Source organism: Sander vitreus, chromosome 15 (genome assembly GCF_031162955.1).
Source record: "Sander vitreus isolate 19-12246 chromosome 15, sanVit1, whole genome shotgun sequence".
NCBI classification, from domain to species: domain Eukaryota; kingdom Metazoa; phylum Chordata; class Actinopteri; order Perciformes; family Percidae; genus Sander; species Sander vitreus.
Window position 1 is genome coordinate 24,526,099 of NC_135869.1, and position 137,552 is coordinate 24,663,650.

General features: G+C 40.7%; 5 protein-coding genes across 7 annotated transcripts; 2 read left to right on the plus strand and 3 right to left on the minus strand.

Annotated features, from left to right (window-relative positions):
* Positions 1–1,967: 1,967 nt before the first annotated feature.
* On the minus strand, positions 1,968–10,343 carry nptxra (neuronal pentraxin receptor a). Its single transcript, XM_078269753.1, has 5 exons — positions 9,642–10,343; positions 4,778–5,060; positions 4,044–4,285; positions 3,014–3,193; positions 1,968–2,510 (listed from the first exon to the last, which is right to left on the minus strand). The coding sequence occupies exons 1-5, from the start codon at positions 10,341–10,343 to the stop codon at positions 2,280–2,282; spliced, it is 1,638 nt and encodes a 545-aa protein (XP_078125879.1). The 3' UTR covers positions 1,968–2,279.
* Positions 10,344–16,457: 6,114 nt separating this feature from the next.
* Positions 16,458–31,642, plus strand: baiap2l2a (BAR/IMD domain containing adaptor protein 2 like 2a). The gene is made up of 14 exons (XM_078270305.1): positions 16,458–16,511; positions 16,911–16,986; positions 19,587–19,673; positions 20,780–20,841; positions 20,948–21,019; positions 21,267–21,347; positions 21,454–21,585; positions 22,890–22,988; positions 24,019–24,088; positions 25,287–25,458; positions 26,304–26,369; positions 27,456–27,600; positions 31,089–31,129; positions 31,564–31,642. The coding sequence occupies exons 1-14, from the start codon at positions 16,458–16,460 to the stop codon at positions 31,640–31,642; spliced, it is 1,236 nt and encodes a 411-aa protein (XP_078126431.1).
* Positions 31,643–33,477: 1,835 nt separating this feature from the next.
* Positions 33,478–76,766, minus strand: pvalb6 (parvalbumin 6). 2 transcript variants are annotated; one of them, XM_078270290.1, is made up of 5 exons: positions 74,172–74,248; positions 37,387–37,452; positions 35,645–35,777; positions 35,371–35,480; positions 33,478–34,234 (listed from the first exon to the last, which is right to left on the minus strand). In XM_078270290.1, the coding sequence occupies exons 2-5, from the start codon at positions 37,445–37,447 to the stop codon at positions 34,209–34,211; spliced, it is 330 nt and encodes a 109-aa protein (XP_078126416.1). In that variant the 5' UTR covers positions 37,448–37,452; positions 74,172–74,248; the 3' UTR covers positions 33,478–34,208. The 2 variants fall into 2 exon arrangements, with proteins under 2 accessions (XP_078126416.1, XP_078126415.1); XM_078270289.1 differs by lacking the exon at positions 74,172–74,248 and adding an exon at positions 76,682–76,766 and having other exon boundaries at positions 33,480–34,234.
* A 13,915-nt stretch (positions 76,767–90,681) lies between these two features.
* On the plus strand, positions 90,682–101,372 carry csf2rb (colony stimulating factor 2 receptor subunit beta). The gene is made up of 15 exons (XM_078269762.1): positions 90,682–90,735; positions 92,641–92,862; positions 93,519–93,636; positions 93,945–94,126; positions 94,270–94,424; positions 94,945–95,089; positions 95,383–95,515; positions 95,598–95,752; positions 96,750–96,883; positions 96,997–97,171; positions 98,040–98,136; positions 98,489–98,555; positions 98,691–98,770; positions 98,942–99,101; positions 99,600–101,372. The coding sequence occupies exons 2-15, from the start codon at positions 92,760–92,762 to the stop codon at positions 99,981–99,983; spliced, it is 2,088 nt and encodes a 695-aa protein (XP_078125888.1). The 5' UTR covers positions 90,682–90,735; positions 92,641–92,759; the 3' UTR covers positions 99,984–101,372.
* A 4,895-nt stretch (positions 101,373–106,267) lies between these two features.
* pdgfbb (platelet-derived growth factor beta polypeptide b) lies at positions 106,268–121,110 on the minus strand. Of its 2 annotated transcripts, XM_078269837.1 has the most exons (8): positions 120,205–121,110; positions 114,517–114,613; positions 113,603–113,659; positions 111,637–111,830; positions 111,306–111,488; positions 109,250–110,060; positions 108,503–108,653; positions 106,268–108,364 (listed from the first exon to the last, which is right to left on the minus strand). In XM_078269837.1, exons 1-7 carry the CDS (start codon positions 120,268–120,270, stop codon positions 108,520–108,522), a joined length of 1,542 nt encoding a protein of 513 aa, XP_078125963.1. In that variant the 5' UTR covers positions 120,271–121,110; the 3' UTR covers positions 106,268–108,364; positions 108,503–108,519. The 2 variants fall into 2 exon arrangements, with proteins under 2 accessions (XP_078125963.1, XP_078125964.1); XM_078269838.1 differs by lacking the exon at positions 120,205–121,110 and having other exon boundaries at positions 114,521–114,610.
* Between the last annotated feature and the right edge of the window lie 16,442 nt (positions 121,111–137,552).

Consider the following 137,552-nt stretch of genomic DNA (forward strand, 5'->3'; position numbering starts at 1 on the left):
TTTGGTGGTGATTTCCTTATGGGAATAAGACTTCTTGTTTTGGATTTGTTCAGTATTTCATTAGAGACCCTCGGGCCTTATAGACAAACAAAACAGACAAAAACAGCCACCTATACCAGCAGTGGATGCAGGAGGACATTACAGGTATATGAATACATCATGCATAGGTGAAAACAATGTAGCATCACTCCTTAAAAGTGCCCAATCTATCTTTTTTTTTTTTTACCGTGTCCTCCCTCTTTCCTTATTCTTTCATCATCTACCCCTTGCTGCCATCTACTACTTAACATTCCCCCAACATTGTCCAACACTTTTCATCACCTTACCTTGACTCCCGACTCTAAAGCTGTCGCAGACCTAACCACAGAAATAACTCCACTCTGACCCTGCTGCACTCATGGAGGGATTTCAGCTGGCTTTACACAACTTCTAGCAGCCGTAGCGGAGGTCAGGGCTACAGCAGCTGTGAACAACTCATCAAATGCATTTCTCCCAGCTCGGCCGTCTCAACAGAAGAAATAGGCTGTGGTCATTTCTGCACAGTTATAACTGTTAAATGATACCATCTCCACTAATCGGATCAAAGACAAGTTTTTGGCATTTTGGCAAATGCACTTGTTCGCTTTGTTGCTGAGAATTTGATAAGAAGATTGACACTTGCATAATGTACGCTAAGTATGAAGCTACAAGGTACCACCAGCAGCAGCAACTTAGCTTAGCATAAAGACTGGTCACAGGAAAAAGCTAGCCTAGCTTTGTCCAAAGAGAACACGTTTTGCCTACCAGCCCCTCTAAAGCTCATGAAAGAACGTGGTGTATCAAATATACCATGTTCTTTCAGCAAGATATAATAATATACTATATCTATTATTATATCTTGTTTGTTTAATCCGTAAAAAAGCGAAGTGTAAAAACAAGAATACATTTTTTGTGCGGATTAGACAAACAAGCTATGTGTAAATTAGTTAATTATGCGTGTAAGGTGTTACTTGGTAGCCTGGTCCTACCATACTCTCGTACATTTCATTTGTACAGAGAGTCTGGCCACTCTCCATTGACAAGTGTTAACTTCCTTGAAGGCGGGTACTCTGTTGAAATTTAAAACTCTGGATCTGCCATAACCAATCGCTAACGTTTGGTCGTGACGTATGTCATGCACATGTGCAACAAGAGGGGAGACCGACAACAACTATTAGCTTATATTTAGCATTAGCATCGCTAGCGTTAGCCTTAGCCAACTCCTTCACCACTAACGGAGCGAGCTGGAAAATCTAACTTTTCCTGAACCCCGTGGGGAGGAGGGCCACAACATCATGGCCACCAACACAACTCAGCAAAGATTGTTCTTGCTCGGGCTTTAACTTCTGGATATTCGGCAGCGTTGCTGCCACAATGGACCGAATGGCTTCGCTCGCATCTTTCTAGCGCACGTCCTCAACGTCATCGTTCTCAGCCACTCCATCTGTTCGCTGATTGGACCGCCAAATATTTGACCGGAGAAAACCCAAGAATATACCGCAAACCCAGACGGAGTACTGAAGTAAAATGAAAATTGAGCGGAAGTAAGTAGGAGGGCGGAGCCAGGCTAGTTACTTGGTGGATTTTGTTAACTTTGGACAGAATCATGCTAGCTGTTTCCCCCATGTTTTATGCTAACTTAAGTTAGCTGGCTGCTGACGGTAGCTTCACATTTACTGTGCAGACATGAGAGTGGTATTGCTCTAACACATTTGCCCACTAATTAGCTAGCAGGAGGGTCAATTGTTTGCTAGTATTCACATATTACCATTTACCTTAGTTGCTTTCACTAGTTTGACTGCTAGCTGGTTTGCTAACAAAGCACAGAGGAGCTAGCACCAATGACAGTTTAGTGTGGCCTGTATCAAATTTACTTTATTTGGATACATAGGCTATATAAATTTACTTATAACTCATTTACAAATGTGTAAATGACAGATGTGAGCCCATACTATAGCTATATTTATGGGGAATCTTGTATTGCACCATTTTACAGTGGACCTCCATGATGGCATCGTCTGTGGTTGCTAGAAGTGTGGTGAAGTAACTGCAAAGCCTTGACTCATCTCATATACTGTAGATATATAACATTACCATTAATTTTCCAGTTTTTTTACATACTTGTCAGTCCATGTCACATAGAGTTGTTTAGAAAACCCTGTAGCGGTGTTAATAATGGGCAGAATCCTACCTTCTTGAAAGGACTAGAACTTTACCCCTCCCTTTGCTCTGCTTTCTTTCACTTCCCCTTCCCCCACCGGTCATCGAGAATTCCTGTTGTGTTTACTACAAGGCTCCCCCGGGTCCTTGGTTGCGCCACCGTAAACCTCAACTCCGTTCTCGGTCCAGGGGGCCACACTGCCCTGGCTTACTTTGCCACAGCGAGCCAAGCTGGCGACCTGGTTGGAAGACAGGACTCGGTCCCAAAGACCCACCTGGGACAGCTCTCCAACCAGGGCCTGGGATGAGTCAAAACCTCCACCCAGAGAATCCTGGAGAGAAAGAAGAGTGAAGTTACATGGATTACAGAAAGCATGTGATTGAAGAAAATGATAAAACACTTTTACTTTTATGCACACACAGGCTCAGCTTCAACTGATTTGCTGCCTTGGGCAAGACTGTGAGAATATGAAAGTAATGTGATAACCTTCATGAATGCAGGACTACTGAACAAAGAGGCCATGTGAGAGGAGATCTTTTGGCTCTGGATGAGGGTCCCTAGGCCTTTTCCACACAACTCTACAACATAGCACACCATTTCAACACTTTGGTTAGCAGTATACTCCAGATTTAATGTGTCAGGATCCAGTACGTTCACCAAGGCTCTCAAAGTGTTTCGTGCTTTTATTTACTACTTTTATTTACAACCCTGCAGCTGCAGTGGGTAAACTACTATTTGCTTGCAGCGCTGTAGTCAGCAGTAGCCTGAAGGGCATAACAAGTTAGATTTATTTTGGAAAACTGAAGTCTTTAACACCCTCATTCGTGCACCTACCTGCTCCTGCCCCAGTATGAGCACTCCTCCAGGTCTGATTTGATGTCCGGCTGCCAGCGCGTGACCCTCGCCCCTCAGCTTTCCCCCCTGGTAGGCCTGCCAAGCTCCTCCCTTCTGGCTCCAGCTCACACAGATGTGCTGCCAGCTGCCTCGGGAGAGGTTTAGAGGCAACTGCGCCACCTAGGAACGAGAGAGCAAAAGGACAGTTCAGATCGGGTAGACCTTTTTCAATTCTGATGTGTTTGAGTGTCACACATTTGGAGGTAAGATGTCATCAAGCTGTATCTCAATATTCACATCTTAGTTCGCTCTTGTTTCTTCTTAGTATTTCCTCAGTCCCATAGACATCCTGCTACCTCCAAGGACACAGACCTTTCCCTCCAGGCATCTATTTCCATAATGACTTTATTGAATTATACCTGAAGCCCCTGCACTGCACTACACCACCCTGCAGTGCTGTCAAACTTTGTCATTTAGACACATGAATGAGGCTATTTAGCTTGTCTGCTAAATTGGCTCTTTAATTTGATGTGTTCTACTTATTTGTATGCTAATACAGTGCACTATTCCTTCCGTAAAGACCTAACAAAATGTTATACTTCACTGCTGTTCACATACAGTACAACTGGTAAAACACAAAGATAATAAATGTACACTGGTTGCCGTCAAGTCTCCCACACCATATCTATCCCAGATTAGTGCTGCAGACTCTTGGATCCAGTCACTTTGTCTTACAGAAAAGATATATACAGGTAGCACTCTGTGTTTGATATGCAACATTTTTATCCTATTCTTTATGTTATAACCCCACATAAACATATAGTTCTGCAGAACATGTAGTCATACTGATGGACTCTCTAAAATGTTTGTGTTGACTTAATAATACATACAGACTCTAATCAATAAATAAATTGAAATATGACCCACAAACCATGACATAAATCTCCTCAGGAAAATCAATTGCACCCAAGCAGTGGACAGGTAAGTTCACATGTACAGTGGATGCTCAGTCTCTTGAATGATACAGTACCTTGTCATTGATGAGCAGCTCAGTGGGGGTATGCAGGCCTTGCAGCAGCACCAGTTCGTTGGGTTGCTCGGGAACAGCGTAAGACAGAGGTGTCCCGATTCCTCCCTCTGCGGGCCGAAGCCACAGGCAGGCGGTGAAGGCCCGCAGCGCTGGGATGGAGGGTTTCACAACAGCGTACATGTAGTTTGTCCGAGTTGGGAAAGACAACCGGTAGCCCTCTGGGAAGGAATGCCCTGAGACACCTGGGGCAGAAAGCATGGAAACAAATGAAGTGATTAAGAGTGCAATTAAATCATCTATCTGGCAAGAGGATGAAATGGAGTTTCTGCTTTTCTGATATACTGTATCGTCACTTTCTTCACATCAAAACATTTGATTTGTTTGCAGGGCATGGATTTTATAGTCTGTCTGATCATTTTTTAAACGTCATAATGAAACCCCATGGCTTGATTTGATTAGGAGTAATACAAAAATGAAACATCTGAGGTATTTTCTATGTCAGATTCTTTCTCATCATTAGTGACTTGAGTTGTCATGCAAGTGTTTCATCACAGCCACTTGTCATTCCACTCTTTATTTTGTATACCTCTTTATTATATTTTCATTCACAAATTAAAACAACCCCCCCACACACACACACACACACACACACACACACACACACACACACACACATTCTGATTATTTCTTTTTTCTAATATTTCTTTCGTTTCTACCGCTCTGTGAATTCCTACCTTCCTCCAGTCCTGAGATTCGGTGGTGTAGTTTATTGATGCCCCGGTCAATTCCTTGCCTTTGCTTCTCTGTTTCCAGCCTCAAGGTTTTTCTCTCTTTCTCCAGCAGCTCCACCTTCCTCTCCAGCTCCCCCTCCAAGTCTTCCATCCTCCAGGGCCTGTCAGCACCAGCTTTGTGCCCGGGATCGGCCAACCTTTCCGGACCGCCAGACATCCCGCCTTCCTCTGGCGCTCCTGAGGTGTTGCTGTCCGTCTGGTTGTGAGGAAATGGGCCAATGTCTGACTACAGAGGAGGGAGACAGTGGATGAAAACTGGTTCACAGTGTGGGTTTTACAAGAAAACAGTGTAAAGTACTCTCTGCGCTTGCTGTGATGTTTAATCTGGAGTTCTGGTAATATAGTCTATTTACCACTACTATCTCAACATCATGTCGGTTGCATGCCTATGCAAGGAAAAGTTATTACACCCAGTTAATAATTGATTTTGCTGAGACATTACATCACGCCTGGGGATACAACTAGGGGCTGATTTAGTAAGGTTTCACTATGCTGTGGTTAATGTTTTAACATTCCTTTAAGGACTTTTTCTTGGCTGGGCGTAGTCATGATGAGGTTGCTAGGTAGGAGAAGAAATTGTCCTGCAGAAAAGAAAACATAAATTGTCATATTTCCCAACATACCTACCATAAAATCCATAAATTGTTGTTCTTACACTTTGGATTTTGTATAGATTACTCAAGTGAGATATAACGTGCTAATTAGTGGACTCTCGATGTGCTGGAAGATGGATTTTGATACCTTTGGATAGAGCCAGGCTGGCCATTTCCCCCTCTATCCAGCCTTTATGCTAAGCTACAGTAAGCTAACTGGTTGCCGACTGTAGCTGCATACTTAAAGGACAGATATCTAGAGTAGTACAGATCTTCTCATCTACAAAACTACAAACGATTTCTTTGAACGTTTTTTTTTCCCTTTACTGTATATTGCATCAGAATTGATTCTGTAGTATTCTGGGTTTTATTTGTTAATGTTTTTTAAGTGCTCTGGAATCTCTGGCATGACTGAAGCAGGGTAAAAATAATTTCACAGAGAAGATAACAAAACGGTCTGTATCCAAGTGCCACACATGCCGTTTTGGGGTAGGAACAGATCTTCTTCAAGCTCAGCCACTCTCATATCTGCAGGCATTTCCTTCAAATTAAGTACAACGCAACAAATAATTGCAAGTCAGAAAAGGCTGCCAAGACAATCAACAATTTCAGTCAACAGCAAAATTCTAGGCCCGGCTCCGTAATGGTTCACTGAAATAAACACCCAAACCACAAGGGCAGGAATTTGTGGAATACAGACACTGCAAGATTTTTTAAACCTGGGTGGTGTTCTAGTATATCCACCGAGCATCTTGTTTACAGTGTGCGGTAGAAATACAGAAACCATATACACATACAGAGACAATACAAATTATCTAAGGCCAACGAGGAGGGGAATTACTTCCTACAATTATAACTGATATGTGAAAATGTGAACAGTGAACGTTTTTCCTACCAGGAAGCTGTAATATGTCATTATCTAAGTACAAATATTCTTGATGTCTTAAAGGTCCCATGACATGGTGCTCTTTGGATGCTTTTATATAGGCCTTACTGGTTCCCTAATACTGTATCTGAAGTCTCTTTTATATAGGCCTTAGTGGTCCCCTAATACTGTATCTAAAGTCTCTTTTATATAGGCCTTACTGGTCCCCTAATACTGTATCTGAAGTCTCTTTTATATAGGCCTTAGTGGTCCCCTAATACTGTATCTGAAGTCTCTTTTATATAGGCCTTAGTGGTCCCCTAATACTGTATCTGAAGTCTCTTTTATATAGGCCTCAGTGATCCCCTAATACTGTATCTGAAGTCTCTTTTATATAGGCCTTAGTGGTCCCCTAATACTGTATCTGAAGTCTCTTTTATATAGGCCTTAGTGGTCCCCTAATACTGTATCTGAAGTCTCTTTTATATAGACCTTAGTGGTCCCCTAATACTGAATCTGAAGTCTCTTTTATATAGGCCTTAGTGGTCCCCTAATACTGTATCTGAAGTCTCTTTTATATAGACCTTAGTGGTCCCCTAATACTGAATCTGAAGTCTCTTTTATATAGGCCTTTGTGGTCCCCTAATACTGTATCTGAAGTCTCTTTTATATAGACCTTAGTGGTCCCCTAATACTGTATCTGAAGTCTCTTTCCCAAAATTCAGCCTTGTTGCAGAATTACAGCTACTAGAGCCAGTCCCACAATGAGCTTTACTTAGGACGTGCCATTTCTGTCTGTAGCTATTGAGGAGGAGAGAGCCCCCCCTCCGCAAGGTGGAGGGTGGGGGTGTGGCCTTGACCAACTGTCACTTTGCTTGTTTGAAAGTCATGATGTCTCTCTCTCTCTCTCTCTCTCTCATGGGTGGGCCAAATTCTCTGGGCGGGCAAAGCAGAGAAAGAGGAGGTAACCTTCCTCCTTATGACCTCATAAGGTGGAGATTCCAGATCGGACCATCTGAGCTTTCAATTTCTCAAAGGCAGAGCAGGATACCCAGGGCTCGGTTTACACCTATCACCATTTCTAGCCACTGGGGGACCATCATTGACATATATATAATGGACCAACAGATCCCATTGCTCTGGACGGAGACCAGTGAAGGCCATTAGAAGCACTTTTCCGGTGAGCGCTGAGCATTACTGCGCAGCCTCCAACTGAGAGAGATGACGTAAATGTGCCATGAGCAACGTGTCTGAAAGTTATAAGTCTCCTGGTAGCTGTGCTAAGAGAAATCTCAATCATTCCCAATCTTGCAGAGACGAAGAGCGTAGGTATATGTAAGGAGATAACATGGACACAGGCTAATTATTGCTAACTAAAATGCTAGTTAACATTAGTAATTACACTTAAACAGCTAATGTGAGGCGAAACTGCCTGCGCGCTTCTCCTGTACTATACGGTAATTCCTCTACTATGCGACAGTAAGTTGCGTGGTTATGACACAATCGTTAGCCTATTTTTACAAAAACGTCTGCTACGGAGCCATAACGTGAGATACAAGGTAATGGAGCCTTTTATACATTGTCGTGTTTCTTTAGAATTAAACAATGGACAAATAAAGTCTTTAAACGCTTCAGATGTAAAGTTATTCGCTGTCAAAGTGATGTCAAAATGAATGGCAGCCAATGGAATGCTAACGAGAGGTGATGGCTTATTAGCATCAAAATGGCGCCATAGGAGGTTCGCGGTCCGAGGAGAATCTTACCCCTTTGGGGACCATAGGCAGGCTGGGGGAACGCATATTAATGTTGCAAAAACCTCATAAAGTGACATTTTCATGCCATGGGACCTTTAATGTAACCCAAACTGATAGGTATGCACCTTGCTACGGACTACACGCTGCTATTTCTATTTGATAGTTCTGTCATCAAGCCCAGGGTTAGGCTCCAAGGCAAGCATTTACATGTGCAGATGTCAAACAATGGGGCTTAAATTGGTGTGCCACTTGTATTGTTATCAGCCACACTATGGTACCAAGTGTACTGGTAGGTACCCTATAGAAATGGAAAACCATTACAGTAACAGCACATTCACACATTTGCAACCACATCACCTTGTTTGCATCACATGGTGTGACCAGATGTTGGTCAGGACATGAAGCTAGTATGTGATTGAATACTAATAGTTGTAGAAGAATAGGATAGTGCTCTTCCTTTACTGTATATCCACCAGTACACATACATTATCATCTGACGTAAACACCACAGTGTGCTACTGAAGTAGGCCAAGTAGCTCCTGTATGAACAGAAACGTGACTTGGATGGTAAAAGACACACATCACGCTAGAGTGTTTTAGGTTTAACGACATATCATTCAGATCTTATTCTGGCAATGGGAAATGTGTTCCTGAAAAATGAAAAACATGGAGATTTTTCATCCCGTTTGCATTCTGGAGGTTTCCATCTGACAGTGGCGATAGGGAAAACAGACAAAATGTGTATAATCCACAAAGACAAATACTCATACACACTCATGTCCTACATACAGTACACTACTACAGATACTGCAGAGAAGCATTTTTAGTCTGCGCTTTCTACAAATATAGGCAACTCATACATTATGTATGGTTTTTCTTCAGCCAAAAATGAGTTTATACATCATTAGATTCTGATCAGATGAGAGCATGTTTTACGTTACTCTGCCATACTCCCTCCTCCACCTAATCATCCTCCTTCTGCTGCTCATTTTTCTCCTCCCCATTTACCTTTATTCTCATCTCTCCTCCCCCTTTTCTCTCCCCCCTGTTTCTCTCTGTTTCCCTGCCTCACTTTTCACTTTTAAATCTCAATCTGTTAACTTGGCGTGAGTCAAAGCAATCATTTCATGTATTATTAAAGACATTAACAGATGACAAGTTATGATTAAAGGAACTAATACTTTAAAATTGAATCACATGATAATTCATATGCAGATAAAAAGGAAGAAAGTCTTAGATTGCTTCTTTAACTGGCTGCCAATATCACACACAACTTTTGGATAACTCACTTGATCTCATTACAAATTTAAAAACCCTTGCTTTCATAAACCACTCATGCATGTCCAGAAATCCTAAAAGGGGCTATAAGAGTGAAGAAGACAGATTTAGCCACATATGTCTCTGATCATCAGTTATTACTGCAAAATGTACAGTTGGAGTTATAGTACAATAATATACCATTAGGTGAAGCTTATAAGAGGGAGATCATTCTGTAAGCATTCAAAACCCCATCATGTGGAACCAAAGATTGTTTTCGCTGCAGCATGCAGGAGATGATGTATGTGTAGTGATGATTTTCTCCACACTCTACCTACCTCCAGTTTCTCTATGCGGTCTTTGAGCTGAGTGATAGCCTGCTCCAGTTCATCCACAGCCCTAACGGTGAGCAAGTGGACATTGTCGGGCGTCGAGCCCGGGCTGTCCCGCACCATGATCCGCTCCAGGTGCGTCTCCTCTGCCGAGCCTTTGCCCCCCCACAACCCCGCAGCGCTCCCGCGTCTGTCCGCGCTGCTGCTACCGCCATCCAGCCCCTTCTCACACTCGGATAGTTTCCCCGTCAGGTCCCTGATGGTCCGCTGGTCGGTCAGTATCTGGTCCTTTTGTTGCAGGACGGTCTGTCGGAGCTCCTCCGCGGTGGTGCGGAGGTAGCCCCAGTCTTCCCCCGCGTACAGCGACGGGTCTTCTGCTTGTTGCTGAAAGTTTTTCGTGTTGCATTCCCCGGCAGGGATCGGCGTGCAGATGAGTCGACTGACCGTTGGGTCATGCCCGGTGAGTCCGGTGACACCGTCCAGCCCGCTGAGCCCGATGTTGAAGGTCGGTGCTTCTGAATCGGGTGTTTCAGAACCATGGAGAGCGCCCAAAGATCCGGGCCGGGCCACGGAGCCCGCCGCAGTATCCGCGCCCGGATACAGCGAGTGGTTGTCGGTTGCTGGTTGCTGTTGTGCCGAGGCAGCCCTGGAGGAACCGGTGTGAACGGCTGCGATGATGCAGATAACCGCTCCGATGAAGGCCACCATCCCGGCGGCCAAGATAATAACAATGAACTTCAGGGTGGCGGCGTCAGCGATCGATTATTAAAAAATCTAATAACAATAACACCCTGAAAAAACTAAACGCTCCAGAACAAGAAAGGTGTCAAATAATTTTCATGTCTTTAAATTGAGAAAGAAAAACCCGCAACTCCTCACTTTCTCTCTTTTCCACAAAAACAGGCGATTAGAAAATGAGAGTTCACCATAATTCAGTCAACACAAAACACCAGAATCAGAGAGTCTGTGATACACCTCCTCTCCCTGTTCAGCGCGCATGTCCTAGGTATTCAGGCAGAATCCAGCCTGGTAATACTGAAGCAGAATGAGAGAGAGAGAGAGAGAGAGAGAGAGAGAGAGAGAGAGAGAGAGAGAGAGAGAGAGAGATCCATGCAGTCTGATAGCACATTTTATCTTCCTCCTGTTGCCTAGAGCTAACTTTTCCAACAGTGTTTAACACATCAGATTTTCTATCATAAAGATGTTGCAGCCACATTGCATACAGCATCAAAGTAGAGGGTACATTTTAGTCTTCTTTGGGACTTTTTTTCCCCCTCAAGCTTTCGTTGTAAACTGGATCTTCTCCGCATACAACAATCCTAATTACATCATGAAACTGTTTTTTCTTCCCTTTGGCGTCATATTTTCTTGCTCAGAAACACATTACAGGCCTGCTGTAATGCGATGTGTGGATGGCCATAAGTCAGGCCACATGTCAGCCACAGGGCTCCTAGAACAGCAGAGATGACAGACTGATGGCCTGTGTGTGTGTGTGTGTGTGTGTGTGTGCGGATCATGCAGACATGCAGAGCTGGTATTTGTAAAACGTTTAGAAGTGCTTGCACAGTACTGTGTGTGTGTGTGTGTGTGTGTGTGTGTGTGTGTGTGTGTGTGTGTGTGTGTGTGTGTGCAGATCATGCAGATATGCAGAGCTGATGCAATGAAGGAGTTTCATTTAACCATGCTTGACAGTTAATACATTTTAAGTTTCAGTGTGACACACACACACACACACACACACACACACACACACACATACAATAAAAAATATATTCATGAGCATGTTTGATTGAGACTGAGACAGAGGGGAAACATTAAAACACTCACGCACAGACAGACGGTGTGAGAAAAGGTGTGAGAAAACTCTTCACCGTGTGTATAAAATTAGTGCGTGATGTGCATTCTCACACAGGCATTAAGAGGGATTTAAGATAAGACTTCTCAAAGTCGCAGGCGCTGAAAGCTCTAATATAAGATGGGTGAGGGAAGCGGCGTGAGACATCGTGAGACATCATGTCTGCAGCAGAAAATAGCTCGGGCTCTCAGTCTTCACTGGAACACTAGAATAGTAAAGTAGATTGTTAAGTACTGCTGTAGAGATGGAGACACGAGCCCGGGAATAGTAAATACAAAACAATCACTCCTCTCGCATAAGTAAGAACAATGTCGGATTTCCACATTTGTATTCAGCGTATACACTGAAATGTCACTAGTGGCATTTTTGGCTGTAAATGGCTTTGCAGCAGTAGTGTGGTTTCTTTTTGTAGTCATTTGCCCCGTGCTAGTAACTGTATTACACCTAATGATGATTGTAGCAGTGCTTGTAGCCTTAAATGGTTTTTCTTCCATTTTTTTTTTTAGCATGCTGAAGGTGTAAACACTGGCTTCATGAATGCATTTGGGGATTAAAGTATAAATTTATGTTTTCTTATGGAAACTTAATGTTCAACACTGCAGCACAGTCCACTGAGTCTGAGTTATAATATGAGCACATTAAAAGGCCAGTGTGGGTGAAGCATTCTGGACACCGCTGCCTAGTTAATGATCGAAATATACTGCTGATCTATTATATCTATAAAAGCTTCCGTGTGAGACGCTGCAGCCAGCAAGTCTGAGCTCGATTTATCTTCCAAGTCACCCATGGCCTCAATGTTGTATGCTGCACTGATATTATAGCTTTAAAGATGTCCTTTGTTGGGAATTTCTCATTTTGTTAATGTAGTTTTTCTACAGGATTGTATCCATAATCCATGCTGTGGATTTTGGTCAGAGCTGCTCGGTTACTCTAAATTCTAAACACATTGTGTCTTTGTCGGCTGATGTTTTTTGTAAACAAGTGACTAACCTCTTAGGGATGGATGAAACAAAATGTGGAAACAAAATTAATTGTGGCAGTGAAAACTATTTTTATTGTCTACATATTTCAAGGTTTTTAAGTGTGAATATTTCTGTTGTTTTTCTTCGTCAATTGCATATCAATACCTCCTCTGAAGTTACTGGTGCTTGATTGTTCTAGCTGTAATTTATGTATATATACTGTTCATATACTACATCAGAGAGCTACTAATAGTCTGCAGTGGTGGAAAGTAACTAAGTACATTTACTAAGTACTGTGCTTAAACTACCCAGCAACAGTAAATAAACAACAGTAAAATGCTGCCTACAATGTTAATGTTTCAGTACTAATAATCCAAAAATAACGTCATAATTCTGACAGGGTATACATTCGGCTGCATATTATACTTTTGCATACGTTGTTCTGTTAATACTTTTGTACTTTTACCTAAGTACGCTTTCCAATTCAATACTTTTACTTGAATATTTTTTATTTAGCATTGCTAATTTTACTTAAAGGATGTCACAATCATTTTTTTTGTGTAAGAAAATGTTAGATAGTATGCAGAGTAGGTGTTTGTTCTAACAGCTGAAATATTGAACCAAGTTTATATTACTTTGTGAGGAGAAAATAAGAGAAGAGAGATCAGGAAAGAGATTAAATAAGTGTGTCATGAAGCTGTTTAACATTCGAGTCATGTGAGCAGTTAGTTTATGGTGCCATCTAGTGTACAAGTCTCTCTCTCTCTCTCTCTCTCTCTCTCTCTCTCTCTCTCTCTCTCTCTCTCTCTCTCTGCCATGGCCTTTAATCAACTAAACTATACACAATTAACCTACTGTAACAACCAATGGTTTCCCAGTTTCCCCTTTTTTTACTTCCTGTCTGGATTCTGTATTAGAACAAAACACAATTATCCCTCTCACCACACTATCCTACCTTTCGCTCATAACATGAACACATCACTGTCAAATATGGCACCTGCACCTCTCCTCCAGGAGTTCATGGGGAGTTCACTAACTCTGACATGTCACAGAAAGAACAAATCTGCAGTTTGAGAATGATAAATCCAAGTGCAGCTCACGGCCGAATGCCAAAATATGATGGTTAAAGTAAGGAAAGAAATCAATAACTTTCTCTCCACTCATCTGGGGGGCTTTGATCAAATATCACAGAGCAACTCTTTATTTTGGGGGGTTGTTGGTGGAAGAAGTACATGGTTTCTCTCAGTGATCGATATTTCTTGTGCTTTAGTGTCCATATACTGAGGTCTAAGCGAAACAGAAAACGACTTATAAAGATCAAGATACATTCAATGTTTTGTTTTATTTATTCCATACAAAAATGTAGGGACACCTATATAGGGACCATGCTTGTTTTTTGCCTCGTATAGCCTGTGCAAGTAGGACTTTGACGTCTAAAGTGATTAAAGTATGAGGATTATAGGATTTTTAGCACATATGACCACTGAGCTCTGCATTAACCAATCAAAAATGAGAAATATTAGTGATAGTACTGTATTAAAGGATTGGGATCACAGATTTTTTTTAAATATGCTGTAATTATAAGTACTACACTTTGTGACATTTACATATTTAGTCAGGTCAATTTCATTTATTATAGCCCCAAATGAAGAATATCCATTTCCAAGTTCTACTTATTTTTTTTAATACAAAATAGTGTTACTGTGGATAAAAAATATTGCAGAAAGAAGACTCTTTCCACTTTTGTTTTCCTCTGGAATTGTACCTGCGTCATGGCTACATGTGCAGTTTATATTGGGGCATTTAGGTCTAAAAAAAGAAGGCTACCTTTTACGGACAAAAATTGTTCGGAATCAGTTCTACTCACTGAGCACTTTTTTTTTGTGACCCACCTTTGGGCGTAAAGTGAAGAACTGATATTAAAGCAACACTAGAGAACTTTTTGTAACTTAAAATTTTGTAACTTAAACTTCTCTTTCTAAAATCGTTTCAGTGGTTCATCAACTCGTAACAGGGTGAACGGGCCTTCTGCATTCGCTTGGCGGCCCTCAGATCGGGTAGCGGATATGTAGCCTGGCTCCGCCCTCCTACGTACTTACGCTCAATTTTCATTTCTCTTCAGTACTACGTCTGGGTTTGCAGTATATTCTTGGGCTTTCTCCAGCCAAATATTTGGCGGTCCAATCAGCGAACAGAGGTAGTAGCTGAGAACGATGACGTTGAGGTTGTGCTCTAGTTTGAGTTGTAGTTCTGTATATAGATGTTCCGATACCGGCTCCAATACTGCCTACAACGCTGGTATCGGTATCGGGAAGTACTGGAGTTTATACACCGATATGATACCACGTAATAAAGCCCTAAAGAAAAAATACGTTAAAGTAGTTTATTTATGTTATTTTTCTGTTATAACTGACATAATAAAACAACGTTCTGTGGCATTCATGTTTCAGAAAGAGTTTAACCTGAGCCAGACCGACAACAAAGATAGAAATAATATCACATCCATACAGGGATAGTAGTATACAGCTGTTAAAACATAATAAAATATATGACACACTGGTATCAGACCGGTACTCGGTATCGGCCGATACGCAAGTTCAGGTATCGGAATCGGTATCGGGAAGCAAAAAATGGTATCAGACCCTCTCTAGTTCTGTAATGGCGGCAGGGAAAGATGCGAGTGAAGCCATTCGGTGCGTTGTGGCAACACTGCCTAATATCCAGAAGTTAAAGCCCGAGCAAGAACAATCCTTGCTGAGTTTTGTGGGTGGCCACGGGGTTCGGGAAAAGTTAGATTTTCCAGCTCGCTCCATTAGTGATGAAGGAGTTGGCTAAGGCGAATGCTAGCGATGCTAATGCTAAATATAAGCCTTGTCGTCTCCCCTCTTGTTGCACATGCGCTTGACATACGTCACGACCAAACGTTAGCGGTTGGTTATGGCAGATCCAGAGTTTTAAACTTCAACAGAGTACCCACCTTTAAGGAAGATAACTCTTGTCAATGGAGAGTGGCCAGACTCTCTGTACAAATGAAATGTACCAGAGTCTGGTAGGACCAGGCTAGTGGATCTGTAGTTCGAATGAGACATAATGGGACAATTCCGCTTCCAACCTGTAGGGGGACCAAAGCTGGAAAATATCTCTAGTGTTGCTTTAAAGGATAAGTCTGGTGATATTCTGTTTTCCATCAACAAATCCCCATTATCTGCACATGCAAAGCCTGATATACAGTAGCTTATTCCTTTGATCCAAAGTCCTCAATTGTTGTTTAAATCCTATTAACAACTAAAGAAGTTAGTCACACCGTTGCCCTGGGTGACGCGTTCCTCACCATTATGACAAATATGTTATGAGGAACATGGGCACTGCAGTTCATTTCGTGTCAATCCCACATGCATCACCCTGCTGCTGTAAATGCCTTCAAGTGCATGAAATATGTATCCGCACCCTAAAATAGCCCCTAACAAATACAACATTTCTGTTTGAGTAATGTGTGCCAGAAGCTACAGCACCCTGCTGTTTTTATTTTTTTTACAATAATAATATATATAATACATTCTATTTATATAGCACTTTTTTTTAACATGGTTACGACATGGATAAAAAAAAAAAACAGCACATGAAAAACCGAGTGTACAGTATGTGCTTTACAACCCATTTTTTTAAAGATTTACATATGATGGTTTTATGCATTACAGAGTGAAAACAGATCTTTGTTATAGTCTTGAATAAAACATACAGTGGGGCACTCACACACGCCCAGACAGTCAGGGTTTACAGCATATGTGTGTTTTATGGTTGAGCCATGTTTAATTATTTACTCCAGTCTTTCTCAGGCCACAGTGGTGTCAGTTACTTACACACTGCCTCCTCTCCTCAGCTCCACGTCCACTTTAATACTATTAACTCTTTTCTCACAGAGACTTTGGCACATTTGCTGGATGATTTAAGACCCGCAGACCCTCTTGAGGTTTCACTGACAGTTGCACTGTTCTGGATATAAACATGTCGGGGATGAATAGCAATCAGCTGCATCGGTCCACCTTGGGGATTTACTCAGTAAGTAACAGATACTTTGTGCGTGCTCAAATTAGACAACAAACGTACCTGTGGGAAAGAGTAAGAGTGTCCTGTCCTGTGTTGTGATTTCTTTTCAAGACACACTCTGGAAAACAGAAAACCACTTCTTGGATACTGAGGAGTGAAGCTCAGTCTAACTTTTTGAATTTAATTTCTGCCAAGCAAACATGATGTGAATTCACAAAGTCAGTTTCAAATTCAAGGAGTATTACCTTAGCTTGAGTCTTCCTGTAAGTTGTCTGTGCTCCGGTGCTGGGAGGGAGAGTTTGTGCTCATAAATACAGATTGAAATAAAGATGGATTTTATTGATTCTCCTTTAGGTAGGTCTTAAAGTTTCTCTGACTTTCAAAAAAACTGTGTTTGTGTTTCTTAAACAGAGCTTGATGGACGAGTTCAACCCAAGTCTACAGAAACTGGTCTTACTGGGTAACAGATACGTCCAAGCTTTCCAGGGTAAGGGTTAGACAGACGGACAGACGTACAGACGGACGGACAGACAGACAGACAGACGGACAGACAGACAGATGGACGTACAGACAGACAGATGGACGGACAGACAGATAGATAGAATTTCTGTGTGAATGATATGTGTGAATGTATATATATATATATACAAACTAATAAAGGTGGGGGTGTGAATGTATATATATATATATATATATATATATATATGTGAATGTATATATATATACATATATATGTATATATATATATATATATATATATATATATATATATATATATAAACTAATAAAGGTGGGAGTGTGAATGTATATATATATATATATATATGTGAATGTATATATATATATATATATGTATATATATATATATATATATATATATATATATATATATACAAACTAATAAAGGTGGGGGTGTGAATGTATATATATATATATATATATATATATATGTGAATGTATATATATATATACATATATATGTATATATATATATACAAACTAATAAAGGTGGGGGTGTGAATGTATATATATATATATATATGTGAATGTATATATATATATATATATGTATATATATATATATATATATATATATATATATATATATATATACAAACTAATAAAGGTGGGGGTGTGAATGTATATATATATATATATATATATGATATATATATATATATATATATATATATATATATATATATATGTGAATATATATATATATATGTATATATATATATATATATATATATATATATATATATATATATACATTCACACCCCCACCTTTATTAGTGCAACAGACTAAACAAACTCAAATGGCTTTGAATGGAACATGGGAGCTGTCAGGCATCTGTTTCACTGGAACTAATTCCAAAGTCCATATGCTTTGGGAATATCCTGGTGCTGTTATACAGCCTTGATTATGGGCCTGTAACCAGAGGCTGTTATGACTATATTGTCACCAGACAAACAACTATATCTGATTTCCATAGACAGAGGCAGGGATTGAAGATACTGAATGTAGTCTTGAATGTATTTGCATGCTCTATATCTTTTCTTTTAAATCCTGCAACGAAGAGAAGAGAGGTCAGGATTAAACTTTTAATTTGAGTCAGTATTTGCGTCTATATTTTATGTCTTAATTATCCACATCATAATCACCTCTAATCCCTGTGCAATGCATTAAATGTGAAACGCTGACATGCAAATGGGATTCAGCAACAGAAGCGTTTTTACACGTGATGCTTTCACACATTACATTGCATTATACATGTGTGTTTAATATATGCACGAGCAGAAATGCTGCATCAAGAACTGATTTATAGTAGCGCCACTGCACCAAAAGCCCTGCAGAGATAAAATACAGATTATTAGGTCTCCTGTTGCCACCTGCACAGAGGCTATAAGAGCTCACTCCGAGGGTTCAGGGTAGAGCATTAACTTCATGACACGTTAACGGGCTTGAGCCAAGGCCAAGAACAAATGTATGAGTGTTTCTGCTGATGCAGCTTCTGCTCATAAATCAAAAAGATAATCTATTTATCAAATAGGTAGTGGATGCTGCTTGTAGACGCTCCCTATCCATTGTTATTAAAGCACCATCACAGAGGTTTTCACTGTTGAAATCTCTTGCTCTCACAGCCTCGGAGAGTGTGTGTGTGTGTGTGTGTGTGTGTGTGTGTGTGTGTGTGTGTGTGTGTGTGTGTGTGTGTGCGTTTGCTTGGTAAGCACAGGCTGTAGCCCCATCTCTCCAAAAACAAGTTTTTCTCACCTGCGGAAAAATGCAGCTAAAGCTCACTCACGTCTAAAAGACCAGAACACCTCTGCTCAGGGATCTGATGCCGTGCTCAAGTCACCGGGGCCACACAGGGCTGGTGATTTAATTGGGGTCAAACCTTGATTTGATCCCTTTTGACTTACAGTATACTGCCCTGAAATCAGGAGGGTTCAGCAGTAGTCTCCCGTTGCCAGACCATCCTCCACAGTACAGCAGTAACTAAGAGAAAGGCTGAGAATAAAGGGTTCAACGTATGTAATTTCAAATAAAAACAAATTGTGAATTTCCCTAGAGTCAAAACCTGAGATTGCAGATGTAATGAGATGTAATTTACTGCTACTCCGCCAAGCTTGGCAGTTGGCTCTCAGCACGACTAGTTTAGCTGTTTCTATTCTCCATGACTGAATTTAGCTGCTGCATTATTTATGTTGCATAAATGAAAATAAATGATAGAATAAATGGAAGGGGGTGAACTCACCATTTAGGGAGTACAGTACAAATAAAGCAGTTATAAATAGCAGGAGGTCAAAATGCAAGGAGGTAGCAATGAGAGCAAAGAAGGACTTCATGGTAATTGCTGGTCAAAAGAAATGTGATTTTACTGTGAGTTTTTTTATGTGATCATATTTCCAAATGATCACAGAGAGATACTTGTGTGTATGGAAATTTGAATAATTTAATTTATTTTAATTTTTTTTATTAATGGCTCTGTTTAGCTGCTTTTGTAGTGCTATGCCTGGGAAGCGAAGTGTACCAAATACATTAGCATTTCAAATGACTATTGTGTTTGTGTGTGTGTGTTTCAGCTCTTGCTCTGACAAGTGAGGCCTACTTCAGTGCACTTTCAAAGATTGGAGAGAGGGCTTTTCACACCACATCCTCCCGCTTGCTAGGTACATGTGAACACACATTCAGACTTGGGTAATCTCATGATTACTGAGTGGAAAGGTATAACAATCCAGGATGTGATCGTTTTGTCTTTGATGTGTTCATGGCCATTCATTAAACTAATCAAACAGTGTTCTTCCGCATCATGAAGACCAAAGTTTACACTTTGGCAGCGCCTTATTACTCCTTTCACAATTACTACCAGTGCATGTGTAGCATGTATGTGTGTGTGGGAATAGCATATTCTTCCCACACACTCTTAGTAGTAATAGTCTTTGATTTTAAACATCATTTGATAAGTTGAATTAATGTATTTTACAGTATCTATAACAGTCAGTGCTTATAAGGACTGCACAGCTTTTACCTGACCTGAGTCCTGTCTCGGGCTCAACATAGTGAGGGGCAGAAGAGAACCTAAACATTTGATAAACGCTCAAAACCCTTTCCAAAGCACCATTTGAATATTTTATTTTGCATGCCATAACATGATATTCTGGAGAAAGTATGTTGAACTTATTTTTGTTTGACTTTTCACTGTCCCTGAAATGGAAAATATGTAAGAGTAGACTAATGATCCAGTTTGGACAACAGCTCCAGCCACAAAACCTAACATGACAACAACAACAACCCCTTTAGAGTGGCTGGGTTAAATGAGCGGAGCACGGCCCGCTGCCTGTCATCGTCTATTATTCATGTCGCCTGCTGGCATCTGATACCTACACTGCAAACACTTCTTGGCTAAAGTCACACAAAACAGACTGAAAAACACACTATGTTGTAATCTAACTATCAACCTGTCAACTGTTCTCTTAAAAGAAGTATACATTAGTCAGTCCTACCATGTTCTTGTCTTGACTCGTGTGTGTGTGTGTGTGTGTGTGTGTGTGTGTGTGTGTGTGTGTGTGTGTGTGTGTGTGTGTGTGTGTGTGTGTGTGTGTGAGAGAGGGGGAAAGTGTGTGTTAAAGTGTGGTAAAGTCAGATGTTTTGTATTTGTGTTGGGATCACTGGCTAATGAGTAGATAGAAATGAACAAAGGGAAAATATTTAATATGTCATTTTATTGTTTCCTAGTAGCATATTAAGCAATAACAATAATGTAATTGTGTTAAAGGAGAAGTCCTGATTCAGATCTCTGAGAGCCAAAGGAGACTCACTGGGGAGCTGGATGGAGTAGTACGTTACATCAACACTTATCTGTCCATCACGACTTGTCGAGTGTGATCAAACTCTTATGTGCTCCATTTTCTCAAATGTTTAACATGATTTTGTCTTCTTCCAGTACCGCCGGTTCAGTATGGAGGTTCTTCAGGAGATGGACAATAACATCAGACTGGACAGAGACTACATATCAGTGAGTGAGGGCCAAAGCAGGGTCAAAAGTTTTTTTTTTTTACAGAATGGCACGCTGTTAACTTTAATTATAGTAATTATTTCCCGGAAGCAATTTCAAATGAACGACTGTATCATGGGAATCTATCATTAGAAGTGAAGACGCCATTAGAATTAATGGGGAAACGTCTTCAATTTTCATTTCCACTGGATTGCTAATTGTTACCTGGATGACTGAACAGACGGGATGTGAATTCTCTTTCGTGCAGGGCAGCAGGAAGCATTATGAAATGCAAGTCCACAACCAGGCAGCAGCTCTAGAGAGACAGCTGAGGAGAGGAGCCAACCAGGTTTCTCTCTTTCTCTCTTTCCGCACCCCCGGATTCAGCACCACTGTATACGAGTGTGTCCTTGTACGAAATATATATATGTTCTTTCAATTATGTGTGCCCTCAGGATTGTTGTGAGTATTTGCAGTTCCTCAGGGAGAGCCACGCTGAGGCTCTGAAGGAGGAGGAGAGGCGATACCGCTTCCTGTCTGAGAAACACTGCGCCCTAATACAATCCATCGCCCACCTCATGAATAAGGTATACAATTTACTTCGAATAGCATTTCAATATTTTATGGTTTGTTTTGGCTTATTAACTATGACAGCCAAATGGGTCAGGTGTGTCGCACAACTCATTGCAATGGATGTCAGAAGAACAATGACAGGAAGAGAAAAGAGAAAAGAGAATTCACAATAATGTGTAATGATTCATTCATGTGAGACTTTATCGGCCCCCGAGGGGACATTATCCGCCCTGCCCTTTATAATGAGGGTCAACCACAGAACAGCAGCTACACATTCAGTGGCGTCAGCGGGACTGATGCCACACTCACAGCTTGTCTGTTTGAACTTTGGACTCCCTGCTCACTTTTTATAACACCACTCTACTGTCCTCATTAAACACATTCAGTGCACTAAACCCAAACCAAGTTTTTATAATGAGGCTGTCACAAAGCCCTTTGAGACTGTACCGGTGGCTCAGGACTGACCTGACATGGGCCTTCTTGTTTGTTTAATATTTAGCCCTCTCAATAAAAACTCAAGTTACTGTAATACTTACTGTAACATCATTTTTGAACAATGTAGTTATAAGGCTCATTCCAATAAATATGACCTTGTAACATCTTACTATTACTGTGTACTGCCCCCACGTGAAGAGAGGCATGCAAACTGCTCTGCTGTTCCTCATTGTGCATCAGTTTGTCTAAAATGTACCAAGGTAAATAACAGACAAATGATCTACTAGTCCACAAGTATGGAAGGACATTTCCGCCCAGAAAAGAAAAAATTAATGAAAAGAAGAAAGTGATAAAGAAAATCGAACATTTTATGGAAAGTCAAAATTATTATAAATATATATATATGTCTAAATCATGACATAAAAAGTCAGAACTGTGAAAGTAAAAAGTCTAAATTAGAAGATAAAAAGTTAACAATTTTACTATTTTTACCTGCATAAAAATGACCAGTTTTGATTCTGCAGCTTTAACCTGTTTGATCAGATTTGTGTCTCACAAACACAAAGAGATGGCATTCGTTTAGAAATGGCTAATGGGATTTTTTAAAGGCAACAACAACAACAACAACAACAACAGTACTCACCTTTAACCATAAACAGAGCAGGCAGCTGTTTATCATATGCGGATAACTGCCCACGTCTTTTGTCTCGTCACTCAGCACTGAACATACATTCTTGCCCCAAATAAGTATTAATTTTCTGCTGTAACATAAGCTGGGAATTTATTGTATTTGTATACCTGCGTGTGTGTGTGTGTGTGTGTGTGTGTGTGTGTGTGTGTGTGTGTGTGTGTGTGTGTGTGTGTGTGTGTGTGTGTGTGGCAGGCAGGAGGTCCCCTCCAGCAGGGAGCTGGTGCCTGGACGGTGGAGGCGGATGCCACCAGAGTACCTGAGGTCCAACAACCCACTTCATTGGACAACTCTGTGAGTTCAGTTTATAGAAATCAGTCATGTTTACTGAATTATTTAGACAGGATCCGAGCTGGGATGCATTTGAATCTTTCAAAACTCCAACAATATGCTGCTCCTGTGAGATATAATCCTGTTTTACAAACGTACTGTTTGGGAAAATATCTTGTGAAATGGATAACAGAATTTGAACCAGTCCAAACTTGTTGCATGTTTTTGTTTTAAATTGTTTGTGCAACAAATATATTGATAATACTTATGCACAGGCAGTGTGTTATAGGGAAACCAATGAATTATTGCAATCATATTTGTGTTACCAGGGTGCCCTCTGCTGGTTGGAGCCTGATTTACAGTAATAGAGCAAAGCTTTGAAGGAAATAGAGCTGAAATAGGACAGAGATTACACATTGCCTGGTATGAAAGAAATGAATATGTGATTGTGATAAGGCTATACGTATTTTTCTGTGCAAACACTAACTTTAATTCAAAACTGAACCTTATATATTGTATATCATTTGAATAAACACACAAGTCTATGAGTATGAATTATCTGCATTAACAGAACATGGATAATTCACAAACTGAAACCATATGGTTCTTTGTATGAAGGCTGCAATTACCATTCAGGTAAACAACAGAGATGCTCCTGAGATCAAACCCTGTCACTTTCAGTCTGTTCCTCATTGGAAGGTGACGTGCCTATGAACCCCACAGATCCCACATCCTACTGTAATAACAGTCGGAGGATTAACATGGATTTTGTGTTTGTTTTTGTCGGAAGTGGGATTTATCTTTTGCTTAACAAAGAGAAGCCGCTTTAGACAAGTTATTGGAATTGTGCTTCTACAGTCACACATGATATACATTACTCATTCAGTGTATCCAACACATCCTGGGCTGCTGCTTTTCTTTATCATTTGTTTGTTCAGATGTGACCTTTGCCATTATGATTGCTGTAATTCATGGGGTTTACAAAATATATTAATATCACAACAGATAACGGACGGTCAAGTTATTTGTATCCGTGCGTGTGGTTGTTGTACAGGTGGAGATGAGGGAGGAGGACATGAGAAAGAGCAGAGAGGCGCTGCCCCTCGGCAACATACCATCAAGGGGTGAGGGCTTCATTCCAAAACTGCATTTATTTCGAGGACACTTTACTGTACAGAAGAGGATTAGGGCCACGTGAAAAAAATTATTGAGTTCTGAGTTTAAAGTCAGAATTATGAAAATAAAGTCAGAAATCTAATAAAAAAGTCAGAATTCAGAGAATAAAGTCAGCATGCACAAACACACACACACACACACACACACACACACACACACAAGCACAAACACACACAAACACACACACACACACACACACACACACACACACACACACAAACACACACACACACACACACACACACACACACACACACACACACACACAAACACACACACACACACACACTCATACACTACACAATAAATAAGAAAGTCAGTCAAATAAAGTCAGAATTCAGACTTTAATTTCGGAATTCTTATGATCTGTTTGAACATAAATATAAAATGTCAACCTTTTAGCTGTTCAACTGCTCCAAACACCTAGAGACGACACCATGAAAAGATTCTGATTTTACTTTGGAGCCACATATTACATGTTACGTTTATCCTAAAAGTATTTCTGTAATATTCATTGTCGTCTGTGTGCAGTCCATAATGCCTCCGCCTGCATATCAGTGCTCATTTTGCCTTCACTCTACCACTCGCTTTATCATTCTTTAAGCTTTTTATCTCTCTCTCTCTCTCTCTCTCTCTCTCTCTCTCTCTCTCTCTCTCTCGCCCAATTTTGCACATAACACACTTTTCACACCTCATTTGTACGTTCCTGTGCACAAAGTCTGTCTAATTACTTGGCTTGCTTATCTAGAGTGAAAAAAAGATAAAGTAACAAAGTATCTAAAACAGACAATAAACAATCTCTAGAATATTAAATAGCACGTCTCCACTTTTGCCCTTCTAAATCATTGCATGCAGCAGGCTTTTTGGCCCAAACAATGCCACGCTCTCTCTGTATAATACAATGAATTGCACCCCTTGCCATCCAAGCAAAGATAATTATGCATAGAGTAAGATATTTAGTAGTCTGATAACCCTCTGAGTTGTGAATACCAGGGCAATAAATAAAGAAATAAATCCTAGCCGCTTATATTTTTTAATTTATCATTTCACCAGAGATCCTTTTTTGCAATGTCAGCTGCTTTATCATCTAACTTGCGCTTTAACAACAATAACTGCACCTAAGTGTTTCATTTCTCATCTCTCCAGCACCGTCTCCTTCTCGCTCTTCAGCAGGCCGATACATGAGGGCCAGGGCGGCCCACCAGCCTGGTGGCTCCAACCACTCCCTGCTGCCCTTTATCAGGGGAGAGATGATTACCGTGCTGGTCCAACAGCCCAGGAATGGCTGGTTGTTCGGACGTGCTGACAGCAGCTCACGGTGAGAGATGTATCCTCGCGAGGTGTGGAGACGTCTGTCTGTCTTCCTTAACCACTGTCTATCTGTACCCACTGTAAATGTGTCTTGGCTGCTCAAGTACAATCTATAGTAGTCTACTTTGTTTGCTGCTGTACTCTCTGTTATCTTTTTTACATTTAATGTTCTAGACAAAGGTGATAAATAAAGGAACTATTTGTGATTAATAAATAAAAGAAACAGTGAGTACTGTTTCTATGTGAGAAAATCAATGACAATAAAATTAAAAGAATAACATATTAAAGGCTTAGTGAACAACAGAAGCAATAGAAAACATTCATTAAAACAAGACTAAGAGTCTACAGCAACGCTATAGCAGCTCTGTGAGGCTACACTGAAGCACAGTGATGCTTTGAGCTAAATGCTAACAGGCTGATGTTTAATATTTTTAGTTTTTCATCTTAGTTTAGCATGTTAATAAGTGAATATTTGCTCATAAGCACTAAACACAAAGTGCAGCTGAGGCTGATAGGAATGTGGTTAGTTTAGCATTTATCTCATCATAAACCAAAGTATTGGACACACATACATATTTTGAACTGATGATGATGCTAGAAGAAAAGTTAGAGGATCACCAAAGTCATTTAGGATTCATCCTTCAGAGACAATCAACGTCGGTACAAAATGTTGTGTAGTTGTTGCGATATTTCAGTCTAGACCAAAGGGATGGATTGACCAGTCAGTATGGACATGGCAACAACTAGCAACAGCCCAATTCAATTGTGTTAAAAAGTGTATCAGTCTATCAGATAGAGATGAACACATAATCCACTACCCTCACCTTTACTTTCTGGCTCTTTTGTTTTCAGTCAGGGATGGTTTCCAGCCACCTATGTGGAAGCAATGGATGATCCTCCAATGACAACCAACTCTGGGTAAGAATCCAATCAAATGTATTCAACAAGTATGACTGTTAAATAACATGATATCATGCTAAAGTGCAGGCTGTTAAAGAAATGTATTGTCATAGCTGACTGGCTCTTATTATACAGTACTGCAGCATGGCGAAAGAAGGGAAATATGGATGGAGAGACTTGCATAATGTTTGCCTTTCAAACCTGACACAGAGTATATTTTCCAGCTCCCCCAGGTTGTCCTTATTGTTTTATGGGCCCAACATTTAATAAAGAGGGTCAGCATGAAGCTCAGGCCTGGAATAATAACTATTTAAGATATTTGGGTGACCCATTGCTGTGAGGAAAACCAGTAAGAAGTTTAAACTAAAACTTTGCTCGGTCACTGTGGACACATGCCACAGCTAAATGCCTACAATGTGAATGTTAAAAGAAGAGTTTGGATGTTTTGAAGTGGGGTTGTATTTACTTATCCATAGTCAGTGTAAATGGCAGTACGTGAAGGTTAGCACACCTCCAGTTTGGAGAAGCAGACAGGAGTCCCAAAACAGAAGCTAAGCAATGTGCTGCTGTGAAAAAACATATCTTCAGCAACCTTAAAGCTTTAGTGTGGAACTTTTTGATATTAATGAACGTCCGTTACATTCAAGCAATTGCCAAATGAGTTGATACAAAGCTAATTAAGACTATCAGCTCCACACAACTCTCTCTGTATTTCTCAGTATGGCTATGTTCAGAAGATTGGTGTCATCCGGCGACTTTCGCGCGCAGAAGTGAAGATAATTACCTCTTCTGAAGAGTCCATCATGTTTTTTTAATCTTCCGTGTCCTCCTTGGCTACAAGTAACTGCGTGGGGGAGGGGTGGGGGAGGGGTGGTGTTGGTGCGCGATCACGGAAGGCTTTTATCATGTGGACGCGCCGACAGTTTTGTTGCCATTACTTAGAATTTCTCATGGGGGCGACAGAAACTACGCACTATAGCTTTAAGAAAGGCCCACCTAAAAACAATCAAAATGAGTTCAAGTGTACGCTATATTTTTTTTATTTTATAACAAAACAAACCCAATAGAATGTTTCTGTAATTCCAGAAGCTTCTCTCTGCGAAGCAGCAGCAGCATGAGCAACCTGCTATACCAACCAGTAGCCCCGCCCCCTCCGCCTCCACCACCTCCATCTTCAAATAAACAGTATGAGATGCGACCAATCACACCGACTCCTGACAAAAGGGCTGAGTCTCATTCAGAAAACAAGGTATGGCTGTCTGATTTTCCATCAGTGTAGTTAATATCAATCAATTCTCTCTCTGCCTCTCCATCAATAGAATATATCAATCAAATGGACACAAATGGAAAGGTAGTTGCTGGGAGCTCATTGCATTTTTATTTTTATTCTGCAGTATTTTTCAAAAGTCTTTTGGGGACCACGAGGCACCTTTTACAAAGCCTTTATAAGTTGTAACTACACTTTACTAGAAATATGCAAGAAACCCGTTGCCTTAAACCGTTTAAGTTTTTACACAAGGTGAAACTTAACAGGATACGTTGTATTAACAACAAGCGGTATGTTTTTGCACTAGAGAAATCAAGTTTACATTAGTAGTCATTACCAAAAATCATTAGTACACTTAAATAATTTATTTCTGGAGTCATGTTGTCTTAAATAAGCATGTTAAATTAAACATGCAAAGAAACATTTAGTATTTATCAATACTTAAGAAATAATTAAATTATATAAATATTGTTTTTACTCTATGACAACAAAATATTAAGAACAACGTATTCAATACATTTGTTCCATAAAAAAGAAAGAAATGAATACACACTCAAACATAGAGATTATTAAATGTATTGCAATGCATTGAAAACTTCACTCAGGAGACAGAGCTCCTGATATCCCATCTGTGTATATGTCACTAACCACTATGTGGGTCCATCAGTCCCCCCCCTCCCTCCCCACCCCAGGGTCTCCATCATGGTGCAACAATAAATGTAGATAAACATGAACACTAAATCAACCATACAAAACTAAAACCCAGGTAACATAAATGCACACCCAAAACATTAACAGAATATTATTAAAACACACTTTAACAAGGACTGAAACCACATATTTGTTTTCCCATGAGCCTTTGCATCATTTCAGCACAGAACAGTTCAAATGTCCCCGCCCCTCCCACACAGAAACATAACATCCTTAGTTTTTTCTGCTTAAAGGTTAGCTAAAATGGCAGTTTTGGGGGCATATTCTAAAGAGTGCCTTTGTGCCTCTTAACATAATAAATAACGAATAAATAAGGACGACCATTAAACTCAAAAGCCTCTTCCATGTGTTCAAATATCTTCTAGATTCTCCATAGTTACGTTACTCCAAGCTTCTTCCCTTGTGAACACCTCCCCTCTTCACTCTTCACTCTTCACACACTACGCTCCAATCTGCACACTACTCTTTACCTTTTCCTAACTGGGTGCTATGGGCATTAGCTGCAGCAACTCCAGTTTGTTAGGACCGATTCTGTTCATTTTTTGCTATCAACAGTACTCATATATTTATAGCGATCAAGATTAACGTAAAAATTGCCCGGAGTTCTCCTTTAATATGATCTGTGCACTGCATACTTAAGCTGATTATTACAAACAACTAATGTGGTTCAGTAATGAATATGTTTTTTTTAACAAAACATGAATGAATAAGTAGTGACCACTGAAAAGTTTAATTACAACTAAATCTGAGTTTACATCAGTGGTTAATAACTCTTTTAAAATCAACCTTTAATAAGAAAATATTTTGGGTTACCAGGTTGAGGTAAATCCTATTGGTTTAATATTTCTATTTGGCAATAATACTGTTTTTTTGTATGTATTAATAAATGCTCATGGGTTTCTCATTTTCTGATAAGCCAATATGTGTCATGTGTCATTAGTAAAGGGTTTTAATCCATCAAATCTGCAGTTGTGGTGTAAATGAGCTGTTAATAAAAAGATTTTTGTCCCAGAAATAAGTGGTCGGACGGTTTAGGGTTTCTCCAACTGGCAACCCAAAAGTTGCTCATATTATTAACTGACCTATAGAGCATTAGTAAATTATTCATTAACCACGAATAAAGCCGTTAGTTACAATATATTTTCCCTTCATAAAAGGTGCCTTACTAAAGAAAGAGTTACTGTATCGAACAGAGTTTGCTTTCGGCTTTTTTAGTTGTTGGTATATTACAGTACGTCCCCTGATGTCAATATTAAATTGGCTTCATTATCAAAAGGCGAAATGATATGGGCTAGCTGCGACGAGACATACTGTAGTATGTAAACCGTTGATGGTATTTGCCAGTCTGTCCAACAGGGGCACTGCGGCAGGGTGCTGTTCTCAATGGCTCCACACCCGTCTTTCTGGTGGATGCAGGGAGGAAGCTCCAGCTGCTGATGCTGTATGAGCCAGGAGGTTGTGTGTGTGTGTGTGTGTGTGTGTGTGTGTGTGTGTGTGTGTGTGTGTGTGTGTGTTGGCATGCTGTAATTTGAGACTATTACTGTAGACCAAAGACCTATTTGAAGTCCTTGTGACTGAATAGGTCTGCTACATAACCTTTAAAGTGCCCATATTATGCTCATTTTCAGGTTCATAACTGTATTTTAAGGTTGTACCAGAATAGGTTTACATGGTTTAATTTTCAAAAAACACCATATTTTTGTTGTACTGCACAGCTCTCTCTCACTGCTGCAGATCCTCTTTTCAGCTGGTCTCTGTTTTAGCTACAGAGTGAGACCTCTTTTCTTCTTCTGTACTACTTTGATTGCACTCGCACATGCGCAGTAGCTCAGATGTAGATCATGTCAGCTAGCTAGCTCCATAGACAGTAAAAGAAAGGCCGTTTCTCCAACTTCGGTCAGTTACAAGGCAGGATTAGCTGGGAGACTTCTAAATGAGGGCACACATGTAAGTAGTTCTTTTGTAGATTATGATGAACTTGTGTGTGTTGTAGCAGTGCTTTGCTATTGAGAATGAGGTAGCATGCTAGCGTTAGCATTAGCGTTAGCATGCTAACGGTTAGCCAGCTCGTTTCGGCTTGTGACATCACAAGCCGTGCCGATTTTGAACAGCTCACCCGGAGACTGAAGGCAGGACACATTCAGAAACCGTATCTCACTCAAAACAGCATGAATGGATTTTTTACAAAGTTTGTATGCGTGTGGAAGCACCAGAGACACAAAATAACACCCCAAATCCTAGAAAAAGTGATTTTTTCATAATATGGGCACTTTAAGGTTCTGCAGTGTGATAGTACTGCCAATGTCTTTTCTCTTTGCTGCTATTCAAGCCCACGGTGGTTTGAATAGCATTTCTGTTTCTGTCAGGGTCATACAGATAGCTCAAGCTATTAAATGGCCCTCCTAAACTGTGATATTTTGTTTTATTAAATGATTAATATTAAAACGTATCACATTATTGTGTTAGTTGGTCTAATTAAGGGGCAATAAGTGTGACATTTATTTCACAATAGCTTAGTATTACCCCAAATATTTGGTTTTATTTAAATATAGATTTATTATACGATTGTTTTCATTGTGTGTGTGTGTGTGTGTGTGTGTGTGTGTGTGTGTGTGTGTGTGTAGCTTGTGGGGGGACTAACTGAAAGCAGAAAGGCGAGGGGTCGAGGGCCGGTGCCTGCTGAGCCTCCATTAGTGCATTTTGCCTTTGTTTGGATTGGACTTTACTCACCCATACCTTTCTCATATGTGTTTCTACAGAGATCAGAACCTCATGGATCACAACCAGAACTCTTCCCAAAGTAAGATTAATGTACCTGTTGCACTCTGTCTCTCTCTGTCTCTCTCTCTCAGGTTTTAAATGGCACTCATGTTACAGAAAATAATGTTATTTTTGAAGTATGTCATGAACCCATTAAATGAGAGAACAACATATGAGGGCAGTGATCTAAATGACACAGAATTGCTTTCCCTCCATTAGTGTTTGAAGTGCAGTTTACTGTTGAAACCATTTCAGTTGTGGCCATTTGGGAACCCTGACTCACTATCACTCTCACTTCGAGTGAACAGTTTGCTAGATGATGCTTGTCCAATGTGAAGTTCTCGTTTCTCTTGTTGTAACCTTCACTGTGAGGCTCAAAGATGTTATTTTACGATATTGCTTTTCTCCATTGGTCTCTGTCTTCTTGCTAACCCTCCAACATCTATTTCTCTCTCTTTCCGTTTTATTTTGAAGGGGTACCAACCCATTTGCCACTGTTAAGCTGAGACCCACGTCCACCGATGACAGATCGGCCCCGCGTGTATATCGATGATGACACCTCAACCCTGAAAACAAATGCTTTCGATGAGCTTGACAGTTCATTCTTGACTTTGGAAATAGTAGGGTATATATGGTCGAAAGTGAGTAAGTGGGCCTTGTGTGAATGCTTTTCATGCTTTGTCATACAACACTCGGTTGGAGAAAGAGGACAAAAATAAATGTATAAATATTTTATAATTGTGGGTTCACACAAGGACTGTAGAGATATATATATATATATATATATATATATATATATATATATATATATATATATATATATATATATATATTATTATTGGTTATTGGTTGGTTATTGGTAAACCAACAACCAACATTATGTTTCTTTAGGTAGTAATGTTTTGTCCTTGTTGACCTTTTCATAATTGGCTTTAACATTTGTAAAATGGTAAGAATAAATCTCTGTGGCAAATGTGTTTATGTAACATAAACTAATATGTGCAAACCATAACCTGGTTTTAAATCATCATTCCTTCTTTGATTTATTGGCACTGAAATTCAGACAAGAGATGACATGTGACTTTGGAAATAAATGATTACTGTCTATGAGGTGTTATTAGTGTACAGCTGATATTAGGAATCAGTGTATGTCATGTCTAGCTCAGGGTTGGGTGCATGATAAATAATGTTTTTTTTTTTTATGTTTTATGTTTTTATCGCCATTGTATTGCATCTCTATCATTTTTCTCTACATGGTCCGCAGAATTAAATCCATTAATACATATTAATTTAACAATTTACTTTGGAAAATGACTTGTAGAACATTAACATGTAACCTCTGGCAGATAATGTAATGTCTTTAATTAAATAAATGTAGTCTGAACCAGAAATGTGATAAAAAATGCAATGCTTTCATGGATAATGTAATACCATCTTTATAGCATCCTATAATTACTTTAACCAATGTGTTTCACTTTATCAACAGGCGTCATGTTTTACTGATGGCATAATGATAATATTGATCTATGATGTTGTTATGTAGCTAAAACGAGAATAATAAGTAAGTTGCTACATATTGGTATTACACCATCAGTTAAAGCCCCTGACTACTTGATTCAAAAATATTTGTATTGGCTTGTATTCGTGTATTGGGTGTATTTCTTTTTACAAGCAACTAAGTTAAAGTTCAGTTAAAAAAAATACACTTTATGTTATCGTTCTTGAGAATGACACTGACCTCAACAGTCTGTTGTGACTAGCGGTGAGTTTGTCTGAGCTACACTGAACTTAAGTGTCTTTTAAGTGATAGCCCCGGAGCTTCACATCTGTGTTTATTTGCTCAGGCAGTAAAATGGCCTACTAAAGAAGATAAGGATTCCCATGTTGCCTGTTTGGGTCCTCCGCCGGGGATACTTAACCCAAATTGAACCTCAGTGTGAATCCAATTCTGCTAATGGCTTGACAGCATGGTTCCGCTAAACTAGTACAGCACTTCTGGAATAACGTGGCCTCCGCCTGCTTTTTTTTTTTTCTTTTCTCTTTGAGCAGAGTTACATTCATAATGCAATATCGACTGCAGAAAGATGCTCTTCAGTGATGTGTAATCGTGCAGTTTGCCTTATTGCATTTTGTTTCTGTCCTGTCACTGCTTAGACGACACAGTCAATGCTAATGAACTGCTAACAAATGACACTGATGGTTAATTTGGACCTTCTTAAAGTACACCCTTTATACATTATTAGGTTGCTGTCAAGATGTGCTTCACTCGTTCTGCTTAGTAATAATAGTGACAGCGAAATAGACAGGAAAGAAGGAGAGCTGGGTTGAGAGTGTAGCATCAGATAAAAGCATCAAAGGAGGGAATTAACAGAGGAGTCTTAGTGAGTCAGCGTTCTCGAGTCGTTTTTTTTTTTACTCATTTTATTGAATTTTTTCACAGCTTGACCTCTTTCTTCTTTTGGTATGTTTTACAACAACTCTTTACCAGAGGATAAAGGGATGGATAGATAGATAGATGGATGGATGGATGGATGGGGTGATGGTGTGAGAGGGAGAGAGGGGGGCGAATGCAAGAAGGGAACAGTGCCGGGCAGAGGGAAGAGAAAAACAGAAAAAAGGGAGAAAGAAAGTGAGGAAGCGTTGGCTAAGATGGTGAAATCAGAAATACAGAAGGACATTAGAGTCTTCCTCTTATAATCTCTATTTTTCTTTAACTATCTACTTGAAATGCTTTAAAACGTGAGGTTTATTCCTGCAAACATGTTTTATATCTATACATGAACAGAAAATAGAACAGTTTGTATAAAAAGGATAAAATAAATAGTATGGATATAGGCGTGGGGACATTTGAGGAGGTGTGTGTGTGAGGGCGCGGCACACCACAGCTTACTTCCTAAAGTGCAGAATGGCACTTAGCAAAGACAGCGGTGGGGGAGTGGTTGAGAAAAGAGGAGTGTGTGTGTGTGTAGCAGGAATCGGCTGCAGTCTGGTGGGGCTGGGAGTCAGGGTGGGGCGGTGAGGTGTAGGTGCTGGGGAGGAAAGAGGGCCGGCGGGTGTTGGGATGTAGCGGTTGTTGTGAGGTGATCTTGGAGTGCTAGTCAGTCACACTAGGCGGCTGTTTATTCTTTCACCAGGGAAGCAAACTCTGCAAGAGAGCAAGAAAAACAAAAGTTGTCAAGATGAGTTGTTTTCGCTCGATATTTAATGATCATTCAAAAAGCACCAACTACAGAAAATGACTATGATAATGAAACATTAGCCAACAAAGATAATGGGCTTGAAATCCCACACACATGGATAAAGTGTGCATACATTAGATGAAACAGCTCTGAAGGTTTTTTAAATTGCTGAAAGTTGCTTATCCTGTGTTCATCTGGGCGATGAAGCCTAAAGGCAAACATGTAGTTGTAATAAGGCAGCCTTCTCACAGTGTTACTGTTATTGGCTAAGAGGGTGAAGTCAGAAATACAGAAGGACATTAGAGTCTTCCTCTTATAATCTCTATGTTTCTTTATCTACATGAAATGTTTTAAAATGTGAGGTTTATTCCTGCAGACATGTTTTATATCTATACATGAATAGAAAATAGAACAGTTTGTATAAAAAGAATAAAATAAATAGTATGAATATTATTATTGGGAACATGTGTTTGCCAGAGGACAACAGTTCTGGGTCATGGAGCTTTGTCTATTTATGTCTGTTTACGCTATACAGTACATGCAAATAATTAACTATGCACATATGTAAAAGAAAAGAAAAAAAAGGTAGTAATTAGTTCCATCGGCATGAATTGTCAGTACAAAAGATTCACTATGTGTGTGTGTGTGTGTGTGTGTATTTTGTTTTTTCTTTGACATCTTTATGATAACAGTCCATATTTAACTTTTTAGAGTTGATTCATTTTGCAAATCAATCTTAGCATTTTTATTCACGTCCACACTTCTTTTCTATTTTTATAATTCATCATCATTAGAGACATTTTCCAGTTCCTTCCGTGTACTGCATTAACCACAAAAAGAAAATAATTGGATAATGCGGTGTGAAGACAAACGAGTGTGAAAAGATGAGAGGAGGGTGGGAACGATGAAGGGTTAGAAATGCATTGTGTGTGTGTGTGTGTGTGTGTGTGTGTGTGTGTGTGTGTGTGTGTGTGTGTGTGTGTGTGTGTGTGTGTGTATGTGTGTGTGTGTGTTTGTGAGAGAGAGAGAGAGAGAGAGAGATACATTTCCTTTCTACATCTGTTTTGCTTGTTGTCTGCCACTAATAGAATTTGATGTTTACCATCGACTCCAATCTTGCCGTCTCCATCCTTGTCAGCTGCTCTTAAAAATTCTTTGGTTTCCTTGTCTGTCAGGTCCCTGCCATCTTTGGCAAAACCCTTCAGGACGAATCTAGCCAGGAACAGAAAAGCACAATGGATACATGTCACAGACCGCTAATATTTGATGTGCAGCAAAATCATTTGTTGCATCTTATATGGGTTTACGTGTGTGTGTGTGTGTGTGTGTGTGTGTGTGTGTGTGTGTGTGTGTGTGTGTGTGTGTGTTTATCTTACTTGAGCTCCTCCTCCTCTATGAAGCCGCTGTTGTCAGCATCCAGCACCAGGAAGACCTTCTTTACTTCGTCAAAAGACTTGGCCTTCAGACCAACCATCTCGAAAAACTTCCTATGGTTAAAGGAGTCAGCAACTGCACACACACACACACACACACGCACACGCACACACGCACACACGCACACACACATGGAGGCACATAGGCATGCAAACACAAAGATGCAAAATGTCAGTACTCTGCAAGCACATCTAAAGGTTTCACAAATACATTTATATTGATTTTGAATTAAAAGGGTTTTTTAATGTCATAATTACAAAGACACAAAGTTTCTGTTGGATACCAAAAGATAATGGGCTTGAAATCACACACACAAAGGCAAACATGTAATTGTAATAAGGCAGCCTTCTCACAGTGTGACTGTTATTGGCTAAGAGGGTGAAGTCAGAAATACAGAAGGACATTAGAGTCTTCCTCTTATAATCTCTATGTTTCTTTATCTACTTGAAATGCTTTAAAATGTGAGGTTTATTCCTGCAGACATGTTTTATATCTATACATGAACAGAAAGTAGAACCGTTTGTATAAACAGGATAAAATAAATAGTATGAATATTATTATTGGGAACATGTGTTTGCCAGAGGACCCAACAGTTCTGGGTCATGGAGCTTTGTCTATTTATGTCTGTTTACGCAATACAGTACATGCAAATAATTAACTATGCACATATGTAAAAGAAAAAATAATAATTAATTAATTAGTTCCAATGTTTGTCAGTGCACGGCAGTGCCAACGTCTTTGTTCAACACTTATAAGAGTTGAAGAGGCTATTTCAGTGCCATGATTGGATCGGCATGAATCGTCAGTACAAAAGATTAACAGCTTTATTACAAAATATATTATTTGACAAAAAGTTGAAGGCACACGCCTGGGTACATACACACTTTGAGTTTGAATTTACCACGACTCCCCGTGTGCATTTCTGAAACAACACAAATCCAATCACCGAGCTTGAAATTAACTAACTGCGTGTCAATCACTGCACATGCACATGCATTCATTCTCCCTTGTGGGGGGAGGGGCTTAGGAGACCGTTTTGGGCTTTAGCGGAAAGGGGGGGAGGGACTGAGAAGTTGGCTAAGTCCTGGAGCTTCGCAATCCTACCTACAGCACCTTTAAATGTATTCACTTTTATATTCTGGGTCAATTTTGTATAATTTAGCAACTATGGCCCAGGGTTTCACTACCACTTTACATAAATTCACGCCTCTGACTAGCTTTTTCTTCATTGCAACAACAGCTAAGGCTCATGGTATTTTCATCCATCCGCCCTGTTTAAATAATTAAAAGTGGTGGCCATAACAAAAACCTATATGAGCTTTATATTATCTGGGAGAGTCCTGTGTTTCTATATTTTACATCATTAAGGATATTGTTTAAAGAAAAATACAGATTGGGTCAAAACACTTGCGCCTGCTTCAGTCGGTTCACACTGAGGAGGTAAAATGTGTAACACACGGTAGGTGTACGGTGGTATGGGGAACAAGTAGTACTGGTCCTAAATCAGTCTAAAACCTGTAGTACTTGTATTCCAGCCCAAAGATAAGCCAAGCTCTGCAGATAGCTGGCTCTGCAAATCCACCAAATTATCCACAGTTTATGTCCTCTAAATCTCATTACATCTGAGAGGTCATATAGATCCAGCTATTATTTGGTCCACTTGAACCGTGATATGTGCTTTTACCTGCAAATGCATCAAGGGCCTTCTTGATGTCATCAGCGTTGAGGATGCTGCTCATTGCCATCTTGGCTGTTAAAGGAAAGAGAGATGGGGAAAAAGACAGAGGAGAGGGATACAGAAAAAGGACAGAGAGGGGACAAGGTTAAAAACAAGGTTGCTGAGAGCAGAGAGAGAGAACTCGGAGACATTCTCGTATTACACTGGTGACACCCTAGAAATGGAGCAGGAAACCAGGACATGTGAGAAGGAGGTGATGGTTGATAGAATGAACTAGTGACAGTCGAGGAGGAGTGACAAAGGCAGAGAGGGGAAGGAGATTTGACGGAGGTGGAGAAAGGGAAAGATACAGGAACAGGACGTTGTTGAGAGAAGGATGGATAGGAGGTTTAGTTGTGGTGTTTGTGGGATTAAAATTAGGGAAAAGACTAAGATATAAAGGAAATATTGGAATAGGGAGAGCAGAAAGAGAGGGACAGAACAAGCAGCGTGGTGTCCATATCGGTGTCTTCCATTTTATCTGTATATCGTATGATATCACTGAGCTGTTGCACATGAAAGCAGGGCACATAGTCAGCAGGGGTTTAACAGGCCATCTGAGTCTTCAGCTGTGTCTAAAATACCACAGGAGAATTCAGTGTGTCAGCCCAGTCCAGATGGAGACTCTTCTTGTACCTCACACTATGAAAGGTGAGCCCGGCACTTAACAGCGCTTTGGCTTTTTACTCTGTGTGTGACCGAACCCAATCTCTGCATATGAAGTTGTCACCTTCCCCCGACTTTAAATGATGTCCTTCTGTCCTCTGTTGCTATTGCAAACACACATACAGTGTGTATACACTTGAAGCTGAACACAGATAAAGGGAAACACAAAGAGAATTTACAGGAGTCTATAGAGATCTGTGATGCTGAGAAGGAGTGAGTGACATGTGGATTAGAGGATGCGGTGCTCTGATTTCACTTCGCTCATTGTGGTCTGGCAGACCTTAATAGGGAGTTGCTTGGGACACACATTGTTTTGTGTAAGCTGTATGACAGATGATTGACACTGCACTCAGACATCCACACAAACCTCACCTCCACCAAACTGTACACACACACACACACACACACACACACACACACACACACACACACACACACACACACACACACACACACACACACACACACAAACTTGTTGAGCTGTCACAGTGGCAGTGGCAGGTTCAACTGTTCAACCTGTTCTCACTACCAACTCATCAAATATGGCAGCTTGTTCAGTGGCCCTATGAGTCCAACTATGCACGTACCCATCGTACCCAGCGTGCAGCAGTGCAGTTAAGTCTGCGTTGGGAGAATGTTGGGTTGGATGGATGGGTCAAACAAACACGGGACTTAAAAAAGTTAACATTGACTTATTACGTCACATACTTAACTTACGTCATGACAAACATACTTCTTTTGGGGTGGGATTATGGCCCTTAATTAGCCTCACTTTGCCAGACCTTCCTTCACAGCGCTGCGGAGGAGGGTCTGGCTAGTCCACACAGCATTCCGGGATGGGAGAAAAACGTGCTCTGGTTTATTGGCATTTCTTTAAACCAATCACAATCTTCTTGGGCGGTGCTAAGCGCTGCACGGAGCCCCGGTGCCTCTGCAAAATAGCCTCAAGCCGCGCCTGAGATGTGCGTGTCACGCAGGCAGTGTACAAGCTCTAACCTGTTAACATGGGAGCCGAAATAAAAATGGGCACGCCACGCAGTTGACACGCTCACGCCGCACATCCAGTGTGTAGCCGGCCTTATGTAGATACCTTCAAGTAAAGTGTAACCACAAATACCATACATACACACTCACACCTGTCTGTTTGTGAGGCAGCTTACTGTAAACTACTGTATAAAATATGAAGCATCTTTCAACCTTTAATCTCTGCTGTTGATTCGAAGCAGGGTGGACTGAAGGTTACAGTAATGACAGTGTATCACCATCATCCTCATCACTGTGTTCCCTCTGTGCGGCACATAATGCTGAGCTGGCCAATATTGTTGCTCTGTCCTTCTCAGTGGAAATACAGTCTGAGTTGCCTTTACGTTTCCCTTCTGTTACAAATCACTCATGCTACAGTGTTTTGCTGCATCATGCCTCAAGAAGGCCAACTATTGTAATATCATCCACTTCATAGTTTGACGCACTGTGGTTTTATTTGGCTGCATTTGAGGCTAATAACCACAAAAAACATAATGTTATTCATGTTGGTTCCATCAGTGTAAAATACTTACCACACCGTGGGGAAATTATCCGTAAATGACCTGAGAGGGCTTCCCTGATAAAAATATTTGTTAGATAAAAACAGAACTTAGGACATAACTTCAGAAGATGAATAATATGTCCATGGTTATAAAAAAAATATGAAATGTATCCTGGCAAAATCTTTAAATGTTTCTGAACTACTAACAGATAAATGTAGTTTTAACCACCATTCTAAGTAGTTTAGTAATAGATTTCTTCCATTGGTGTCACACTCAGTGATGTACGAGCTTCTTTTGAGGTATAGTGTTATCTACTTCAGTAACATACTGCTGCACACACAGATCAATACCGAACACTGCTTAACTTGTGTGGCCACACATCCAATCTTTTATCATTACAAAAGCACAACCCTCTACTCTGACCTTTACCACAAAGGTGTCGGCTGGGGGAAAGAAACAATTCACCGTGAAATGAGGTGGATACGATTGATTTACTGAGATATCTCAGTCAGTGTGCTGCCTGCCAGTGGAACTGTATAAAGTAAGCCACGTTGATTTATTTAAAGGAGAGTATAAAGACCAATTATGGTTGTGCTGAGTGGTCTGTCTCTGCAGATTTATTTTTCTAAGTCAGTTACCTGGAATGCTTTGTTTTCTCTCCGTCAACTAGTTCTACCTGCGCTGACTCAGTGTTTTGGCCATTTGGGTGCAATGGAAACAAGTTGGTTATGGCATATTGCATATCGCACTGCCAGACCTTTCTCCACAGCGCTACGGAGGAGGGTCTGGCTAGTCCAAACAGCATTCCAGGATGGGAGAAAAACGTGCTCTGGCTTATTGGCATTTCTTTAAACCAATCACAATCGTCTTGAGCGGCGCTAAGCGTTGCATGGAGCAACGACGCCTCTGCAAAATAGCCTCGGGAAGGAACTTGTTTGGGTGTTAAGTTCAAAAGTTGTTTTAGTCGTGCAACAGAAAACTCAGATTGGACAGATAGTCTAGCTAGCTGTCTGGATTTACCCTGCAGAGATCTGAGGAGCAGTCAACCATAGTCCTCAGAAATCCACCGGAGTTTAAAATGCCAACACAAAGAAAGAGGAAGGTAACGGACATCCGGCCGAAACGAAAGACATCTTGCGGAATTTCCGGCGGCACCTTAACAATCCCAAAAGTGGAACATCGTGGATATAGACTATTTATGGCAAAATGGTTAGCAAACAGTAACTTATTTACACCTCAAGCAGGTACGGAGAAACATTGTCTTTCGTATAGAATTGTGTTTCTGTCCACCTGGAGAATGTATGACCAATATTTACTCTGTGTTAACTCTAATTACTAGCTACCAACTCCTGAGGGGAATATCTGGCTCTTTAGCTGCTTAATGCTTCACTAGCTAGCGCTAACTGAGTGTGTCTGCTGAGCAAGTAGTTCACAGTGGGTTTTTCAAGCTTTTTTGCTAAAAAAAACACTGCTGTGACAACCCGGCAGACAGGAGATGCAGGGGATCGATCCACCAACACTGCAAATAATGGTTGACCCTCTCTACACCTAAGCTACAATATGTTTATGTAAAAAGTGTGGTTTGACTGTATTGATATGGGTATAATTTAGAGGTTTGATACAAAAAATCTTGAACCGACATAAAGAGTAATGTGTGGAGTAACGCGTTGAGTCTTGGTTCTGGTTTCTCATTCTGATATTTATTGGTGTTCAATGTTTCAAGCCCCAAGACTTGAAGGTTTGTTTACATGACTATTTTGGATAAACAGCATCTTCTCTAGAAAATACTGCTGTAATATTTTACAGCCCCAGAAGTTTCAATCTTCAAATATCACTTTGTAAGTTAAGGCTGTAATAACAATTCCCATAATGTTCTTTCACTTTTTTTAAAGCAACATTTGTAACAATCCATCTGAGTTTGAGCATCAATCAGACGCCACCAAGGTTAACTGCTGCACTGCACTGCTGGTATGTATGTATATTTATGCATTTATTGTGTAGTCATTGCCATTGCCTACAACCACAATCTCAGCTACATAAAATGCTTCGACTTGAGTAGTCCTGGATGCCCTTGCTTTTTTTTCTGTGCTCTTTACTGCACTGACTTCTGCAATCTTGAAACCTCGCTCCTGACATATGCCGTTTCCTTCTTGTGTAAAGAAATCAACATTTTCATGACTGAAGCAGAATGCTGAAGCTAAATATGCTGCCTGCTCAGAAGTCTCAAGTCAAAAGTCGGTAACACTTTACAATAAGATACACAAAAAAAATAGGTAGTTAATGATTAGTTACTGTTTTTGAAAGAGTAACAAATGATTAGTTACTGTTTTTTCAGAAGGGTAGTTACTGTTTTTTGAAAAGGGTAACTACCTCTTGTTTTCATTTGTGTTTCTTTTTACATTTTCATTAGACAACAGCGAGGATATCTCTGACCATGGAACTGTCATTTTAGAGGGGTCATGTTTGTGCTTCATACTGTATGGCAAAAAACGGGGAATAAGCTAACAATATGTGACACAAAAAATTGAGCTTTAAAGGTTTCTGCAAGACACTGATGATGGCATCTGTCCTTGATGAGCCCTTGAAATAATACATATAAAGTATGTGAAACTGGGGTTTCCTTTGTGGGAAGTCCCATCACCCTGACAACCTCTCTAGGTGTGGGAAACCTAACCATGCTGCAGGGCTGCCAACTACCCAGTTTACTGTAACAGCTGCATGAACGTGTGAATATTTGTGTACAAAGGGTGCCAAGCAGACTAGGGTGAAGAGGTAGCAGGCTTAAAGAAGAATGTACTTGCATTTCAAGAAACCCGAGCCACTTATGTCCATTTGACTGTGTGTATATTTGTGGGGGAGTCTGTAAAAAGCAGAGACAAGGGGAAAAGGAGAAAGGGAAACATACTGCAGAAAAGTACAGTATGCCTCTTCCACATCATGGCATGCACTTTGTGAAGTGGAAGTGAACTTTTGTCCTCTACAGAAATAGGCTTTGAAGGTATTCTGTGCACCGGTGCATGAAGAGCTAAGAATTATGAGCATAGCTCAGATTTCACGTGCAATAACATGGTATTTCGAGCCCTGAAGATGACAGCCAGTATGGTCGTGCCTGGAAAGTGTAATTCTGACTTATGCTTATTTATCTTAGGTATATTCACATAGGATGAACAGTTTTAACATGTTTGTCGTCTGGTCTCCATAAAGACACTCAGCTACTGTAGTCGCTCCATTTTTCTGAAGAACATGAATAACCCTATCCGGCAATTTTCCGGAAGTGAAAAGTGCCCCACTGATTTCCTTCCTCCATAAAAGTTCTTTATCGGAATTGCTACTGATCGGCACAGTTGTTCTTCAAATAAGCTTGATGGTTGAATGGAGCCAGAGCTACCTTTTCAGTGAGCATCAGCGTGCAATGTCTCTTGATTTTAAAGAGCTGTTGATACAGCAAGAATGTGGTGTTCATTTAAAAACAAAAAGAAAACACGTGCGCCCAACTATCCACCCACCCACACACATACGCACGCACACAGCGAGGACAGACTGGATTTGAAAAAGTAGTACAGAGGCCTGGGGATCATCTGGCTGTTATCACCACTGTCCACTGGCTAATCCTCTGGCAGGTACAGGACAGGATAGCTTAACCACACAGTTAGAGCTTGGCAACAACAATACATCAGCATGCTAACTCACAATGGCAATGCTAAAATTCTTGCCAAGCACGTATTTGCCATCTTCATCCTTTTTACTTTATGTTAGGACGCTAACATTTTATTTTCTAATGATGAAGCCCACCTGAGGCTGATATGGAATGTCATTAGCTTTGAATGTTTTATTGGTCATAAACAATGATGAAAAATGATTGAAATGTTGACCTGGTGGTGGTACTCAAGCAAAAGTCAAGATCACCAAAGTAAAATCAGTTAATCCTGAGGGGAACACGAACATCATGAATCTCATCGCAATCTATCTAATACTATTTATAGTATACCATTTACAGTATGTGCTGCTAGCATGGCTAAAAATGTGTGTGATTGTATATGCACAAAGCCTTGCCATGGTTACTCACTCCCACTTAACATACTGTTGGCATCACTAAGATTCATAATCTAATAAAGTCACAAACTCTAATGAAATGACTTTGCAAAACACATAGGCGATGAAAGCAATCTCAAGCGTGCACTCGATACACATTTGCATAAAATATTACCAAACAAATTAAAGATGTAAATTCCATTTAATCTGCCATTGAAAGCAACAGCATCAAGAGTGTTTAAAAGCATACATATTTCATCGAGACACACAAAGAAAATATTTCGCGTCCTCCTCATTAATTAACTGAGACTGCATTCCACTTAAGTGTTGTACTGTCTATGAATATTCATCATATATAGTGCATCTGCTGTATGAGTAGACCTACATGTAACTTTTTTTTTTTTTTAAATCTCTGTGATCAGCCAGAAGCACTTTGAATTCATTTTCTCTAGAGGAGCTTCATGCCTTTCACTGCATTTTGACAAACGTTACCCTGGAGCACGGGTGGACACTGTTTTCAATCTTCAATCTTAGGTGTAATAACAAAAGTTAACCTTGAAAGATATCACAAGCAAGCACTGCATCAAAATGGCCTCTAATTTTGGCAGCAAACCGTTGCTATCAGAAAATAATTAACTTGTTGATATGCTGTCTCTGTATCTAAATCTAATCTCATTCCATAAAGGAGCCTGTAAAATAAAGGCAAATTGCATTTCTTCACACGTTTCTCTATCGATCACCTCTCCTATGAGTTTCATCTATCACTGCATTTATAGAAAAGTAACATCAAGAATGACTGTGATGTCGATATCCATATTTGCGTCTTGCGATAACCTGGATTTGTTAAGATCCCTCATCTCTAAAAATCTGCTATCATGTCTGTCTTTTTCCTTTCAGCAATACTTTACACCTCTATATCATATCTCAAATATATCTTCCTCTTACCGGGTTACAGGCTGATGGGTGTTGAGGTGGGAGAAGGGCTAGATAGGTGCAAGAGGGACGTCCAGTAAAAGATCAGACGTTCTGCTCTTTCTGTTTTATACATGTCCTCCTCAACTATTTTTGGATTGTAAAATGGGCGCCCAGTTCAGCACGGGGTCAGCGATGTCAGGCCGTATCGCTTTCCTGACTGCACTCATGCTAATCAAACATTAATAATAATCAATCTCCACCCCTTTACCAGCCAGACTTCTTTTCTTATGCGCACCCATTCTCACCCCTCCCTTCCGTCCTTCCAGCCATTTGATTTTCTCTCACCTGCCACCCGAGGGACACTCGCTCAGCCCTCTAATCCCCCTCTGATCAGATCTCCCTTCGCTTTCTCTTTGCCTTTCTCTGTCTCTCTCTTCTCTTAAACTTTTAATTTTCACTTTTAAGTCTCATCTACCATGTCCTCCTTTAAGGCATTCGGCATCATCAGTGACAAATTATAAGACCCAGACCTCCTCTACCTTTATCACTAGTGTTTTTTTTTCCCTTATCCTAATCTTAAATATCAGTGAGATGCTATAAAAAAAAACTTGTTTGACTTTTATAGTATTTTATTTTATTTTTATATTTTGTTTTACTGCAATCAAAAACATGCATTAGTGCAATTGTCAGTTCACTAAGTCATTCCATTCTTTTATGGCGTATACACAGTTTACAGTAATAGAGGGGACAAATGTACCACTCTCAATTCTTCACACTTTTTGTAATCAAGGGGTCCTTAGTGAATGTGACTTTTTTTTAAGGCAACCTGTAAAAAACATGTTAACCCTTGATACTCTCAAAGGTTGCTTCCATTTGGCTCACTTTGCCTCAGAGTTTAAATGAAACAAAAGGTTTGTGGGCTTTGGGTGTGGGTATAATGTGAAATCAATAGCTAGACTAAGATGTGCAGAGATCCAGAAAACCTCCATGGTCCACTCTGCAGACCATATAGTGACTCTGCAGAGAAAGAAACGGAAAGAGGCCCCATTGCTCTTCATTGCTAACCTCAAGAATAAAAGACTGTGGCACTGCCAGGCTATACATCCATCTGGGACACTGCAGCACTCCCTGGCCAGGAATCCTCCCTGAGGCTCACTTATAGATGTGAAGTGATTATAGATCACAGCAAACAACAGCTGTTTCCACCCGTGCTATTACTGAAGAGCCTCTCACAATGACCTTTAGAGAGCATTGGTCGGGAGAGGCAGATACAAGGCTTAAGGACTACTGTTTGGTTGTGAAAGCCATAAACAAGTTTTCTTGGAAGGAATGGATTCATGAGGGTTGGTGTTGAAAATGTTTGTGTGTGTTGTATTGTCGGGAATGGCGTGAGTGTGAGACATTTAAACAGGGACGTGTGCTCTCTACTGTGGAGCGACTTTTGACAACTAGTGTTACTATCTCGGTTACTGTTAAGGTATTGTATTTATGAGACAGCTATCAATTTTACGATAGATATTTTGTTGATGTTGGGTGTGTTTTTTTTTAACCAAAATCATTTTGAAGGTGGCAGAGATTTATTATCTTTGCAACCTAATCATGAAATGTTTTGGAGAGTCTCTTATATGCCAGGGACTGTCCTGTCAAGAAAAACAACGAGATGTTGCCATTTAAACAAATACTTTACTAAGGTTATTGGCTTCTCTCAGGAGTACAGAACACAAAGAAAACGCTCATAGGAGTTATTTTGGGAACAATCACATGGGTTGATCTGCATAGCTCTTTGAAACTTGCCTTTTACTCTCTCTCTCATTCTCTTTGTCTCTTTCTGTCCTCGGCTCTGTATTCCCCTTGGGATAACAGTCCAATTCACAAACGTTCTCCTCAAAGTCCTAAATATTATTAGATGCCCTCTCTCTTTCATCTCTTATTTAATTTTGATGCAGCTTTGTGAAAAGTGTTCTCTCTTTTTATCCATTTGCTGGCACACTCCTCTAAATGTAACACCTACTTTAAGTGAAAGGGTCGCAGAGGGGGTTGCAGTTCTCTCTGGGCTGACGAGGGGCTCAGCAGGGGGACGGGAGGAAGGAGGGAATGGAGAGGAAGAGGTGATGGAGTAGTGACAAGTGCAGCCCGGGACGGGAAATAGAGATGGGTGATGAAAGAGGAGAAATTAAGAGAGGGATGGCAAAGGAGAAATTCAAAGAGGAATGCCGACAGAGCAGAAAAGAAAAGAAAAAAGGGAGTGAAGGGCCCAGTGAAGTGGTAGAGGGCTAGAGGTTAGGAATTCACCAGGGAATGTCAATGTTAGATGAGGACAGGTATGGGGGGGGGTATGGAGGAGAAAGCCAAACGACTGAAAATAAGGAAGAGAAATTCACATCATGGGTAAGGTTTTATCTTACCCAAAGCCTGCATAGCTATGGCCTGACAAAGAAATCCATCAGGGATTTCTTTCACACTTATGGGACTCCTGTTCCTATTGGCGTGCTTGAGATTGTTTCAAATGGATATGTGAGTTATTTGTGTGCTGACTAACTGACTGGCTTATTAATGCAGAAAATTACAACATTCCTCAACGGTTCATTTACAGTGTATGTTTATTACCACTGGGGCTTTCTTATCAGTCATGCAAACCATCACCAGACCTATTGTTAATCACGCAAAGAAGCACTGCTCATTTGTTAGTCAAATGATAATAAAGTATTTGTGGAGCAGAACAAACTCAAAAGTTAAAACGTTCAAAATGAATTTGCAAATGTGGACTTGTATGTGGTCATGACCGAAAGAACGAGATGCAGGGTACAAGTGGCCGATATGGGTTTCCTCAGGAGGGTGGCTGGCGTCTCCTTTAGAGATAGGGTGAGAAGCTCAGTCATCCGTGAGGAACTCGGAGTAGAGCCGCTGCTCCTTTGCGTCGAAAGGAGCTACTTGAGGTGGTTTGGGCATCTGGTAAGGATGCCCCCTGGGCGCCTCCCTAGGGAAGTGTTCCAGGCACGTCCAGCTGGGAGGAGGCCCCGGGGAAGACCCAGGACTAGGTGGAGGGATTATATCTCCAACCTGGCCTGGGAACGCCTCGGGATCCCCCAGTCGGAGCTGGTTAATGTGGCTCGGGAAAGGGAAGTTTGGGGTCCCCTGCTGGAGCTGCTACCCCCGCAGGAGAGAGAGAGAGATAGAGAGAGAGAGGTGGCTTTCAACCTCAGTCCAGGTAAGCCAGCATAATGCAGACACTTTGGGAACCTTTTTTGAGGGTAGGATCAAGAGACAGAGAGAGTCACATAAAGTGTCTTTCCAGCCATCTGGTTTCTGCACATTTTGATTTGGTTCACTAAAACGCTATGCATGGATGTGCCAGAAGTGTGAGAAAACACCTAAATATCTCTGTAACATTCTTGTAGACCCGGTTCTTTTACAATCTAAGCAACCAGGTTTTTTAAAATCCATAAACAACTCTGAAGGTAGTTTGAAGGAATTATTATCATTATGTTAAATTTCAATACGGGTAGTCACACTTTAAAAAAAAAAAAAAAAAAAAGTAACACGACACACTCACAGGTAAGAGACCGACAGAGAAAAACAAGCTGTTACATAGCATCATCTCCGTCCACCACAAGCACTATTAGACTGTGTTTCTCTGTCTAAGCAGTTTTGTTTTTCTGTCTCTCTCACACTAAAAAAGGTACAAAGTGACAAAAAATTAGCCAAGAATGGGAGGGAAATGAGATGGATGAAAAAATAAAGTAAAAACAATGGAAAATATGACATGCTGAGCAAGGGGGTGGTAGGATCAATAGATAGATAGATAGATAGATAGATAGATAGATAGATAGATAGATAGATAGATAGATAGATAGATAGAAAGACAGACAGACAGACAGACAGACAGACAGACAGATAGATAGATAGATAGATAGATAGATAGATAGATAGATAGATAGATAGATAGATAGATAGATAGATAGATAGAAAGATAGAAAGATAGACAGACAGACAGACAGACAGATAGATAGATAGATAGATAGATAGATAGATAGATAGATAGATAGATAGATAGAAGGGGTGATACTTGACAGCAAAAATGAGAATGAGACAGGAGAGGAGAGGAATGATTCGCCTCTTAATAGGAAATCCAATCCAATCTCGTCTGCTGTCTGTTTCCGTGTAAGTGTGTCCGTATGTGTGTATGTTCGCCTGATGCTCGTGCAGCCGGATCCACCTGCTTAATCAGTGTTCTTTCTGCCTAAACATTAAGGCATCGAGACAAATATCTTACACTATATAATAAGATCTTTTAGATGCAGACGAGAGTCATCGCTGCAGATATCAGAAGTAAACTAAGAGGCTTAGAGGACAGAAAGACAGATTGGCCTGTCCGTATACACAGAGGATGACGCCTCGGCAGAGAGATTACAGGATGTCAAAAAGAGGAGGCAAAAGGCTGCACAGAGGGAAATAATATGTGTTGGATATGATTGAGGAAGATGTATGAGTGTGGTGACAGGAGCGTGTCCAGCATCTTTCTATGCCTCTCTGCTCTGGAAGATGAGATCTCTCAGGTCAGTGATGAAGCTATCCAAAGCCAGTAAGAGCCAAAGTTGTTTTCATCAACAGCAACTTTTATCACTTTTGTCTTTATCACTCACGTTGCTAACTTCAAGGGTTGGCCTACAAAAATATGTCATCCCTGCAGCACTCTATTTTAAAGCAACACCAAAGATTATTTTGTACCATAAAATAATGTTTCCAAAATCGTTTCAGTGGTTCATCAACTCGTAACAGGGTGAACGGCACTTCTGCATTCACTTTGCGGCCCTCTATCGGCTAAAACCACACTATGCAAGTTTGCCAGATCAGGTAGCGGATCTGTAGTTTGAATGAGAACGGTAATGGACAATTCTGCTTCCAACCTGTAGGGGGATTGAAGAGAAAAAGTGCTTTGGTGTTGCTTTAACAATCTCAGTAAGAATACTAACATTTGCAAATGAGTACAACAGAGACTACTGGGAATGCCATTAGTTTGCAGGGTTTTTGTCATAAACCACAGATGAAAATGTTTGACAAATGATGGCACTACATGAAAAGTTAAGGGCTCACCAAAGTAATTACAATTCATCCAGAGGGAGACATGAATAGGTGTACCAAATGTCATGGCAATCCATACCCATAGTTGTCAAAACGTTTCACTCAAAAGCACCAATGTAAACCGAGCGGTGCCGCTTATCCAAAAATATAAGCAACAACAACAACAACAACAATATAGCCACAATACAGCACATCTACAAATCTCCTTTGAGATGGATATAACACACAAGCGTGCCGATACATGCACTTGGACAAACACACACACACACACACACACACACACACACACACACACACACACACACACACACACACACACACCAGGAATGCTGAGGAGAGCTACAGTGTGTGAAGTGCACGATCAAGATGAGAGATGGAGGGATTGTTATTCACACAGTATCTGGTGCCGGCCTTGACTGGCAGAATAGTGTGAACCCGGCAAACAGGTGTCTGGGAATAGTTGAGACTGACTTCAGAAGCAATATGAGTCCCAGCACGGTGTTATGAGAGTTGGTGAGAGAGAGAGAGAGAGAGAGAGAGAGAGAGAGAGAGAGAGAGAGAGAGAGAGAGAGAAGGAACACTTTTCAACCAAGTTTGATTGGGGTTGTGGTATATTATATCATTAGAAAAAGGGATGTTGATGAAGGAGGAAGTACTTGTGAGACAGCAAGGTGAAAGGTAAAGCAAAACTACTTTTTTAGAAAAAGTTTTCAGAAGAGTTCAGAGGAGAAATACAAAATAGAAAAATAAGTGAATGGTGGTGGACTGGGGACGACCACTGAATAAATGAGCGTTTGTCACTGGCATTGTGATGAAGGACGGCCTCTTCAGGCAGGTAAAACTGGCTGCTTGAGAATCAGCCAATCAGGAGCGGCGCTGCGCTCTGCTGTTCGCTGAGGAAGACTGCTTGAGTTTCTGTTTCGGGAGAGTTTGGAAGAGAGAGCTGGCGTCGAAAGACTGAGCAGTTATATAGATGAATAAAGAAGATAGTGTTGCTGTACTTATTTCTGAGTTCCTAGTTTGTGTGCGTGCAACTACCAGTAAGTAATACTGACGTTTTGTTATTCGTTTTTATCTTATAATAATGTTACACTGTGTTTGTTGCGATGCGATGGTGTGTTGGCACGTTGCTGCTCGTTATTGTAATGGCGGAGCCTCACGCTGCACGGGTGTTTGTGACACTGCGTATTGGCGGAGGTGTTGCTTTGCAACCCTTACGTGTCTCAATTGGAAACCATTGTATGTTCTTGCACAATGTGTAACGTTGTTTATGTTGAAGAGGAGTTCCGCAAGTCCTGATTGTTGTATGTTCAGCTTAATTTAGCATGTGGTGTATTGTTGCAATTAATGCGTAGCAAATTAATCTTTGAAGCGATATAGTGTGCGGAAGCATGTCTAAGTTTGTAGTTGCTTAGTAATGAACATTTGTTATGACACTGCATTTAAGTCATATATAACAAAATTATAGTGTAACTTCTTGATTGGGTTTGTTTTATTATATACCTGCTAGACATCTAATTATTATATATACTGATTTATGCCTGTATCTCTGTTTCAGAACCACACACATACTTGATCATTTAGTCCAATAAACCAGCTAAAAGGAACATCTTGTCTGCATTCTGATTGATGCCCCCTGGCGGCCACAATCTCTTAAAGACCAATCACGATATATATATACAGTCCTTTTCAATCACCAAAACAGGCATCCCTAGAGGAAGTGTACAGTGTCCGCAAAACATGATTTGGAACATGATTCTAATGCGGTGACAATCAATTTACTGTAATCTCTGGCAACATCTGTCACTAATTTTGTGTTCAGCAGTTAATGTATATTTGGTGAAGTTATTCAAATTTGTTTTTGTTTCTAAGGAGGAAATTGAAAATGCTTCTGAAAGATAAAATACCATTGAAGGGAGTTTATGAGTGGGCAGAAACAGGGCTATAAAAAGTCACAGATTGGGGCTTTAATGTTTAAGTCATGGTTCATGCATCATGACATTTGTTACAGGAGGATAACATTGATCTAAATTCACATGTGCATTAATCAGAATGGCAGTAATCGAAGATTTTGTGTTTCATTCCTTTATATCTACAAGCAACAGTCCAGCATGGCGCTTTACAGCATTTAAAGAAAAATAGGAGTTGAAGGGAAGAAATGTGCACATGCATAAAGACACACACACACACACACACACACTTCTGCATACATGCTACATGTACAGTAAGCCCCCCCCCCCCTACACCTACACAACATATACATGTAAGGATACAAATGTGCACACATACAGAAGACCTACACACATATTCTAAAAAGGAACAAAGAAGCATTTGACCTTGAAGTGTGTACAGGGAAATGTGTTTGCTACGGTATGTGTGGGGTGTGTGCAGTATATCGAATTCCAACAAATCACTAGTTAAAAAAAAAGAAAAGAAAAAAATCTCTGACGATTATTCCACTCTTAAATCCTCTCCAACTCGCACATGGCCACATCTGCACATTAAGATAATAACCAACAGCGACTGTCTGTCGCAGACGGCTTGACGTTCGTGTGTTCCTTTTGTTAATCCAAGGGCGACTTGGTGTCGCCACACTACTAAATGCTGCACATTATAAAAACATTAGGGCAATAACAAGACTGCGGCGTTCGTGGAGAAAACAGCACCTGCTCTTTTCTCATCCTGCAGATGACTGACTTTATTTGCTCTTCATGGGCAGTATATAGGTTTAAGAGTCATTCCTAAGTGGATGGTCCATTAACACACATTATGCTTACTGGCTAACAGTGTGCTGTGAAAACCAGCCGCATTGCAGGAGAAACCTAATTTCAGTCAAGGACTCACTCGGGTGATGGATTCTTCTGGACAACACTGCCAGTTTTGCAGTGTACTTTAGTGTACATTAAATAAGGGGTTGTGTGTGTGTGTGTGTGTGTGTGTGTGTGTGTGTGTGTGTGTAAACAACTACTACGACGTTTAGCAAGTTAGCTTCTGTTAGCTAGAGCAAAATTGCAGAAGTAATTTTGAATCAACCAACTGTCCATTAACACAGTGCACAATTACAGTACAATGACACCTCTCCTTTTTTTAGCTTAACAAGGCTGCACATGCTACCTACCCAACCGGCTCACGAGCTAGGCCGGGTCTAAATGGTTCATTTGGAGTTACCTCGGCAGCGTTGTGATTTAAAGTTTTTCAGAGAAAGGCACACAACTTTGTGGCAGTCAGATCTCACAGAAATACGTGAAATGAGACAACCAATCCGCTTTGAGGAGTAGGGCGTGGTGGATGGGTCCAACTGAAATGGGACTTTCACCCAGGAGGCCGCTGTTTGTGTCCCGTGTGAAACCAAAAGTCAACGTTTAACTTACATACGGAAGTTAAAATACAGAGTTTACTTAACTTACATTGCATAGCCTACGTAACGTACTTAACTCACATCTATCTATCTATCTATCTATCTATCTATCTATCTATCTATCTATCTATCTATCTATCTATCTATCTATGTTTGTTGATCATGTACAACAAAACAACACATGCAAGAATTAAATCCCCCTTTCAATACCATGGATATAGTGCCGCTCGGCCACACTTATTTGTGAACTTCAATATTCAATGAAAAATAATCTCAAAATGAAATAGCACAACATGGTGTCATCATAAAACACAGCGTTTAAAACTGGAGAGCGGATTTTACTTAGCGACTAAAACAAAAAATGACTTACTACATTCGTTCCTCAGGAGTGTTTTAATCCAAACCACGATTTCTTTCCTAAACTTAACTAGTCGTTTTGGTGCCTAAACTTAACTATCATCGGCGCATGACGCTCACTTTTTCTGGCTAAACTCAACTGCATGGCCCCAAGGACCGTCATCTGGCGGTGCCTGTAGCCAGCTCACAGTCACCTATTGGCGGCTAAACAACTGGTAGCCAGCGTCCGGGAGCTCTGTAGCGGCTAAATACAACCAGCTCGGATTATATCGTTCGATGGCACTATGTGTTCACGTTATAGCGCTTTACTTAGTTTAAAATACTTTTATTTTAGGTATATAATATATGGTCTATTTGTGAAGTAGCATTGATCACTTGGAGGTGGAGATGCATTTTGTCCCCACTAGGAATATAAATAATTCAGCAGAGAAAAGGATATGTATAGACCGGAAAGGGGGCAATCCCACGCATCGGTTGTGAAGTTTAATGTTGGTAGTCCCCAGAGAAGAAGTTGGTCATTTCATGGCGCATATTAGAACCCAAATTGAAACGTAAGCAACAAAAATTGCTGAATGTTAGAACATTGTGTCAAATTGGTCGTTATTACTGTGACTTCTAAAATCTCAGGTTTAGTTCCATCATAGTGTTAATGGTGTCAAAAAACGTTAGCTGATGTTGTCGTTCAGTAGCTAGCTCAGAGATTATCGGCTAATGAAATTACTAATTTAGCAGGAGGGGTGTGGGGGGGGGGGTTAACACTTTTGCAAGGCACCATGTCAAGGCTGAGCCCCCCTAAAGTTTTGATCCTAGAATCGCCCCTGGAGAGACACTATAATTAAGTCAAGTTAATGCACTGGCATCTCATGTGCATCGACCCACTCCCTGCTAATGTCCTATAGTGGCTTGACTTGTTCTTCTTACTACAGTAAGTGCACACCTACAACCACGGTAAGATCTAATTAGATAAGAGAGCATTCACTCAAGCTGCACGCTGAGACATTGGTGCTGTCGTTGAATGCAGCAGTAGTAACGGTAAAGACGGTATAATGAAGTCATGCAAATGATGGATTTCTTTTTTTTCCTGTGTAGCCCAGAAATGCAGTCTTCTTATCTTACATAGTGTTTCATTTTACGCATGGCAAAAAGAGAAACTGGTTTCATTTTAATTCCGGCATTAAAATGAGTTCACCCACAAGTAGCTGCCGCGGAGATAGAAGCAGAGTGTAGTTATAATTGAGCAGTTTGGATGAAGTGTCAGCAAGCCTTTGAACAGACTGCATCATTCACGACTTCTCGGGAAACAGGCGTAATAAATCTTTCGCAGACGTACGCTGAAGTCTTGATTAACAAAGACCGAGGACAAAGACTCACTTATGTCGTCTTGGATTTTAGATCAGTTGGCACATATGTTCATGTCAAACAATAACAATAGAGTGTATCCATAGAAAGTGGTGGCTGTGGCTGTGGCTGTGGCTCGGGAGGTAGAGAGGGTCGTCCACTAAACAGAAGATCGGGGGTTCGACCAGCTGATCCAGTCTGCATGTTACAGTCTGAATATTTAGATTACATCATAATGATCAGATTTGCACCTTGTATGGCTGCTTCTGCCAAGAGTGTATGAATGTGTGTGAATTAGAGGATGGATACCAGACCCGAGGCCGACGGTACCCGCCGGGCCGGGTTTGGACAGACATTTAGAAATGATGTTCGGGTTCCGAATGCCTTCCTACATTTGCTTAATAAAAGCGGGCTTTCCACACAAACAAACGTACGTGTCATTAGTATGAGAAAACAATGAGATTTTAACTGTGTCGGGCTCGGGCCGGGTTCGGTTACTGCTCTGTCGGACGCGGGCCGGGCTCGGACAGAAAAATGTGGTCCGATCCACACTCTAGTGTGAATGGGATGAACGTGGCCTGTAGTGTAAAATGCTTTGAGTGGTCGGAGGACTAGGAAGGCGCTATTTAAATGCAATGCATTTCATGTTATTGATTATACAGCTAATGGAAAACTTAGAAATCCCCATGGAACAAGTTGGCCAGTTGACACTTTAAATATTAATACAATGAGGTATGTTTCGATTAAAATATAACTATTTAATTTAATTGTATGAAAGAGAAGAGAGGATAGGATAGAGGGAAAAAAGAAGAAGATGGGAGAAGAGAAGAGCATAGAAGAGAGACAAGACAAGAAGAAAAAAAGAAGAGAGAGGAGAAATGAATAGAGAAGAGAAGAGTTGTTTTAGAAAACGGAGCTCTGTGAAAAATAAACGCATCAACACCCTCAGGATTTCATTTTCATGTTCAGTTTTTTTTCTCGTACTTTGATGCAGAGCTTGCTTTGAACAGCCTTCTCCAAATGTGACTGTATCTGCTGCTGGCTTACCCTTTGGCCTGTTCATCCCTCAACACGCACACACACACACACACACACACACACACACACACACACACACACACACACACACACAGACACACACACTCCTCACTCCCATCCACTGGTACTTGTCATAACAAGTTCACAACTCACTTATTGTACCTTTGATTTAACGACTCTGACTTGCTACCTGCTACATTGAAGTAGCACACATAGAGACTATACACACAAACATAATAACAACAGAGTGACCATCCAGTGACTCTGTCACTGTTCTGACCTCACAGTATCAATGTGCATTAACTTGCCTTGGAGAAGCATTGCATAATGTACATTATATATGTTTTAAGTGTTTATGTGTTTGTGTAGGCATGTATGGACATATTCATGTATGTGAGTGGGATTTGTTAGTGCATCTTTTATGTGTAGGCTGAACATAATCAGCGTTGGAATCCATTACTGTGTAGCTTAAAGTGCAACGATAATGTAGGAGTGAGTGTTATTCAGTGAGCAGAGCTCCGTAACATCAGTCCTTCCCCTGACCGTCACGCTATGTAGAGGAAGAATGTGTGTGTATGTGGATGTCAGGGGGAAAAAAGCTTTGCTCACTAACTTACAGAGCTCGTGAGAATAAATAATTATCAATACTATGGCCTTTGTTGTTGCCACCTGACGGAAAGCTGCTCCACCCTAGGGAGTCGGAGCTTAGTGGCCTGCATCAGAACTTAAGCACCTCACTACTGCGTGTCAGCATGTCAGTGTGTGTGTATGTTTGTGTGTGTAGGGGCAGCGCACATACAGCTGCAGGGGATACAGTTCATCCTACATACTGCATAGTACTCCAAAGATACGTAGTCTGGATGGACGACAGTTCATTTACGGGATAGGTCCGTGCGACCCGAAGTTCTGCTGGATGTCCCACACCTTCCACTTTCTTTGTGTTTACATTTACTCAGGTCACTCTGAGAAACAGCAACCAGAACCTTCGAGCTAGCAAGCTAACGTTACACGCTGAAAATGGCAAGTTTTGAATATAATTTGGATCGTGCAACAAGACAGACTTTGCTTGGTTCTTTTAGGGAATGATTGTAAAGATTTAAAAAGAATGGTGCGACGCCTGCGAGCTAGTTCAGGCAGTCAACCTCAAGCTGCACTGCTGTACAAACACGTGACATTCCTCACGCTCCGTGTCATTTACCAAACACACCCCCTCAATTTGGCTATTTAAGCTGCAATATTTCCCCATCTTCGCCTTGCCAGTGCTGCTGCTGCCCTGCACCTGTATCGCTGCTGCTGCCCTGCACCTGTATCGCTGCCTGCTTTCAGCCCCACCACCACCCCAGCATCCACCTGCAGGCTCCGGCCAGGGGGAAGCTACTTTACTATCACTCCCCAATATCTCATGTGTTGTGTTTGCAGACACTGGCATTTATGCACATGCTCCACCACTATGCTTGGTGTAATGAAGGGAATATACAGAGTGGTAAGGGTAGAAGAAGAGGAGAAGGTGTGTAGACGAAGAGTGTACAAGAAAAGAGTGAAGAAATGCTACGAGTGTAAAAGTAATGCGGAAATTAAGTAAAGTCTGAAAAGAAATATCCGTCTCCTCTCTCTGCTGTTATAATAAACATTTTAAACATGAGTTCTCTGACTGAAATATGTTTACGGCATTTACTATCTAACTGGGACGTTTTGGGACCCATTGGCGGGGATTTGCTATGGATAAAATACACAGGGCAATACACTGGTAAGAGCAAATTACGTTTAACCATGCGTCCAGCTAATTTAAATAGCTCACGTTACTTTATTGCGTGAACAGCTAACTTCATTTAATATATTATGTGGCGTTTTCTTTAGCGGGATGCAAATGTCCACCGAAACAAGTTCCTTCCCGTGACCATTTTGCAGAGCCACTATTACTGCGACAGCAGCTAAGTGGTGACGAAGACGATTGTGATTTCTTTAAAGAAATGCAAACAACCCAGAGGGTTTTTTCTTCTTCCTCCTATCCATGGGTGTATGTGTGAAGGGGCCAGACCTTACTCCACAGCGCAGTGGAGATAGGTCTGGCAATGCAGGACTCAAGATTCTTAACTCTTCACTTCTTTCATCTCGCAGAGCATAAAGAGATGAAGGGGACGCAGATCTGAAAGGATAAGTGAAACAAAGGGAGTGAATGGCAGAAGTTGTGTTTGAGGAGTTCACCCCCCCCCTCTCAAATCACACCACACACACCCGCAGAGACAGACACACAAACCTGCACGCAGAGGATTGCGGTTGTAGTAGTTGTTGAACTGGGCATATTAAATGCTGCTGATGTGGAATCAGAGGTGACAGATGAGGCAGGTGAGGAGGGGAGCAGGGAGATAGGGCGAGGGAGACAAGGAGAAAGACAGGGGGAGTAATTAGGAAAAGCATGTGGGAAGGAGACGGGAGAGATGAGACAGAGAGCAGGACTGATGTACCCTCATTCAGTGGGGAGTGTGATTCAACTGCTGGGATGAGATGGATGAGGGCCCTCTTACTTTCATTTTTGCTCGTCCTTTTTGTCCACGCTAGCAGCATGGCTCCAGGGTTTGCAGGGTCAGTCGGCCAGTTGGTCATTTCACCACTTTGGTTCTAGTCTGTATCCACGACGTTCCACTTCCGGGATTGCTCCGTTGCCACGGGAAATTATGCCGTATGTCCTTCTTTTACGCTTTCTTTGTGTTGGAATTTTAAACTCCGGTGGATTTCTGAGGACTATGGTTGACTGCTCCTCAGATCTCTGCAGGGTAAATCCAGACAGCTAGCTAGACTATCTGTCCAATCTCAGTTTTCTGTTGCACGACTAAAACAACTTTTGAAGGTACACGTTCAACCAAAACAAGTTCTTTCCCGAAGCTATTTTGCAGAGGCAACGTGGCTCTGTGCGGCGCTAAGCGGCGCCCCTGACGATTGTGATTGTTTTAAAGAAATGCCAATTAACCAAAGCACGTTTTTCTCCCATCCCAGAATGCTGTGTGGACTCGCTTGACCCTCTAAACTATGTTAACATTATTCCTGCTTAACACCAGCAGGTTATAGTAGCCAGAGCACCGTGCACTGTGCCTAGAAATTCATACTTCAAACTTCAATTTACGCTGAGGAAAACCGAAACCATCCAGAGGGGATGAGGGGATGTTTTCTTATCGAGGTAACATCCTGTGCCAGGCTACAGGAATGGGTTCCTTCTTCTTTTCTTTCTGTCCTTCTGGGAGAAACATCTGTGTGTCTCTTTCTCTCAGCTGGGCGCTGCCATCTGTCAGTTTCATCAAGGTCTCTGCTGGTTTTCTCATTTCTCTCATTTCATCATCACGCCATCCTCTATTCAAGTGAGACGAGTTGAGATCAGATGCTGTGCCTCAATGGGCAGGTGTCTCTTTGCATCTCAGGTACCGAATGCTTCATATCATTCAGTAGTAAGCATAGTGATTGATCTACCCTGCAAGTGAGTTCAAAATTCAAATAAAATTTTAAAAACCCAATCTCCCATCAACTTTTAGTTCTTGTAGAGGTACCGTGTAAAGAACCTTTGCATGTTTTCGTAAGCCTACAAACATTGTTTTAGTCCCTTGCAGTGGTGGATGAAGTATTCAGATCACTTAAAGGGATATTTCACCGTTGGAAAGATGAATATATCTTTAAATTGGGTCACTTATGTAGTAGAAATGTGATTTTTTTTTTTAGAAACTGGTGCCTTCTAGGCCGAGAAAAGCCAGAAAATATGTTTTTGGCTCATGTGGATGAAAGACACCAAATCCCAGAATGCACTTGCTTCGTTGCTTTAGCGTCTAACCCCAAGCCACGCCTACCATTACAGACAGACAAGTCAACTCAACTTTAGTGTGTTTTATTGTCATTTCAACCATATACACGAAACAACGTTTCACCGTGGCTCAATTGGTTACACAATTAAAATATATGAAAACGACATTATATAAAAACGACATACGAAACAGGCTACATTTAGTGTACATACATGATATGCTCCGTAAAGTTCAGCTAACACATAGCTAGCTACTAGCATTAGCGCTTGGTAGACTGTATCACCAAATATACAAATTTGCGTGTAATGTAGAATGGTCGGCATTTAACAGTCACAAACTCCACCAGCAGTTAGCAGTTAGTTGGATACAAGCACCCCCATTTCTGCACCAGGCAGTCCGTGTTAACACAGCTCACCTCCACTAGCTAGTCTTACCCGGCGACAGAGCAGCCTGGTAGCTGGATAGTCCGTAGCTGGATAGTCCGATACAGCAATTGTTTCCATAACAACAAAAACACAGCAGTCTCTGAACTCGCGTTGGGAGTTTCGTTGGTTGGATGTAGTCCTAATACCTAAAGCTGTCAGGTTAATGTAGTGGCGTAAAAAGTACAATATTTCTTTCTGAAATGTAGCGGAGTAGAAGTAGAAAGTAGCATGAAAAGAAAAGACTCAAGTAAAGTACAAGTACCTCAAATTTGTACAGTACAGTACTTGAGTAAATGTACATAGTTACATTCCACCACTGCTTGTAGGCACGTCAAGTACAGATTGGTTTTTAATTGGCAAGTCTAAGTGACTTAGGAGCAACAATCATAAGTTGTCCAGACCTGTCACCTCCTCATGAACAGGTGACGGTCATCAGGTTGAAACGAAAGATTTACAACACGTTTGTGCAGTTTAGAGAGTTTGGTTAAACACTGGTAAGAACAAGTGTCACACAAAAAAATACAGAAAGATTTGGGATGAGAAAGGATTAAAAATAAATTTTCTTGCATGAAGCCCATCTTCCTTTAAAACAGCCCGTAACTTTAACATTGTCTCTCACATTGCATTCGTTTCCATTTCACACCAAAGTGAAAGAACCGAACAACTTTCTACAGAGACACTTCATGGCTTCTGCCAGCTACACAATTTGACAAATGTGTTTTAAGGTGAGTGAGTTTGTGAGGGAAGGGGAATGTCCTTGGAGCTAAATTTTAATGCCATAATGATGTTAGAGTACCTCCAAAGTAGTGCTCTGATATCATCCATTGGGACTGGAGCCAGACTGGACAGTCAAACACTGACTAGCAATGATACTTTCCTACATGTTCTCTCCATTTCCTTTGTTCCTCTATTTTCTTTTCTTTTTTAAATTGCATTTCCCCTCATTTGTCTGTGCTTCTCTCCATCCCCATGAAGCTGCAGAGACTGTGTTCCTGCAACCCAAATTAACACCCTCATCTATCTCGCTGCCTCTCCATCCATCTCCACCCTCTCGTTTGGCTGTCCTTCCCTGACTCTCTCTTTCTCTTCTCTTCTCTTCTCTTCTCCAACTCCCCTTATATTAATTTTACGCTTTTATTTTCTCTTAGCAACACACATCTATGTGGTTGCTTTTTCCTCCTCTTCTGGCACATTTTGCATCCCCCCCCTATTTCTGTTTTATCTCTCTTCCTCCATTCCTGTGTCCCTCCATCCTTCTGGCAGGATCATTTGGCCGCAGCAGAGGGGCTCTTGTGCTCCAGGTGGGGTGCATTGAATTATGAGCACAGGAGAACAAGGATGTTGCTCACACACACACACACACACACACACACACACTGAGCAGCCAATGGATCCATCATTGTACCCACTGTGCCAAGCATTTCTCCTATTTTCTTTTCTCTCTTTCCAGGAAATACTGACTATCTGTCATGTTTTACCAGTCAGCCTTTGCTAGAATGCCTGATCAGATTATAGTGTTGTCACACTGTGACTAATAAATAGGCTTATATAATCTATAACTATATATAGTTAGTCTGTCAATATTTCACATATAATATAATATGCCCAGAAACACACTCACAAACAAGTGTGGTCCAGTCCTTTTGAGGTCTGAGTCTCCACGTGACAAATGTGTAAACCATGCCATTTCCTCGTCCACTGGCTCCTCTTCCAAGCCATTAGTCTCTCCTCCTCTCCTCTCTCTTCTCATTCCAAATGGATTAATTCATCTAGCCGATTAAATAGACAGCAGCATCAATAGTTCTCAAGCCTGCGCTATCATAATTTTGCCTCTAGGCTCAATGAGGTATAAGAATGCTATTATAACTTGCTGGGAGAGACAGGAGAATCATTGTAGCTCAATGGGAGTTTGTGAATGGAAGTCATCTCTCACGGCAGAAATCAGTAAGACATTTTCAACAGCCGAGGAGAATTTCAGAATGAATTACTGTACATATTGATATTTGTGTGAGCCTGACTTGAGGGGCAGATTTGTGCAGTTTCTGCATTTATCACAAAATGGAAATAGCTCCATTGTTAATCATTTCAATCATGCAAAGTAGATAAAAGGTTTTCAAGTGCAGCAAACAATGCTGATGTAAAAAATTTAATTTGTCATTTATCTAGCCCCCCACCTCTGCTGCATAATAGTTTTACCCTTAACAGTTTGTGTCTAGATTATAAAGTGTTATTGCATGGAATTATTTGTTATTCCTGAGAAAGTTATACTTAACTAGCTGGGCAAACTGGCTTTCTTTCAGTCGTAGCATGTACTTAGGCTGGCATTTTTTCCAGGGACCAGAACACTGGTAAAATAAAACCATGTTTGAATGAGGGGAAACATTGAGATGGACTCTTCTGTTGCTCCACCAAGCAGAAAAGAGAACGGTTTTAGGATGTTGTGTGTGTCAAGCTGGCAGTCAAGGTTGAGAAACCATATTCTTGGGAATAATACTAGAAATACACTTGTTGCATTTTCTGACCTGTAGTTCGCTCCTCATCTCCTCCCCTGCATATCTTTTAACAAAGGAAGTCAGTCAATCTTAACTAGTGTGCCCACAAACATGTTCTTATTAGAGCCCGAGCGCCGACAGCGGCGAAGGCCCTATTGAAACTGAAGGAATTATTCTTTCTTTCTTTCTTTGTTTCTTTTTCCCAGCAAATTAATTGCCTTTTTGAGGGGCAATTCAAAAAAAAAACAATTCAAAAACTCACCAAATTTGGCGGTCGCATCAAGTCTGGTGAAAATTTACATATTTTAAGGGTTTCGGGAATAGGCACGGAAGAATGTATCGCTAGCGCCCCCTACAAAATAAAAAAAATGGATCCCCTGCAGTACGTTTAACGTAGACTCACGAAACCTGGTACACATATGTATCATGTCAAGACGCACAGAAAACATCATTGGAGCCATACCCTAAACCCAACAGGAAGTCCACCATTTTGAATTGAAAGTCGAAATTAGTGTGATTTTGGCCATTTCCACATCTCGTACTTTAACGAACTCCTAGAGATTTCATCCGATCAACTTCAAACTTGGTCTGTGCCATCTTAAGACGTTAAAGATGAAAAGTTGTTAAAAGAAAAAAATTTCGTCATAGGGCATGGCTGTGGCGGGGCAGCCATTTTGTGCGTTTCACCATCAAAACAGGAAGTGGGTGTAACTTGAGTGTACATTGTCCAATTGGATCGAAACTTTTCAGGATTCATAAGACTCTAACTCTGAGGACATTTACCAGACAAAATTTACTCAAAGTCATAGCGCCCCCTAGTGGCAACAGGAAGTAGGCCTAAAAGTCAAGGTGCTATACTTTAACGAACTCAAATTTGGTCTGTACCATCTCAACACCTTAAAGATGAAAAGTTAAAATGTAAAACAAAGTTTTATTTTCTGAAATAAGGCATACTGGCATAGTAACCCATGTTAGGTTATTTTTCCCAACATTGTAGTTAATATAACCCAACTCCTGGGTTAAAAAGGGACCAACTAATTTCTGGGTTATTTCAACCCAGAAAATGGGGTTGTTCTTTTGACCCAGTTGGGTTATATTAACTACAATGTTGGGTCAGGTATTTAACCCAGAAGTTGGGTCAAAAAGAATAACCCAATTTTCTGATTCAGCAGAGCAGGAATGTGACCTGGAATTGGGGAGAATTTAACAACATTGCCAGCTAAGATGACATGTTTCCTGCCATTAGCATGTAGCTACTATAGTGGTATACAGCAGTGGTGGCTGGAAGAGCTGTCATCCCGTCTTCAAAAGGACACTTATGTACGTTTACACTTCATCGCATTAATAATAGACAGTCTATGGTTATTAGTCAAGACGAAGTATTAAAAGTAAAAACATTAACATAAACAACACAACAACGACGTCGCTACACGGTTTTGGATCAGTGACAAGTCTCGATTGTTTGTAGCTATGACTATTGTATAATAAAGATTTAATAAAAAAGTTGTGTGCTGAGTGATGTTTGGTCGTAAAGTGCAAACGCATGAGTGGTACAAATCGCACAGGGACATTGTTAGTTTTCTACTATGTAATTATGCACATGCGCAGAACGGATCTTACAGGTGGTACGAATCGGTACTGACACTTGTTTTCAAGCCATGATGTCTCTCTCTTTCTCATGGGCAGGCCAAATTCTCTGGACGAGCAAAAAAGAGAAAGGGGAGGTAACCTTCCTCCTTATGACATCATAAGGAGGAGATTTCAGATTGGCCCATCTGAGCTTTCATTTTCTCAAAGGCAGAGCAGGATACCCAGGGCTCGGTTTACACCTATCGCCATTTCTAGCCACTGGGGGACCATAGGCAGGCTAGCGGAACTCACATTAATGTTAAAAAACCTCATAAAGTGACATTTTCATGCCATGGGACCTTTAACCTTCACTTGTGACAGCACTGAGGCACTCACACTTTAACCTATTTCCTCTTCGAGTTACACTCGATTAAATCTTTAAATACTGTTATTTGTCACTGGAGGTGCAGCATCATAGAGAGGGCTATAAAAGAGGCATTGTGTGTGCGTGTGTGTGTGTGTGTGTGTGTGTGTGTGCGCGCGTGTGTGTGTGTGTGTGTGTGTGTGTGTGTGTGTGTGTGTGTGTGTGAGAGACAGAGAGAGTTTGTGTCTCCCCGGCTGAAAATACCGCAGTCTTCGTCATGCCTAGCTGGCTCATAGCAGTGTGATGTAAGGGCTTTTTTTTTTTTCTTGGCTGCTTTAAAGTGATGGAGTCTAGTTTGACTGAGCTTTGTTTAGGGAAAAGCCTAAATCAAACAAGAACGACATTGATTGTCTGTGTTTGTGTGTGTATGGTAGCTGGTGTGGCACTTAATGCAATGCAACACAAAAACGGTACAGTCCGGAGTAAATGGGGTCAGAGAGACACACGCACCTCCTTCCGGGCGGTGGTCTACACACACACACACACACACACACACACACACACACACACACACAAAATATGAAGCATAGACACACAATCACACAAACAAATCTCCCCTGGCCTTTTGGTGCCGATCCTCCCCTCCCTCCTCTTCCTCTCTCCCTGCTCCTGCTTTGTTTCCTCTAATGTTGTCGCTCTGTCTTGCTCTCTGCCAGCCGCCACACGCAGCGGGCCAGCTTGAGTGAAGCATTGACAGTGTTTACCCTTCCATCAAGTGAAAAAGCGAGGGATCCTACGGGGTGAGTGGCAGACAGGCCCGTTTTCTGTTGATTTTAATAAGGGTTGATGGACTCTCAGGTCTTACTCACTGTGTGCTGTCTGTGACGGGCACAGGACAAACCTTGCCTGGTTAAGAGTAGTGATTTACGAGTGTATCACAGGTCTCGTCCATGTCAGGATGGAACAGCCGCTTTTGGTGTCCTGCTCAAAGGCACTTTCCACTCACTATGACATACTAATGCCTGTACGGCCCGTTGAACTACACAGCGGTGAAGTTTACACACTGTACGTACTCCCACCTTCCCTTCACATTCAGGTTGAGTTCTGTCTTGGCTCTGGTGACTGAGACTCATTTGCTAACGAAAGGTTTACTTCGCCTCTTAATTTCTCCTGCTCTGGATTTTCTGGAGATCAGTAATCTTCCATTCAGAAATCATTAAAAGGGCACCGATTATATACATCAAGTTCAGTTTACTAATCACCAGGAGTACTACTGTGTGGGGTCTTAAAGAAGTCATCATTTATATGTCTAAATCTACGACCTTCCACTTCCAGGATTGCTCCGTTGCCACCGGAAATTCCGCCGAATGTCCTTCTTTTCAGCCGGATGTCCGTTACCTTACGCTTTCTTTGTGTTGAAATTTTAAACTCCGGTGGATTTCTGAGGACTATGGACTAACTGACTAACTGCTCCTCAGATCTCTGCAGGGTAAATCCAGACAGCTAGCTAGACTATCTGTCCAATCTGAGTTTTCTGTCTTTCTCAAACAACTTCTGAATGTACACATGTTCCACCAAAACAAGTTTCTTCCTGAGGCTATTTTGCAGAGGCACCGGGGCTCCATGCGGCGCCCATGATGATTGTGATTGGTTTAAAGAAATGCCAATTAACCAGAGCACGTTTTTCTCCCATCCCGGAATGCTGTGTGGACTAGCCAGACCCTCCTCCGCAGCGCTGTGGAGGAAGGTCTGGCAATGCGAGACTAGGGAGGGTCTAATGAAACAGTTGCTCTTGAGTTGCATTACGGGAAACGTATGATTCAGCATATTTGGAGCTTCACACATACTAGGGAATTAAAACGTATGATATCTCGGTGCTAAATGAGTGCTACTTTAATACAGTGATGAATTGTGGAAAAAGTAGGCTTTGTAAAGCATAAACACGTAGCCGCAGAAGATACGCCATAGGTCACATCCAAATTCAGAGAGCAACGCAGGACTCAAACTAATTACAAAATGATGGCATATAGAAACTTTAGAACCCTGTTTAAAATCAAACATAATTTTTTGCCGCAGGACGTTGTTTCTCGTTGCCTTTTATTGTAAAGCACGGGCCACATCTGATGTACCCTGTGTAAGTGGATTCAGTGAATCAAATTATACCTGAAATGGTCTATTATCTTAAGGGAAAAGTCAAAGCTCCATTGATTGATATTTTTGATCCGAACATGGAATCAAAGGACTCGCTGTAATGTGAAATGGTCACTTGTCCAGTCAATCCCACTGAGAATGAACGCCCCCCCCCCCACACACACACACACACACACACACACACACACACACACACAGCATCATGCAGCTTTCTGACACTATTGAGGAGATTTGTATCTTTGTTGCTTGTACAAACAATGAACCACATCTTTAAAGACTATTCAACAGCCTGTCCTTTATAGAACACATCTTAAGTACATCCTCCTTTGTCATCATTTTACCTTTTGTCTTTGTATCTTTTCTCCCTGTTCCTGTATCTTCTATTCATCTCTACAATATTGTTTCCCTCTCAGCGTGTCTTTATTTCTACCTCTTTTTGTCATCTTGTCTTTTTGTCTGTCGAGCATCTTTGCCACCTCATTGTCGCCTCACTTTTCTTTTGGTGGGACGCATTCATTCCCGTCTCCCATTCTCATCTGGCCTACAGCATTATAGGCTACCCAAATAAAGAAAGGAAAACACAATTTGTATTCTGGACCACGTCTGTGATGTGAGAGGAGAGCAGAGAGGAGGGGGGGGAGAAAAGAGGCAGCTAGGAGAGGAGGGATTGTTAAAGCCACAGTTTCAAGTTGGTTAAATTCAAAAGTACATGAGGTCGGGGTGTTTGGGGGCGTTCGCCTACATGGTTGTTAGCAGATTTGTTTCTTCTTAAGGAGGGAAGTTTGACCTTGTGAAAGACTACACTGTCATCCACTTTCTATCATAATTAGGATTCTTACTTCAGCTGCTACTTGCAATTAGCACTAACCTTGTCGACTATTATTCATCCAACTAATTTTGTGCATCATTACACAAGTGGTTTGTGTATTGATACATGACGTGACTGCAGTGTGCTTGGTGGTTGTTTCGGATCGTCTAAATATAGACTGTGTATCCTCACAGCTGGATAATGATGCGTTTGGTGGAGTACAAGAGTAAGTAGGATAGTTACCCACGCGTCAACTCGAGCGCTCATCAATACACTTTTCTCAGCGCTGGTGGCATGGTTGCATGGTGTGTGTGTACATGCATTTGAACTGGCATCCGCACGAGTGAGCAATGCTGGCCCGCACGCATGAGTGTGCACATGGAGGCCAATTTGTGCCAGTATGTGTGTGTTGCCCTGCATTCCTAACCCCGGCAGTGATGCCTGGTCAGCAGCAGCAGCAGCTGACACCCTATTGTCACTTACAGCAACTCCTGCAGTAACAGAGAGATGGAGGGCGGGGGGGGGCTCCATTGACCTTGCAGCAGAAAACCCCGACAGTTACAGCAGTAGTAGCACACTCTCGACTGCTCATACATAAAAGACACTAGCTCCAAAAGGGGCTTCCACATCAACACACACAACACACACAACACACACACACACACACACACACACACACACACACACACACACACCCTCTTAGTGTCTCATGTTCATTCTGACACTCGTTCCACACTCAGACTTGCCTCAGGCCTGTTTGCTGAGGCCAGCGTTCTTACAAGAGAAAGAGAGCAGGATGGAAAATGGCTGGAAAGGCAAGTGGTTGAGGATGGAATATGCACATTCACATAAAGGAAAGAAATGTGCATTCATTCATAAAGCCACAAAAGACAGTGACAGTGTAATTGAGGTATATCTTCAGGGGAGGATCTGAATAGAGACACAGTCTTCTATGACGGTATACGACTCCGTAACAATGCCCCATCTCCATGAGCATACAGCTTCTGTACTTAATAAAATAAGTAAGGTAATGTGAAATGCACTTTCACATGTTGTTGTGACAAAAGTCAGGTTCAAAAGTCTTTGCTCCATAGAAACAGGAAAGCCTCATGAAAGCATCGTCTGTCTCCAACCTAACGCCTCACACTGATGATGACGCAGGCCTCAGTTGGGAGTCACCAGATTGAATATGACACTGAAGTGAATGGGCCTCATGAAGGAGTGCAATATGGGATAAACATTGTAATTGAGTGTTGCTTCTGCTGCAGGCTTTTGTTTATCCTGCTGGATCAGATCAGTGATATGAATTCTGAATGAAAACATCACAGTATTTACACCCTTGAGATGAATTTTAGTGCTTATGAGTTCAACCATTTTCTTTGCTGTATTTCACAGAGGTATGGAGCCTTAGTATTCCCTCTGTGAGAATAATGTTCCATGTGAACTAACATTATTTAAATTTTGGTCAGGTATCCAAAGACATCAAATCGAATCCAGAACGGTAATAGCAGTCTCCATCACTAACAATGAAAATGCCTATGTGTTTCAGAATGTAAATACAGTAAATGGCTATTGCTGAAAAAATGGTGATCATAAATAGTTCATAATAGTATGATAGTCAAAAAATCTTAAAGGTCTTATATTCAAAATGTATAACTTTAGAGCTGCATCTTTAAAAAAGAATGTCAGACATACAATGCGTTTGTGTGACAAGTTGGAGTCAGAAACTCTTTGTACAGGTCTTGGTAGGTACGACGGCATATGTGGAAAAACGTTGTTTCTGATCATTTGCCTCCAGTGAGTCTTCAGACTTTCAGCTTCAAAATTTCAAACTGAAAATAATCTGGGGTATGGAGTTAGAAAGATGATGATGACCTTACCAGACATCCCTTTGAGGGTAGCGCCTCAAAGTTACATTAGCCGCTACTAACAACACAACCAAAATTCTGATCGAACTGTTCAGTTGCATTGTAGGAAATGTAGGCGCCAGGTTTTGAAAAAATAATTGTGTGGAATAAAAATTATCATATCTCTGGTTCTGCTGCATCAATTTTGCGGAATCTTCCTTTTTTAAATGTCTATCCTGAGTTCCGACAATATTGTAAAAATGCGACGCTAAAATCTGTTAAGTATCAGTTGATTCTGTTATTTTTTCTCCAGTCTCTTCTTTTTCTTATGGTCCTTCTATGTTTATGAAGTGTAGTCTTACAGCACACATGCACACATATTTTACTCAATTCATAACATGTTCCTTGCACCCTTTGCCTGGTCGCACCTTTAAACCTTTCCACCCCTCAGTAAATGTGTGTACAAGAGAGAGAATGAGAGAGATACGGAAAGAGGCGGGAAGTTATGATGTTAAAACATTTTCTTTGGATTCGGGTCAGCATCAGGTCAGATGTGGGCTTCAACTCCAGCCCTGGCTTTGGCCTGAATAAATCAGGCTAGCGGCAGAACTTTTTAGGCCTACGCTCTGTTAGCATAGAGCTGAGCAGCAAAGTAGGCGATAATGCAGAGATTGCACCAGGGAGGAGAGAGTATGGGTGATGGGATGAGGATTGCGGATTAAATTAAATGTAGAGTCAGGGAATTGGAAATAAAGGTCAGGCGAAAGGGGAGTACAGGAAGAGGAGGAAGCGATAAATGGAAGGAAAACTTCCCCTGGCCTTTGGTCCTGAGGGGCGGGATGCGGTCTTGGATATGACACTAAAGGGGGATTGATGGATATTGTTCACAACGAATGCTGCTTTGCAAGGCCACAGCTATGGCTCATCTCGCCTAATCTCTGCTATTGAGATGAGCTGTCATTCAGTTCACGGGTAGATAATGCAATTCTATCTGACCATTGACAGTTCGTTGCTCCGCATTAGCTTGAGCTGTTAAAAGATAACTCTGCTTTGCATATAGGGCACTGGGCCTGAACGGCACTTCTTCCTTTTCCCACTTGTTCTCTTGTGTTGCTGCTGGGAGCTAAAAACTTTTCACTCACTTTGAATAATCCTACTTTGAAAACATTAGATGCGGAACAGGAAACGAACAGGTAAAGAATGTGAAGTGGTGCTCCATTTTTGGAAAGTTCTGTTTTGGATTTAAGTTGTTTAAAACACAAAGGGATGCATTGCGTTTTTTCATGGACATTTTTCTAAAATGTGAAGTAAAATAATCACATGCAATAGGTCTATGTATTGTGCAATGTTTTAAGGTATCATTGACCTTTAAAGGAATAGTTTTGTGCATTTTGTGAAATAAGCTCATTGACTTTCCAAGAGTTAAATGAGAAGTCTCTCTTAGAAACGAGTGGTTTCCATCTTCTCATCTAACTCTCAGCAAGAAAGTGAAAAGCATATTTCCAAAAATATTAAACTATTTCATCAAGAATATTAGACCCATCTTGTTCCTTTTAAAATGGAAGTGTAATGGTCAACTTAGCAGTATATGTAATAATAAGGTACAGATGTGTTCGTTAATATACAGTAATGTTTCTATGAATGATAAATGGCCTGTTTTGTTTTCAATGAAGATTGTAGTCTACGAAGTGTGTCCATATAAGCTCCACAATAGTATATTTATTATATAATAATTTACCCTTAAAATTATAAAACCAGTTGAAAGTGGCCTTAAATAAGAACCAATGAAATGATTGGATTTGTATAATTCAGCACTGATGTTTTTGTTGAAAAAATGTGTTGACCAAATAAACGTTTACCCTTGGATGCTGTTCACTCACTCTCTCTATATATACCAGGACTTTGTTCCCCAAAGATGGAGGCTTTAAGTGGCTTTGACAAAATAGGTCACATCATCATCCTATTTAATTTTTCTTTCCTAAAAAAAAGAAAAGAAAAAAGATCAAGCTCTATAATAAGAAACGTCTCAATCCATTTTTGCTTGCTCTCGCTCCCATCTGACCATGGGTTCATTAATGATCTCATTTAAGAGGCCACAGGTTTTCTAATTGGAAGTGGGCTGACTCCTGTTGCACCGGGATGACTTCTGTGACAGTTTAAAGTTAGTATCGACTTTTTGACCTCACTAAAAATAATCTCACATAGAACACATAGAAACACACCCAACTCTTCAAATAACTCAAAAACCTTTTGGACCTGAGTTCTCCCTTAAGAAACAGAAGTGCTTTGCTTAAAGAACATTTGACTAAAGGGGAGTTACTCTTTAGTGTAAGAGCACAAATGAGCTGCAGCACAGAATACCCTTAAACATATTCACATTCACCGTTACTGTATGTCTCCACACAACAGAGAACAGCAGAAGAGAGAAAATAGACAACCAGAGGGCAATTGGCAGTGTAGAACAAAAGATAGGATCCCGACAATACACAGGAATACACACAAGCATACTGTATACAGACACACATGCATGCACACAATCATCCCCCAACTGCTCGCAATGTGTGTGGTTTCACATCAAGGGCCCTATTTTAACGATCTGAAACGCAAATATCAAACGCCAAACGCAAGTAGCTTTGTGGGCGGACGCAAATCTAAAATGGGTTGGTCTGAAGTAGCTACATTACTCATAGGTGTAGTTTGGGCATAACGTGCAATAAACCAATCAGAGCGTTATCTCACATTCCCTTTGTTCCATGGCGGATTGCTATTATAATGGAGGATTTGCTAGGCGCACGCTCTTAATACATCCATGGGCACACGCCAGGAGCGGTTCACAGCTGAGGAGACCGACGTTTGCTATTGATTTTTCTTTTTGACAAAATGTAAATAAAGAAATGTCACAAAAACATACTTTCCGATGTTTTGGGCTCACTCTCACTGAATCACGAGGTTATGAATGCATGGTGATATTTTTGCAATGTAGTCTAACATTAGACCAAGATTACCTCACTATAGATGATGCAGGTCTTCTCTCTCTCCTCTCCCGTGCTGCTGCTGGGGCATTTGGGTTAAGTGGCATCGGCACATGCAGTTCAACATCACATCTCCTTAAGTCCTCTAATATTTCCTCATTTATGTCATCAACACATCCATGATTCATGGAAATGTTGTGTAAAACAAGGTCATATTTTTCCTTGTATTTAGGTATGGTTTGCAAAAATGGGAACTGCTGGGTCCGTGAGATGAGAGAAGCAAAGTGTATGCGCGGTGTGCACACTCTACGTTACGGCCAAGCATGCACCCTTAAAATAGCATCTGAATAACGCGCCACTGACTTTAGACTAGGTTTTTCCTGGTCCGTGGCAGAATTGTTTTCTGAAACTGCAAAATAGCACTAGGGAATGTTTGTGTCAGAACACACCTCCTCTTTTTGCTGAACTGCCCCCGAGAGCGCAAGTTCATTCCCTAAATTACCAACGTGAGTCTGTGGAGGGAAAAGTCCGCTGTGCGTCAGGTGCAAAATAGGAATGATACATGCGTCGGTGTACAAAGTCAATTGCGCTGGGTGCAAGATAGGGCCCCAAGTCTGAATGCAGGCCTGAACAATGCAGCCAAGGTAGGAACAGATAATTAATCCATTTCAATGGGCAGTTTCAAGATACATTTTGCGGTTTGTGTGTGTTTCTGTTCCTTTGTGCATTTTTAGCCACGCTAGCGCTCTGGCTCTATTGTACCAATGACATTCCCATCAGCCTCAACTGTTATTTGTGTTAAGTGCTAACTCGCAAATGTGTGTTAAAGTGCTCATTTTCAGGTTCATAATTGTATTTAGAGGTTGTACCAGAATAGGTTTACATGGTCTACTATTTTTGTTGTACTGCACATTGCTGCAGCTCCTCTTTTCACCATGTGTGTTGAGCTCTCTGTTTTAGCTACAGAGTGAGGCATCACACTTCTGTTTCTCCCATCTTTGTTGGGAGTTGCACATGTGCAGTAGCTAGGTAAGCACTGCTAGCTTGTCAGTTGCAGAGCATGAGGTCATGCCATGCTAGAAGCTAGGTGAGCATTATAACGTGTGTTACAAAGTGATGCACGTTCGTCACGAAAGTAAAGGCTGGACTACAATAGAGCAGTTTGGAACAGTTTGTGAACAGTGTTTCCTCTGGAAGATGGTAAGTGCCTTTATGTGGTGGACTTTGGGCTTTTTTACTTTGTAAACCTATAACATGCACAAAAAGATATATAACACAATAAAGGGCAAGGGAAAAAGCCAGAAAGCATAATATGAGCACTTTAACATGCTAAAGTAAGATGGTGAACATGATAAACCTTCTACCTGCTTAATATCAACATGCTAGCCTTGTCATTGTGAGCATGTTAGCGTGCTGAGGTTAGCATTTAGCTCAAAGCACCGTGTTACAGCCTGACAGAGCCGCTAGCAAATTCTTAGGCTTGTTTTACATTAGCGCCATTTGGATGAGTCGGAAATTAAACCAGTGAGGATTTTTATATTTAAAATGACCCATCATTGAACCTAATTATATTTTAAATGATTTCACACTTTTAGATTGATTTATAATTATTAGAAACACCAGGGCAGATATCTGCATGCCCCATTAATGATAGTCATTAAGTGTAAGGAGTCACACTTTTTAGCACAATCTTTCAAAAGAAACCATTGAAGCAAGCCCTCTTTGGATCATTCACCTCATAATATACTAAATCATGAGCAATTATGTGGCGGTATAGACAAATTGTGCTGTGACAGAATAGGGAAAGTGCAAACACACACACAGACACACACACACACACACACACACAATTTTTCATCTCCACTGACACGCCACAAGAGCCACCTCAAACCAGCATTTAGCAGTTAATCAGAGCGCTTGATAGGACCAACTAGACCACATATTGTCAATCCACACACAAATATAAACACAAATACACAGGCTGAGCCTGAACCCCCAGTCTGACTGTTATGGTGCTTAAATACCTTTCCCAGTCCACCTGTCCCAATCCCACTGACACGGTCTGAAATTTCTCCTTCACTGGTTCTCCATGTGTCCCTAAACACCCCAGCATCAATAAGTCACAGTTCCACACACATTTACACACGTATCCTTTTTCTTCATTGTCCTTCCCACACACTCATTTACATCCCCTTTCCACCTGCCTGGCCCTCTCTCTCTCTCTCTCTCTCTCTCTCTCTCTCTCTCTCACACACACACACACACACACACACACACACACACACACACACACACACACACACATGCAAAAACATCCCATACCCACACTGTGAGGTCTCATCCCCCAGGAGCATTATATCACACCTGGGTAGTTCACACTCCAGAGAGCTCCACGCTCGTTAAATCACTGATTTCCAATGAAATCAGGAAGGATATGCTACCATGCATCACACCTGACTTTTATATCTAATGGAGAAGTGGTGATAAAGTCTATGGGGACGTGAGAGTGGACGGAAGTCCAGAGGGGTGTAGACTATATGTAATCTATAGTATCCTGTTGTGGGGAAAAAAGAGGAATTATTTTTAACAATAATGGCTACTTACCTTTTATGTTCTCCTCTGTAGTGGGGCTGACTACATTTCTTCTTTACTCTCATGTATCAGTCTCTCTTCACCAATTTATCTATTGAGTGGTTCAAATCCTATCTCTCTGACTATTTCTCTATTTCCTATTCTACAAAACATACTTGTGGTGTACCTCAAGGATCGATTCTGGGCCCTATTCTTTTTTCTATTTACATGCTTCCCTATGTTCAATATATAGTTTTGTGTATATACAGATGACACAACTGTTTCTTCCTCTCAACCCTGCTGATTCTTGAGGTGTGGACGCCCTAAAGGACTGATGGATAATGTGTAACTTTCTCCATTAATGAGGACTTGAGATTAATTTAACGAGATTGAAATAACATTTTCCTCACCCAGTCTGGATCAAACTATTTATGTCTACCTTTGACGCAGATAAAGTTATTCATCCCATTGGAACTGGCACACAATTAAAAATGATATTATTCACTTCATAAGGCATTACATGGAATGGCTCCAAGCTATATCTCTGACCTACTATGCCCATTCGTAAAAGCTCTTCTTGCCATGAACTTTGCTACAGATATTCAAGGTACCTAGAGGATATATTCTACTGACGTTTCCTCTAGTGTCAACAGCAGGTCAAAGTTTCCCTTACTCTGTGAAAAATATCAAGCTCTGCTTCCTAAAATTCTCATCAAATTTCTGCCATATGTTTCTCATCTCTCTTTTATGCCTACTCTCTCTACATTGTGACCTGAGAAGGTATCTTAACCATCTCTCCTCCTCTCTTCCTCACCTCCATTTTTCTACCTTCTTCATCTCCTCCCTGCCATTCTATTCTTACGCACCAACGGCTTCCCTGTCATTTTCTAATTGGCCTGCATTGGCAAGGCATGAGAGCAATGCTGTTTGGACAGCTGTTAATCTAAGAGGGTAAGCGGTGGCAGAGAGATTGTGGCAGTGGCAGTTGCAGTGGCAGTGGCGGGGAGAGGGATGACAATCTGGAACAGCACTGAGAATGACGCAATGAGGGAGAAAGACTTAGGAGGCAAAAAAGAAGTTTGAGTCTGGTGCAAAATCATCACTCACGCCTCAGTCTGTCCACACATCTGTTATTGTGACGTTATGTTGTGCCAATAAAAAAAAAATGGATCAACAATTAAAATGCAGTGTCACTATACATCACAACCTTCTCTACATTCCTGTATAGTATGGACTGTAGGTTATTTTAATGTATAAGCGCATATCCTGCAGTTTCATTCAAGCATATGCTCCAAAGCCTCAGCATCACCCGCACAGGAATGAAATGGGTCCCCCCCCCGCCTTCCTTTCTGTCTTTCACACACACACACACACACACACACACACACACACACACACAGAGCTCAGGGAACCAATCACCATCGCCTGTTTTCAGGTCCTGTTTGTGAATGGGATTTCTTACGAGAGAGGAGGAGGCAGGCACAGCTGCATTTGTGGGCATTCAGCTGCTACGCCGAGGAAACATCAGCATCCCATTCACATTTTTTAATTATTTCGCTCACTCTCTGTTGGCTGCTCTCTAATTCATTTTTAATGTTTTTCTTCCATTTACATTTGTGCTTTTCTTTCCGTCTTTGTGAACTCTCACTGACTCTTTTTTGTCTTTTTCCATGCAGCAGTCGGTTGTGACTGCTGCATCGAAATAGCCTTTCTTTTTCCATGCTTTTCTTTCACTTTTCCCCTGACACACAATTATCTTCACCATCATCTAGCACTGTTTGCCTTTTTCTACATCTTTTTCAATCTCCTCTCATGTCACTCTGCCATATACTGCAGAACAGAGAGCTTTCTCCTCTACCCTTATTCTCTTCTTCTCACCAGTGATCCGCCTACTAAGGCAGCAGCTGATGCATGTAAGGTAATGACCACAACACACACAGACAGACATACCGTAGACACTTACCTCCGGTGACAGGGTCTTCGTCCTCAGTAGTTGAAGGAAGAGTGGCGAGCGTGCGAGCTTCTGCCGGCTGGAGAGAAGTGGAGGACAGAAAGAGAGAAAGAGACAGAAAGAGAGAGAAAAGAGCTAAAAGACAGGAGACAGCAGAGAGAGTAAGAGGTATGAAGAGAAAGAGAAAGTGGACGAGAGCAGGCGGGCTGTGCGATCCAAGAGGAGGAGGCTGCTCCGGCTGGCTGGAGGTGAGATGAAGGGGAGAAAGAGAGAGGGAGGGAGAGATAAAGGAAGAGGGAGGGAGAAAGTGAGGGTGCGCTGGATTGGGATAGGAGGGGATTGTGTGATGTTTGAGAGGAGGAGGAGGGATTGCAGGGAATGGAGGGAGAGGAAAGTTGGAGAGAGGAGGGAGGAAGGAAGACTGAGGATGCAGGGACAGAAGAAAGAAAAGAAAAGATGGTTAGAGGGGAGAGACAAGGAGGTAGTAGCAGGAACGGTAAAAAAGGCAAAGAGGTAGAGAGCATAGAAAACATGTATGTTCACGCTGTGAACAGAGGGGCTGTCAGACTTCACACAACTCTCTCTGTACTCTGTTACAACTGTAACCTTTCACAGCCACCAAGAAATACAAGAACAACCCATGTCAAGCCGTCACATGCCGCCGTCCCTGGAGACAATCAATTTCAGAGTAAGGAAAATGTCCTTCCATCCATTAAATCACATTGTAATCCAATCCTGTGTTAGTGTGTTGCAGCACAGATACCGCAATTAACTTTGGACTTCCCGGAGCCGGTGGACGAAGGGCCGGGAGAGAAAAAACAGAGAAAGAGAAGCAAGAGAAGGTGAAGTAAGAAGAGCTGACGTAGTTTTGTAAGAGCTGGTATCGGAAAAATGGAATTGGGGAACATGGTATGCTAAGAAAAGGATGGAGTGATAATGACATGGGGGGGGGGAGATTGGCCTCTAGCTAAATGCACTCGGATGAAAGGATGGCGAAGAAGAGAGAGAGGAAAGAAAAAAGAAGTCTGAATGGAGGATGATGATATTGTGAAAACCCACTGATCTGTCATGTGCCTTTCAGAAAGTTAAGGGGGGAGTGATGTAAATGGTACCGTAATGTCACTGACTGCATGCAACCATTATGAAACAACAAGCCACATGAACGCTGATCAGTATGTTAGTGACCCTGGCAGCTGTTCTTTCGTTGCGCTGAATCATGCCGAAACGGCAGGCATTACGGCACTCGGGGACAGCTTCTATATATATATATATATATATATATATATATATATATATATATATATATATATATATACCAGACCTATAAGATAAGATTTAACACAACTATATATTATATCCAAACAAGCATTAGTGATAAAGTTGAAGATTATATATTTCCCTCTGGAAACAGCTGGTTGCCCCCAGAGTGGCCAGGACCAGTATTTGGACCAGGATGGCACGGTTCCGGCGCGTTGCCCTCTGTACTGGACCCAATTTAGTACAGAGATCAAAGACATAAACATAGAACATAGGGAACATAGACATATTTAGCTATTTATACTGTGTTCTGCCGTTATCTAATGCTAGGGTATTTGATGCTATCCTGTATTCCATGCAGTCGGGCCGTCTCCTCCTCCTGCACTCCGTAGCGGACAATGTGACGGTGAGACAGCGCCGATTAAACATTAAGAACGATTTTTTATTAAAGATTTGAGTTGGATTTTACAAGGCGTTTATGGAACAAGAATCACTTAGTACAAGTGCAAATAGCACTGCTGGATTTAATCTTCGTGGTAACGTGGATGATATGGAGTGACAAAATGTGCATGAGGCATATCAATACTTGAACATATTACAAGTAATTGTTATTTCCACATTTACTTTCTGCAGTCTGACTTCAGTTCACCACCTCACCATCTGCGTCGCCAATTCCCATTGTCTCCAAAATGTGCGTGCGCATGGGTCAGAGTTTGCGTGGAGGACCGCACATCCTCCATTCAAGATTGTCTTTTTATAAATCACAACCTTTACGTGGGAAGTGGCGTACGCAAATTTTCAGCCCCGTTTTGTGCGTACGCCACGTTTATAAATGAGACCCCTGGATATTTTGCACCTTTTTGTGTTGTTATACATCTCTTTATAGTCGTTTTGCATCTCTCTGGTCTTTTGTGTTTATTTATAGTCTTTTTTGTTTGTTTTTTGAAGTTGTTTTGCATGTCTCTGGAGTGGTCTGTGTCTCTTGTGGATGATTTGTGTCTCTTTGTGGTTGTTTTCTGTCTCTTTGTGGTTGTTTTCTGTCTCTTTGTACTTGTTTTTGTAGTCATTTTGCATTTCTTTGTGGTCGTTTTAGCCGAGTGAATCCCTTGCTCAATTCACTGAAGAAGTGTAGCGTGGTAAAAGACCTTCCGGGCATGGTTTTGTGAAAAGGTAGTGATTTACGGGTCAAGTCTTATTCATCTTAGTAGGGCCTGAGGGGCATAAAAGGACCCGTGATAATACAGATGTGATGCATTTGAAAATCTCTTTTTGCATTGCGTGTCAGAGGTCCGGGTCAGCTCCAGTACTCTGGAGCTGACGAGGCGAGGATTCATTTTCTCAAGGTGAGGATTAATTTGCTCAAGGACACTTCAGCAGGGTGGATGATAGCCAACACAGAGCTTAATCTTGGGACTCCTGTCTCTCTTTCAAAAATAGCTTTAGTCAGCTGTTCAGTGGCAGTCCATTTCCACAAAAGCCTACTAAAATCAAGCTTTCAAAAAAATATGGCTAAAGGCTTCCCTGTAACGTGTTGTTTTCCACACACTATGCTGCACCATGGGATTCTCAGGCGAACCATCCTCCAGAATGTGTGTACATAGATTATTGCTGCAAGCGAAAGCCCACTTCCATATTTTACGTTTGTAAAATAGATAAACATATTGTATGGGCGCAGTTCCAGCTTTGAGGGATTTCAAGTTGCTACGTTTTAGTCTACTCCAGAGCTGCAGATCAGACACTGGCTGTCAGTCCTGCACAAGCACCACCAGCAATACCAGAGCAAGTGAGTGCACACTCTCCAAAGTAAAACAACACAAATTATTTATCCAGATAAAAAAAATCATTGTTGAATTCCAGACTTTTCTCAATATCTGGAGCAGAAATTGAGAAAAGCAAGAGAAGTGGTTGTGCGATCATTGCTCCCAGGCTATTACATGCATTGTTAAGTGTACACTTTTGAGTGCTCATGTCATTTCAATGGCTGCACGCACCAGTGCTGACACAGGCATACATTTCAATGTGATTTCTAGTCTAGGCTTTCATTGTTCTCAAGTGAGTTTGGGAAACAGGCAGTAATGGAAGGCAACAGTGCTGTGACTGTGTGTGTGCGTGCGTGCGTGCATGCGTGTTAGAAAGAGAAGGCACAAAATTAATGAGACAAGAGGAAGAGAGTCTCCTCCAGCTGTTTATCAGCCCAGAGCACTCTGCTCAGATTAAACTACAACTACTTTATAATTACTATAATGCATTCTTACTGGACACGTACAGTTTTTAACCTTTTTTTTTTTTTTAAAGGAGTCCAACAATTGACGTTCTCCCTTCCCTCTCCCGCTCTAGTCCCCCCTCTCCCTCTGAAACACTCACTATTGAGCTCATTAATTTACATTACATTCTCATTAGCCTCAAAGACTATTTAGTTTTACACCAGCAGAATGATGGCTGTGCAATGGCGAAAGCAGCACTATTTCTCAACAACACCAGATGGGTCCAATCATTCGGATCATACTGTGTATAAATACCATAAGGACTGATTTCGATGAATTAAAATCATATTGTGGTTACTGATCAATTTATTTTTTTGTTTAACCTGTAAAACAAAGTCCGCCAAAACAATGATTGCAGATGTCTGATACAATCCTTGAATATGACTTGTCTGCTGCTGCCTGTTTTCAATTGCATTGCTTGTTTATGCTGTGAGAGTTGTTCTGTGTCTTCATAAATGAGATTCCTCTCTCTGAGGTGAAAGCGGAATTCCACCCTAAAACCGCATTTGGCAGATGATGCTCTGATCCCTGACTGTGTCAAGCCATCAACATCTTTAGCATGTGCATTACGTTTACTTAACTGTTGTGCAAAAATGCCAAAAGGGTGAATATGTCTTCATAACATCAAACAAAGACCTGTAATTGAGATCATAAACTCATGTTCAGCCCTGTAAGAGCTACAAGGCAGGATTTGTAACGGCACACAAAGTGGGACAGCAGTAAAGGAGCACCACATCCACAAACAGTGTACAAACCCAGCAGAGCACGGTGGTTATAACTTAAGTAAAAAGCTGTGACGTGAAAAGAACAACCCTCATCGACCCAAAAAGTCATCTAAACAAACAATTAAAAAACATTTGATTATTTTTTGGGGCATTTTAGGCCTTTCTTTGCAGGTGAAGATGTGAAAGAGGAGAGAGAGGGGAATGCCAACAAAAAAAATGTAATAAAATATTACTTTATTATTAGGGCTGTCAAGATAACGCGTTAATTTCGATTAATTAATCTGAGAAAAAAATAACGCGTTAAAAAAAAATTAACGCAGATTAATCCATTCCATATTGACGTTTGCATACAGACGAAAATCTGGTGCCACTGATATGTCTGCGCTTCTCTCTGCTGCTCTGAAACAGACGTTACAGGAAACACAAACACCGCTGCACGTGATGCTAGTTAACACAATACTCAACAGCAGCTAACGTTAGCCTACCGCTAGCTAGTTAACACTATACTCAACAGCAGCTAACGTTAGCCTACCGCTAGCTAGTTAACACTATACTCAACAGCAGCTAACGTTAGCATACCGCTAGCTAGTTAACACTATACTCAACAGCAGCTAACGTTAGCCTACCGCTAGCTAGTTAACACTATACTCAACAGCAGCTAACGTTAGCATACCGCTAGCTAGTAGCTGGATTAAACACGGTTAAAATGCTGACAGCTAACGCTAAACGGTGTAAAGTGTGACTGTGTTTTACTGTAGAGGATTCAACACCGGTATGTAACAATCTGCAGCTGCCGTCGGAGAAACAACACAGACGGTGCGTTCAATGAAACTGGTAAACTACAGCCTCATGGTGCATTTGAAGTTATTGTAAATGTCCATTTCCTATCTGGTTGTTGCTTTTGTCGTTCAACAGCAATTTACTAGTGAAATTAGTTATTGTTATTGTTATACATTATTATTAAATCATTTAATTTTGACCATATGGCCTTAGCAATAAACAAGCTGTTCTTTAATGTCACCAACTGTTGTTTAGTACCCTTTTTTTCCCCGTATCGTATCGGTTCAGGTACCGTTAATTATGTATGCGATTAATTTTGATTAATTAATCACAGAGTATGTAATTAATTACATTACATTTTTTAATCGATTGACAGCCCTATTTATTATGTTTTCTTTTGTTTTCTGCACATTTGCCAACGAGGCTGAACAGGATGTATAGTGGTGGAGTGGTGAAGAGGAAATAAACGTTTCCTGTTGTTTCATGCTCAGTCATGTAAACCAGGTCAACATGTATTGTATTACTGGAATTTTTTACCATACGCTATTATTTTCTTGCTCTCTCCTCGACCTTTAAAACCACCCTCTTCACCTCTTCCGAAAGGCCTACCCTACATAACTCCACTCTCCATCGAATGGAGTGTGTGTGTGTGTGTGTGTGTGTGTGTGTGTGTGTGTGTGTGTGTGTGTGTGTGTGTGTGTGTGTGTGTGTGTGTGTGTGTGGAAACACACTGTGGCTGTTGACAGTTCATTTGGTGATGATGGTCTCTGGGACTACTGTTATTTATTGACAGATAAACAGAAAGCAGAGATGTCCTACTAAACAGCAGTTGTGGTTTGCGATCACTAGGTGGCACAATTGAGGTTGAAATGGCACTGCTGCACTGCCTGGAATATTCAAAGTGACTTTATTATAATGTTTAGTTTTTTTTTTTTTTACTGTTGCATTTTTGTATGATTAACTAAGGCATTCACAAGATTGAACGGCTGAATGATATGAAAATAAGCAACATGCATGTGCAGTAATAAGTAGAAGAGTGACCTATGTGCAGTATCTTAAAATATGGTGACATGTGCCACATTTTCATATGACTTGCCCTGAGAATACTTTGATGTATTGTGCGACACTCAAGTAACAGTCCGATCGCTCTACTGGCACTATTCACCTCACTTTTATGTTCTATCATTTTGGGACGCACAAGATTTATTTAGCGTTTCTTTGCAAAATACCATATTCTGACATATTTCTTCCATTCGACCATGCTCGTTGACCATATGTCATATCTTGACACACACAAACCTCAAGCACTTCAGAGGGTCATCAACACTGCACATAAAAATCATCGGCTGCCCTCTCCCCTCACACTAACATTGTTATAGACAGTTCTCACCATGGCCTCCATCTCCAGGGAGATGCTACAGGTCCATCACAACATCAACCACCTTCCTAATCCAGAATACAGATTCTCAATCTACACACACAATGATTCTGCACCCCATATTTCAACAGACTAAGAGTGGCAGACACCAACAGACTCAACAAACTGATTCACAAGGCCAGTGATGTTGTTGGTGTGGAGCTGGACTCTTGAAAGACAGTGTCAGAGAGGAGGATGCTGTCCAAAATACACTCCATCCTGGACAACTCCTTCCACCCACTCCACAATACACTGGTCAGTCTGAGGAGCACCTTCAGCGACAGACTCAGACACCCACGATGCACCACAGAGTGCCACAGGAGGTCGTTCTTGCCTGTGGCCATCAAACTTTATAACACTTCCTTAGAGTTAAAACTGGTCTCACAGCATGTATCTCCACATCACATTTCAAAATGTTTGGACAATTATGTACAATAATTACTTGGTGCAATAATGTATCAGCTACAAAGGTGCAAAGGTGTTATTTATTCACTGCTGATACTTACATTCACACTGTACTTATTTATGTTCGTACTGTATTTATGTTGACACTGCACTACAATGGAATTTATACAATCCATTTGAAACAATCTTTTTAACCTAATCTTACTTGAAACCTAATCTCACTTACTTCTACTTAACATTTGTATTTTTTTCTTACTGTAGCTGTTACTTCATACACTTATTGACTTGGTCTTTTCTTACTCTTATTTTACCTTGAATTTGACTATGACCAACTGCAACTAAATAATTCCCTTAAGGGGATCAATAAAGTATTCTGATTCTGATATTTCACATTCTATTGCACCTTATTATTATTTTTACATTCATTTTACTGATCTGCGCAATACATTTATTATTAACTTTTTTATTAACTACCTGCCCTTGTTTTATGTTTTATAATGAATGTTGTTGTCGTTCTCTTTCAATGTTTAACATGCGTGCTTGTGTTCTGTGCTGTTACACTCTGAGAATGCTTACAGGTCAGAGATGGTTTAAGCCAGATTTTGGTATTTTTTGCAACAGGTGGGCTCTCATCCTCAGGTTATGTGGTTTAAAAGTGTGTGTTGTTCTGGCATTGCTCCCTGAGCCTTTGGCTTAGGCCTAGGTCACAGAGGCCTCAAGCCTTGGGGCATCATATTAGTGGGTGGGCAGGCTACACAAACACACAGATAGAGAAAGAGAGCACATTAAGAAACTAAAAGTTTTAGAAACTAAAAATAAATTTATATAGTGTGTATAAATATGGGGTTTATTTCATCAAAATGTCAACATGGGTAATTGCAAATAAAAAGGGTGGGGATTACATCACACATTTGATTGGGAATTAGTGAACAGTTCTTTAGAGGGAAAAATAATACCACCCCTACTATTGTCCTTTTAAAAAAGAACGAGGCACCTGAAAAGAAAGGAGGAGGGGGGAAATGTGAGACAAGATATATATATATAGACATCTGGTGTCATTTAACCAAAAGGCCCGTTGATAAGTGGTGTTGTTTTTATATTACGTATATACGGATGTGTGAAATATAGTTTATTTTAAGCACCGCTGGGAGAGGCGCGCACCATTTTGTTGCATTAATTGTAATGTAAAGACAGTAAAGGCATCTTCTTCTTCATAATAAGCTGATATGTACAGATCAGAAAAAGGTTTGGCAAGTTCCTCATCGTTTCTGAGAACAAGAGGAAGGTTGATTTTGTTTAAAAGTCTCTAGAGAAAGCAGCTATTCTAGTCTTCCCAACTTGTCTGGAGCCATGCCAAACCAACTGTGAAGTGCTAATACTGACAGCTCTAGCAACAGTTGCCCGCGGTTGAATATATGTTTGTATTGCAATGCAAAAGAATGACAACCTGTGCATATGGGCAAGAAATAGATGGCATTTCATGTTATGCACATGACATCTAATAGGTTTTTCTTCTTGCAGATTGCAACTCCACCGTACAGTTAATACTGTACGGCAAAGTGTAAAGTATTGCAAATGTGAATTGCGTGACTCACAGCAAAGTGGCAGCAGTCGAAATGAGGAATTGGTCTTGCCATACCTTCACTCATTATCAACTTTTCTCAAGCTGAGACATTACATGTTAGCAGGAAGTCAGAGGTCGTGAGAGAGAGAGCGAGAGAGAGAGAGAGAGAGAGAAGGCCAGCTTTGAATAACAAGTAGTGCGAGTAATGAAGTTGATTTGACATGAACTGGCTTTTCGATCTGAAACAATAAACAATAAATTCACCAGCATTTAGTTTTTTTAGATCCAGTCATAAACATGTGATGCAGTGCATGCATGTTTCTGGCTTTTCTGGCCTTAAAATGTCCTTTACATTTTTCATCTTTGTCACATTCATTTTGCCCTTTGTTTTGTCTTCCTCATGACTCAAAGGCATCAAGCCAAAACTGCAAGACGACTCGAGACAAGTAAACTGCTGGACGTGTCGGACAACATCAAGACTTTAAAGCCATATTGAAATGACGAGTGTAACTGTAGCATACATGTAATGCATAGCGTGCTGCGACAGTAGGTCTAATCCAATTCAAGCAATTCAAAGAGCTCTTTTTGCATAAGACTGTTAATGCTTCAGAGAAAGAAGATCTGAAAGGCATGTATGAGTCAGAGTTGTTTCTCATTTGTGTTTGAAGAATTAATATTAATGGGTGAAAATGAAAGGGGCTGCAAGTGATGATGCAAACTGAGGGAAAAGCCCCATTTTTATTTGTGAAATGTCAGTTTGTTATCCTATTAGATGCAGTCACTCCAAGATTCCAGATGTTAATTTATGTCACTCAAGCACAAGTACAATCATGTGAAATACTTTTGCTGGGAGGCTCCATTGAAGAAACACAATCAGTAGTAAATGTAAAAGGACATGTGAAATATATAAATTCATAAATATATACATTCAAGGCATTTTTACATGACACAAGCTGTGAATATTCCACAGGTTGGACAGGTTGCACAGGTGTTTAAATAAATATTTTGTGACCTATATATTTTTTTGTAATGATTTGAATCAGTATTAAATGTTCTGAAACAGCTGAAAAGAGAAAACAGTATTTATTCTATTTATTCTATTAGTCTAAAGATGTGCAGTGTGTTATAAATGTGCATATTCTGACTGAGTGTATTGGTCAGTAAAGGTCTGATTTATTCCTGCTATGCCCTGCAGTCCCCTGCTACGCCCTGCTATACCCTGTAACGCTCTGCTACGCCCTGCTACACCCTGTAACGCTCTGCTACGCCATGCTATGCCATGCTACACCCTGTAACGCTCTGCTACACCATGCTACACCCTGTAACGCTCTGCAGTGCCATGCTACACCCTGTAACGCTCTGCTACACCATGCTACACCCTGTAATGCCCTGCAGTGCCATGCTACGCCATGCTACACCCTGTAACGCCCTGCAGTGCCATGCTACACCCTGTAATGCCCTGCAGTGCCATGCTACGCCATGAATTACCACAACTACTATTTCTAGTCAGAGTTCCATTATCTTTATTGTGACTATGACATATATGAATAGCCAGACATTTTGATAGAGAAGATTTGTTCAGATCTTACCATGAACTGTGGTAAATGCATGATCGTTATAAATATATCAAATCCCAATCTGTTTAGAGAAGTCTTTCATAATGTTTCTCCCTGTGTGTATGCAGGGGTTGAAGAATTCAGATTCTTCAGTAAAAGTAGCAATAGAACAGTGTAACTGTACACTAAAAGTCCTGTATTCAAAATCTCACGTAAGTAAAAATACACAACTATCAGCAAAATATTATTATACATAATATTATTATTGATGCTTTCACACGTAAGAGCCAATTTAATGTTTTAGCTGCTTAAGGTGGATCTAATTTGTGTTTCTGTAGTTTGCTCTGTATTAATACACCATATTTTAGAAGCTGATCATATGTTTTGTTTGTAAAATAATAACTGTCTGATGAATGTAGTGGAGTAAAAAGTACAATATTTCTTCCTGAACTGTAGTGGAGTAGAGACCTAAAGTAGCATAAAATACAGAGATAATCAAGTACAACTACTTGAATATTGTACTGTACCTAAGTACAGTTCTACAGAGTACATTCTAAGTGCATTAGTTACTTTCCACCACTGCAAATATGCTCAATTCATTGATAACCGAATAATATAGATGGGATATTTTAGACTTTTATCTCCATCATGCAGATCATTAATAGATATTTTATCTTGTATACTAAACTATTTTACTCTCTTGTCCATCTAATCTAAACTATATTTGTAATCTAATCTAATCTAACTCGTGCTTTGACTGCAAGTAAATTCTTAAGACAAAATTCTACATTTTACTAACAGAGTTGTGAAACTGTTCCCCCTCAAAAGAAGTGGGTGCATCACATGATCACACTTTGAAGATAAGTTCCCTACACCCACCCTTGATCGACAGCAGCGAGGTCGGGCCAGTTCTGTGGGGCGTTTAAAGTCACTTAAGTAAGACAGTTTAAGGGACAGTAGCTGTACACAATAATATAATTGTGGTCATTTGTAATTGTTTCAAAATGTAAACAAACATCCTGAGCAGTATATCTTAGAGGCAGAGCTTTCGGTCAGATGTGGCAGAGCAACGTGCAGTTATCTCAAAGCATGCGGTCGATTAACCAATGATACTTCTATTTAGCTGGCAAATCTTCAGTAAGCTGTTTAATGAAACCAAAAGATGTAGCCATGTATCCTCTGTGTAACCAGTGAGCAAAACTGCTTTTGATGTATTGCATTTAATCAGGAAATGTAAAAGTAATGTAAGACAACATGTGACTGGCCTGAGTAAGGTAAAACTGTTCAAATTTCGCAGATTTCTTGATTCAGCAGATTTTATTTACAGTTTTATTCTTCTCTCGGCTCAAGTCGACGCCAATCTTGGCCGATGTCTATTTACAGTCATCTGCTTAAGGCACAAGGTGAAACTTAACAGGTCAAGTTGTATTAACACAGAGCGGTAAGTTGATAAAATAGACAAATCAAGTTTACATTAGTAGTCATTACTAAAAATCATTAGTAAACATAAATAATTTTTTTCTGGAGTCATGTTTAAAATATCATGTCTAAAATAAGCATGTTAAAGTGGCTATATGTAACTTTCAGTTTGTGTTGATCATAGCGGCCGCTTTGGACAAAATTGGTAATGTTTTTACCACACCTGCTGTCGTAAAGGTCTTTTCTTTACGGTGCTGTATTACCCACTGTATTACTGAGTTAGCGTTAAGGGGAGGTCGTGTAGTCGTGATGAATGTTTTGCTCAGACAGAAAATCATTCATTTACAATAAGATAAGAAGTTGCAGATGCATCGTTGCGTTTCAAGTGTTGCATACGCTAAGATAGCCTACTTTGGATGTGTCGTGAGATAAACCCGGTATCTCTGTCACTGTGTCACAAGTCAAAGCATTTTTTTTATTGAGAGTTTGTTGTAGCAACCAACGTAATAATAACATAGATTAATATAGCGTGTTTCATGAAACCCACGGACGCTTTACACAAGTAAAGTTACAGGGGAACAAGGGAAAAGAAAAAAGTAGGCCAACGCACAAACTAAAAGGAATACGTCCGCGCTAAATAGAAGGAGGACGTCATTTAATGTTGGCTACTAACGTACAACCACATTGCGCATTGTTAAGTTATTTTATGAATGAAATAGACATATCACATACCTGAGGGCCAATTTGGGGGGGGGTTTAAATAATTTACAATCCCGTAATTGTCTCTGTTAAAAGCCTGACTTTCACTTTACCTTTTAGCTTTTAGTTGTTCTTCATTTCATTTCCTTTTTTTCCGTGATGGACATGCCCCAGTGTCACTGTAACAGTCAGTGTAACTACAACAGATAACTTCTAAAATAACATTAAAATACAATTAGGTCTATATAAAGAAATCTCCTGCTTCCTTTTACCTGGCTCCGCTGACATTCGCTAACACAGGCTTTTTCGGTGAAACAAAGAAATCTGTGGCCCGTCAGAATGTGTGACTGTAGAGCCGTCTACCTGTCGCCAATCATTCTGTGACTTTGCAAGAAAAATCCGCCTTACTAAAAACTATATAAAAATAGTGTTCTTTTCACTGTTAGTCTCATTTGCTGTTACAGGTCATTTAAGACCATTGTATGAAAAATGACAGCTTTAGAAACATTAAAAGGTTACATAGTCACTTTAAAGCTTTAGTGAGGAACTTTTTGATATTAATGAATGCCATTTCCAAATGAGTTGATACAAAGCCTATTAAGACTATCAGCTCCACAAACCTCTCTCTGTATTACTCAGCATGGCTATGTTCAGAAGACAGTGTCGTCTTTCACGCGCAGAAAATCAAGTGAAGATAATAACCTCTTCAAAAGAGTCCATCATTATTTTTTTATCCTCCGTGTCTACCAGCAACTGCGTGGAGGAGGGGTGGGGATGGTGCGCTTACACAGAAGGCTTGTATCATGTGGATGTGACGACAGTTTTGTTGCCATTACTTAGAATTATATAATATATTGTAAGTTTTCAATGTATTGCACTGCATGGAAAGTTTCACTCGGGAGACAGAGATAATGATACTGAAAACTACAGTATGTCACTGCCCAGAGGCCATCAGTCCCCACTCTCCCCACCCGGGTCTCCATCATGGTGCAACAATAAATGTTGATAAACATGAACACTAAATCAACCATACAAAACTAAAACCCAGGTAACATAAATGCACACCCAAATCATTAACAGAACATTAAAAAAACACTCTTTAACTGGGACAGAAACCGTTCAGAACATGTATATTTTTTCCCATGAGCCCTTGTATTGCTTCAGCACAGAACAGTTCAAATGACCCCGCCCCTCCCATACAGAAACATAACATCCTTAGTTATCTCTGCTTAACATGATCTGTGCACTGCATACATAAGCTGATTTTTACAAACAACTAATGTGGTTTAGTAATAAATATGTTTTTTTAACAAAACATGAAAGAATAAGTAGTGACCACTGACAAGTTTAATTACAACTAAATCTGAGTTTACAGTTTACTTCATGACCGTCATTCCCCGGCTGCAACCACAACGGCCGGTACAAATGCGCAAAGAGCACAGATGCGAAAACGCAGAAACGCTGACCAATCAGAGCAGACGTCAAAGAGACAGGCGCTCCAACAGAGCGTCTCAGACAGAAGGTGAATACAGGTGCAGCAGCAATGGGCAGTATGAGAAAAATAAAGTGTTTTTCGAACATTAACAGCATGTAAATATGTTTAAGTGGAAACACAAAATACAAGTATGAACCTAAAAAATGAGCATAACAGGTCCACTTTAAGTCTTTGGAATTGCAGTTCTTTCTCCTGCTAAATATTTCCAAAATATTATCATATACATGTATTTTTGCACTTTGTAGTCTTCAGGATGACCTGTTTGTCCAAAATAATTTGTGTTTTCGCAATCAATTACAAGAGCAAATTAAAACAGCTGATCATGCAGGAAAAGGAAAATGGCATTAAGTGTCACAGTGGACAGAGAAGGGAAACTAAACTAGTCACAGAGGAAACTCCCACAGAGTTCTTGGCAGCTGACAAGAAGGCAGCAAGTGTGACAGATAGACAGACAGACAGAGGAAATCCAGTCTTTATTATGTGAAGTAAGATCATTTACTGGACACAAATGAAGTTTTGAAAGTTTTTGTCATATTGCTCACATTTATACTTTAAATTAATGTTTCATTTCACAGCTGGAAATTGCCTGTATGCTGTAAATATCACTGTATAAAAGTAGTTCATGTGTATTGATATTCAGCTCTAATTTGCCATCATGGTATCGGGACACGATAATTAATCTGAAAGGATAGGTTAGGTGAGGAAGTCAAAGCTCTTCATTACAAGCTGATGATAAAATGTGTTGAGTGGATGAGTGGCGACATGTCAACATCCTGTAAGTCAGACATGACTTGAATTACAGTGAATTTTCACAACGAATTTTTTAACACAGTGACACTGGAAGAAATGTAGTCATTTTGCATGTAAAAGCTGATCATGTCATTCAAAGACCAAAGTCAGCGTATAATTTTGTAATTTTGTAATAGCATATTTAATCAGGTCTACTCAGATGATTTATGCATATTGTCATTTGCCTACATATGCAGGTTTTCCATCGGCTTGCATTTGGGTTAATCTCAATTTGCCTTTGATTTCAACAGGCTGATAGTTTTTCTATCGCTGTCAGACCTGCTGCTATGTGACCGCACCACATTTTTGGGTTTCAAAGTCAGTGTTGGATTTCCACATTCTCTTGGAGGGACTTTCCCCCAAAGCTGCTACTGTAAATAGCAGGTGGAAAGGCAGAAGTGAGGGAGTCTGTTATGCCTGACTGACCTTTACAACCCCATTTTTTTTTAATCTTTGGGCTGAAATGATGACATCCCTCTTTCATTTTTCTCCATTTTCTTAACTGTGTTGTCTTTTCATGTTATTCCTCCTTTCTTTAATTGCATATTTCTTGCTTTATTTGAAGATATTCTTACTTAAGAAAAGGTTCTACACACACTAAGATTTTGTGTTTAATGTATTTATTATTTGTGTCACTTGGGATCTAATCAACATTGAAAATATTTAGAAATCTTTGTAAGATAATGATTTTTTATTAGAAAGCTATTTAATAGAAAAATGATTGCTGGCAAATACATAAGGAACTAAACATGTCACTTAATGTGTATGCAACATTTCTTAAAATACTTTTCATATTCAGTTTATAGTTATAATCAATAACCATTCAGAATTGTAGAAATGTTGTTATCCTCCATGGAAGAGAAGCTGTGCTTAAGGGCACAGCTAATGGGGATCCTATAATAAACTAAACTTAATATTATGATTATTAGAACCCGATAAAGAATCTTTTTATTTTTTATTTTAGGGTGCAGGATGGATTTACATTTTGAAACCACACAGTTACTTTAAATAAGTGGGCCACTTACAGGTGCTTTTGGGTACAGATAATCAAATGTTAAAGAAAAATAAAACAATAATCTAAAATATGAATATATTGGACACTAACAACTAAATGGAAACAGAATTTGTATCATACTATTTTAAAAACAGATTATAAAAAGACTATCAGTCGAGGACAAAATATTTAATTCTAAAATCATGTAGTAGTCCACGAAATTTGGGCAAAACTGAGAGAATGTTTTCATAGTACTGTGTCTGCTATGTTATATCAGCACTTTACAAGATTTACAAGTCTCCGTTAATTGCCTTTTGTAACTGATTCTGGTCAGTTTGAGGATCACTCTGTCACCCAAAAATTAAAAAAGGCCCAGTGTATTTTTTTTTCTATCAGATCTCACATGTGAGAAAAATAGATAAGAGGCAGGCGGATGTGTGGTGACATATCATAACAAGCAGACTCTTAAAGTGGAAGTGAGTACTGGTAGTGTGGTCATGAGTCATTTCTTCATTATTTCTAGTAAATGAACTCTCTCTCTCTCTCTCTCTCTCTCTCTCTCTCTCTCTCTCTCTCTCTCTCTCTCTATCTATATCTCTCTCTCTAGAGTATATGCCCGACCTCCTATCTTATCTACGGACTTTGGGATGATATGAAAACACAGTACATTTTACAGAGACCGGCTCAGAAAAAAAGGGCCTCCTACCTGGTCTGTCCCCAGGAATAATGCCTCTCTTCTGGGTTGTGCTTTGGTCAACGCTCCCTCCTCTGGCTCTCTTCTGTGGTCCAGACTGTTGTACCGTCCACGAGAGCAGCAGCTTACAGAACAGTAAGTCTCCGCAGTATTCACCTGGCACAATCGGGATTGTTCAGGAATTCATTCTTGAAAATGTTTCAGTCTGAATATTTCAGATTATCAATTCGATAACTGCTCACCTAAATCTGTATGTTCTGGGATGTGTTTTGTACTGTTTGTGTGATAGGATAAGATAGACTTTATTAATCCCACACTGGGGAAATTCCGGTGCTACAGCAGCTCAAAGAAAAAAATGTACACACATCAGAATAACACGAATACACATGAAGTAGACATAGGAGAAAAAATATACATAAAGTATAGGAAATGGAAAAATAGAATATAATTCATTATAATAATAATAGTAATAAAACAACTGTATTTACACAATAAACAACCTTATATAAACAGACAGTAAAACACAGATATACAGATGAGTAAGGTGCGGATGAATAGAGATGACATATTGCACAGTCGGAGGTAGCAAAGAATGATACATCATATATATAAATAAAGATATACAAATATAAGGGATGGTTACAATCAGTGGTTGATTGTAACTAAGTACTTCTACTCCACCACAAGTCAGAGGGAAATATTGTACTTTTTTACTACACTACCTTCATCCGACAGATTAAATTGCAGATATGCAAATAATAATGATGTTATCACATTACATCTCCCTACAGTGTCTCCACTGCTGAAATCCTTACAGTGCCATAATGATTACGAGTCCTATGTCTACTGCAAGTGGAGGGAACATGAAAACAATGAACTGCAGCTCTGGTTCAAGACAAAAAACAACAGGTAAGGACAAGAGCAGGAGGAACAAAGAGGATGTTTAGCTACGAGGTAGGGTGTGGCTGTTTGTAGAGCAGGGGCATCGGACTGGGGGGAAAAAGGCGGACTGAGTACCCAGGCTCCTCATGTGAGGAGGGCCCAAAAAGATGCTAGAATGAATAGCTGTGGATGTGGGGTGAGGCCCATAGAAAATGCCTTTCTACAGAGCCCAGAATTTTGTGCTACGCCCCTGTTGTAGAGACATAGAATATAATGTAGGATTATGGGGGATCTGTAAATGTCTGTCCCACGGCTCTGTGTCCTTGTCGTTGCAGGGAGCAGTGTATGCCTCACAGTGCTGAAGTACAAGATGCAAGTGAGCAGAGGACTGTCCAGTGTAGATATGAAACCCGTGCATTTTCCATTGGCATCACACACACTGGCTTCTTCCTCAAGAACAAGACACTCAGCCTCTGCCCATCTGTCCCACACAAGCCACTGGATCTTTCTCAGCACTGTGAGTTTATCTGTCAACCATAACTGTCACTTGTACTGTGAAGATAATACTGGAAATAAATTGTGCTTATGAGTACAATTTAATACTTAAATACTAATCATTGTATAACTTTAACTGTTGCCTCTGTTTTTTGTGTTGTACAGTGAGAGCACGGCCACCAGTGAACCTGTCCACACATGATGGAGGTGATGGAGGCAGATGGCTCAGTTGGTCCAGCCCCTATGCCTCCTCCCCCTCCCTTAACAAAAACCTCACATATCAGCTCAGCTTTAAGACAGACAGACAGGACAACTGGACGGTTAGCATCAGTACAATGGCTAACGTTAATCCGTCAACAGCTTTTGACCACAAGACTCTAGTGGGAAACACGGAGTGGGTTTCTAACTTTTTTTAGAATGGCATAAGTTTAGTATGCCTACAAATTTCTGAAACATTCTGCTTTATATTTATTATTGATAACTAAGAAAGAAGAAACGTGTATAATAGCATACATTTCAGGGGTCTACAGCCATGCTAGCAGCTCTGTGAGGCTGTAGTTCGACACAAAGCTTTAGCTAAATGCTAACGTCAGCATGCTAACACGCTCACAATGATAATGGTAACCTGCTGATGTTTAGCAGGTGTAATATTTACCATGTTCACCATGTCAGTTAGCATGAAAACATTTTTGGCTAAAAACTAACGGTATTTTTGACTTTTAGTTAGCTGCTAATCCTAATTCTTTTCATCCCCACAAACTGAAGCAGAAACAAAAAAGTAGCCTACTGTACTTTTGACATTGACTCAAACTCACACATCTCTTTTCGTTCTGTCCACAGTCTGAGGACGTCACAAACACCAGTATGAAACTGGAGAAGCCATTGTTGCTTCCAGGTCGCAGGTATGAAGCCAGGGTGAGGGCCCGGGCCAGTGTGGGTCAGTGGAGCGACTGGAGTCCCGTGGTGACCTGGCGCACTGAAGAAGGCAAGTCAAAGAGAGCATTCAGCATTGTTTAAAATCTAAATCTAATCTATTAACAAAATTGTGAATCATTTTCTGTATGTGTACAAATTCAACGCTGACAATTCTAAGTAAAACAAGTTGGCTCAGATATTTCATGTAGGCTACCCCATTACCCCACAAGGGTCTTTTCTTCTAATACAGAACATGTCCCTTATCTCTTTTCCTCACATTTCTAATCTTCTCCCTCTGTCAATTTCCATGGGGAAAATGACATTTTTGCAGCTGTTATTAGCTCTTTGTTTCTCTGGCTCTAGACACTGGGCAGTTTCCCAGTTTGCACTGTGTGCTGGATGGAGAGAAGGAGGTGATGTGTAGCTGGGAGGTGAGCAGAGAGGTGGATCTCTTCATTACCTATGAGCTGGCATGTCGACCCAACCAGACTGCACCGTAAGTTGACTATACCACCTGGATGAGGCTAACAAAATAATAATAATCTTTTCAACCCTCTCCTTATAATCCCTGCCTTCAGGTCTAAGAGATGCTGTGGGAACCCAAAAATCAGTTCTGACCTCAGCAGGGCGGTGATGAGGTACAGCTGCTCGCTGACTGACATAGAGCCTTCACATCTGCTGCTGGAGCTCCTACCAGCACGCAATGCCAAGAGTTTTAAGGCCCACCAACACAGTGAGTGGACACGAGACAGAGGGCACGGCATTATAGGAGACAATGAGAGTTGGCGGGGTTGCTATCACTCTGAGTGGAGCAGGGAGGGGAGATAACGTGTCCAAATTAAAAACACACAATGGGGCGATAAATCTGCAGGGAGCTTTGCAGTCAGAGCAACTGTGATGTGAATGTGTATCCCCACCTAGTGTTTGAAGGGCACTACTGCATCCCCTTCTGCTTATAACCAGGCAATAAGATACAATCAGATAACATGGTTTTGGTTTAGTTTTGTTGTCATAAAACAACTTAAACACACTTGTCCAAATAGTCACCAAAAAAAAACAAAAACAAATAGACAAAGACTCTTTCCATTTACTAAAAAAAAAAAAAAAAAAATTTTACGCCTGTTTTTAAAAACTCTGATAGATTCAAAGTATCATCTGGTAAACTGTTCCAAATAATAGCCTCCCCACACTGAAACGATTTAGATTCAAAAGAGCCATATGTGTTTTATACCCAGTATTATACCCATACATTATACCCCATGCTGGTCTATAGTAAGCTCAAACTGAATAGACTAGTGTCTGACAATTTTGGTATTTATACACTTGCTGGACTCTCTCAACAATTTTAATTATTTCAAATGTGCTATACATAAACGGGTTGTTTTTTTGGAATAAGAAGTGTACATATCATCTTATTTTATACAATCTTTAAGTTGTTGCGTTTCAATGTAAGACCATTAAAGTAGAAATTACTTTCTTAATTGTATCAATTACATTTTCTTGTAACTAACATTTGGAAACATTCTTTTCTATGTAATTAGAGATTAGATTTGGAGATATTTTTTTGGAACCACAGAGTTACTAGAAAGACCCATATCCTAAATAAGATATGATGTTATTGGGGAAATGATGTTGTTGCAGAAATAGGAAAACCTTTTTGAAAACAAACCAAAAAACAACAAATCTTTCCATCATGACTCATTTATGCTACAAACTCTCTTGTTGCGCAGTTCGTCCCAAGTCCCCGCATCAGGTAAAAGTGAGGAAGAAAGACAACCACTGGATGGTGGAATGGACGGCGCCAAAAATAGCTTCAAAACTCAGTCTGTATTATCAGGTCTGGTATTACAGTACACAGGATCAGGTGAGCTTTTGTTAAAGTGTTTTCCTCCTGTCCAACTGTATGCCTACATTGCAATCCCTTTATACTAACCATGAAAACCCATTTAATGGATTCTATATGCATTCCTTTTTCAGGGATCTACTGTCCTGCTGAACATTTCAGAGGGGTCCATGTCCCTGAGCATCCTGGACGCCTCTCTTGTCCCGTCCCAGCTCTACCAGGTCAGGGTCAGGTCGCTGGTCGTCCCTATCGACTATAAGGGAATTCCCTCTGAATGGACTGATCCTGTGGAGTGGACCTCACATGAGGGTATATACAGTAGCAGCATGCACACAAATATAGCCAATGCCAATACATTCCACATGATGTCAAACGTACAAAGTTTAGTTTAGTTTCTTTTATTTATCTCGAACAATCAACACACTTTAAAAGAGAAAACAACTGAGAAAAAAAATCAAACAAAACAAAGATAAAACTCCATATACATCATCATCATATACATCATATACAAATCAATCCGATTCCATCAAAAAAACAAAAAAAGGATGAGTTTGAGAAGGAGCAGGCAGAAGCATAATGCTTATAAAGTCCTGCCCCTACTTTACAATATCATATTATTACAGGAAAAACAAAAACAAATAGCTATGCATATACAGCATACAAAAATTATAAGTCATACAATAACGTACAATAATACAACAACATACAACTATACACTGTGTGTACATTCCCATTAATGCAGGTCCCCTTTCTGCAATGGTCAAGTCATGTTTTCTTGAATCTATTTTTGAACAGTGTAATATTATGATTTATAGTATATATATAGATTTAATAGTTTGATTTCTTTGTTTAGTCCATTCCACAAGGTCACCCGTACAAACTGAAATACATATGCTTTTAGGAGTAGTTCGTACAAGAGGTTGTTTAAACATAAATGTACCTCGTATATCTCAAATAATATCCCCCTTCTTTATCCTTAAACATTGTTCCTATGATACAGAAACAGATGTCACTAATTATTGTGGGAATTACTTTCTATCCTTTAATTGTGTTTTTATTGTTTTGTGTCCAGGTAATTCAAATGTAAACGACGTGGGCCAAAAACAATCATCGCAATACACATCATGACTGAGCATCATCATTATCATCATTAATACTGTTTTCTGTCCCCTGACAGCCACCTGGTCCCTAACAACCCTGATCTATTTCATAATCAGTGTGTTTGTGGCCGCAGTCTTCCTCGCACTCTACTGCACCATTCCAGCTTGTCAAAGGTACTTTATTTATGTAATACTGCATTTGTGCTTCCTCCTTAACACTTCCTGTTGAACAAAGTGTAACAACAGCCATCAGATAAATGGGTTAGAGTACATACACATGAAAAAAGCCGATCTAAAATGCAATCAAAGTAAATCTAAAAACATTGAAATATAAAGTTTAAATACTAATACCACATTACTTTGCACCGCTACGTACAGATGTTGCCATTATAGAAATGTATTGCTTTGTAATGAAATGAAAAAAAAGCACATTAAACAGGCTGTACCTACATGCCAAATAAGGTGTTGTGAATGTGATGTTTTATCTTTAATAAAACTCTATTTTTTTAATATTTTGAACAAACAGGAGGGCAGTTCTCTGGGTGGACTCAGTTCCGTCTCCTGGCAAAAGCAAAATCCTGTCTGAGTTCAAGGTGAGACTGAATAATTCCACAGTTTGATTGAATTATTTCAATTTCTGGTGTGTCAAGAAAACATTCTGCACATGTGTGTGTTTGTCTGATTGTAGTTTGTAATGTGTAAACCCTGATGTACTTTTTGTGATCCAGTCTGGCAGCAGCGGGACATTCATGCAGAATGAGAGCATGAGCATCTGCAAAGTGCTGCATTTGGACAATGTGTCGACACGGTAATGCGTTTCACACTCGACATTACCAGACAGATGATGATAACAAATTGTCCTATCATGGAAGAAAAGATGGAGAATGTGTGGAATACACACGTAATCATTCAGGCAAGACATGAAAGGATCCATTACTAGCAATTCTCTGCTCTCTCTCTCTCTGTCTCTCTCCTGCAGCTCTTCTTCTTTGCTGTGGCCAACCAAGGACACTGAAAATAATTATCTGGAGCAGAACGGGAGCTGCTGGAAGTGTGATCGCCCGCTCTGCCCTGCTGAGAAGGTTAAAGCCTCTGACACGTCCTCCATGAGCTTCAGCGGGCCGTACATCTTCTGTCTGGTCAGTTACTCCCAACCAGTTTCAACTGTGAGGTATCCAGAATTTCTCAAGCACTCAAATGTAAATTATAAACTCTTTCTTTAATTGAAATGATGTCAGATAAAATGCTATATTATGACTTGAGTGCTAGGGAAGTGAGAACAAAAACAATTCAGAAGAGCACAATCTGATCTAAAAAAAAAGAAAGTATTATCATAATATGTGTGTGTGTGTGTGTGTGTGTGTGTGTGTGTGTGTGTGTGTGTGTGTGTGTGTGGGGGTTGTGTCTATATGTGTCTACATGTGTGTCCTGCTATGAATGCTTTGTTTTTTGTAAGTAAGTTCTAGCAACTTAGTTGGCATGGCAAAAAAGTATTCAATTTTGAATCTTAAGTCTACTGTATATCAGTTTATAGATTAGCAAATGACAATCAGCAAGCTAAGATTGTCAAAGAAATAGTATTCATTAGTTTGCAGCAATGAAGTGTCACACTGAACACCATTGTTCCTTTCTGACAGTCATCGGAGCCAAGCTGCAAGTCAGCGGATGTCAAATGTGAAGACAAGGAGAAAGAACAAGAAACCGACTCAGCGTCTCCTTCCCCAGTGAATTTCAGCTTTTACGGGGAAGGTTATGTGTGTCTGCCCAACCACGGTGTCTCCAGGTCCACACAGAATCTCATATCTCACAGCGATGCCAACACAAACACACACAGGCACGACAGCGGCGAGCAAGACCAACAGTGTCCCGATAAGATGGACGGCCAGCCAGGCCTCAGCGAGCCCGCCAGCAGCCACCAACCTCCAGCCTCAGGACTTTTCACTCCCTGGCCTCAAGGGAGCACCGCACAGCCCTCTGGGTACTGCCACCTCCCCGCAGCTTTCATGAGAGCGTCACAGTGACCTGCAGCATGCAAGGGAAGAGCACATCAAGGAGGACCTTATAAGGCTTTCTCAGCAGATATAATAATTATTTAACAATAATAAAAATCAGTGATTTCTTTTTTTTTTTATAAACTTTCCACTTTATGTTAAGCTACATCTGCTTCCATGTGGACAAGATGCAATCATGTGTAATAATAAATAGGTTTTTAAACATTTGAAAGGACCCATTTTGCTTGGTTCTATGTCTTATCAGACCAACATCAGGTTGGATGTCTGACCAATGGAGGGCAGTAGTGAGCTGAGCCTGTGAGGGCAAGTAAATCTAAGGGATGGACTTCAGTATGGCAAACAAAATAATTCTGTCTTTTTGGAAACTTCCTCACACATTCCAGGGTGGAATGAAATAACAAGAGCACCTTGAAATCCTTAGAGATAGGGTGAGAAGCTCAGTTATCCGTGAGGAACTCGGAGTAGAGCCGCTGCTCCTTCGCGTCGAAAGGAGCCAGCGGAGGTGGTTTGGGCATCTGGTAAGGATGCCCCCTGGCCGCCTCCGTGGGGAGGTGTTCCAGGCTAGTCCAGCTGGGAGGAGGCCTCGGGGAAGACCCAGGACTAGGTGGAGGGATTATATCTCCAACCTGGCCTGGGAACGCCTCAGGATCCCCCAGTCGGAGCTGGTTAATGTGGCTCGGGAAAGGGAAGTTTGGGGTCCCCTGCTGGAGCTGGAGAGATGGATGGATGGACCTTGAAATCTTATATAATATAAATCAACAGCTCTGCTTGATTGTTATATTCAATGCTTAGAGAGATTCCCCGAAAAGTAATAATAAGTAAATTATTACTTTTCGGGGAATCTCGGGGAATATGTATATATTTCCAAGCATGTAAAGGCGATAACACACATAATGTACATGCCTAAGCACAGATTCTTAGGTGTGTAGAAATGTAGTTTTCATTACTTCCTTAAGGCTCTGTCTCTCTCACAAGAGGTAAAAAGCAGCAACTATGTCAACTGCACTCATGGGAAAAATGTGTAATTTGTGTTGACTGGCATGTTCACTGCAGTCATGTATGCATGTTTGCACAAAGGTGTGAATTAGGACCAATGTTGAAGCCTATGTGTTGCTGAATGTATATACAGTATGCTATCTACATGCTGATGTGCTAATACTGCTATGTTGCTTGGCACTGTGATTGTTTGGAAGTTTTTACTTAGGTACTACAGAGACATTTACAATGAAATAACAAGCTAGTGAAAATGCTGTATTGTTGAAGCTACCTTTAAGGGCCACCTTCTTGCAGATATAAAATAATGTAAGTTTGCTGCACTTTTGTATTGTGATCATTTAAACTTGTAAAATGTGTGTCTACTAACTTCATAAAGATTGTATTGTTCCGTTTTTGTTGAAACTGTTTTAAAGAGGTGTTAATTCAACTTCATGGTCATTTTGGAGGATGTAGTTTGTGGTGCTGTTGAATTGTAATGCTCTATACATACAGGTTTTCTTTTAATCACTTTGCCCACTGCATCAATGAAGGTATACTGTCAACTATTAATATGTATTCATATTATTCCACTTAAGATTAAAACAAAACATGAGATATTAAAGCCTGTAGCAACTGACATGCTGAATAATGTAACAACTTCAAAATGTACACAAACATCTCTCCTAACTCCTAAAAGGGGAAATGACCACAGATGACAAAATAATATTCTAAGACTTCAGATGTGATATTTGTAGTATCGAATCTACAAATGAATACGTTTAAATATGCAAAATTGAAATCACATGAATTAGTGTATAGATTTATTCCTGACTCGTTATATATTATACAAACATACAACATACGACCCGTGTGTCTTTATTTGTTAACAGGTGTAACATTTTCAGGTTAGACGTAGTCATTTGGCAGCTGACTTCCAGATCAGAAGGTGGTTATCACTGCGAATGCAGAACTGTGTATAGCTAGACCCTCTTTCTCTCACTCACACACACACACACACACACACACACACACACACACACACACACACACACACACACACACACACACATACACACACACACATTCACATTGTACCTAATCTAATTTATTGCTCCGTTTATCTGCACACATGTCTAGCCTGACAGGGCTGTGCGGAGTATTCAGGGTTCTGACAGTTTTCGGAAGCAAGTGTGTGTGTGTGGCGTACATGCATGTTTGTAGGTTGCAATACGGTATTACTGTAACACATTTATATCATGAACATATTGTGCATAAGCGATGTACAATTCTTTCTTGTCTCTGTAGAGAGAACACAATGCTGGAATTCCAGGCATGTTGATATCGACTTCCTGTGTTTTTAGCACATCGCTAGTTACAACTTCCTGTCTGATGAGGCTGAGGAGCAGTCTGACACACACCGACTGAGTCATGATGCCCATATGGCACTAACACACTCCTGTATTTGGCCAAGACCGTGACAGTGGAGGGCAAGGGTAAGGTGATTTGATGCGTTTTCCCAGCATTCCTGGCTTTTTTAAGATGCTGGGCCCCAAAAAACAGTCACATTCCTCACGGTCTCCGTCTGTCGGCTATTGTTCCCCTGGAAGGCGAGGATGCTGTGAGTGAGTGAGTGAGTGAGTGAGTGAGTGAGTGAGTGAGTGAGTGAGTGAGTGAGTGAGTGAGTGAGGGAGTGAGGGAGTGAGTGGGTGAGTGAGTGAGGGAGTGAGGGAGTGAGTGGGTGAGTGAGTGAGTGAGTGAGGGAGTGAGTGAGTGAGTGAGTGAGGGAGTGAGTGAGTGAGTGAGTGAGTGAGGGAGTGAGGGAGTGAGTGGGTGAGTGAGTGAGGGAGTGAGGGAGTGAGTGGAGTGAGGGAGTGAGTGGGTGAGTGAGTGAGTGAGTGAGTGGGTGGGTGAGTGAGTGAGTGAGTGAGTGGGTGGGTGAGTGAGTGACAAATTCATAAAAGATAAAAGAAAAGGACAAAGGTGTGTATTGATGGAAAGGCCAGAGTAAGTGTTTAGGTGCTTGATGACAGGGGTAGTTGTGTGGTCATCTGTGTACAGCATGTCCCTGTCCTTTGTAGTACATAAAAACAGGAAAATAAAAGTGCTGGAAGGTGTAGGGAGTGTGTGGCGCCACACGGATGCTTGTGTAACCTCCTGTTCAAGGGCCTCCTGTTTCCTCGCTACTGTACATCAGGGAATCCAGGTCATACCAAAACACAGACAGTTATGTTTTCATTTGTTTGTCAGGGCAGTATAGTGTAGTATAGTCGTTGTTTACATACATTTTCCATTTGATTTTTTCTCCTCAAAACTCCTCAATATATGTCCTCATTAACCAAAGCATCCTTTTGATACCATAGATGAGTAATCATCATAACCACATGCTCTGTAACACCAACTCATTAAAAACTACCACCATTCACAGCATGGAATTTTAAAGGAGTTATGCTTTATGACCTTTTCACTATTTCCTGTGACTAAATTACTCTTTTGTTGATGGAGAAGACCTATAACAAGCACAGCATTGCTTTCTCATTGATGTTTAAAAATGTACAGTTTGACATTTATAATAAATGCCCGCCGATAAACGAGATAACAGAAAAGAAGAATAGAACTTAAACAGGCTCTTAGTTAAGTAACGTTGAAGCTGCTCCTGTTCTGCATGGATGCACATTCCCAGAGGCCTACCACATGTTTCAGTGGCTGATTTCACACACACACACACACACACACACACACACACACACACACACACACACACACACACACACACACACACTTGTTTCTAGAGACTTACCCTGACATTCACCATACCCTTACCCTGAAAATGAAAATAAGATGGGACCTTTAACCCCTTAACGCTGTTTGTTCCAAAAGGTGAGATGAGTCCCCACAATGTGACTGTGTGACTTATGTCCCTACAACATGAGTACTGTAAAGCAGGGTTGTCTGCACGTTTCCCCATGTCAAAATTAAGACTTTCTAAGACCTTTTTAAGACCATTATGAATTAAATTTAAACAAATAAAATCTGTTTTATGTCTGTGGTACAACCCGAAAGAGACCAATAACACGAAAGCTGATTGGCTTCAAAATAAGTTGCATGTTGGTTTCATTTGTAGTCATTATACAGCAAATTATATTTGGACTAGCGAAAGAAAGAACTACAACACACAGAATTTAAAAAAAAATGAAGACCTGTTAAAAATATTTAAGACCTAGAACACAATACTTTAGTGGATTTTAGACTATAACTTTTTAAAATGTTGATTTCGAAATTTTAGACTTTTTAAGACCCAGCGGAAACCCTGGTAAAGGCATCAGTATGCCCCACCAATGAAGCCCAACACAGTTTACATTATGTAGTGTTGTTGAGACCCAACAAGCCATACCGTCTTTTAAGGTCAATCAGTGAGCTATGGACCATCTTGTGTCTTTAGTCACAGTCTCTGGTTCCTCAGAGACCCCACCCCACACTGTCATGGTGGTTGACCCCTGTGTATGTTTGTCACAGTCAACAAGCCGACACACACTTCTCTTTCCCGCTCCTGTTTGAAGGGGGGTTGGGGAGCTGCTTGGACACCCGCGGAAAAACAGGCATCCCACCTCGATGCTGAATTTGGAGATGGTCTGCTGTTTAGAAGTAGTACGTCCGTGTGAGATTGACAGTAGGGCAGCTGGAAGTAATGCATGAGTTCCAGAATACACATTGAATTTCAGGAGTCACGTACAGGGGATTTAGGGTGAGACGCAGATGCTTGAAGCTTTCTGCAAAAATGTCATTTGGCGCAGACATGAAGTCAAGACCAAAAACGTGACTCCTTAAGCCCTAAATGTGTGAAGGCCATAATTACAACTGCATACATGTAAGTAAGCCCTCTTAAATATGGTTTAAATCTGAGGACATGTATTGTGTGTGTCAAAGCCATTCCTCGTATGATTCCATTTAGACAGCAGAGTAGATGACTTCTTGACTAGATAATTAGCAGACATAGCTGTGCAGCTGGCTGCTGAGTTGGGGAGTTTTTGCAGCCAAGAGTCAAGTGGGTAAATGTGAAAAATAAACCACAAAGAGAGTGTGTGCCAGAGTTCACCGACAGTACATCAACTCCCACTCTTTTCTTTTCTCTCCTCCCTTTGTCAGATTGACAAACCTCATTGTGCATCACTGGGACTAACGTTCAATACAAGGAACCTCGAAATGAATTTCAGGAGTCAATATGATGTCTCTGGAGGCTGCAGATGCTCTGTGTAGACACAACATGCCAAACAGGCTTAGTAAATAAATCCACCAGGGTTCACAAGGTGGTATAAAGTCAGAGAGTTCATGATGTCATACAAAAGTCAGGTTTTATCCTTCCTTTAAGAGTTTGGAGTTACAAAAGAACTGTTTTCTGCTTTGTTTCAGACTGATTTGTTCAAATCTTTTGGGTAGATGCTAGATCGTACCGAGTGAACGACAACACAGGCATACTGCGTAGGCGTCAACACAGACGATTTAACCCTAACCCTGCTACAACGCGACATTGTAGTGTATAAATATGATGCCAAACACACCAATAATCTACTTTATAATTTTACACGTGACTCACTTTATAAGTAACGAGACGTAAACCTTACCCAAACCCTGTCTTCTCATCTAACCTTAGTCTATATCCACGACGTTCCGCTCCGGTGCCGCCGGAAATTCCACCGGATGTCCTTCTTTTCGTCCAGATGTCCGTTACCTTCCGTTTTCTTTGTGTTGGAATTTTAAACTCGTTGATTTATGAAGACTATGGTTAACTGCTCCTCAGATCTCTGCAGGGTAAATCCAGACAGCTAGCTAGACTATCTGTCCAATCGGAGTTTTCTGTTGCACGACTAAAACAACCTTTGAACGAGCACATGTTCCACCAAAACAAGTTCCCGAGGCTATTTTGCAGCGGCATCATGGCTCCGTCCAGCGCTTAGCACCGCCCATGACGATTGTGATTGGTTTAAAGACATGCCAATAAACTAGAGCACATTTTTCACCCATCCCGGAATGCTGTGTGGACTCGTCAGACCCTCCTACGCAGTGCTGTGGAGGAAGGTCTGGCAATGCGAGACTACCCTAACCTTAACCCTAACGACCTCACAGAACAGCTAGCATGAAAGTAGACACTGAAAATCACTTTTGCTTAATTTGTCTGTTGCTCATCACATGTTGACATTCATTGATGGCGCAGCTGAGAGTTTCTTTGAATAACATATTGCATGTCATTATAAAACTTTGGCCTTTTGGAAGCTAATTTGTGAATATAGAAGGGTAACTGTTAAAAAGGAATAAAAACACAAAACAAAAGATAGATAGATCTAAGCACATTAGCTTCTTATACCCATTTCAAAATAGCATTAAGTGACAAAGTTATCACAAACATTCTGTTTTTTCCATCATATCTTGTAATAAAACAGACAAAATCAGTAACAGTTGTAAGTTGGTATGGAGAAAGTACAAGCCATGTTTTTCAATAACTTAAGATGTTTGATTGATTATGGATTATTGGTCACAAACAGCATCACCAGTGTGTTTCTACGTCTTGTTACTAATGGAAATATAAAGGACACAAAAAACAATATCTACATTTGAAATGTATGGCTTTTTGAGGTCTTGTTTTGACCCTTTTAGTTTTCTGTAATTAAAATGTCAAAAACAATGTGTGGTAGATTAAAGCTATAGTGCGTAGTTTCTGTCGCCCCCATGAGGAATTCTAAGTATTGACAACAAAACTGTCGGCGCATCCACATGATACAAGTCTTCTGTGATTGCCCACGCGACCCCACCCCTCCTCCACGCAGTTGCTAGTAGCCAAGGAGGACACGGAGGATTAAAAAAAAACATGATGGACTCTTCAGAAGAAGTCATTATCTTCGCTTGAGTTTCTGCGCGGGAAAGTCACTGGACGACTTCTGAACATAGTCATACTGAGAAATACAGAGAGAGGTTTATGGAGCTGACAGTGTTAATTAGCTTTGTAGCAACTCATTTGGCAATGGCCTGAATGTAACGGACATTCATTAATATCAAAAAGTTACGCACTAAAGCTTTAATAAAACAAAAACAGTAGGGGCACAAAATGTGTTGTAGGCTAGGTGTTTCTTTCCCCTCCTGCCAGAGTTCAAAAGGAATGTGATTTTTTCAGTGGAAGAGAGACATGTCTTTATCAGTCAGAGAAACAGATACATACTTCTACACGAGTATTGAGATGCATGACAGAAGTGTACAGTAGCTGTAGGCACAATCCCCTACACACACCCTACACCACACACTTAGGCATATAAAACAAACACACAGTTGTTGTTTTTACATAGAAGTTAAACACTGCATGATCCTGGGAGGACACAAAAGGTTTTTATCTCTTTCTTTCAGTTTGAACCACCCAGCCATCACAAAGCACTGTTACATATCTCAACCACATATTGTATGCAGTATTCGTATAAAAGTTAATCCACAGTAATGGCAGAGATAAATAAATAGGAAACATAGCACAACGTCAGGTCGCAGGTGTAACGCTATCACCTCGTGTTCAGATAGCACCTTTTTCTTCACACCTACAATGAGATTTTGAAATGCAACATTTTCATGTTTTTGCCCTCCAATCACATCTGTGTAATTCCAGTGTTTGCAAGGAGTTAAATATAATTAAATATGGTTAAAGAGAGACCATCACTGTTTTTACGGAGCTAATAAATGATATCAGGCTTTAGTAGGGTAAATCGACACAGCTTATCTTCCCAACACTGAGCCCTCAGTATGAGTTTTAACACACGTGGAAATATACTGCTATATTTTAGTCAACATCCTTTGTTGTTGCAGTCTATCGATGATTGTCTCTAAGATTATCCAATTACAATACAACAGATTCTTCAATGACACAAAATTGTTATGTCCATTTTTCCACCAAATCGTCCGTCTCATCGTTGTTATCACAAAAGTCTTTCAGCAACAAACGTCATTTAAACCACATGTAGACTCGGTTCTGTCAACATACGTATAAGTGCAGTTTCTCTCTGTTGATATCAAAGCAAGGTTTCAAAAAGAGTTTTGAAATTGCACCATTGTCCACAGTTTTACAGCGATGCAGTTTCACGCCCCCACAGATTTGTCAGCTTCCGGGTGAAACTTGTGACTTCATACCAGCAACTCTTACCATACCAGCCAAGCATTTTCTTGACCAGGTCCACCTTTTTTTTTATTTCTATCCCATTTTCTTCTTGCCCTCCTCTTACTCCAGACAGGTGTAGTTACAGGTTCACCAGACAGTCATTAGTAGTGTTACGGAGGAGATCTCACAGGACAAGTAGGTTACTGACACGTGAATAAATACTTATATGAAGGGAGTCACTCTGCTTCACCTCTGGATCCAAGAAATACACCAAGTTCACTTTGTGTCCCTGAAGGGGGGAACATAAGAAGACATATTTTGAACTGCGTACATACTGGGACAGTGAATTGAATATAAAGTACCTTTATAATCAGTAAATATAAATATTACATTCACCTTCATTATGTAAATATCCGGGGGAACTCACCTGGCTTTATTTTAACTCTACATTAGCATTGCTCTCATAGCTGCCTTGCTGATTCGTTTGCGATTCTTCCTAATCCTTTTCTTTGGACGGGCTGGGGGTCTGGGGCCTGCTGGAGCTGATGGCTGCTGTGTGGTTGTCGTAGATGTTGTCGCTGTCGGAATAGGATTTACATAGTATTAAAATGACCAAAAGTCATAGACTTTTTCTCTTGTGGCTCTGGTTATTGTGAGCTAAAAATGCACAATAGTTAACTGAACAAGAAAAATAAAAACCTGTTAATGAGTTTCCTTTGAGCACATTGTTTTATCATGACTGGTTACTAAATGTTAGTATTCTTTAGGGCTGAACGATTTGGGGGAAAAAATTTATTGCAATTTTCCTGCCAGATATTGTGATTACTATTCGGTTTGCGATTTTTTTTTTAGCTACATATTGCACCTTCTACAATTCTGTTAAATAAAGTAATACAAAATAAATGAAAAATCCACTGTTTCTGTAAACAATCTGTGATATGTAACATTATTCCAGCATGTATCTTAAGAAAAAACAGTTCATATAATAAAAAAGGGGGATAAAAAATGTTACACCAAACATTTAACTAAATAATTCACATTTGATTAATTGCGGTGTTCACGATTAGCTAATCGCTTTCAAATCGCGATTTCCATTTGAAAGCGATTCATCATTCAGCCCTAGTATTCTTATTTGTATTTTTAGTAACCCATAGTTTTCAATAACGTCTTATACCTGGTTTCTGTGTTGTAGTTGTTTGCAGATGATGATGATGTTTACCATGCAGGTGATGTTGTCTATCCGTTTCCTTTTCTTTCTCCCTTTCCTCCGCTTCACGTTTCAACTGCTGCTGTTTTAGGGTCTCCTTCTCTTGGTCCAGCCTCTTGTGGAGAAGTAGAAGCTCTTTTCTCTCCTGCTCCAGTTTTTCCTCCTCGATCTGTAATATCCTCACCACCTCGGGAGTCTCATTGTCTCTTCGTCTCGCCTGTTCTCGAGGCTCTGGATTTGGCTCTTTGGTCGGTCGGAACCTGCTCCCAACTCTCTCACCGGGCGCCTCAGTAGGACTGAGCTTGGCTCGAAGATTCGGAGTGACAGGGTGTGAGGAACCACTCGTGTGGCTCTTTGAAAGTTTGGATCTGTCTTCTTGCCATAATGGACTGTGCGTTTGCGTGCCTTCGTCCCTGCGCTCGTTTCCCTCGTTAACTTTCCCTTCAGTGTTGTTGAGCAGCAACAACTCCCCACCTTCTACCAACTGGTTCTTTCCCTCAGCACCAACATTGTCCACTGAGGAAATGTTCTCCTGATTCTCAGTTTGGTCTTTAGTCCCAAGGAGCCTGGTGGAGTTATGTGCCCAGTGTGAAGCAAAAGGAATAGCCTCTCCAGTGTGAGCTGTGTCTTCCCTAACCAGGCTGTACCCTTCTCCAGGCTGAGTGAAGGTGTCTCCTCTGGGGCTCCAGTGATGCTCCAGGAGGTCCTCCAGGTGAGCCCTCTGGTTCTGCTTCAGCTCATCCCACTGATGGAGTTCATCCTTGGAGTGCACCTTGACCTGACAAAAAACAAGTTAAAAAATTAAATTCAGCTAGATCTCAGCTTAGTCCATTGATGCTCAACCAAAGTGTTAGTCCTACACATTTAAAGCTATAGTGCGTAGCTTTTTGATATTAATGAACGTCCGTTACATTCAAGCCATTGCCAAAAGTTTGGCAAGTTGCTACAAAGCTAATTAAGACTCCTCAGCTCCACAAAAGTTGATTATGCTTTTATTGTGAAGCAGGTGCCAGAAGTGTTGAGGTATCGTAACAGTGTTTACAAGCTTAGAATAGTCGGGTTTTAACCAGACTGTTAGAGTGGATCTATATATGCATTTACACACACATACACAAACACTACGTAGTAGGGGTGGAGCAGTACATGTATTCGTATTGAACCGAAACGGTATGGGCGTCACGGTTCGGTGCATGAATTAACACGGAGAATACATGGTATAAAAATAAATAAAACTTAATTAATGTAATGCGGAACTAATGTTCTGTTAGATACGTGGGATCTTTAGGGACACCTAATCTGTAGCCCCGCCTTAGCTCTGAAGCTCTGGCGCGCCGCCTATGTAGCCGAGCTCCGGTTTAAAGAGTTAGTCCGCTGGCCTCTTTAAGATCGCAAATTTGGGAAAACTTCGGTTTCCCAGTCAGTTACAGTAGTACAGGCGAGAGAGTGGTGGATAAGACTGCTGTTGTAGATTAGTGTTATGTTTTCAGCATCGCGGCTCCAAACCGTAACGGACAGATGCCTTGTTTCTTCAGGCTAACTATATTAGCTTTAGCCAGACAGGGAGCAGCTTTCTGCGGTGAAAAATGGCCGGGAGACGTTGTGATAACGTTGCATTAATCAGGTAATTTAGTTTGTCTTTGCAGAGAACAGAGATGCTGTATTTTCAGTTTTATAGCTGATTTACAAGTTACAGATGGAGTCTGGAGATGATGTGGGGTACTTATTGTTTACTGTTTACATCTTACTTTACACACTTCAGGCTGTTGCAGCTAGCTCATGGGGAGAGACTGTATGACACTAGGTGGTACAGCCTGAGACATGTACAATAAAAAAAAAATTGCCTTGCCTGCATTTTTGTTTTACTTTTCCCTCCATTGTACCGAACTCGTACCAAACCTTGATGTCTGAACCGAGGTATGAACCGAACCGTGACTTCTGTGTACCGTTCCACCCTTACTACGTAGTGCAGTAAAAGCATTCCCCAAACACCAGGTAGGATGCAAATTAGCATTTTATATTGTACCTGTCCATGTCCTTGGCTGAGTGTCTGGTTTCGGTGCTGGTGGTTATGCTGTCTGCGAGATGATTTTTTCTTGGGCACAGAGGGACGTGGAGCGGGCTGACATCGGCACTCCACATGATCAACCACTGACACCACAGCTTTAGCATAAGTTGGTCTTTTGTTGATGTACTCGATCTTCATGACCTGGAGAGGTTGAGAAGAAGATGGGAGTCAGATCAGAGTTAATTCTGAGTATAACATAAAGACAGCACAGCCTTTCCGGGATGTTGTAGATGTGTGTGTTTGGACATTTGTGTACTGTATGTTTATGTGTGTGTGTGGTAATGCTTACCTGCAAGTATCTGGTGTGTGTGACGACAGGGACGCACTGCAGGCTCTTGGTGTTGCAGCAGCCAGAGCAGCGCTGCACCTCGACGCAGGGTGGCCATAACAGGAAGTTAGCGTTGCTACGGTCCAACATCGCCCTGGTGACCTCAACCACCTCTGTACGAACTTTACACAGAGCCTGCTGAGCTGGCTGGGCATCTGAGGGATGAGATATGACTGTGTGTGAGTGTGAGCATGGACGGATTATGAAACAATGGACCCCTGGGCACTGACGCTGAGCATTTCTCCTACATAAGAAAAAAGTAATTTTGTATCTCTTTTTAGACAATTTCTATGGTTGTTTTGCATCTCTTTATCATCGCTTTAAGTCTCTTCATAGTTTTTTGTGTCAATTTGCAGTTGTTTCTGCATTTCTAGTTATTTCGCATCTCTTAGTTGTCGCTCTGTGTCTCTTTGTTGTCGCTTTGTGTCTCTTTGTTGTCGCTCTGTCTCTTTGTAGTGGCTTTGTGTCTCTTTGTAGTGGCTTTGTGTCTTTGTAGTCGCTCTGTGTCTCTTTGTTGTCGCTCTGTGTCTCTTTGTAGTCACTTTGTGTCTCTTTGTTGTCGCTCTGTGTCTCTTTGTTGTTGCTTTGTGTCTCTTTGTTGTCGCTTTGTGTCTCTTTGTAGTCACTTTGTGTCTCTTTGTTGTCGCTCTGTGTCTCTTTCTTGTTGCTTTGTGTCACTTTGTAGTCGCTTTGTGTCTCTTTGTAGTCACTTTGTGTCTCTTTCTTGTCATTCTGTGTCACTTTGTAGTCGCTTTGTGTCTCTTTGTAGTCACTTTGTGTCTCTTTGCGGTCATTAATCCACCCATGAGTTTAAGTATGACTGGTTGTATTTGTGTTCATATTAGCATTAGTATTCAGAACAAGCATGCATTATAAAAATGATCTTTAACTTTATTTAAATATTGAACTAGCCACTGACTTTAGAAAACCTCTTTAATTTGAGTGTTTGTTGAAGCAATAAGTAAAAGACAAAAATCTAAATGCACATGGGACTCCTCATGATTTGCCACCGAAATCTAAACCCTCCCAAGTTGCTAAGAGGCCAAATGACTTACTTACAATGACTCACCTAGCTTGTTTGCATGTGTATTTTGTACGATAAGAAGCTCTCATCATTGAAGCACAATTTACCATTTTATACAATAGTGGTTTAAGACTTATGCAGCTCACCTACAACTATCCTGCATTAGCACTGCAGCATCCACTACCGCCTGTTTCAATCTGCTGCGGATTACAATGTGAAACTCATGCATTTCAAACTTCTTCAAATCCGACTTGTTTTGATTTTTGCGTTGTATTGGTCTGTTACACAGAAAAATGAGGGGATTTCATTCCACTTTGCATTACAAAGGTTCACTGTTCAATTCTGTTTGAACATACAAGGACACATAAAATATTGGGCATAGTTTGGGGGCGGTGATTAATGTAGATCCATTAGTATCTCCTCATGCTAGAAGGAATCCAGGAAAGTCACCCAGACTGTTGTAGATTAGTGTCCAGTAATTCAGACATCTGTTTTATCGTGATTGCGAAAAAAGGTTAATGGAAAGAATTTTACCGTGTCACTAGAGCCATACTTGTCACATCAATCAACTCCCAGGAAGGCAGACTGAACACAACCGCAGTCCTCCACTAATATGGATGGAGTACTTTTACATTCATGAGGAAAATCAGGAATCCTCCATGTCAGCACTCCAACCTTCTATTAACATGTTTATGAGTATGAATACACAGATATCCATCCACACAAACTGTCAGCCATACCATGACAATGCTCTTTAAGATCTGAAGAAGCCACGAGAGTAATAGCAGGGATGTCTCTGTATTTTGTGACGTACAATAAATTCACAAGTTGAGCGCAACAAGAAACCCTTCAACCTCTACACTGTGGGGGAATAAAAAAAGGAAGAAGGGGGGCTTGGCTCACCAAGGCTCCTTGGTAGTCTATGGCCTCCATTTGCTGCAGAGATCCCGTCCTCCTCATCTGAGACAAAACAATAAACAAATATTATTTTACTTATATAAACACAACAACTGATTTATGAATGGTCTGTTTTCGGCATGTGGTGTATATTTTATTCTAAGGCCTAGCGCCCTCTGCATGTATAGAGATAAAACAGGAGCTCAAGACCTTGCGTGTGGGTGTGTAGAAGAGAGCATGCACAAAAAGACAAAAACAAGAGAAAGAGAAACAAAGAGGGTGTGGGGGTTGTTCACGTCACTCTGTGCTTATGGGCATGCACATGCCGAGAGCGAGAAATAGAGACTGAGATAGAAAGAGTTATAATAATAATATATATATATATAAAAGTTATATATATATATATATATATATAGTGTATTTTGCATGAGGGTGTGTGTGTGTGTGTGTGTGTTTAAAAGAACATGCATTCTCCCTGCTCCTTGTTTCTCCGTTTCTTTGTCTGAGTTGTTGATGTTTTAAGTCACAATTCTGGTAGAAAAGTAGCCACTTATTGATAGTTTTCAGTTCCTCATTGCATTGCCCACACGCGGTTTGTGTATTGTTATTATAGTGAACTCTTGATTACACAATGTTTAATAATGTTGCCAAAATATGATCTTTATGAATTTGTGGTAAATGCATACAAAAGATTAGGCAACCCACCAGTGTTCTGGTTAGAAATATTGTTAATACAATACATTAAAAATGGTTTAGGAAAGATTCAGTTAGCTCCATGTGGTTATAAAGTTGAAAATGGTTAAAATACAGATTTGGACAGAAAGTAACTGTGTTAGGATCCATAATACCACCCCAATACGGAGTCCGGTTTCAGCATACTGTATGTATCAACAGTAATATGAGAATGCGGTGGTCTTTACCTACGGAGTCAGTGAGCAGCAGCAGCTGAAGGTCCTCTATGGAGGAAATGGGGCTGTTTCTAACCAGCTCCACCAGGGCTGCAGGCAGAGGCTCCCCCTGAAACACACAAGTGTATAGGAATTAATATAACAGAGCAAAGAAATAACATACATTACTCTGAACCGTCTTAGAACACGATTATGGGAAAAAAGGAAAAGGCACATAACCATTTAGACTTTCTTTTTTTTAGCAGTGCACAAGACTACAAGAATAGCTTTTTGAGGATTTCCAAACAACTCCTCTGAGGAAATGGAATAAGACTGCAGCACGTCTGGGGCACAAACAAGGGATATCAAAATATAAACAAAATGATATCCCTTCTACCAAAAACCAACCCCCGAGATTAGAAATATGAAGCTGCTGTCAGTCTTCAAAACATAGACTAACTAAAGTTTGTGATGCTCTCTGGGGCTGTGAGAGGTTTTATTCACATCAGTGACGGCTGTAAATACTTCAGTTTGGCTGAATTAAAAAAAAGTGACAAAAAAATGCAGATCTTTCTCAAACTCAAACTCAAATTCAGTTTACTGTTACTGTTCAGGCCTTTAAACATCATCTACACTGACTCGTTCTGCTTATAAAAATGACGGAATGTAACACTGGCTTTTATGTTGTTTTTTGTTTTTGTTTTTGGAAGACAATGGCGTTTCATAGCATGGAGACTATAAACAATATCAGGTTGTGGCTCCACAGGAAATACTTGATAGTAGGAAAATTAATTTCTTTTCTTTTTTTTTTTCTGTGGATAATAACAAAAGGATAAGATAACACCAGCCTTACCGCCACACCAGAAACCAAGCAACAGCTCAAAATTGTGATTCTATGGACTGTCTGTGGGTTTAACCCCCACCCCCACCCCCGAGTCATTAATGGTCAAGAGAGCTGAGGGGTGGTGGTGGTGGTGGGGGGTGGGGGGGGGAGTATTAACCAAAGCAGACACACAATGGTCACTAAGAGCAGGGTGAATGACTATTGGCGTTGTGTCTTCTCATCTGCTAACATTTAGGGGTCAAAGGAGCCAGGAAGGAGTCAGGAAGTGGGGGAAGGAGTGATATGGAGAGGAGAGAAGAGAGGTGCATCTGAAAAAAAAGAGGTATAATAGATGAATAAAAGATGGGTTGAAATGGAACGAGGATCAGACGTGGGTCGAGACACTTCCTCACATTGGTTTAAATGCTGTGGATGTGCTTCATTTGGTTCGCGAACCAATGGAGATTATCTCAAAGGAGCAAATGTGGTCTGGTGATAGTCTTCAATGTCTTATAATTAACATACATCAGCGAATATATATATATATATATATATATATAATATGTGAAAGGTTACACATCTATTTTTTTTTAAACACAGTTTGATTTTATCATGGATGTCCAGTCCAGTCAACTGTGTGTACGATTCCCTTCAGGTTCTGGAGAATATAATGAATCCCTACGGGAAGCAGGTTTTAGCCAAAGGAAGCAGCCATCCATGCATGGACATGTATTCTCATCCGGCCCGTACTATACGCCATTGACTTTCCCACATTGTTGGTTGGCTTTTCATAGAGTCAAATAATACAGCGGGGAAATGCCTGCTGCATTACACTTACATCTCTGTTGCAGAGCTGTCGTGGCCCCTGAGGAGTCATCATGATGATTTCTTTCCTTCACCAAACGGAGCAAACCCATCTGCTTGGCTAATTGTGTCTGATGTTAATTATAGGATGTGTGCCTTTGTTCACAGTGGTGCCTGCCTGCTGTCATGACAATTTGTGTCTAAGCGGGAAATACTAAATAAACATTTTGGTTCTGATAAACAAAACAGATGTAAACAGATTCAAAATCCACAGACAGAATGTTTAAACACACAATGGTCATTTTCAACGTGCAACCACAGGATCAAGATTACGATACATTCAATATATCAAGTTAATAAAATAGGTGCCTATAGGGTAATGTATTATGACCTGTACTAAGATATACAAGATCATAAAAGGATGATATCAGTAAGAAACAGCAGGATCCTATTCATTATAAGAGAGACAGCTGTTTGACAGGCATAATACTAATGTTGGCTTACTGTCAATCTACAGCAAGCATGCTGCATGCTTATTGGCTCATTGACGCTGATGAGATTTACTCCTTAAGTATTGAAATTGGGTATTGAATGACGAGGCATTTTTCCATACTCGGATACTAAGGAGGTAGTCTATATCCACGACATTCCACTTCCGGGATCTTTTCGGCTGGAGGTCCGATACCTTTTGCTTTCTTTGTGTTGGCATTTTTAACTCCGGTGGATTTCTGAGGACTATGGTTAACTGCTCCTCAGATCTCTGCAGGGTAAATCCAGACAGCTAGCTAGACTATCTGTCCAATCTGAGTTTTCTGTTGCACGGCTAAGAAAACTTTTGAACCGACACGTTCCACCAAAACAAGTTTCTTCCCGAGGCTATTTTGCTGCCCATGACAATTGTGATTGGTTTAAAGAAATGCCAATAAACCAGAGGACGTTTTTCTCCCATCCCGAAATGCTGTGTGGACTAGCCAGACCCTCCTCCGCAGCGCTGTGAAGGAAGGTCTGGCAAAACAAGACTACTAAGGAGGCAATTCTACCCAGCCCTACTGAGAACTGTATTGTATAACCAAACTGCTCCCTATATTGTCATATGATAACATTTCCGTTTTAATATCATGAGTATTCAAGTTGTCCCGTATACTGTTTGCCATTTTACACGGTCCAAAGGAAAACTAATTCTGACATAATCAAGCATTTATCACCTAAAGCAAGCTCCCATGCCCTGAAGGTTTGTTGGACATATTGAGGAATGCCAGGTACAGGCAGCGGCTGCAGTGAGCAGGGGAGGAGAGGAACATCTAATAGTACATAATTAGGGGGTCGAGTTTGCTGCCTGAAACTGCACCTACACGTGCGCAAAACTGGAATGTGTGGATAAATGTGACTTTAATTAATTCCTTTGTCATAATTTATCTCTGAGTTGGAAAGGCGCCTGATGCAATTAAGGATAATGATGAGTTTGTGTTCGCTAAATGCAAATGTCTGGATTCCTCTTTGGTGGTCCGCAGCTGAATGTACATATGCACTTCTTCATATATTAGCAGCTTTTAAATTATCATTCACTCTTAAGACTAGATGTGTCTTAAACCCATTATCTTATGATAATGTGTGTGTATGTGATTGAACCTTGCATACAGGCTCCATCATTTCACAGCTGCCATACTATAACTTTAAAATGAGACATGGGGGAATTCCTGGTTGTATATGTCAAAGCCTTTGTAACGTTCTCCCTCTAGAACACTTGGCCTGTCAAATTTGAGTTTTCTTTTACATCTGCCTACCCAGGCCGTAAAATAAAAAGACAGGTTGATGATAGGAATTTAAAGTCATCCATCATAGCTGTGTTTCAACCCTAAATCTAGCTTTATGTGAAGTAGTCATGGTGATGGTAGACTACATGCATACACTAAATTGTAACGGTTCAGTGAATGAAAGGAGGAATTAAAGACGCCAGTTCACATCCTGCAAAAACTCTGTGCTTGTGTTCCCCCCCCCACCCGCCCTTCTTTTATATTGGTTTTACTTTAATTGAAAGCAATATCCATACCCCTCCATATGTCTGGATGAAAACAAGGCAAACTCACAAACGGTTGTGCCCTCTTTTTGACTTGTTTGAATGTCCACTTCCCATGACTGACGTGGTAACTGTGTGTGTTTGACCCTGTTTAGTTTTAAGTGGCTGAAACTGGTGTTACATTGTGGAGATGAATTTCCTGGGTCAGAAACACAGATAAAATGTCAACGGAGGCAGAAATACAGATTTAATCTAGAGCTGGGCAATATATCGATATTATATCGATATCGTGATATGAGACTAGATATCATCTTAGATTTTGGATATCGTAATATCGTACTATGGCATAAGTGTTGTCTTTTCCTGGTTTTAAAGGCTGCATTACAGTAAAGTGATGTCATTTTCTGGACTTACCAGACTGTTGTAACTGTTCTATTATCTGCCTTTACTCACTTAGTCATTATATCCACATTACTGATGATTATTTATCAAAAATCTCATTGTGTAAATATTTTGTGAAACCACCAATAGTCAACACTACAATATTGTTGCGGTATCGATATTAAGGTATTTGGTCAAAAATATCGTGATATTTGATTTTCTCCATATCGCCCAGCCCTGATTCTGATTCAATGTGCATCTGAACCTACTTCTATAGACGTTGTTTAGGTGAAAGATGCAAAGAATTTTTTTTATATTAATTAACATAACAATGCCATTTATCATCAAGCCTCACTTGACCTAGACGAGACCCTCAGTTAGATTTGGTCTTCCTGTTTGACCTCAGCAGACGGTCAGACTTTGCTCATCTATCCCACATCCATATATCACTACTGCCTGTTCATTTTCACAAGTTTTAAAGAACACGTTTCACAGACAAATATGTATTAAAATGGAGCAGCAGTGCAAAAGTGGTTCACTGGAGGTGGAAACAGCAGTAATATGTGCATCATCTGTGTCTATATGGCAATATCCCTGTCACAAACTAAACTAAATTTGTTTTGCACAAAATGTAATGGGGTTCTGCACTTAAAACATCACTAATGTATGTGTTTTTAGACGCCCCACATTTGGCAAGACAAGTGATTTAAATTGTGTTGATGCATGACAAATACTTCACACCACAACACACATTTTGTGTCATCTTGCCTCCCAGATATATTTCATCCTGGGTGTCAGAAAAGTGTCACTGCAACTGTGGTAGCTCCTGGTCGTCTACTGCAACTAACATTTGGCCTTTACAGCATCATGTCACAGTACGATGAATCTCACTGACTGATTTATGCACTCGCTCAACATCTGGAGTCGCATCCATGAATGCATCACTCCACCACGTGGAGCATCCAGCTGTAGAATGGCCTATCATGGCACCCTCTGTTTCCTGGCTCATCATTACCCACAGAGGATGAGCTCTGTGTGTGTGTGTGTGTGTGTGTGTGTGTGTGTGTGTGTGTGTGTGTGTGTGTGTGTGTGTGTGCCTGCCCCTGGGCGTCCATTCATAATGCCAGTTAATGGAAGGAATAATTATTATTTCCTGCGAGGATGCCACCCCTCTCAGAGGCAATAAAGGACAGGACTGGATTTTTATTATCAGACTAGACTGAAGCAGGTGCACTAACTCCAAAGTTAAAACAAACACAATCACCTGGATTTGATTATCATGTTGGTCTATCTGTGTGTGTGTGTGTGTGTGTGTGTGTGTGTGTGTGTGTGTGTGTGTGTGTGTGTGTGTGTGTGTATAAGGAAGGACACATACTCTTGATAATGCTATTCATAATTTAGTCCAAACGAAAATAATAAATAGAAAATAATTCTAGGCCTACGTGTTCAAATGTAAAACGTAAAAAACATACTTTATGCCTAGTTAATTTTGAAGCAGGCTAATTGTTAGGGGAGATTTGCTACTTAGACGCTTTTAAACGGTAGCCTAAGTTTATATTAGCCAGCATACTTTTATGGTAGGCTCTATATTGTGTCAGTGCTCGTGTAAAATGTCCGATAAAACTCACCGGTGCTTCACGGTCGAAAGGTAAAGTATCTCGAAGTGTTCGTCAAACTGTGATTGATGCGAACTCACCTCGGCTACGCCACACTGCAGACACGCCGCCAGCAACGCGAGCAGCAGCTGGACCCACGAGCTCATCTTGCTGCCCAGCCTCGAGCCTCTTCGATGGACCGGGCATTTATGGAAGCGCGAGAGTCCCTCTTCTCCTCAGCACTGCGCGCGGGGGGACAGCGGCTCGCCCTGCGGAACTGCGCGCGCCTAGACGGTCTGTCCACACTGTTGTCTCTACGGCCGAGATATCCAAACAAGAAGAAGAAAGCGCTCGTGCTCGGTCAGCAGCAACGTTTAAGTCCCCCTTGTAAAAAAAAAAATAATAATAATAATAATAATAATAATAATAATAATAATAGAAGAAGAAGCTCCACCGTTTTGGGTGAATTATAAACCTCCAAGTTTCAATTCAGGAGTTTTTTTCTTCAACGTGTTGTTCAGTCTTATCTATTTAGTTGCGCACAAGTGTGCGTTTTCGTCTAAAAGCGCAATAGCCTACATTTAATTAGAAAAATACCTAACGACAAGTGACAAACTACACAAGACTAAACTGTTCAGGACACTCAGAAAGAAAGGCGAAGTTCCAAGGATGTTTCTTCAAAAATACAATATATCCAATTGACTTGTCTTTTCCCAGTGGGTCTCTTTAACCGTGATGCGTCCCAAAAGTCCAGCTCACAGGCCTAACGTCTGAAGAAAAAAAAACGTCGCAGCCAGGTCAGCATGGTAGTTTGCGGTCCTCTTCTTCCAAGGAGTCTTATCAATAAGCAAAGCTCTGTGTGGCTCGGTGCGCCTCAGCCCTGGACCTGCCTGATTACGCAGCGGTGGTGGTGGTGGTGGTGAAGAGCGGATTTCCAAGAGTCTCTCTCCCGCCCCCTGCCTGAAGAATGGGTGATAATCAGCGCATTAAGAAGCGACATTAGTCCACAAACGACCGCCTTACACCAGCCACTCTGAGCAATATTTCCTCTGTCGTGAATCATTTATTCAGATATTCCTGAGGCTGGGCCAAGTCCTGTGGGCTTGTCTGTTGATCTGAATTCTGTTTCTGCCACATGATCTGGTTTGAAAGGTTAGTATTATTTACTCTGAGGGTGTACAAAATATCAACCCAGTGTCAGTGGGTATAATACTTGAGTGGGCTTCGCAGGTGTTGTACTTAAGTTCAGTTTTGAGTTACTTTACTTGAATATTTCCATTTTGTGTTCCTTTATCTACTCCACTACATTTTAGAGAGAAATACTGCAATACTCCACTACATTTATTTAACAGCTTTAGTTACTATTACTCTTTAGATTAAGATATACAAAGCATTTGACAAGGTTATAAAAGATGATGCATTGTTGTAGATTAATCTACCCAAGTACTAACTTGACAAACTACAATCGTAAAATGCTTCTTACACATTAATTCATCACTGGTATTAATAATCCAATAAATAAATAATTAAACACTCACACTCATTTGTCTGCACGCCAACTACTTTTACTTATACTGCTTTAAATACATTTAAGTTTATTTTATTTAATGATTAAATAAGGTAGTGTCTCCAAACTTACCTCAAGTATAACTTGTCTCCTGCTAGTTGTTCTGCAGCACTTACTTTTAAAAAATAAGTTAAATTAATAAATATTTTTGTTGTATCTCTTTTCGGTGTTGTAGTTTGTAGACGGTCCCCAAGCACTCATTTTACTGCTGTCTCACTGCCGGCTGCTTGTAGAGACCAAAGTCGTCAGGCAAGTGTTATTTAAATAAACTCCTGGTGTACTTACAAACTTTCCAATGCCTCGTTTTATGAGTACAGAACCTATTTGTACTACTGTAGAAGTTTGGTACCATTCCGGGCATTATTAGCGGGGTAATTTACGAGAAAAACCTTTGGATCCATTAGCCCCTGCACTAAGCCATTCGGCTGATAGCGCTAACTCACCCAATGTTAGACTAAGGGAAAAAAGCTTCTGGGGGGGGTTTGGCTTGTAATAAGGACCCTAGGGTGAAATTGCTCCGATCCATCCCTTTAAAGACTGAAGACTCTTCATTTCTGACCAACCGGTAGGGAAACCCAGCTATTTCATCTCTGTGGGGTCGTTGTCAAGACAATCGATACCCCGTTCGCATTTATGTGACTGTTCACTTAAACGTTAAAGGTGCATGATCAACTTGCATCCCGTTTTAATTCATAAAATGTATGTAAAACAAAAGATGCTTTAAGCAAAGTCAACATTTATGAATAACCCATGACCCTAAACTCTAGCCTATTGCATAACAGACCTTTATGCAGCTATTGCTGGAGAGGTCACAGGGATAGTTGCCATGCCAACTGACTCTTCTTGTTACCTCAGCATCACCGCTAGCTGGGCTATCAGGAAACAAAAGGTGTTTCTAAATATCACAGGAGTTATTCTCAGAGTCCTGACCTTTGACGGTCACTTATGTTTAGGGAACATTTTTAAACAATGTCTGACGGCGACTCTGCTTGTTGAAACTCAGATGACCCAGGCCCAAATATAGCATATCAGCCAGCCAACTTTGTGGACTTCTAATGATATGTGACAGGGGAGAAAGAGCAAGAAAGTTTTTATCGTGGAGGTGCATTCAAGAACAAATCTGCTATATTAATTCATACGTTGTTTCTGACTGAAGGCACTTTAGACCATTTTTGATCCTCACAGTTCTCTCAAACACTGCAGCAATGAACAATGTCCCCACAGTTAAGTCTTTTCTTCCACTTCGGCCATGGCCTGTGAATAATAGGATGCTATTGTTTTTCTAACAAGAGTCAATGGAGGAAACAGCATGAGCTATGGAGCTATATTTACACTCCATTTCATATTCACACGTTTGGCCAAGGCCACTGGCAGTATGAGTAACAATTGTGACTAAGGATACCAATGCAATGCAACAGATAGGAAATGGTGATGTGAAGTGAAATGATCAAATTTTACAGCAAATCTTCTTGTATAAATAGATGTAAAAATGTGCGTATGTTGCCATTCGTTTTCAGCCTAAAGTTCAAAAGATACTGAACTGAAAATACATTTTAAAACTTTACTTTACTCAAGGAAGTCTGTAGACATGACCACGGTGAGTAAAATTGTGGGCTTGATTCTCATCACTAATACCTAAATGTAATCTTTATACCAGGGGCTAAGTTTAACTTTAGGAAAAGACAGCAAAAAAAGAAATCAGGGTTTTTTCTTACCTGTACCTATACGCTATCAGCGTCGCCAGTTTTACGGCCATGTACACGTCATAACATATTTTTTATTTTATGCTCAGGTTGCGGCTCTCAAAACATGTGTGTGGCGTGTTTGGTTTCTAAGGAGAAGGAAGAGGAGGAGAAGGAAGAGGAGGATGAGGAGGGAGGGCGGGGTGGGGAGGGGAGGGTGGAGCAGGTTCTTGACTAGAGGTAGGGATTTTCCCACCGGGACCTGCATTCATTTCACACTTTAGCGAACTTTCTCTCACAGACACACACTCACACACACGCTCACACCTGTGACTGTAACATCTAACCACAATCCCACAGAGAGAAGGCCATCCATCATTATCTACAGAGGCGACAACTTAATAAGAAACATTCATAAAAATACTGTACATGCAACCGTATCCTAAGACACAGACACGTGCATGCACACATGTATCTAAGTTGAGTTCTTATAAATTCAAGCAAATACACTCTTGCATGTGCACACACACACACACACACAAACAACTGTAGGCACAAACACACAGAAACTCAATGAAATTGCATATGAAGAGCATTCACACACGTTAAAGCACTGTTGTGTGGAACAGATCACACCCCTTCAATGGCTCTCTCTCTCACACACACACACACACACACACACACACACACGCTCACTGTCCCGAGCTGACAACCAATTTCACCATGAATGAAGGGACAGAGGGCCCTCTATGCTTAACAATTGAGTGAGAAATGACAGCACTCGCTCAAATATTTAAGAGCCTTTCAGAAGATCCGGAGAAGGTCACAGCACCCCGAACTAATCTCTGATTGAACAATGATGCCATTTGATTTTGTGCGTTTTTTCCATCGTTGGCTGAAAAGCTTCAGTGGTTAATTTGACGCAGTAATCACGTAGTTGGGTCCTCTCCCCCACGGTCAGCTTTTCTAGATGAAAAACATGAATGTACTGTATTTGTGTTGTACAAAAGGGCCATGGGTTTGTGCATGTGTGTGTGTGTGTGTGTGTGTGTGTGTGTGTGTGTGTGTGTGTGTGTGTGTGTGTGTGTGTGCAGAGGTGCACTTTTGGCTGCTGTCACATGCATCAAAGTTAAGAGGGGAGACAATTGACCCTCCATTAGACGTGGGGATAGACTCTCTCCAGCGCGTGTCTCTGAGATAATAGAGGATCATGTAGACCCAATGGACTAATGGGAAGTCATTAGTTGGCCCATCGAGCTTCGAGTATGACCGCTCACCCCGGCTCTCAGGTTTCCCAATCACAGGAGGAGGAATGTGGCTGAATCAGATCAAAAGACAAAACAGGGGAAGATTCAGGTGAAAAGACCAGTGGCTGATTTTTTTCATATTTTTTTCATATAAGCACAACAGCAGTCAGATCACAGTAATAACACAGCTTAGATGTGGGACTTTTATAATGATTGACCAATGATCAGTTTGACAGAGTTGAAGCAGCTCAAAGCCTTCATGTCTCAGCAAGGATCTGTCAACAGCATCTAACGAACAGGTCTGAATGAGAGAGACTGACAGTGAGGAATTGTTGGAATGCACTCTACTGAAACAAGGATGGAGAGAGACGACGGTATGGAAGAGGCAAGACAGACAGACTAAGATAGGCTATACAAAGTGACAGAATAGATTGAAACCCAGAGGAAAAGAGGCACAGAAAAAAATGACACAAAAAAATGACAAAGAAAAGTCACAGCAAATCTATGTGGAAATATATTGGGGTACATTTATAGAAAAGAACACACAGTCAATTTCTGTCAGAGTGCCTCTGGATGAGAGCCAACAGCAGTCCCTCTGATATTTGTAACCCCGCTGTTGCAACTGAAGCTAATTTAAAGCCATATACTGTAGCTCTCACAGCTGATATTGACTCTTTCAGGCTGCATCCTATGCCAGTCTGTACCCTCCGTGCAACTAAAGTCACGGTTGACCACACTCATTACTGCCCCATGCTGTTCTAAGTGCTGCAGTAAACATAGATTTTTTTGTAGTTCAAAGGGGACACCTAAACTTCTGTAACTTATTTATCCGTACACAAGCATATAGACATGCAAAACTGACTCACAGTATCAATGTGTATTCTGTTACAGACAGCACTGACTTTTAATGGGTGTCAATACTCAGCCAAAATATAAGCATTAGTCGGGACATGTTTTTGGGCTGGATTTATCCAAGATTGCCAATATTGAGTGTATGTCAACATTTCTTGTTATATTTAGTTTTATTTCTGTTGGAGGAACATGCTGCTGACGATGTCATTATGAAGACACTAACAGATCCAGTGAGGATGGGCCACACCGTGCTGCAGAGTATAAACACCTCCATGAGGAATGCCTGGTTTTGTTCAGCTCCAAGAGGCTGCATACAGCAGCATTCCTCTGCCAGCGTCCCCTCCCTGTCCTGGTTCACAGGGGACTTCCCTGCTCTCTACTGTACTCAAACTACTCTAATGAACACCACGTAGGCTTACTGTACTGTGAATGTCTGTATATTTAATATCGCCATGCACAGGGCACTAATGAATTACCTCGGTTTGTCTTTCAGTGATTTATTCTCACTCTGACATTTATCCTCAAACAAACACTCCAGTATACTGGAGGGAATTCAGCGCCGTCATTCAAGTGGGAATGTGATCCTTTATTCCCACCATATTGTACATGTGCCAACTTGTCAATCATAAGTCACATCTATCAATACTGAGCCCACTCATTAGTTACTAGTTACTCAATGTCAAAGGCCACATTGCAGTAGGCCTAATACAGGGGTAGGCAACCTGCGGCTACGAAGTCGCACGCAGCTCTTTAGCCCTCCCTGTGGTTTTGACAAAAAGTTATATGGAAATGAAACTTGGTTATTTGTTTAACATTTAAAATTGTATATATTGTTGTAGGCCTAGAGTTATTCTCCATTTAGGCTACATAACATTTCAGTCAACTAAAATGTATGATATCCTAAGTACGTCTACAGCCTGGTGCCTTATCTTCTAAATCAGTGGGGGGTACGTGTACCCCTAGGGGTACTTTGGAGAACTGCAGGGAGTACGTGAGATATTTAACAAATTGTTTAATAGATACAAGACTGTTGTCCAGAACATTGTTCCTCTTTATGTAGACTTTTTTCCTACCAAAAATGTGATGTTTGTGTTGCCTTCCTTCCTTCTACTTTTCTTTTCTTTCTTTCTTTCTTTCTTTTTCAAAGTTATGTCACTGTTTTTGAAGGTTTTTTCCGACTATTTTCAACCTATTCTTGCCTTTGGCTACTGCCTTCCTTCTTTCTACCATCTTTTTTCAAAGGTTTTGTCTTCTTTTTTTTTTTTTCTTTTTTTTTACAGTTTGTCTCCTTTTCTCATTAGCATTTAAATGTTTTTTCAGTTACAAGGCTGTTGTTTAGTAAATCTATCGCTGACAGCACTGCACTGTTCCTCTTTATATAGACCTTTTTTCTACCAAAAATGATTAGCGCTGGTCAGGGGGTACTTGGCTTAAAGAAACAATTCAAAAGGGGTACATTACTGAAAACAGTTTGAGAGCCACTGTTCTAAATTATGCCGAACCTCAGTAGAGGTCTTCAGTTTCCATAGACCATAGCTATGGATTACAAATCCAAGAAAAACAAAAGTCTTAAAAGAAAATTAAGAAATGAATGATGCGTAGACAGATTAATTTGCTTGCTGCAGGGACGTGAACAGGTACGAGCTATTGTTGCCCGGGCAACTGCCCGTTTGCCCTGGTTGGCTTAGCTGCCCCTCTGGGCAAATCTTTTTTGCTGTGGTGTCTGCATTATTACGATAATACGCCAATCATTACTAAAGTTAAATCAAATTAAATCGGTATATCATCCAATCTGGCCCTCAGGGATTCCCTCTGCCCCCAGTCACGTGACTTTGTTTATATTCTCACACACGGAGCACCGCATGTGAAAGAGAGGGAAAGCTCAGCCTTCACGTGAGTTTTTAAAGTTATGGAGATTATGACAAATGCCCTGTGAATAGTAACCAAAAAAATCCACTTGAGCTTTGAATAAAGTGCAGCTTCAGCTTGTAACGTTTGCATCACGTCGCGCAGCACTGCCTTAGCTATAGTAACGTAAAATGCTACGTTATCAACCAAAGCTAATGACCTATGTTGCAGCAGCAGGCTAACGTAGCTACGTTACCTCCGTTAAATGAGTGTGCGTTCTGTAGAGAAGAGAGAGGCTCAGGGATGGGATGTTTGGGCTCTTGAATCATGCTAGGTTACACGTTGTTTACAGTCAATATGTTACGGGAGTTTTCAACCAACAATCAGATGTGACGTTAGTGAAAGTGAAAGGCGCCTTATTTTGTTATTAGATGATAAATGAATGTCCCAATTGGAAAATGTAATAAACTTTGCATTTAAAAAAAAAAAATGATAGCCTAATGTTAGTTTTGTGTGCTTAAGTATGCCTTCACAACAAGGACGACTGAAGAAGAAAGAGAAAGAGCTCAAAGAAGCAGCTAAAAGATCTGCAACTTTGCAGAGCTGGATTAAGACTGCCAGCAGGCCAGCTGTGAGAGATTGAGTACTTGATAATGTCAAGCAACCATCCTACATTATTTATTTAATGTGAAGTTAGCCTATTTTATCAGAAGCATTTTCTTTAAGTTGGAGTAGGCTAATAACTCATTAAAACAAATGTTTAATAATAAATGCACAGTAAATTGTGTCTGTGCCGTGTATAGCATTGTGAATTAGTTATTATTTTATGTATATCAAAAGTTTCAGTTGAGTAAAATACTTTTACTTGCTGTAGTCATGTTGTAATTGTTCTTTATATACAGTATATATATATATATAGAGAGAGAGAGAGAGAGCAGAGCAAATGTAGAGTTGGATCAAGTCTACTAACTCCACTACTGCTGCTAGTTTGTAAATTGTGATTGTTTAGAAAAAGAAAGATATGCCCCTCTCCGCAAAGACCGTCAAAAACAGGGCCATAAAAATGGCAACAAACATCACCATATTAATGAATGCTCATTTAGACCTATAAAGTAATGTTGATTGGCTAATTTACACTTAAATAGACTGTCTTTATAAGGCTCAAATATGTTTTGCCGCTCCACACAAATTTCTTTTAATTTTTTGGGGCCAAAAATGGCTCTTTTGATAGTAAAGGCTGCTGAGCCCTGGCTTAATGGATAAAAAATGCAAGCATGAGCGCAAAATGAGCAAAAAGATGTTTACAAATACAAACATATTAAAGTTATTCTTAAATCGAGTTAGATTTTATGATCCGTTTTATCTACTTAGTTACATATTCTTTATCTTTGCTTTTAGCCGTGGCTCTAGGAATAGCAACTTCTGTCAGATGGTCGGTCTGCCACTTTGGTCCAGAATGAAATATCTCTACAACTATTGGATGAATTAGCATTCAATTTGGTACAAACATTCATGATCTCTCTTCAGGATTAATTGTAATGACTTTGGTATTTTGAACTCTCCATCTAGCTCCATCATCAGGTCAAAACAAATGATATGCAGTGACATTGCAGTGACATTGGTGTTAAGTGCTAATTAGCTAAAGTAAACATGCTAACATGCTAAACCAAGATGGTGACCACATTAAACACAGACATCAGCATGTTAGCATTGTCATTATTGGCATGTTAGCATGCTGAAGGCTGTAGACTCAGACCAGAGTTATTCTTTTGTCAACTCTGACATGCAATGAACCTGAAATGCAATGACCATTACACATTAATTACATGTTATTTCATAACTATAGACTTTTCATAGTGTTCCTGTATCTTTTGTTATGCAAAAAAATAGAGAAAAAAGAAACATGGTGTATTCTGTATTACACAGTTATGTTACATAATACAGCCTTCACTGTGCCAACAGCCTTTAGAGCAAAATGAGTGAAAAGGAGAAGGTGAGAGAGTCTAGCAGGTGAGGGACAAAAAGGCAGCCAGGATTCATCACATAAAAACAAAAATAGAAATGGAAGCAGAATTAGAAAAAGGAGGACGGGGGGGGGGAACGGGATTACAGATGTATTTGTAACGGTCAATCTATAAATGCCTCCATGAACTTTGTTCCTCTACGTTTTTGTTTCTGCAAAGTGGCTGAGCCTCCTCCCAGCCATTCCTGTTTACAAGGTTGCTTCCTGATGACGTTGTGCTGAGTGTGTCATGGTCCGTCATCTGGTATTCCTCTCAGAGAGCAGGACCCCTGTATGTATGCTGTATGCTGTGTGTCTGTGCGTGTGTGTGTGTGTGTGTGTGTGTGTGTGTGTGTGTGTGTGTGTGTGTGTGTGTGTGTGTGTGTAGTCTACATGATATGCAGGTATACGCAGTATACCCACTAAGAAAGCTCCAGGATTTCCATATAATCACTTAAAAATGCCCAATGACACGCAACAACATACTTTCCATTATATTTTTGATATATTTTGAATTGTCATCTGTGTTTTTCTTCTTTACATAGGCTAAATAAAGGAATTTTCCCCCGTAAATTGGTGCATGAAAGTGTATCCAAATACAGGAAATGAAGTCGTTGATGCTCAAAACTTCCCTGGGGCAGGACACCCTGACCCCCCGACCCCCCAGATTCCGGCCAATATACAGTACAGTATACCCACTACAATACATTAGACTACACCACTGTGTGTGTGTGTGTGTGTGTGTGTGTGTGTGTGTGTGTGTGTGTGTGTGTGTGTGTGCGTGTGTGTGCGTGTGTGTGCGTGTGTGTGCGTGTGCGTGTGTGTGCATGAGTGTGCTTATGTTTTTATTAATTGATCCTGCCCTTATGAATTTCTCCACAGGACCTTTTTATCATAGATTTCAGATACACGCCTTCCATCTTTCTGGTTGAGGATCCTCAGCAACCCTTTGGTGACGTGCTCAGCTGTGCTGTCTGTAGGCTACACATGTTCACATCCTGGAACAGAGGACATGACATTGTTCTCTGACTTTATGAAATGACAAATTTGAAATTGTTGCTGTCATACTGTCATAACCTCACCCCTGGGGCAATAACAAAAACGGGAAATGGACACACAAATTCCAGCAAATAATAAAGTTTTCAAGTTTCTATTTTGACAAAGAAAATAGACCAAAAGGGGCATTAAGTTGTGAGGTGTATTGCTTTAGTAGCGTAGAAGTGTTTCGACATGTGTTAAACACAGAATATGTGACGTGTGGAGGTTTTGGAGTTGTTTAAAGGCACCTTTATAATACAGGTTTTTTTTAGATTATTATTTTTTGGGGCATTTTAGGCTTGTATTACATAGCACAGCTAGCTGTATTACATAGCACAGCTGAAGATGGCCGCTGTGGCACGGACTGAGCCTCTGTACGTGGGGCACAAAGGCACCTTTGATTGAGTTGGGCTAAGTAATGAAAGTAAAGTAACTAATTCCTGAATAATTTGTAAAGTAATCGCTTTTTTTCAGGAATAAGATGTAATGAGTAATTGATAACATGTTTTTAAATAACTTAAACCTAAACTTAAAAGTAGGGTTAGGAATTGTTTGGATTTTAACAATTCTGATTCCAATTCCGATTCTTCCTTTTGATTCCGGTTCTTATCGATTCTCGATTCAGATTCTATGAGGGGTCTCTTGCCTATTTTAACGAATAAGAGGAACGTTGTATTTTGAGTCAATGGTGGTTTGCAGTTTTACAGCTTTTTCAACGTAAACAAAGCCCCACTAGAGCGCCGCTTACTGTGCTCCAAGGCTGCAACACAACACGAGCCTGGCCGCTTCGGAAACCAAAACTTGCGATGTTAAATTGGGAAGCGATGATCGGATCTGAAACCAAATCCTCTAAACGATTCCAAACGATTCCAATAAAGAAACGATTCTACTGGAATCGTAATTTTTGAAACGATTCCAAGTAGGAATCGGTTCTCGATGCCCAATCCTACTTAAAAGTAACTTAAACTTAACCAAGAGACTCGTTATTGGATAAAATGTTTTCCATTGTGTTGTTCTTGCATTTTTGTATCTATTGTTATCACACGTGCATGGCTGTCTGAGATGTCTGCTGTGATTTGCTACTTCAGTTGGTTTTCTTGCTTGAAATTTGAGGCCACGAAAGGGTGAAATTTACTGACAGATGTTCATTTGTTGAATTTGCCTTAATTGTATCAGTAGATATCATTTGATCATTAGACAGTAGACATACTGACACTGCAATTCCCTTTTTAAGAAACATAAAAACTCAGTATTAACTCGGCAGGAGGGTCAGAGGGGTAACGATCATTGAGCACCTGCTTTAAAAGTCTTCACAAAGACCTGCTGGTTAGTGAGTATCCTCTTTAAGCACCTCAGTGTGCCGTATGAATCCGTGTTAGGTCTGTTTAATGGAAAATAAAAACTCTAAAGATCCACTGTACAGTAAAAGGTCAGGAGGCAGCAGCTAATTCATGTGACACACCCACGCTCGACACCTTTGTAATTTGTAATCTTTGTTGCTTTGCCATGCAGCTGCGCATCCAAAGTTGAAAATCCTTAGAGCGCCATAAATTTCACAGATGTCAAGTCCTCCGCACAGATTCTTGGAAGGCTTTTATACAGAGTGTGCACACCTGCATTCACAGCCAAATGTATACTGTACAGCACAAACATGCCTGTGTACACATACACATACTGTATACACAGACACACACACACACACACACACACACACACATGCTTACAAACACTCACCCATCACTGCAGTCACACACAGTCTCTGCACGGTATCTCACACATACTTAGCAGGAAGTTTTAATACTTTGGTTGAGCCGAGGACCCTGTAATCAAAGCGAACAATCAGACAGGTCCAGACAGCACAGGAGCGGTGCAGAGGGAACACTCAGCAAATACCAAACTGCATCCGAAAATGCCTTAAATATCTCTGCCGTACCTGCTTATTACATTATAAAGGTAATTACTTATCCAATGGATTAGAGGGTAGCGAGGGGAGAGAAGAGAAGGAAACGAGCAAGCAATGTGGCCACTTTCTCTCTACGTGATTGGAGGTAGAAAAGTGGATATTGTGGATGAGCAAAGATGTCCTCTCGCACAATATACACAGTTATATATGAAAATGTGTCGGATACCACAACTTTAAAACGAAGGCTGAGGATATTTTTATTTACAGGCCAGTAATGAGATTTTGGTCAGATAGGATTGGTGCAATGAGGAATGGAGGAGAAATTTGCTGTTGTAAGTATCCAATAAATAATGCCATGCGCACAGGTTCAGAGCAGGTAGGCCCAGATGTGGGGGAGGAGGAAGCTTTTTGAATAAAAGGACATAATGGTTTAACAGGGGAGGAGAGGAAATGAGAGGAGTGGTGCTAAATGAGAGGGTGAGAACGAGGCGTTAGTTGTTAAAGAGCTAGGGAGAGTGGAAACGGGGAAATCCAGGCTTTACCTCCCAGAAGACGGGGCTGGGAGGGGGGCAGGGGGGGAGGGGGGAAGCAGGCAAGAAGACCTGCAACTGACTCCCTAATGCCGATGAGGGTCGTTGAGTACAAAACCGTTTGGCGTCTACTGCAGCAGTGATTTCCATCCCCTCCTACTCCAGATACAATGAAAATTGTGTCTGCAAACAATGCCATCTGCAGAGACAGAGTGGGAGAAACTTTGGAGTGGCCCAGTTCAGCTGCATGGCAGCCAGGGAACTGTGTCAAGGATGTGATGTCTGGACAACTACAACAGAGCAGGGCCTCTGTGTTCCTTAGGGAAGGGCCAGTCTATGGTGTGTGTATGTGTTACTTTGTGCCAGTCTGTCTGATTTTTTTTTCTTTTTTTTGTAAGTCAACAAAAATCGTTTTCATTATTATTCCTGTTTTTATTTATTAATTTATTGTGTCCTGCATCAAAGCTGTATTTTCTTAGACGGCTTTGAGGGCGGAAAGGCGTCGGTATGCTTCTATCTCAAGCTGTTTTCATTCTTCATTTAGCTACTTCCATCACTTTTTGTGCGACGTATGAATACATTTCAAGAGAGTGTGCCTAAAAATGTAAACCAGTATCCCCATATTTAAACCATTAATGCGTCTCACCCACTCTCAGCTACAAACACTTTTTCCGTCAGATTGAGCGTCATGCTAACCAGTTCTTTTGAGCATACAATCACCTTAATGCCTGGTGCAAACTAGAGGATTTTCAAATCTTAATCTTAACTGATTTTTAAAAAACGTGGGAGACCACAGACATACCGACAGGGTTAACTCATTTTTTATATTTTAATCGTAAGAACGCAAAGACAGGACGATCAGGGCACAGGACCACACACTTTGCGTTATCCTAGACGATTTCAGAGTGGCGATTTCAGAGACTTTGGATCTCACCGAAACTCAAACATGGAGAGGGGACTGTTGTCGTCAGATGGTTACACTCGGTTTTGTACCGGATTTTTATTTTTTTTTAATTGAAGACATGGCTGAGAAGACGGAATCAGCATGGCTTATACATTTTGCAGCGCGTGACCTGGAGGTGAGTTGGAAATAAAAAAAAAAATTGTAAGTCTCAAACTGGGCTGGTGCATGCTACTGCTACAAGCTACCGTTAGGCTATTGTTGTCTGTACACAAGTGGAGGGGAGAATGAAACTTGTGATCATTAGAAATATAATTATATATTATAATATTAGAAATTGGTGACGCTTCCCGGTCAGCTCGCTCTCATTGGCTATTGCGGGTTTCTGCTCAATATTCCATCGTTGTTCCTTTGACACTAGTGGATTCAAAATCGGGGAGAGTTCAATCCAGTCGGTAACATAAAGATTATGTCTGTAAACTCTTCAAACTAAAGGATGATTTGGTCAGATCATCTGTTAAAGACAAAGTCAAATTAGGAACAGCCCTGCGATAGAATATGTCCGTTAAAGCAGTATCGGTAAACTCACATTTAGCCACGACTTTCTGGTCACTGACGCAACTGGAACACTTGCACAACTTGTCTCCAGTTAACACTGTATTAATTTGGACCTAGAGAGCAATTTGAAAGCTTAGCTGAAAGATTAGCTTTAAAGGTCCAATGTGTAGGAATTTCTCCCATCTAGCGTTGAGATCATACATCGCAGTCAACTCTCTCGCACCACGCAGTTCAAAGTACGTGTTACAGCTACGGTAGCCTTCACGCTTCAAAAAGCCAAGATGTCATCCACGTCTTCATCCAGCTTTCCCTCCGGCGATCCGGTCCGTTCATTTTAATTTTCTTTTTCTGGGCGAAGAAGGAGACTCCTGTTCCTGAAATTTGGATTTTGAATACGTGTGGTCCTCCATGTTTCCTTCTTCAAACTTGCCCGCGGCCGGGAAGCGACGATACCCATTAGCAGCATTAGCAGCACCTGGGAGTTTATCATATTACAACGAAAACGTGAAAGGCGGAGCAGTATGTCCTGTATGTCTCTTACCGGCTAACGTACTTCAAGATGGAGCATGAATATGGAGCGTCTACCCCAGTTCATGTGAATGCAAATGTAAAATTTCAAGCCAATAGGAATACTTGGAATTGATGGTGGTGGTAAATGTTAGAGATGTTCCAATACCAGTATCGGTAGTTCATCCGATACCACGTAAGAAAGCCCTAAAGACAATCTACATTAAAGTAGTTTGTTTATGTTCTTTTTCCATTATAACGGATTGTCAAACTGCAGAATAAAAGAAAGTTCTGTGGTGTTCATTGTTTGTGTTTGTTCATGTTTCACAAAGAGTTTAAATCATATTAAATCATATCCCATCCATACAGGGATAGTAGTATACAGTTGTTAAAACATAATAAAATATATGACACACTGGTATCAGATCGGTACTCGGTATCGGCCGATACGCAAGTTCAGGTATCGGAATCGGTATCAGGAAGCAAAAAAAGGTATCGGGCCATCTCTAGTAAATATTCATGAAAAAGGACAAGTTTGTGAACGGGCAACACAGATTTTGATAATGAACAACTAAACACGTTACACACTGGACCTTTAAAAGAAAAAAAACGCTCTGCTAACTCACAAACCAGCTTCTTCTAAAACAGCTCAATCGCGATGATGCTTCACTGACGTGTAAACCGGAACTCTCTCTTCCGCTGCCTTCTTCCTGGACTCCACATGGCTTCAACAGCAGCTGCTCAGCCTGTCGCTCACTCTCTCTCTCTCTCTCTGTTTAATTCCCCTCCTCATCCTGCCTCTCCTCTCCCTCTTCTTCCTCTTCCCTCGTCTGAGTTTGTTTGTTCTCCCTCAGCTCCCAGGTGTTTTCCTGCACGGCTCCATGTTCCGTTGAGCAGAGGGCCGCTTAAGCTCCTCTTCCGCTCTGGCTCAGGTACAGCATAGCCATGGCTTCCCCTCGCTGCGATGCACAACACGCTGATCAATACACACACGCGTGACACAACGTTCGACACACAAATATGAAATCATAGTCATACATACCAAAAGTATGTCTCTCTCTCACTCACACACACACACACACACACATACATAAATACGCTTCCTCACTCTTTCTCCTTCATCCAACAATAACACAACAAACCTTGCTTCCTGTGCGTGGGTGAACAATAGTGGGATAGCTTTGATGGCCAGAGGTGGTTTGTTGTAGATACTCCCTTATTGGCCCCCGCATCGCCAGATCAGCTATAGATCCTGTCAGCATCCCATAGTATGTTACAGTTTTATTATTTTAGCAGTGTCAGGATGTCAGGATGTATGGACGATGTGCAACTGCATTAACAGCCAGCACATAGCGCATATAAAAAATTGGCTTGTTTTTGCAAGCCTTCTCTTATTAGCTTAGGTGATTTCAAGAGCGTATGCATATTGTTATGAATATCCCCATGATAGCCAGTTACATGTAAAGTGATTTTGTAGAAAGTCAAAAGCTCTTTTTGTTCTAAATACCGACCCTACGAGTGTTAACAGCTCAGTCTTATTCTATAGTTTTCACTTTATGGTTTTTCCGATCGTTTACAGTTTACCTCTCCCAGCAGAATATATTGTAGGTACATGCCTGATTTCACAAAGCATTAGCTTTTTTATATGAGGTACTTGCAACAGTTTAAACTCATTTGTCATTTGTAAAGTAAATAAAGCTGCACTAATCAATAGTTCTATATTGAAAAAAACAATCAAATGACTATATGCATGGTATGTGATAGGGTTCGCACATAGTGATGAACAAACCGAGTTAGCATCAAACTGTTTACCACAGCGCTGTGAAGCTTTTTAAGCATATTTCAGCTCTTTTTTTTTTCTTCTAGTTTTATGACCCACAACTTTACTGTTACTGTTAGTTTTAGTTTGTTTCAGCTTTGAGCACCACAAGCCGAGTGACATTTAGTTATATTATATTGGAGCGAAGACAGACATCTCTACTGCAACTCACACCAAAACAATCTAGAGTGATAAATAGCACTAAAGGAAAGAGGCAAAATAATTATTTTTTTTTTTTATGTTAGTTGTTCATCATATCAATAGGTTGTTGTTTAGGTAATTTAGTAACCTCATCAACTCTGGACTCCCCCATTGTGCTGCACATCCAGGTTTAATAATATAGACAACAAAGTACAACGTTTTCCTCAATAGCTGTCAAATATTGTGTTGGCGTTCATGATATAACTCTGTCTTATACTCCTGTATAAAATGCATTTTATCCTGGTTGGAGTGAGTTATTTAGTTCACCATACTGGCACATATTTGTTCCATTGACACATATGCACACGTCCTCACAAGGTTAGAGAATACATATGTGGGACATACACAAACACCAACACAAAGGTTCCATCTCATCAACACACACACACACACACACACACACATTATACAGGGCTCCGAGCTTCAGCATTTTCGTAAAAACAATAAAAGTACACAAACACATGTAAACTCAGCAATACATAAAGCATACAGACTCAGCAACTAATCTCACACACACACACACACACAGTGCTCTGTCCCCTCGTTCCTCTCCTCTGTTGTCTCACTCTCTCCATGTGTATCAATACTACCATTGATTCAATGAGGCACAGGCGTTAACGGGGTCAGAGCTGTGTTGGGATATCAGTTGCCCCTGGCAACATCTCCATCGGTCCGCCCCCACATCCTACATGCAGCCCCTGTCCCTTTTGTCCATGCACTGCACTGTATACCCAATGATGCACCGTGTGTTTGTGAATGTGTGTATCACTATGGAGCTCTGGCTGACAGCAGCT

Coding starts and splice junctions, on each gene's coding strand:
- nptxra (XM_078269753.1), bottom strand. CDS start 10,343: ATGGTGGCCTTCATCGGAGCGGTTATCTGCATCATCGCAGCCGTTCAC. Junction 4,286..4,777: donor AATCTCAGGACTGGAGGAAG/GTAGGAATTCAC, acceptor TTTCTGCCCCAG/GTGTCTCAGGGCATTCCTTC. Junction 3,194..4,043: donor AGCTGCTCATCAATGACAAG/GTACTGTATCAT, acceptor TCTCGTTCCTAG/GTGGCGCAGTTGCCTCTAAA.
- baiap2l2a (XM_078270305.1), top strand. CDS start 16,458: ATGTCGGGGATGAATAGCAATCAGCTGCATCGGTCCACCTTGGGGATT. Junction 25,459..26,303: donor CGTGCTGACAGCAGCTCACG/GTGAGAGATGTA, acceptor TTTTGTTTTCAG/TCAGGGATGGTTTCCAGCCA. Junction 27,601..31,088: donor AGTCTCATTCAGAAAACAAG/GTATGGCTGTCT, acceptor GTGTTTCTACAG/AGATCAGAACCTCATGGATC.
- pvalb6 (XM_078270290.1), bottom strand. CDS start 37,447: ATGGCAATGAGCAGCATCCTCAACGCTGATGACATCAAGAAGGCCCTT. Junction 35,778..37,386: donor GGCCCTTGATGCATTTGCAG/GTAAAAGCACAT, acceptor GTGTGTGTGCAG/TTGCTGACTCCTTTAACCAT. Junction 35,481..35,644: donor ATAGAGGAGGAGGAGCTCAA/GTAAGATAAACA, acceptor GTTCCTGGCTAG/ATTCGTCCTGAAGGGTTTTG.
- csf2rb (XM_078269762.1), top strand. CDS start 92,760: ATGCCTCTCTTCTGGGTTGTGCTTTGGTCAACGCTCCCTCCTCTGGCT. Junction 94,425..94,944: donor ACAGACAGGACAACTGGACG/GTTAGCATCAGT, acceptor TTCTGTCCACAG/TCTGAGGACGTCACAAACAC. Junction 95,090..95,382: donor GACCTGGCGCACTGAAGAAG/GCAAGTCAAAGA, acceptor CTCTGGCTCTAG/ACACTGGGCAGTTTCCCAGT.
- pdgfbb (XM_078269837.1), bottom strand. CDS start 120,270: ATGAGCTCGTGGGTCCAGCTGCTGCTCGCGTTGCTGGCGGCGTGTCTG. Junction 114,614..120,204: donor TGCAGTGTGGCGTAGCCGAG/GTGAGTTCGCAT, acceptor TGTGTGTTTCAG/GGGGAGCCTCTGCCTGCAGC. Junction 108,654..109,249: donor AACTACAACACAGAAACCAG/GTATAAGACGTT, acceptor CTATTCCGACAG/CGACAACATCTACGACAACC.